Source organism: Impatiens glandulifera, chromosome 6, assembly GCF_907164915.1.
Source record: "Impatiens glandulifera chromosome 6, dImpGla2.1, whole genome shotgun sequence".
Taxonomy (NCBI): domain Eukaryota; kingdom Viridiplantae; phylum Streptophyta; class Magnoliopsida; order Ericales; family Balsaminaceae; genus Impatiens; species Impatiens glandulifera.
Window position 1 is genome coordinate 22,215,627 of NC_061867.1, and position 144,179 is coordinate 22,359,805.

Below are 144,179 nucleotides of genomic sequence, written 5' to 3' on the forward strand. Positions count from 1 at the left end.
GACTGCATCACGGTCACTTTCTGGAACCTAACATAATAATAAAATGTGTGAGATCTAAAAAGGACTTGCAGCACAATCTAAAAAAAAAATTACAACTTTTCACATATTTTACACTAGAAAAGTTCAATCACACTTTTGTATACCAAATAAAAACAGAGTTACTTGTGACAAAATATCACAAAATGAAAACAGAGTTACTGTAAATGAATCAGGCATGTAATAAAGAAAAGTTGAAAAAAGAAGAAAATGGTATCTCAGAACTGACATACAGAAATAGCATCACCATGAATGGTTACAATTAAATCTGTCCTATCCTCCGGGTCTCTAGCAACAAGCAAAGAACACTTGGGATTTGCTAAAAGATCCTGCAAAAATATGAGAGAACTAAGATTTTCTCATCAATGACAAATTGACAATGTTGAAATATATTATATAATATTATGAGATTAAAATAATATCGTACAATATAAGATTAATATGATTGAGAAAACATATATTTGAATTTATTTTATAATTATGCATTTAGTTATTTGATATTATTTTTATGATATTTAGTTTAGATTTCAAATCTTGTAATTCTCTTCATAAGAGAAAACAAGTAGTATGTTTTGAATTCATCCAATAATAATAATCTTCTCAATTCAATTCACTAAAGTCTTTTTCTATAGTTTTATTCTAGTTTAGTCTTTGCTTTCCCCTTGTTTCCAATTGGCCTCGTTTGGAAACTTTTTTTATATTTTGTTTATGTATATCGATATTTTGATGCAGAATCGTTTGAAAACTAAACTAATTCGGAGAAAGATTCAGAAATTTATTTTTGTTATATACAGAAACAGATTTAAAAAGTGTTCAAGTTCGAACTAAATTCTCAACAAACCTTGGTGTGAACTGCTAGACTGCTAACTGCTAATATTGGATAACCATCAGCATCGCAAGCAAAATCAACCATAGACCCGGATGGGTAGCCTTCATGCGCCTATCCAGAATGCGATTGAGTTAATATTGAAGGTATTATTTGGAATATGCAATAGTGTTTTCTTCAATCAGCAAACACAATACATAGACCACTTTTCACCATAAATTTTTAAAACTGCAACCTCAATTTCATGAGGTTCTTCCAAGAATCAATTAATTGTAAACATCATTTCAATCAGATTACACATTCAGATGTGGATATTGATTCGATCATATTCGGAATCTGGATTTATATTCAGAAATTCACATGGAAAAGGGAAAACCTTTGAGAAAGTAGAGAGCGTCCCACGTGAGCTATAGGCAAGGAATGTTCGAACTTGTTCAACTGGGGGCAGCTGAGCAGCCTTCTCCTGCATTTCAAAACCTCATAAATCCACCTCACTTTAAAGAGATGATGTTAAGGCACATGTACATGATCAAAGAGTGAAAACAATTAATTAATTAATTAATTAGAACAGAAACCTGATGAGTTTGAATCAACTGAAACAGATTGAATTCAGTAGCACCAGAACCTCCAGCCGTCTCGCTCTGAAATGAAAGAATCGTAATTCTAGGGTTAGAGAATCCAAAAACGCGTAAAGAACCAGTGATTTGAATAAGAATACCTGAGGTGGGGCGGAAGACGAGACCATAGCGATAGGAGTATGGAGAAGGCGGCGACAATGATTTGAAGAGGGGTAATTGAAAACGGAAACGGGACGAGGGAGACTGGAGGATTGAAGATGGCTAGATGAATAATGAAATGGAGGAAGAATTAGGCATCGGATCACGGAAAGGGTTCTGAAACCAACAACTGATTGTAGTCCTCCTACTCCTCCTCCACCGGTCAGGGCCAAACACTTGTTCATCGCCATACTTTCTTTCTGCACTAGCCAAACAACTAGAGAAGATTCTTTCCAAGTGTAGGTATTTGATTATGTTCATTAAAATTAAAGTAAAATTATATTTCTTATCATTATTAAACAAAACAAAGTTTCTATAAATGTCTTTACACAATGACTTTATTTCTCAATAAATAATAAAAAAAAAAAATTAATATCATTATTTATTTTTTCATTGTATAATAAAGAAATGATAATGAAAGAGAAATAATATATTTATATTGAATATAAATATAGTTTTGAAATCCAGATTATAAACTCGGTGAAGGGACTGATCATTGGGTCATTAGTTCAATCGATGGGTTAACTATTGAGTTTTATATAATAATTAAATAATATATAAATAGTAAAAATTTAACAAATTTTTATATAATACTCCCTCTGTCCCTTTCTTAGCTACTCAGGTGCCCAAATGGAACAAGAATTAAGAAAACTGAACATAAGCTAATAAATGAACACTGCAGACTGCAGTACAGACTTAAATTGATTTGATGGCATCTAGTGGAGCAAACAGTTCGCTATAGTACATAATTTAGCAACTAACATCAGTTTTAATTAACATTTTAGTCTGAAACTACAAATTTCCCTCCAAATGTCCAAAACATTTCTCTCCAAATGTCCAAAACATTTCCCTCCAATACATAAATTACAGATCATTGAAATTTCCCACCTAAATTACATTTATATAAACAGATGCCTACATTCAACATTCATTACAAAAGGCAAAAACACATTTTGGAGTTTCAGATTACATATTACAGCATTCAATTCTCTTCACTATCTTTCTTTGCATTCAATTTCTCATCATTAACTCCAAGTTCTTGCACAAATATGACAAACAAAAAACCAAATTTAAGTGATTGTGTAAGGAACAATATTGTTCAGTTTATTTTAAGCCACTACAAGGAAGGCTCTTTGAAGTTGGGTACACTTACAAAGGCAGCAACACAATTTGGAGTTCATAGAAGAACCATCACCACAATTTGGACTCAAGCTAAAGAACAAATGGAGATGGGTTGCCAGTTTACCTCACTAATCAAAAGCAAGGTTTAGTAAGGCAAAAACACAAACTGTTTGACCCTGAGTTGTTCAAAACAATCATGTTGAAAAGAAGATCAACCATTAGAAGGGCTACACAAGCCTTAGGTGTTGGGAAATTAACATTTTGGAGGTGGAAACAGGCAAAATAGATCAGAACACACAGTAATGCAATTAAAATCTCACTTACCAGTGCACAGAAGTTATTGAGACTACAATTTTGCCTGCAGTCTATAGCAGTTGACACAACAATCAATAAGTTCAGATTTAAATCCATGGCACACATTGTCCACATAGATGAGAAGTGGTTTTATCTTACAAAGACTGCCCAGAATTTCTACTTATCACCTGATGAACCAGACCCTTACAGGTCATGTCAAAACAAGAATTATATCATAAATTTGATGTTTTTATGTGCTGTGTGTAGGCCAATCTATGATTCACAAGATTTATGTATTTTTTATAGAAAAATAGGGATGTATCCCTTCATTGAACACGTTCCAGCCCAGAGGTCAAGTGTTAATAGGGCAGCAGAGACATTGAAGACTAAAGCAATTACCTTTATTACAAGAGAAGTTATGAAGGACTATATGATCAATAGGGTAACTCTCAGAATAAAAGTATTGATTTAATTCATCATTGAGTTATGTTTTGCAATCTGGTTCACTGGAAATGTTATTGAATTATAACACTTGGTGAATAATTAAATGAATGGATGTCTTTGAAAAACAAGTTGTTCCAGTTTTGAAAGCTTTGTGGCCATTGACAGAGGGAACAAATATTGTGATTCAGCAGGATAATGCCAGACCACATTTCAGTGATGATGACATTCAGTGGAGAGCAGTTGCTTCATCAGATGGATTTAATATCCATCTGATGCAACAACCTGCTCTTTCACCAGACTTGAATGTGAATGACCTAGGTTGGTTCAGGGCATTGCAATCAATACAAGAGGAGGAGGCACCTATGAATGTTGATGAATTAGTGTTAGTTGTTCTTACTTCATTTCAAAAACTGGAGCCAATGAAATTAAATTTTGTGTTTTTAAGTCTTCAGAGTTGTATGGTTGAGATTATGATGCAAAGAGGACATAACAACTATAGACTGCCACATATGAAGAAACAAACTCTTTTAAGGGAAGGAGCACTACCAGAAGATTTGGAGGTAGACAACAATTTGGTGTCATTATGTGTTGATTACTGTGTTGATGCAGGCCTTAATGAGGCCATGTTACCAGTTATCTTAGAGTTGATGAAGTTGGAGGCAGAACAAGTTTAAAACTACTGAATTAGTAAGGTTACCAGTTTATCTTCTGGTTGTATTTTGGTTAGGGTAGTGAAAACATGTTAGGGTTTATTTTGGTTTGGGTAATGAAAATATGTTAGGGTTTATTTTGGTTTGGGTAATGAAAATATGTTAGGGTTTATTTTGTTGGTTAGGTCTTGAATGATTATGAATCAAACAAACCATGTGAACTGAAAGACTGGCACAAGATGAATGTATATTGATAATGTAAACCACTGTGATGTTAAGGAATGTTTAATAGTGGAGTTTAGATGTGGATTCATGTTTATCTTTGTTTAACAGTTCATAATAAACACGGATCTAGGAATAGAAAAATGAAAACACAACATGAAATTACTTACACGACGTAATACCTGTGGATCGGGCGATTTAGGAAGGCAACTGCGTTGGAGGAAAGATTCTAGGCGTGCTTGCCACAGTTCTTTTCTTTTCCTGAGTTTCTAATGGCTTATGCTTCCTCACGTAGTTCCTCGAAAGCCTCCTCCTTTTGGGATTCCCAACGTTCATGGAGTAATCCTCGTCTTCGTCAAGTGGTGGTGACTGGATAAGTTTTCCGTCGCCTATTTGGACTTTTTTTCCGTCCAATTCACCACTGACACACAGATCGAGTGGTGGAGGAAGCAACGACGTTGTTTTGGTGTATGATTTAGGTGGAGGAGATGGCGGATCGGTCGCCATTTTAGAGAAACAGTAAAGGGGGCGAGTTTGAGAGAAAGAGAGAGACGGAGTATTGTTTTGGAGGCTGATGAATGAAGATAGTTTAGGAATGTTCGAGATTAGGTTAAAACGTTAGGGATTTTTTTCACATTTTGTTTGGTTTTTTTTTATGTTTGGATTTTGGGTTTGTAAAGTTTTGGGTTGGGTTTAGTTAATTAGGTTTGGGTTTGGTTAGTGTTTTGGGTTTAGTTTTGGGTTGGATTTTTATTGGGTTTGTTTTGGGTTGGTTTTTTTTAATTAATTTGTTAATTTTGTTAATTAATTTGGTAATTTTGTTAATTAATTTGTTAATTTTCTTAATATTGTGTTAAAGTTTAAAATTTTGAAGTGTAAAGTTAGTAATGATTGGAAAGTTAAAAATGTGTAAGAAAAGTAGAATAAAGTAAAAGGTAATGATTGAGTGAGTAGCTTGTAACGGGACTAAAATTGGAGTGAGTTGAGTAGCTTTGAGTGGGACGGAGGGAGTAATAGTTAAAGTAGAGATCAAAATTCAAAATATTTTTTACAATTACAATCTCTTGATATCTATATTAGAGACAACACAATTAAAATAAACACAAACTCTTAACTCATTTATTAACACAATTAAAATAAACTAGCATGTATCCCGTATATTTGCACGAGTAATAATAATATAAAAAATCGTGAAAAAAATATTACGATAAAATTTTTATGGACGGATCAACCCACAATCCGACCCAAGTATCCATTTACTCTCACATATATCCAAATTAACCACAGCTCTCGACCCGGCAATCCGGACACTTTAAAAATTAAGCATCATTATATATATATAGATATCAACTACTAATTATTCACAAAACACTCACATCATTCATCAAAATCAGTCTCACCAAAATAATCACAAACATTATGTTACGGTCTAAAATCAAGGCATCGGTCCTAGAATAAATTCCAGCAACCTTTCTCGGCATCCAGTCTCGGTCCTATGGTGCACATTGGCCAGATTTTTGTTTTGTTGTATTAATATTTTGTTTTGTTTTCCTTTTCTATTTTAAAAACCGAATTATTTTATTTTCTTGTATTTGTTGTAACCGAATATTCTAGGGCAAAACATCACCTATATAAGGCTGGTCTTTTTTCTCCAAGGACCCATGAATGCAATAATGAAGATATGAACTTCGACCCCGTTCGTCTATTATTATTTACTATGGACTGTTTGGTATAGACCAACAGTATATCTCTTCGCACTTTTGGTTATTCTATCCCTCCCCCCAAATTCTCTATCAAAACCTTTCATTGCCCTTTGATTATAGAATTTCCATCGGTCCTAAGATCAAGAACTTGATTCTTGAACCCATAAACACATCTTACGAAACAAGTCGTGACATTCTTGGTATCAGAGCAAGATGATCCTCAAATTAAAGAAACCCGATAGCAACAAAGATGGATGATCTTAAGACCCTACTCGAAGGGCTGACCCAACAATATGCCTCCATGAATACTTCCCTGCAGCAACACATGACCGAACAGGCTGCCATGCATGCGACCCTTAAACAGCAGATGGTCGAACTGAGCAATAATATGGACAGAAGGTATGCTGCTGGAAAAACCTTGACAGACATTGAAAAATGTGCGTTAAATAATGGCCAAGATTCCCGCACCCGATCCTATGATATTGCTTCTTGCTACCTTCATCCAACCCGGCTCACAAATGTTAATATTCCTGAAATTGATGGGACTAATTTGGAGGGTTGGCTCTTATTTTCCGAGCAAGTCTTTAGGGTGAGCAAGACGAATGATGCCACAAAGCTAGACATTGTCCGCACTCACGTCTCAAAAGAGGCAAGAACGTGGCATGAATCATATTTGCAGAATCGCAACCAAAAGGTAGCCTTGATGTGGGATGCATTAAAGAGGGATCTCTTGCTGCGATTCGGTCGCAAGCCCTTGTACAGCGCCAAGCCGCCGCTGCTTCCCAAACCATGCATTGTTAACACAGTCTGGCCGAGTACAAACCGGACGACCGATCCCAAGGAAGAGCGACGCTATACTTGCAATGAAAAATGGGAGCCCAATCATAGGTGCAAATCCAGATTGTTCATGGCCCCGGCTAATCAGCAAGAAGTCCAAGAATGCGTTCAAGAACCCGTCCAAGAATCAGGTTTTTATGACTCACCTTTGCTGATTCAGACAAGGGACGAACGTGTCATTATTTTGCACACTTTCACGGTCCAACAAGGTACCCCTCGGTCGCGGGTCAACATAATACAAGGCAACCAGCTGGACAAGACCTTAGAAGATTATAATGTTGCTGCCAAGGTACAAATAAAGAGAAAAAACGAATGCCAAAATGTTTCACTTGTTTTTGAAGACACTCCTGAAAATTTCCAAGACATAATCAAAGGGCTCAACCAGCAACCCAACAACCGACCACCAACCAGGAAGGTAGTTAGAAGACTTGGCTATGTTGTTGCACATGTGTTGCTGGTCTGGATAAAGGACTGGGCTTGGTTGTTTGAAGACATTCTAGAGTATGCCCAGAAGAAAAATGGCCCTTTTGATGCACCTGGCATGTTGGGCCGGAGGAAGGACTGATTGTGGAGCATGAAGACCGAGGGCTTCTAAGAAATGCGGTCTTAGACTCCGACACTTGCTAGACTTGCTGAAGTCCGACCGAATTCTTTAAAATATTGAGCATTCGCATTAGAGGCTCGGGAGGCTCGGCAGACCACGGTCTTTTTCGTCGAGGGCGACGAATTTTGAAGGGGGAGATATTGTTATGGTCTAAAATCAAGGCTTCGGTCCTAGAATAAATTCCAGCAACCTTTCTCGGCACCCGGTCTCGGTCCTATGGTGCACACGGGCCAGATTTCTGTTTTGTTGTATTAATATTTTGTTTTGCTTTCCTTTTATATTTTACAAACCGAATTTTGTTATTTTCTTGTATTTGTTGTAACCGAATATTCTGGGGCAAGACATCACCTATATAAGGCTGGTCTTTTTTCCCCAAGGACCCATGAATGCAATAATGAAGATATGAACTTCGACCCCGTTCGTCTATTATTATTTACTATGGACTGTTTGGTATAGACCAACAGTATATCTCTTCGCACTTTTGGTTCTTCTATCCCTCCCCCCAAATTCTCTATCAAAACTTTTCACTGCCCTTTGATTATAGAATTTTCACCGGTCCTAAGATCAAGAACTTGATTCTTGAACCCATAAACACATCTTACGAAACAAGTCGTAACACATTATCAGTCACTTCATTACCTTCAATAGGGACATCAATATTGTTTTCTTCATCTTTTTTTCCGTTATCTAATTCATCCAAGCTTACAATCTCAAAATTTGCATCTATAACAAAAAAAAAATTAAAATGAAATTTTAGTAACTTAATAAGTAATATAAGAAACAAAAATAGACACCATTATGTTAAGAGACTTTAATATTACATTATGTTAGCTCTTTTCTGAATGTCTCCAATTCATCTATAACTAAAATCGGAAACTCATCTTCCGAAATCCAATCTTAAGTTGAACTAAACACCTTCAAATCAATTGGATCATAATTTTGAACTCTTGCATTTCTAACAACAATATATAAATAAATCAAGTATAAAAATTAAAAAAGTATATATAATCAAAATGTAAAAATTAATTTAATATAGGAGACACACGGTGTACATTTGTATGCTCAAATATGCTCCAATTTCTCTCACAACCAGAAGAACTACAAGTTTGACTTAACCCATATACTGTTAACTTTTGTAGATTATGTGCACTGTTACCATAGTTTATCAATCATTCATCTATTTAAATAAAACACACGATAAATTATATCTGGGTTTGAGGTGGAACTTAAGGTAAATGAAAGGTGGAACTTGAGGTGAATGAAAAAGTTTGTCATTTTTAGTATCTAAAACTAAAAAATTGGTAATCTACCTACATGTAAATAGAAATAAGTAAAAACAATGAGAACCAAAAAACGGAAGGAGGGAACTGAGAGAGTGATAAGTAGAGATGGCAATGGGACAGTTCGGGGCGGGGAATGCATTTACCATCCCCGCCCCGTTTTTATTTCGGAGATTTTTTTAATACCATCCCCGCCTCGTTCGGTTTTGTTCAGTTTTGGGGAATCCCCGCGGGGCACCGTTAATAAAATATTATTAAAAAAATAAAAAATAATATACAATAAAATTATATAAACGAATTTTTTAATATAATATATATTAAAATTTTATATTATTATAAAGAAATAAACTTACTACTCTTATAAAATATAATGAATAAATAAATATATTGGTGATTTAATATGTTTAATTATGTTTATAGTGTTTGGGGCGGAATCGGGATGAGATCGGGGCAAGGGACACAAATATCATTCTCGTCCCATCCCTGTTCGATTTTGGGAAAAACCGTACCAAATGGGGCAATTCGGTTCGGTTTTTACGGGGCGGTTTTAAATTGTCATCCTTAGTGATAAGTGAGAAAGAAGAGAAGTAATTTTTTATAAAAAAAATATGATAAACCCGTTGGGCTAACCCGGGCTGTCTGATTTCCGATCCAATCGGCAAGTTGATCGGGTTAAAACTGGGTTGATTGTATTTCCGATTTTTTCATCAACCCAACTCGGTTTGACAACCGATTCACCGAGTTTTCCGGTCCAACCGACGGGCTGGGTTTCAAAATTATGCCTATAAAAGTCTGTATATAATAAATTATTTATTTCTTTATAATATATATATATATATATATATATATATTCCATTATGATAAAAAAAAATATTTATATATAAATATATAACTTTGGGACTCTATAAATTAATTTTCATTTTTACCATATTTTCCTAATTAAAAAAGAGAAATTAAACAATAATATTAAATAAAAAAATTATTTATTAATTTATATATATATATATATATATATATATATATATATATATATATATATATAAATTATAAATTTATTACAAATTGAATTATTTAGATTTCATTCTTGAGACTATATTCTAATATGAGCAAATGTTAATTTTGATAGAAAGCATTATAAAGTGAACAAATTATCAGAGATTGATTTGATAAAATATGTAGTTGAAGATTTGAGAGTAAAATGAGAAAGGCGAAGGATGTAGAAGCAAAAAAAATAAAAATAATCCGATTATAAATTTTTGGTTAACTATTTTTAAACTAAGAATGATGTTAATAATTTAATCTTTGAACAATAAGATATGAGCTTGATCCTTAATATGGTGATATGTGTGTGTGAATTTGAGAGTGGTGTTAATAATGAATCATTGAAGGATAAAATATGATGATATATGTGAGTTTGGATTAGAGTAACAAATTGAGAGAATAAATGTTAATAATGTCCCATCCTTAAAGGAGAATATATTGTATATATGAGTGCAAATTTGAGAAAATAATGAAATTATAATTTTAATCTTAGAATGGTGTTCTCACGATAGAATTAATTGTTAATGGTTGATATAATTTGATAAAATTGCCTCTGAAACAAAAAGTTCCGGTCCTGGTGGTATTCTTGTATACATAATTGTTGAATAAAGCTAATAATAAAAAAGTGTTAAGATATTTTTACAAACTTGCAGAATGAATGTTCAATTCAATCCTTATTATATGGGAATATCATCATCAATATTCAGACTGAAATGATAATTTTTCGTCAATCAATTAGTGATAACCATTTGATATGGGATTTCTTGCAAGACAATGTCATCTTAAGAAAAAGATGGTACAATGACAAATTGGTTGGAATTTTAGCAGATTATAGTTAGGCTAATAATTTTGTTATAAAATTTTCAACATATTTATTTGATAGTGTTTAAGTACTATCATTCTTATTTAATTTCCAAATATAATTAACTAATTCAAGACACTTATAATTCAACTTTTAATACTTAAATTTTACTTTTACTAGTTTTTTTTTTTTTTACTTATTATATTTGGTATTGTAAACAAAAACAAGTTTAAATCAAAATGAAAGGAGTGCAAGAAGCCTTAGCTATTAAACCTGTTATATAAGACCACAAAACAAAGTGTCCACTAACCAAAGAGCCTTTCCAAGACTTGGTGTTTCTTTGGAAATATACCTGTCTTTCTTGTCTTTTCTCAGCTATTATTATGGGACAAAGCATACACAAAATCAATCCTTGATCAATATTATGTTATCACACAATATATATCTTATCTGATGCAAATATTCTAAATTACAACAGCATCATCATCATCATCATTTGATTGTGAACTCAAAACATCTCACAAAGATATGTTTCATCCAATCACTTGAGGATATACAGTTAATAACCTTTTAAACTTTACGTTCCTCGTGTAGTTTGTTTGTTGACCATATCAGCAAACTGTCCGACCATAACATATCGATGCAATGTAGAGATTCTTTGACCATTTCTCCTGCAATAGTAGAAATATGCCTTAAGAATGTGATTCCAAATGAAACAATTGTTTTTGTCATATATCATATCAAGTCTGAAAAAAAGAGCTTGTTTGATTGAACTAGGGTTATTTGGAAATAATTAAAGTGAGTTGTTTAAATCAAATGACCAAAATGCCCTAACTATTTTAAAATGTAAGGGTTATTTGGTTAATTATTGAATAATTTGATTGATAATGGGAGATAAGTGGTTATTTGAGCTATTTAAAAAAAAAAAACTTCATCAAACAAGAGCAATGTTTAATTTGTATCCGAATTATTCAGATCAGATCAAACAACAGAAAGTGTTTCCAATGTGAAAATTTTACCTTCACATGTGTGCTAGGAAAAGCAGAGGTGCGGAGTGTTTCTTGAGTCTCGTCCACAACTTTTCGTTTGGGTACACTAAGAATTAAAGCTGCTTGGTCATTAGTAGCAGCCATGGAAGTTATCCTGTAACCGCTTTCCCACCTCCGATGAATACCATCACTAGGGTACATAAAATCAAGCTCCACAACCTGGTCGGAGTAGCCAGCATTTCTAGACATCACTACCGCCCAACGATCCCCAGCTGTAGTCATCGAAGTGACGTGGAAACCTTCTTTCCATTTTTTATTGATCCACTTGAACGGAAATGATTCACTCACTTTATACGACTGTTGGGTGAATGGAGTGCCTGAAAGCAACAATATGATCAATCATGGATGATACAAAAGCTATGCATGAGATCAAACCTAAATCATTTTGCAAATATAAATAAAGGCCCCAGATTGAAATCATAATCTTTGTATCTATTCAAATTCCCAATTATATTAAGCCATAAGAAGTAAGAATTGTGCAGAATTAACCAAAAATTTCAATGTTATTTCCCGTACATATTTTATCCTTTGCTATTCATCTCAATGGCAAGAACTTCCCTAATTGGTGATCAAGCACCAAACCCTTCCCAACAACCCCATTAATAAGAAAAAAGAGAATAAACAATTGTTATTTTATCACAATCACTACTCCATTGAAAAATTGCCAAAGTAAAAATTGAAAATGATTTTTATTTTGTTTGGTACAAAAAAATTTTGTATCATCAGGATCATGAATCAAGTATACAAATAATTTCTAGATCATGATCTAGATTACATGTGTACATTTTAGTTTCGTTTTCAACTTGTTTGATGTCTGGGGAGGGGGGGGGGGGGGGGGGGGGGGGGGGGGGGGGGAATGAGGTTTGTTTGAAGAAAAAGTAAATTATTTTGGATTATTTAGGCTAAATAACTAAAATATCCTTTAAATTTAACATTGTAGAATTTATCCAAATAACCCTTCATCAAATGATATTTAAGAAAAAGTCTTGCTTTTTTATATCACTGTGATCTTTGACAAACACACGAAAACTTGATACCAATACAGCCAATATTCATAACTAAACTGATATATACTCGATTGTATATGAAGTCTAGAGAAAGATTTAACCAACCTTTAGACATGACAACCAACGAACTCCCATTAGATGAGCCAGCTAAAGAACTAATATAGAAATTCTTTTCCCAATGCTCCATTATCCAATCCTGATTGATAGATATCAGTAAGAATAAATTTTAAAAAAAGGGTAAAACAGATTTAACAAATAACAAGAAAATTATTATATCACTTATAAAAATAATGACCTTATGCAGGAACACAGTTGAGAGTTCATACACTTGGGAAGTGAAACCTGTACCAGCATCCATGATCAATGCCCACAAGTTTTGTGCAGAAGCCACACAGCTGATATGCAAACCATCTTCATTACCCTTATCCACATGTTGACGCAGCCTTGAATCCGTAACATTATAATGATACCTGACAGTTACAAGCATTTTTAGTAATGAAAAGATAACCTCATCGGAAATATAAGGAGTTACCTTTGTTTCATAGGACGTCGTGCATTATAAACCGATATCCATTGAGTAGCAGGACTACCAAGTCGCAGTTTCTTCTTTGGTTGTTCTTCTTCTTCCAAATTTATAAGCAGTCTTCCCCTTTTCTGCCCAACCTGAACAATGCAAAATAAAAATTTAGTGTCTTTTGAAGAGCCTTAAGCATTAAGTGCATGCAAAATGAGCACGAACCTTAAGGGCGCCATCAGTTCTTATAGGTCTTTGCGATGTAACTGGGTCAATCAAACTGTCGAAAAAGGATATCAACTTGGAATAATTTGGTTCCTCGTCAAATCTCATATTTGTTATAGCTTCAAGGAACTGTTTGAAAGGTGGTGGACAAAAGCAACACATCAGCTCTGGAGATGTAGCCATTTTCTTTTTGCAAACAAGAAAGCTTTTGTTGTCACCCTGCATATAAACAAACAACAAACAGAAGAGTCCTCATTAAAGCTTCATTGCTTTAGTATTCATGTGGAACTGGGAATGATGATGACAATGATCCTTCTTTCTCTTTTTTGTGAGACCAGGGTTTTTTCTCCTAGGAATTTAACATGAGACATCGGACTCTTAATTCAAGATTCTTACCACTTCAGCTGAATGGGTTATAACAGTGATCATTCTACTTTACCTGATAGCCTTGCCATGGAAGTCTTCCCTTGATTAGGAATATAAGGGTGTACGCCAATGACTCAAGATCATCCCTTCTACTTCCTGTCCTGCCTAAATGTGCATGTGCACTTGCATATCTTATTGTGCCCCTGTTGAAGAAAGTCATTAGTCATTGTCCAGGAAAATGTAGTGACATCAATACTTTTTCTTTTTTGAGACTAGGGTTTTTTTCTCTGGAGAAGGCTCACACAACATCCCATTGCCAGGTACCATGAACCATCACTTAAATCATAGCACTTTCAGTGAGAATCAAACTTTAATAATTAACATTCTGCTCACCTAAATATATCAGGGCGCTGATCATATTCAACGTGCTTCCCTGTTGAGGCATCCTTCCATCTAGATGCTGTATCAACAAAATGTTTCATGTAATCATGAATAAATAAAAAGTGAAATAACTGAAAGCAATATGATAGAGCTTTGGGAAAGACAGCCTACCCAAACCAAGATCGATAAGATAAAGCTTCTTCTCTTCAGCTGTTCCAGGTTGACCAAGTAAAAAGTTCTCAGGCTTCACATCTCCATGCACAAATCTTTGCAGTTAAGTAAAAGAAAGATATATAAATGTTAACCGAAGGACTACACAAATTGGTAATGAAATTTTGTCCGGGAATTGTTGGTAATAAGGACCTACCCTTTCATGTGAAGTTTTTCGAGAATTGCTATTGCCTCCACTGCTATACAAGCCGCCATATTTGGTGGCATCCTGTTGCAAGCAAAAGAACACACAATGCACACAAGATGTAACAATGAGAAATGGCTAGTACCTCTAAGGGAAAGAAAGTGACAAATATTTGTCTTACAATTGGCCTAATGAATTCCAAACATCCCAAAGACTGGGTCCAAGTATGTCCATGACCTGAAACATTTACATAAAAAATTTCAGAAACAATTAATGAAGTGGACACAATCTTGATTGAGAAGTTTCTATATTAAAACTCACCAAGATATAAAAATCTCCTATTCGACCCTTGTAATGCACCCTTGGTATCCCATAGCATCCATTCAAGTTGCTTTATTCACAAAGAAAATGAAGAGCGGGAAAATAGTGAGAAAAAACCCTTCTTATACAAAATAAGACTGGCCCCAATTGGAAATCTTTATTAATGTTTTTGTATTCACATCCAGATTCAAACACAAAAATGTTTGGTAACTAAACTTAGTCACAGCCAGATTCAAAATGTTATTTATTTTTTGTATCTGGTTCGGATCCAATGCAAAAACAGATTCAAAAGTCTTTCCCAATGGAGCCATTGTGTTAGAAGTAAAACCGGCCTTTAGAAGTGCACACCTATATACTTGCCACTCAAATGGCGGGCCATAGTTACACCCCTTGCTATTCCTGTGCTCAAACTTTAATGCTACCTGAGGGAACAATGAATTATTATACTAAGGAATTTCGTCAACCACAGTTAAAACCAAAAAGAAATTACCTCAAGTGCATCAGCTCCTGTTCTCTCCGTTCCGCCACTTACCCTTCTTCCAACATAAACTTGACCAAAACCACCCTTACCCAGTTTTCTTTCTGTCTTGTATATAGGAGAATTACCAACTTGCACCTGCAACAACAACAGAAGTCCAATTAGAGCCCTAAAAATGACAATTAATCTATGCTGAATCTTGAGGATATCAAAATGAGAAATAACAATGAAAATATAAATATATTTTTTCACTTGTTAGTACATAAAACCAAAATGAGTAAAAAAGAAAATACCCTATCAGGCACAGGAGTAGCATTCGAATCTTCATCCACCCCCAAATTCTTGTCCGCATTTCCCCCCTCCATAGCAACTGCTTTAACTGCAACACCCTGGACTCCGTTTAATACTGGTTCTTGAGCAACTGGAAGGATCTCACAAGGTGGCTCAGGGCCTAGATCTACCAACCTAACCCCTCTTCCTCTTCCAGCAGCAGCTGGCCTCACAGGTATAGCCGCCGAAGGCCCTTTCGCTACAGGTGGAGCATTAGCCCCTCTTCCTCTTCCACCACCAACTCTTCTTCTAGTTCTATTAGGAGCAGGTGCAAGCCAATTCTCCTCCTTATCAACTGGTTGAGGGACAGACTGAAGATCATCAAGACGTTTTGATCTCCGGGGTCCACTTCTCAACTCTGGCATTGTAACCCATGCAAAATCACAATCCACCCAATTTCTTCATCACCACTTTACACATCCCTGTAAACTAATTTACAAATCATCAAAAACTAAAATAGTAACCAAAACTACTGTCATCTTGCATGTTTCTGATACTCTTCATATAATACAAATGAAATGCCAAGAAACCCAAATAAGTACAAACCCATTAGACCATCTACAGTCTATTTAAAACTGATCAAGAAAACAAATATACCACCATCAACAACCATTAAGAAACGAACTTTTAACATGATCGGTTGCAAAAACTGAAGCATCCATCCAATCAAACGAGTTTAAAAAACTTTCAATCAGTATACCGATCATCATTTCTGGTAATAAAAAGACAGATCGTACCTGGAAGAAATCAAAAGGAGAAAGATCGGTGACAAGAAGTTGAAGAATCGATGCATTCAATAAAAAAGGTATCAGTCGATCGGTATCAGATCCTCCATCGGTCCATTTAACATATAAGTTTGAGTTGATAAAGTTGAGAATAGTTATTGATTGAAGATTTGGAGTGCAAGAATGGATGATTTTAGGTTGAGATTTGGGAGAAAAACTGTATTGTGATTATCGATGTGTTGTCTTCTCGGCCTAGACTGCTATCTCTCTTTCTCTTTCTCTTTCTCTCTCCTATCTTTTCTTTTCTATAATTTCCCTCTTAATATAAATATATATATATATATATAAAAGCTTCTCCGGTTCAAACCGTTTGGCTTTTTTTCACGGAAAAAGCATAGAATACGTGGCCTTGTAAAACTCCTATAAAATCATTCTAATAATGTGATATAATAAAACATTTAATATGTTGTGAATAAATTAACATTAATTTAAACTTTTTTTTTCAGCTAACAGTTTTATGTATAAATACTTATTATTGTGATAATTATGTTGATGCAAGCTTTAATATTTAAAAGTATATTATGATAAGTTATATAATTAAGAGTTATTTGGAGGGGTGAAATTGGCATTAGAATTAGAATTTAATTTTAATTATTATGTTTGAAAAATATTTAAAAAAATAATATATATTATATATATTATTAAGATATTTATTTTACAGTTTAAAGAAAATAGTATCTAGGATTTGATTCTCATTTAAAAAAGAATATTGGTTGACATGTTAATTGACTAAATAAAATAATATATTAATTTAGTATTTATATTGATTTAATATTTTAAATTTTTAAATTTTAAATAAAATATAAAATATTTATTTAATAGGTTTTTAATTAAAAAATTTATATACTATTTCAAAATATTAATTTTTTAAATTAAAAATATATATAATATTTCAAAATGTTAACATTTTAAACTAAGATGTTGTTAGGATTCGGGTTTTTTAACAAACCCTACTATTTTAATATTAAAATAATAATTTTTTTTCTTATTTATCCTTTTTATTAATTATAAATTTTCATTTTTTTTTCTAAATATTTAATATTTAAAATATAAATTTAAAATGAAAAAGGTATTTTAGTCTTTTTAAAAATTATTTTAAAAGATTGGATAGATAAGAAGTGATTTAGTGGTGATTAAAAAAAACTTACAAAAATAAGGCCTTAAAAATATATCAGCACTATAATTTTTTAAATAAAAATAATAATATATCAATCATAAATAAATATTGGTATTAAGATTCTAAAACAAAAAAAAAGGTGAAATTGAAAATTAGAAAAATATATTGACTCCATTGAAATTCAAATTTTAATTACAATGGTAAATATGAGATGATCTATCAAATTTAAAATTGAAATTAAAGAGTAATTAATTTAAACAAATAAAAAAACTCAAATCTTAGAACTTCTAATGCAAAGTCGATAATCACTCCACTAATTGGATTTCTATTGATTATTCAATTTAATATAAATTATTTACCAATCTCTAAAGAAAACCTCCATCATTATAAAATATTTTATTGACTCAATCTAATATCTAAGAAAGTTATTTCAGCAGATTTAAATTATTTTTTTATGATTTTATTTACAATCATAATTAAAAAAATATATTGTGTGATTAGATTAGATAAAAATTTGTTCAATTTAAAAAAAAAAAGTTATCAATATTTTTATCCACATTTTATATTATATTTTTTTACCCTTTTAATTACCCTTATTTTGTTTATCTTAATTAAATTGTTTAAGATATTATTAAGTTTGGTAAGGGTAAGTTTATATAAAAAAAAGTGTAAATATTTTTTTTTTTTTGTTAGTATTTGTTATTTTAATTTATAAGTATAAATATATGAATTATTTTATTATTTATACTTTAAGTTTAAACTATTTTTTGATTTTTGGTGCACCGCAGGGACCCTTCCGTGAAGGGTGCGAAAATAGTTTATATTTAAAATATCCGTTATGGATCAGGTGGGGTTTGTATATTCGGGACGGAGATGGTAATGCATTTTCCGAACTGAATCGCCTCTTTATGGCTTGGGGATGGAATATAGCTCACCCCGACTCTCACACCTTATTAGACTTGTCCTCGTCTTTAAATCTTTTACAGAATACCATAAAAGATCAAATTCAATATAAACATAGTTGTTGGTAGTAAATTTTTTAACTAACAAAAAAAAATTAAGATATTTTTAGAGAAAATTGAGGATAAAGAGACTCTAGATTTGTGTGAGTATAACCACGAATTAGAATTGATTGACCGTACCAATAGTTATACCACATTTATTACACAAATTGAAATAAGAAGTAAGAGTTCTTTGTGCGTATGTCATATGAGAGGTGGTACATGTGTCCATGCTCTAGTTTGCATTCGGATTAGTAATGTTGAGAGTGTGCGTGACAGTCTCGATATTTGTTGGATTATATGTAGTAGATGAATAAGCTTAATGCTTAGGTCGTGGGTCAATGATTCCATGCTGTTGTTGACGAGGAGAAGAGGGGTGATCCCACGAGTTCTGTGAGATGGACCATTTGTATCCACAGAGGAAGAGCCCACTACTACCCCACATATTGAACAAATGTTGAGAATTTGGTTGATGTTGTTGTTGGCCACTATTGTGGCTGACACCGCTTTTACCACCACTGCCTAAGTCGTTTTTATTATCTGCATGGCTTTCGGCTGGTTGCAATGTTTCCCATAATAACTATTAGTCATTATCCATCTCAAAAGTGATGAGAATAATGCTCTTGATGTTGGATACATCACTGGTAGAGTGGAAAGTGATTTGGGGTCATTAAGGTTATGAAAAGAAAAAGGAACGACTACCATGGATGAAGAAAATGCGTTCGACGCAAAGGTGCAAAAGAAAAAAAATATGGTGAAAATTTCCCTAAAGCTCCAATACCATCACCAAGTCACATGTCTTTTCTAAGCCACATTTCTCTTCCACCTCTACATTTTTTGTTTTAACTCATTTCATTTGTCATACATCGTTTGTGTCATTCAAACAATTATATTTTAAGTTTTTTTAAAAAGAATAAGTTTATTGAACTCTATAAATATAGAGATTCTTGAATTTGTCATTTATGTCCTCTTAGAAAATGTATTAAACTATTATTTCTTTCTTCAAATTCTTTTATTCTTATGCCTGAGATTGTTCATGTTGATTTCAATATTATATATTATTGGCCGATTATTCTTAGTTTTTGTGGACCTTTTATTTATCAAAAAATTGATGTATATTCTATCGTCTTAAATTTTAGAACGTTTATTCGCACTCAGTTTGAAAGGGACATGAAAAAAACATTCAATGTGATAATGGTCGTGAATTTTATAACAAACCTTTTTGAGAATTTTGTAAACATGGTCTTTCTTTTCGTTTTTCATGCTCTCATACATCACCTCAAATTGGATAGCTGAATTTTTTTGTACGATTAATAATATTATTCGTACTTTAATTGCTCATGCTACTTTACCTCCATCATTTTAACATCATACATTATAAGACAACATATCTTCTCAATATTATTCCCCAAAAATTATTAAATTAAAAATCCCTCTTCAGATTCTTTATAAAAAAGAACTATCATATTCTCATCTCCGAGTGTTTAGATGTTTGTGTTATCCTCGCTTCCCTTTTACCACCATAAATAAACTCCAACACTATTCCAACACATTTCCCTTAAAACAGTTACATCGTCTCTCGTTTGTGTTGGAGCTTATCGCATTTGACTGTTTCCTAGAGTACAATGTCAAACAAAGAACTCGAAGATTACTCACAATATAAGGAGAGAACTTTTGGAATTCTAAAGTGATAAATGATGAGATGATGTGTATAGAGAAATACAATGTGAATGAATATTTATAGTTGAAAATTAAACTCATAATCAATTTTTTAATCCAATGGCCACTAATCCAACATTCATCCATCCAACAATTATCCTTCTTGTCTTTTCATCATCCTTGTAAGTTACATCCAACAAGTATTTTGTAGTTATAATAGCAATTAACACCTTTTGTTAATTGCATCATTCAAGACATTAATGTTAATTGTAACAATTAACAAATTCATTTTCATTTGGATTAAATTTCACTATAATTCACATTTAAATTTTATGTGAATTTCATTTGGATTAATTTTACTTTAATTCACATTTGAATTTGATGTGAATTTCATTTGAATTAAATTTCACAATTAATTCACATTTGAATTTTGTGTGAATTTTATTTGGATTAAATTTCACCATTAATTCACATTTGAATTTGATGTAAATTTCAATTGTCCAAATATCATTTTCATTTAATTAATGAAATTGTTTAATTCCAACTGGCAATGTTATACGATCAATGTGAATTTTTTCTCATAAAAAAATTATGACGGTTCTTTTGAGAGACATAAAGCCCGTCTTGTAGGTAATAGCAAAACCCAACATGTTAGCGTGGATTGTGCTTACACGTATAGCTCGGTTGTTAAGTCGGCGACTATTCACATTATTCTTAGTCTTACTTTATCTAAAACTTGACACATTCATTAGCTTTATGTCAAGAATGTGTTCTTACATTGTGAGTTTAAGAATACTATATAAATGCATCAACCTATGGGGTTTTGGGATCCCACTAAACCGAATCATGTTTGTCTATTAAGTAAATCTCTTTACGGACTTAATCGGCTGATTCCATTAGCATGGTATAAGAGATTTGTTGATTATAATCATACTATTGAGTTCTCTCATAGTACTTTAGATTATTCTCTTTTTGTTTTTCGAAAATGTATATCTATGACTTATTTTCTATTGTATGTGATTGACATCATATTGTCTACGTCTTCAGATGAAATTCGTGAAGTTTTTATTAGTAGAGATTGTTGAGCATGCTGACATGTCTTACTGTAAATTGTCACTAAATCATGTTGTTACTAAACCAAAGCTCAATGCTACATTGAGCATGTTAGATTAAAATGAAAAATTAACTTAGTATAAGCAGCTAATGATTACAAAATTACAAGGTTTTGAATATTTAGATTAAATAATCAAAAATGGAGAAATTATTTGGTAAAAATAGGTAATTAATTATTAGTATTAATTCACTATTAATAAAGAGCTAAATTAAGTTAATTTTGAGCAAATTAAAGAAAACCGGAAGGAAAGTTGATCAGTATTTTATCAAGTCGGCTCATCTTTCTACTTCAGAATTTAAGGAAATCGGTTATCTCAATTATCGGTATTCTGCACATCGGTCTAAGCATAACCGGTAGTGGAAATATCGATTCTTCAAGAAGCGTAACCAGTAGTGGAGATATCGGTTCTACAAGAAGCGTAACCGGTAGTGGAAATATCGGTTCTACAAGAAGCGTAACTGGTAGTAGATGATATCGGTTCTCCAAAAAGCGTAACTGGTAGTGAAAATATCGGTTCTGCAAGAAGCGTAACCGGTAGTGGATGAAATCGGTTTCCTAGAAGCGTAACCGATAGTAGATGAAATCGGTTTCACTAGTTCTCAAAATATAAACACATTTCCGGTAGCGGAAGAAATCAGCTTTATGCTACATTAGGATTTTATTTCCATTTTGGTGCAAGTCTGAGAAAAACCTTTTGATAGCAACTATCTGCTAACACAGTTCAGACTGTCAAGAGCACCAAAAGATAAATTATCCTTGTTGCATGTTCCTAGGAAATCATAATCCAATTAATGTCATCTTGACTTATTATAATCAAAGTACAGACAAGATCAAATGATATCTTATCCAATGTACTTTTTTGGACCTCAACCAATCAAGATCAAGAAAGATGTCCTATGAAGAAAATGTATCCGTTGAAGAAGCAAAAATATCAAGAAGACATAAGTTATTCTGCTTAAAAACCGCTTTTGACACTTTCAACCGTTGCTATCAAATATTTTCAAGCTTTCAAATCTACAAGTTATCAAAGAGTGTGCTAGAATCTTAAGTGTATGACAATACTATCTATTCTGTGTGAGTGGTGAGTATTGTAAATTGACAGAATCCGTTTCTGTTCAATAGAGTGTGTGCTAAGAGTTCGAAAGTAAGCAGTAACTAAGTCTTGGTTGTTCGACTAGATTGTATGCGAGTATTGTATTCAATCCGATCTTCTAGTGGATATCCTTCTCAAGTTTGAGAAGAAGGGGTGACGTAGGAGTTTTACTCCAAACATCCATAAATATTGTGTTATGTCTTTTCTTCCTTATTATCCTCTAAACCAACCATATGTTGCTTCAATTTGAAACAAACACTTCTGTACTTGAATTCGGTTCAAGAATTTGTGACAACTTGTGTAGAGTAGAAACGAGATAATCAACCTCTAATAGGGCTATTATCGAATAGTGTGTGTAAGCGTTCAACGTTGCGAGACTCTAGTCTCCTTCGGCGATCCCGATCTTAATAGAGCACTTCATTATAAATTAGTTTCTCTATAGGAGTCTTACAGGTGCACTTCAGTATCTTACTTTCACGAGACTCGACAACACTTATATTGTGCAACAAGTGTGCTTATTCATGCATGACCCAAAAAATGCGCATAAGCATTCATTGAAGTGCATGGTGTACTACATTCAGGGTACTCTCGATTAGGATGACAATGGGACAGTTGGGGCGGGAAATGCATTTATCATCCTCGACCCATTCAATTTCGAGGAATCTCTGCGGGACACCGTTTATATATCATATTCTCAAAAATAAATAATTTTTTTATATTATCAAATTATATAAACTGATTTTTAATATAATATATATAGTAATATATTAAAATTTTATTTTATTATAAAGAACTAAACTTAAAACTCTTATAAAATATAATAAATAAATATATTGGTGATTTAATATATAAAATTATGTTTTTAGTATTGGGGGTATAATCAGGGTGAAATTGGGGCAGTTTAGGGCATGGAACACAAATACCATCACCGTCTCATCCTCAATCAACTACCGGTCAAATCAAATAAAAACCGCCACAAACGGGGCAATTCAGTTCAATTTATACGGGGAGATTTCAAATTGTCATCCTTACTCTTGATCATGATCTCCACAATTATACATCATGTATGTTACTATAGTTTTGTATACAAATGTTGAGACCACAATTATACATCATGTATGTTACTATAGTTTTGTATACAAATGTTGATTGGTGTGGATGTCTGGATACCAGATTGTCCACCTCGGGTTATTATGCATTTTTGGGGATAATTTAATATTTTGGTATGTTAAACGCCAAACGCCAGACAACCTTATTCTGTTTAGTATAGAGGTTGGATATTTAAGGGTTGACCAATGTGGTTTTAGAATCATATTGGTTGAGGAACCTCCTATTGGAACTTCATTACTTAATCGAGAATGCTACTTTTGTTTATTGTGATAATGTTAGTGCGATGTATCTTGTTAGAAAACCGGTTAATTATCAACATACTAAACATATTGAGATGAATATTCATTTTGTTCACGAAAAGGTGGCTCGTGAACAAGTTCGAATGTTACATGTCCCATTACGTTCTGAAATTGTCAACATCCTTATCAAATATCTTCCTTTGGTATTATTTGAAGATTTTCGGAACTGTGTTGTGTTCGTGAACCTCCCATTCGACTATAGAATATATATTATTGTTATAATATAATATATTATTAGATATATTTGTTAATATTATATTACTAATCTTTACTAATTATTAGACAATATTATATATATATATAATTATTTAAGTTAATTGAGTTATTCAAGGAATATATTTTTTTTTTGTATTATACTTTGTTTGGTCTTGAATTCCATTTATTAGGATCAAATTTATTGTTTTGGATTTTTATAATAGAATAATTCTATCAAGTTTTGGTAGATTGTTTTTTTCTCATATTTGTCAATCATTTATATAACTATTTAAGTTAATTGAGTTATTCAAGGAATATATTTTTTATTATTATACTTTGTTCGCTCTTGAATTCCGTTTATTAGGATCAAATTTATTGTTTTGGATTTTTATAATATGAATAATACTATCGAGTTTTGGTAGATCGTTTTTTTCTCATATTTGTCATCCATTTTGATCATCATTTTTCGAATCTTTGTCTATATATTTATTTCTTCACAACAAAAGAAATGAAGTAGTTAAATTTATAGTTGTTTTTATTTTATTCAAAAAGTTATTGAAACTAGTCTTTAATTTGGAGATTCTTTCACATTTATCATGTTTTGATTTGCATGAATTTTTCATTATTTTGATTATATATGCATATGGATAGTTATGAGTTTGAAAAAAAAAATCTTACGTTATTTACCAACTTATGGGAAAAACAATTTTCATTGTCGCTCAAAATATTTGTTAGAGATTTTTCAGACACCGTTTATTTGGTTTGTTCGACTTAATTTGCTCATCACTCATCGTTATGGAACTCAAACGAGTCCGTATTTGAAGTCAATTTCAAAATTAATTTAAGATGGTTAGATCTTCTTTATTCAAATATTATTTTTACAAATTTGTCATACTTTTTAACATATAAATTCTCAATTTAGTTGTTTTAATTATGTAATTATTTACAAGTTAATTTTTATATCTAACTATTTATTTGAAGTAATGAAAATTAAGTCTTTAAAAAAAATAGACTTATTAAAGATTGTTTGGATTAAAACTGTAAATAAAAGTTACAAATTTTTTATTATAGATGATAAATGTGTTTACCAAATTTATTTTAAATTGATTCTGTTGAAAGTGATAAAATGTGCATATCAAATCAGAGAATTATAAATAATTGCAAATTTCTACACCAATTACTTCTAGAGAAAGATGTCGTACAATAGCAAATATAAAAAAATAATAAGAATAATTCAATTCTAATGTAAAATTGAAAGATTATTTTGTTCATATTTAATATTTAAAAATAAAAAGATCAAAGAAATAACAATATTTCAAAATCCTCCAATACATATAAATAGTTGTATGAACAAAGAAAGATTAAAAAAAAACATATAATGTTTGTAGTAAAATAACTGACATGAAAAGAGATGATTGAGTGTATATTAATATTATAATCAACATTTATTCAAGAATATACTCATAAAATACTTATGTACGGCTTTATGTTATGAGTCACATTGACCTTATTAAAAAATTGGATGTTCTAATTGTCTCAATGAATTAATCATATATAATATAATATTTTTAACTTCACCTCTTATTAAATGTTTTCTTTGAAAAGAATGTGTTACCTCCTTTATTTATACCAAACAAAATGAATTACTTAATCACTCAAGATGAAGAAAGACCAACAATGAGAAAATAAACACTCTAAATAATAGTGGCACATGAATATTCACAATCTACAAATAAAGAATTGAGTGCAAATAGATTTTCATAATAAAACATTAATATAAAGTTTTAAACATAATAACTGTTATTTTACATATAAAACATTTAAAAAGTAATTAACATGTTTTAAATTAATTAACATTAATATAAACTTTTTTCAAGCTATGTTATATTTAAAAATATATATTATTATAACATTAATTTTTTTATTAAAGAATTAAATGCTTAATTTTATTTATACTTTATGTTATAAGGTTTTTTATATATGAGATTTTAATATATGTATAATTAGAGTTTGTGTAATGGAAAATGCTAAATTGAAAAAACTCTCAAAATATGTATAGGTTTCTCTTTCAAATCAAAAGGAAAAATCAAAAGAAGTTGAAAAATGATTTTTTTTTCCGTAGCCGATTCAGTTGACCATTTTTTTTAGCATAGGAGGGTGTCTCGTTTTTCTTACAACCACTCATATTTGAGTTGGTGTTGTGTTTTATTCGATGCGGCATTTTGTTTAGCCGATCGTATTTTTCATCCCAAATTTTATAATCCGAATAATATTCTTAACTGTTGGTGAGTCGTTTGTTGCCTATATCCCCGCGATTGACTTAGTATTCATTTCTAGAGTTCGTGTTTATCCATTTTTTAATAGAAAAAAATAAAGTAATTTAAACCACTTTCATTTTGAGAATCTCTTATTTATATTCTTTCATTATTATTTATATGAGTTTATCATTTTTTTAACTGTATATATAAATAATCAGTTATCACTTGACAAAATATTTTTCGACGTTGTTGATCGATTATTGGTTAAAGATAACTTTCACTTTCACTCAAAATATTTGATAGAAATTAATCCGACACCAATTGATTGATTTATACATATGACTTTATTTCATCTTAATCATTACGGATATTTAGAATTACCGTGAAATTTTATAAAATTGGGATTTAAAATAATTTAAAAATAATTAGTCTGAATTAATTATATTATTTAATATTTATATTTTCATTTAATTATTTTGTATTTATTTTTATTATATATTATATGTATTTTTTTTATTTGAATTAATAATAATTAATTTATTTTAAAATAATATTATATATATAAATAAAAAGTGGAGAAAAACAAAATAAGGTTTTGGATGGTGTTATTTGAATCACCGAATTTGGAAATTTTCTTTCCCTCTCTCTTTCTTCAGGGGTCTCACTCCCCCCACAAAGTACCCTTCTTTTCTTTGCGGCGGCTATCTTACTTACTATCACCATCGATTCTTCATCTCTGCTCATTTTCCGGCGTCTTTTGAGTTCATTTTCTCCTTTATCTGATCATGGCTGCGGCGCCTCCTCCGGCTGATCGTATCCTTCACTAAATCTCGTCTTTTATCGCTCATTTTACTCTCTTTTATGATTTAATGTATACCCTTTTATTGATACATCTTCTGCTATACTCCATTTGCGTTATGATAAAAAGGGTTTTGTTGGGTTTTATGTTTTTGAATCATAAGGTTCCTAGATTTTCAAAAACTGTTTTTTTAACTGGTGGTTGTTGCAATTCTGGAAACCTTAGCTTGTGTAATAGAAGCTGCAGAGATTTTGCAAAAGTTGAACCTGGACTCAGATTCTAAAACAAAAGCTGCAGGCAACGAGAAGAAGGTACTATTAATTCTGCTGTTTCTTGGATGGTTAGATATTTCAGCTTTTTATTGACCTTCAATTGCTTGAATTTTCAGTACTCATCGGTGAATTCTGGTATCCTGGCAAATGGATTGAGCAAGCCGTTTTGCCCAGATTTTGTGGATCCCAGTTTTTATCTGCCTGATGAATATTCATCTACATACTATTATGGTTTTAATTTGAATTCTTTATTGATAGACAATACAATCTATGTCTTATGTTTTGTTGTCATGTTTATTATTAAGATGATTATTTTTACTCTCTTATTGTGTTTCAGGTAGTGAGTGGGAGAATTATAGTTACTCTAGCAACGATGGAGTCAAGATGCCTCTTGTAAGTTAAAATCACGAGTTTGGATATTGTTTGTACGATTGATTTAGCTGCAATGAGAGACTATAATATTGTTAGGTGACCTAGGTATTGAATATACCAGTAATTTCCTGGCCAAAGTAGAGAAAATAATGAAGTTGGATATGGATAAAATATTTAGGGCTTGGGTTGGTTATGATTGATTCTTGTTATCAATTATTGGGTTTTCATTTCTTGATATGTGATTTAAGAAACTTGTTTGGAATTTCTATCCAAGATCCATGATGGTTAAGGCATAAGAAGCTTGTAGAATTGTAATAAATTCTTGTAATTTGGGATTTATATGTTTTTGTAAAATTTTAAACTTTGTTCTCTTTTAATTGAACTGAATTAGTGTTAGCTTTATAAAGATTGAATACTTTGTTGTATTTAGTTTTGCATTTTGTTCATCGATAGGTTTATGAAGATTTTTGTAATCTTAATTTGTGCAAATGGTTTCTGAATATGTATTCACATACAGGGTGCTTACAATAACAATGGTTCACTTGTGTACCCACAAGGATACAGTTATGCGCCTTTTTATGAACATTACCAATACCCGTCTTCTTATTATCAATCTTCAACACCAAGTAGTGGAGTGGAGACTGCCAATGTAAATTATAGTGCATCTAATGCTGGAGGAAATGGGTTAAATATGCCCAGGCCAGTAAGACCAAATTACCAAAACTCAACATGGAAAAATTCCTCTGTATTATCCGATGGCAAGTCAAAATACATACCGAGTTCTCATGGCAATACTTATTACAATGGAAGGAACCAAAGTCTTTATCCTTTCTCGCACCTCACTGTAAGAACCTCAATCTCAATAGTTTCCATCCTTCCAATTTGAGTGAATTTCAATTTACTCCACTATTATGTTTTGACTGATAAAGTGCATATTGTCTATCGCCAATCGTTGTTAGACCAATTTAGACTAAATAACACAACTTAATTATTTTATTACATTAAAATAAAATAACACATCCTCTAAATGATTAAGTGTTTATTTGAATTAAGTTCATTTGATAACTGATCATGTGAAATCATTTAATTATTTTGGTTGAGCTCAAATTAGGTTAAATAATTAAACTAGAAAATTTGGCTTGAATGACTTAACTCGGTAGTGGTAGTAAGATTAACCGTGTAAATTAATCAAATTATGTTACCATTGGGGTAAACTAGTACTTTAATACTTTTTCATCATTAGTTCCACATTTTATTGAATTGACTTGTATACTGTATCCGAGTACTTAAAATTCAGATATTTTAATTTGGTTTATTGAACATTTGTTTTTCACACTTAAATAACTCAACACTTACTTTGTTTAATTTGTTTTATCATCATATTATATAATTGATCAGTCTCACTTTCTGTTTGTGCCGGCTTATGTTGGCGTTATATGGTTTAATTTAATAAATGCCGCTTTAGTTCTGCAACTCTATCAACATGCTTCATCCACTACCAATTAGATTTAATTATCTGACGTTTGTTGTTTGATCAAAGGGAATGCAACAGACTAGACCTGCACCTGGAATGAACAAATCTGGATTCATGGATAGGATGTACAATCAATATGTAAACATGTTTATGACCAGTGCTGGATATGGACTATCAAGTTACAATCGCAAATTGAGTGGGCGTGGATGGATAGGTAATGATGGCAGGTTTAAGGCCAGAGAGCGAGGTAATGGCTGCTTTAATCATGAGAATGCATATGATGGATTAAATGAATTGAATCGAGGACCTAGAGCTAAAGGGGGATTTAAGAACCAAGGGGAGCTTGAACAGGTTAATTTAGCCATGAAGGGGCAGCATACTCAACTCAATGGTGCCAATAATGAGGAAAAGTTGTCTCCTATATTGAATAAGGATCAATATAACAAAGAGGATTTTCCCGAGGTTTACAAAGATGCTAGGTTCTTCATCATTAAGTCTTATAGTGAGGATGATGTGCACAAAAGTATCAAATATGGAGTGTGGGCAAGCACACCCAATGGAAATAAAAAGCTTGATGCTGCATATAGGGAAGCTCAAGAGGTGTCCGGAGGCTGCCCGACGTTTCTTTTGTTCTCTGTGAGTACACAAATTTGAACCTCCTTGATAAGTTAGTAATTTTACCCCGTTTGGAAACACGTACTATTGAGAATACAAAATAAAAATAAAATAAAATTGAATCTGCATCTGTAAGTTTAGTTTCTAAAAAAAATTGTAACTAGAAAAGTTTCAAGAAAAATAGACCCATTTGAAAACACTTTCTAGATTCTAGATAAATATGAGAAATTGTCAATAAATTTCTTGGCATATCTCACTAAAGTCTGCATCCGAATGTGATCTTGTTTGTAACCATATCCAATGAGATACCTAACAGAAAAAATGTTTCAAAAGAATTTATTGTCTTGATTGGGATTCAGTTCCAAATCCATAAATTGTTATAAAATGAGACTTATATAGTGAAAGACTTAACCCACCAAGGTAGCTCAAGTGAAAGAGTATTACATTTCTTTTTATGAATTTAGGAAAGTTAGCATGACCCTCCACACTTCCACAATCATGAGTTACCTTTGGTCTCTTAAACATCGACTCTTACCACTTGAGCTATCTTAATGGGTTGGGAAAGGAGTCTTACCTAAGAGACCAAAAGTCTCAGGTCCAATTCCCAATAAGAATACCTTATTGGAAGTGGGAGGCTCTGTCTATGAGTGTCATGCTAGCCATGCTAGCTTCCTACAGGGAATAAACACTTTTTTTAGTAAAAAAATTTGAAAGACTTGATAAGTGTTCCAAACTTGTCATACTTGTTTCTCACGTTTGTCCAACAATCTACAGGTGAATGCAAGTGGCCAGTTTGTTGGAGTTGCAGAAATGACCAATGCGGTTGACTTTAGCAACAGTGTTGAATATTGGCAACAAGACAAATGGACAGGCTGCTTCTCTGTGAAATGGCATATAGTGAAAGACATACCAAATAGTCTGTTGAAGCACATTATTCTAGCAAACAACGAGAACAAACCTGTAACTAATAGTCGAGACACACAAGAGGTATATATTACTGGCCTTCTTCTAGTCTGAGAATCTATCTCATTATTTTTTGGTCTTCACAGGTTAAATTGGAGCAGGGGATTGAAATCTTAAAGATTATTAAGAGCCACTCGAGCAAGACTTGCATCTTGGATGATTTTGGATTTTATGAGTCCCGTCAGAAAGTTATACTAGAGAAGAAGGCTAAACAGCAACTGATCAAAGAGAGGGTAAGTTGTAACCTTCATTCAAAAAAGTTTTACTTAAACGCACAAGTTTTTAACGGTCTCCTGTTATAAAACAGATTGCAATTGACAATAAAGAGAGGAATGAATCAACTGCGAAGGCATGCATTCCAAAGTCTGTAGATGTTGCTACGGTTTTGGTTGAAGATAGTTCTGTTGTTTTGAACAATGCTGTTGTAGAGACAGTTAAGGTCAACGTGGGATGTTAAGACTAGATCAATTGTTGCTGAATCTCTTGACTGAATTGAAAGGTGGTCTGGAATGGTTTTTTTCTTTTTCGTGTGGCATATTTGCGTTTCTTAGGATAGGTTGATGAATTTCATGCTTTATGGGAAAATTTTGGTCGTTTGTGAAATTTATTAAGTGAAGAAGGTTTTAAAGTTAGATGGTGGCTCCAACTTGTTTTCATCTGGTAGAAGGTTATCAGAAGAAATTAACAAAGGCCACTGCATTTAGTTTGAAAAATCATAAGGCCAGCATTAAACCTAAGAATATCTAAGTATTCAAACTAATAAAGTAAGTGCTTCGGTTAAGGTTTGAAAAGTGTCTTGAGTTTATTGGTTAAGTTAGAAAATCAATTTTTTTTTAAAACTATTGAAATGTGTTTGATATCCATGGAATTGGGGTCCAATTTTTAAGTAATTCAATTAGTCTAGTTTAATTTTATAGTTCTAAATTTTATTTTTTTAATTTGAAAATGTGAATAAGAAATCAAGGTATTATATTCTATGTTTTAGTATAAAATAAATTCAAACATTTATCCTACATTGAAATACAGTATCCATTGATACCCAAAAAAACATATTTACTTAAAAACAATAATTCAATATAGTTATTACATAAATATTAGAGTAATGCCGGAAAATTCCTTCGTTCCCGACAGATTTGTAAAAGACTTTATTTTGAAATTTTATTTAGCCTCGATTTGTATGTCGAGAATATTTGATTGAGCAGTGATAGAGAGAATTTAATAAAGGGTGAGAAGGGAGAAGAGATAAAATTTATTATATTTTTTAAGCGAGATAAAATTTATTATATTTTTTAAGCGAATCGAATCAGATTACGTTAAGTTATTCCTTCTCAAATTCTCTCCCCAAATAATTTCTCTTTATTCCCTCTCAAATTCTCTCCCCAAATAATTTCTCTTTTTTATTATTTAAAAAATTTATATAAAAACGTATTTTGATATTTCAATATTAATTATAACATTAATTAATTTTTATGATAAAATTTTAAAATAATCGAACCTGATTAAACTTAATTTAAAAGATTATTTATTTAATTAAAAGGTCACTAATTGTATAATTTTATTAGAGATTTTATTAAGTTTGATATTTGAAAAAAAAAAATTAACCCTATATCCTTAGTATCTATTAAAAACGGTCTCTACTTCATAATATTTTAACTATTTCTTTGACAATTTAATTTTATTACATTTTATTTAACTAACTATTTATCAAGTTATACACATTAATTGTTTTTTTTCATTTAAAATTATAAAATATATTTAAATGTTAGTACCTACGATTGATGTCAAAAATTATTGAAAAATTTACCTAAACAATATAAATTAAGGTGTTAGAATTAAAAAAAAATATATCAAACAGACCTTTAATAAAAAAATATTAAAAAAATATTTTTAAATCGTTTTATGTGCAACAAGCAGTTCCATCTCTCAAGTTCATCATTGTGATAAAGAAATGTTCATTTTTTGAATTTTTTGAAAAATAGTTTGGGTCTTCTAATTATCAAAAACAATTAAAAATTAAAAGCCCCAAACAAACAGGCCCTTAAGTAGATGTCTTAATCGTGAATTGGGTCGGATTCACGGGTTTGGGCTGGATTCGACTTGCGATCAATGGATTTGGGCGCCCGGTCAATGCGGAGGCTGATTTCTTGGTCACGCACACTACTACTTAGTTAAAAACCGAGTCTAATGGGTTTTCTCGGTCGAAAATCAAGCCATGCTGAAATCCTCGATCGGATGCTAGGAGCTAGCTGGTTTTTTCGGTCGAAAAGCAAGGGAAGACAAATTCTTCGGTCGTGTGCATAAATCTCGGTTGGACACGGAGAGTGGCTGGTTTTTTTGATCGAAAATAAGGCAAAAAATTATTGGTCGTCTTCCACCTCTAGCAACAAGATATGTGCAGGTTTTGAGAATTCGACTAACACTTCTATTCGTCGATCCAAGGGCATGAGAAGCTTTATCTCCTCATGTAGAATACGATCATCATCATCGTCATTTTGTGGCATTAATCAACGAGAGAGTGGATCGAATTAGTATGAATAGTTATTGAGTAAAAAAATAATTTTTGGCTTTAAGGTTATAATTCAATGCTAGGAGCTTACCAATAGATTCCTTATACATATAGAATCAAATCATACCAAAATATGAACCATGGCTATCAGTTTTAACAAATTTAAGAACTGGATTTTTGGAAATTTCGATTTTTGTGTAAACATGCCTCAAATCAATTGGAATTCATCCAAAATTACTCCTAAGATCTTTTGAAAACATTTAGGATTTAAATTTTCAAGTTACAACTTAAAACATAAATTCGATTTAAAGAATTTTCAAATTCAAATTTAGGTATTTTTGATTAAGTTTGATTTGTAATTTCAGCAGAAACTTTGAAATATCTTATGATTGAATTCAAATTAAGAAAATGTATAATCAAACAATATTAAAGACTGTCGAACTGAAATATAAAATTTTAAAATTGAATATATATCTTGAATTACAACTTGAATTAAACTTAATGTGAGTTGGAGAATACTCATGAACTTTTTATGAAGTTTTTTAATGATCCAGGAACTAGTTTTACAAAAAAGAATCAAAAGTTGAAGAAAATTTTAATGGCAAATTCTGTGAAAGTTGGATTAGAGACTTGATGTTTTGATCATTGCCTATGTCTTGGCTAAAGAGGGATATTTCTAGCCAACCAAAGTATGTATTGAATTAAAGACAAAAGGTCATTAATGACTTTTGTCTTCATTTGATCGTCCTCATCCAATTTGGCCATGATTGTGCCTATGATAGTAGTCAAAATGATCACCATTGTTATGGTGATATTTCAACCTTTGAATCACTCCATTTGTTGAGCATCGACTGAGTTCCACGTTTGAAAATTCAAAAATTTTAGTCTATGTTTATCTAGCTCGTCACGAGGAAGGAGACAAGTCCGTCTTCGTTCCGTTAGTGGCTGGCATTTCGTCTACGTTCGGGCTAACGACGTAAGCGCGCCCGTTAGTGGATCCGATGCTACGCGGAAGCGCTTGACTTCTATTGTAGTGGGCGACGTAGTCTGCTTTGGTTCGTTGGATGATGCATTGGCACTCATCCGATGGTTGCGTGGTTTGTTACAAATGTTTCTTCTCTTTGGAGCTGGTTTGAAATTGATTTTTCTTTATTCCTTTTGTTTTTATTTTCAACATACAAAATATTTTAATAAACATAAATATTATTTTGTCTATTTATTTAATTTGTGTGTATATTTTGGAGATTTTTAAATAATTAATTTGGAATTCAAATGCATATAATATTGATCTTAAATTATTTATTTAATTTGTTTAAGCCCTTTTAAAATTAATTTGGGATCAAATGAATACAAATTTTATCTCAAATTATTTTATTTTGACTTTTATTTTAATTAGTTAGAATTTAATTAATACAATAATTAATCCAATATCTAATCTTGGTTTAGCCTTGTTTTTTTATTATTTTAAATATATTTATTTAAAATAATTATTTAATATTTATAAATTGAGAGATAAAATTTTAGTGCTTACATTTAGACAAAACTATAAATTAAATATTTTTATCATAAAATAAAATATTAATTTTAAGAATCCAATATTTTTAGAGACTAATAATGTTAAAAACTAAATTTAGTTAGAAAAAAATGAAGTTGAGATTAATAAACATAAGTATAATTTTCAAGTTAAACTAAAGTGGATGTGAAAAGGGAAATCTAGAACAATATACAAACGCATTTTTATATTTAAAAAGTGTTTAGAAATTGATAATACACTCCATGTTAAGGAGTTACATGGAGTTTTGGTTTTGAAGATGTGTTTACTCTCTTTTGAGTCGTAGACTCTTATGTTTTAAATTCTTTTGTGTTTTGTATTTGAGATAAACTTAACAATATATTAAACTCAATTGAGTCTATTTTGAATAAAATTAAATAATTTATAGTGAAATCAACTTATTTTCATATCTTACAAAAATAAAATGACTAAGGATGGTATATATATTAAATAATATTATAATATTATTATATTTTAATTTGATTTTTAAAAATGATGTTTTTATAATTGAATTAACAAACACTATGTTTAAGATAAAAATAAAGATGTTAAAGTTATAGAGACATAATAGATACTTTTAAAATTGAGACTCAAATATATATATATTTTTTTTTTATTAAGTTTGGTTAATTCGTTGGTCTATTTCTTTATATCTACCTAGTTTTTGGAGGATCATTCTGGTAAGGATAATCCTTATATCATTATTATCATAAGTAGGTGATACTTGTAAGTTGTATAGGCAAATTAAGCCATTTTAAAATATAAAATTTTATTATTAAATAATTGTATTTTTTTTAAGTTGTAAACTCGAAACATATATATATATCGTATTTAATTTATTATTATTATTTTTAATTTAACCGTTTTAAATTTATGAGCGGGTCAATCCACGACCCGACTCAACTATTAATTTACTCTCACATATATATTCAAACTAATTACTGATTTCGACCCAACAATATTTTTTTTTAAATCTCTCTAAACTAAGTTTAGATGTTAGTGTTCTTTTTTATGTTTTTTTCCTCCTTGAGTTGTGATTTTGATTTGTACATTGCTAGCTAAAGGTTTTTTTGTTTTTTGTTTTTTTTTTTTTTTTTTTTTTTTTTTTTTTTTTATTAAAATGGTTTTTTCTCTCTCCTCTCATTCATCATTTCAATCTTTTTAATCATTTTCTTTTTTTATTTAAAATATCATTTTATCCTTACCAATTTTTCTAAATTTTAAATTATTAAACTCTATTACCCAATGACATGCTCCGTAATTTTTAACAATAGTAAGGACTTAAATGTCTTAAAACTCATTCTACCCAAATAAACTTATTCATATTTCATATAGATTTTGCTGACACTTTAATCAAAATAATCCAAATAAACCTATTTAGGACAAGCCATGAGACATGAGAATCCGACCCTAACACTAAATAGTCGATACTTTGGGATACGTTATTAGTAGAGATGTAAGTATATAAGTGCACAAAATGGATGAATTTTTTGATTTTAAACTCACAATATTATCACCACCGATTTTTCTTTCTATGCAACTCGTGGCTCAACTTTTCTGAGTTGACTCACAATTCAAACAAGTTTGTTAGTTAATTCGATGATATTCAATATTGTTGGGGTTAAAATAAATTTTAAATTGCATGAATAATAATAACTTTTTTTTAAAATTTTGATTTTAAAGAATAATTTTGGTCCACCATATTGTTCTAAATACCTCATTTAAAACCCCTTTTTAATTTATTTTTATATTTGGATCATAAATTGTAAAATATATTTGTAATTAATTTTAGTTAAATAAAAACTTATTTTTACTTCTAATTGAAAACAATAAAGTATAAAATTGGTATTTGTGAAAAACTTATAAAGGAAATGTTACTAAAAGATAAAAGTAGAGGGACCTGTTTCAAAATCTTACTTATTCTATAACTCTATAGAGTGTTTGAAGAAGATCTAGGTTTTCTTTTTCGTCCGTGTTTCCATCTTCAAGAAGCTGTGCTTTCTTCTAAACAAGGGTTTATTCTAGGTCTCCATTTGATTTAAAGTTATCATTTTTCCATAGTCTAGACGAATCAAAGAAATGGGTTTCCAACCTTATGGGATTCAGTCGATGCTTAAGGAAGGCCACAAACATCTCTCTGGACTTGACGAAGCAGTTCTCAAGAATATCGATGCCTGCAAGCAGCTTTCCACCATCACCAGAACTTCACTCGGCCCAAATGGTTCGTATTTTCATTCACTTATTCTTGTCTTCCAAGATCACCGGGATCTGATACTTTTCTCTTTTTTCAAATCTCAGGCATGAACAAGATGGTTATCAACCATCTAGACAAGCTTTTTGTTACTAATGATGCGGCTACCATTGTAAGTGAGCTTGAGGTTCAGCATCCTGCTGCCAAGCTTTTAGTTTTAGCAGGTAAGGCTCAACAAGAGGAAATAGGAGATGGTGCAAACCTCACAGTTTCGTTTGCGGGAGAGCTGCTTCAAGGTGCAGAAGAGCTAATTAGGATGGGACTGCATCCAAGTGAGATCATTACTGGGTATACAAAGGCCATTGCCAAGGTTTGTTTGTTTGTTTTGTTTTTTTATGGTATTTACAAGAGGAGCTTTTTCTGCTGAGTACTAATCTTATTTCATGTTTGTAGACTATTGAAATCTTGGATGAGCTGGTTGAGAAGGGATCTGAAGTTATGGATGTGAGGAGTAAGGATGAAGTTATTAGAAGAATGAAAGCGGCTGTTGCAAGCAAGCAATATGGACAAGAGGATGTCTTATGTTCTTTAATTGCTGATGTAACTTCTCTTACAGATTTCATTCAGGACTCCATATTTTGTTTTCTGTAAATATTTATTATTGAGATGTTTTTGCTTTTAGGCATGTATACAAGTCTGTCCCCAAAATCCTGCCAACTTTATTGTGGATAATGTCCGCGTGGCAAAACTGTTGGGTGGAGGGTTGAACAATTCGACTATTGTTCGTGGTATGATTTTGAAGAATGATTCTGTTGGAACTATAAAGAAAGTGGAAAAGGCAAAGGTAAACATTTGTTTGCTAACTGTTGTTATATGTTATTATTGAAGTCCTTGTATAGATGCTTTCATACCCAGATCAACTTTTTATGCAGGTTGCTGTTTTTGTTAGTGGTGTTGATACATCTGCAACTGAAACCAAAGGAACAGTTCTTATTCATAGTGCAGAGCAGGTATTTGGATTTACTTCTTCTGTAAATTTCTGATTTTACCCTGCATTTTCTGAAATGTGTTTTAAACTTTTAGTTTCCATTTGAATCTACCAACTACTATTTGTTTAGACATTGTTTTCTCTATACTATGCATATGAGAACCTGCATCAGTTGTTTTCTTATATTATGATAAGATAAGTGAACTTTTATTTGCTTGGTATTGTCACAATCACGATTTCATTGGAAAAACGTCAAAGTTAAAATTGAAAGTAAATTTTTTCTGTTCAGTATAATTTTTTTCCAACATCCAATCGTCAAACTTAAAGTTGAAAGTGATTTGCTTTTTGTTTGGTATAATTATTTTTTTTGGGATGATGATTACTTATTTTTAGATTATGATCCAGATTATAGTTTGAATTTTGTTGCTTCAATAGGTATACAAATCCTTTTCAACATCATATTGTAATTTTTTGTTTCATTTGGCATAGATATTTTTTTCTTTGTCATAACCAAATACTTTATCATGATCAGATTATTGTGATTTTTGCTAAACATTACTAATGTAGATTTTTCAGATCACGAACATTATAATTTTTGGATACCAAAACAGATTATTTCCTTACTTTCCTTCTAAATTTAATGCAAATATCTTACTTCTGTTAGAATTGATTTGTGCTATAGTTCATTGATAACATGCTTTTTATAATGTGATATGCTTCAGCTAGAAAATTATGCAAAAACAGAGGAAGCTAAAGTTGAGGAGTTAATCAAAGGTGTTGCTGAGGCAGGCGCTAAAGTTATTGTTAGTGGGGCGGCAGTTGGAGAGATGGCCCTTCACTTTTGTGAGCGCTACAAGTATACTATCTATCCATGATCTTTCATGTTTTATAATACTTTCTTGTTATCAACTTATATGCAACATTGGCTCCATTTTGAAAAACTTATTGTTTGGAAACTAAATTTAGTCATACAAATTTATATTTTTATTATTGTTTTTGTATGTGAAACCGGTTCAAGATATGATTAGAATCTTTTTGAATGGGGGATATGGTGTAAGAATTCAATAAACTAGAAGGCACCTTGTGCTAATTCTTCATTTGCAATAGAAAATGAACCATATCACGTGTAAGATGCTTCTTTTATATGTAATATTTCTTGTAGTGAAGGTAGGAGGATTAGGTCAAATTATGATTGTTCAATATCTTGTTACATTTTCCTTTATGTAGGTATGGTGCACTATTTCTTTGTGCATTGTCTGCTCATTTAAAGCCTATGATTGATATATTTTCATTTCTTTATGATCTGCCAACAGGCTTATGGTATTGAAAATCAGCTCCAAATTTGAACTAAGACGATTTTGTCGAACTACTGGTGCTGTTGCTATGGTAAGCATATTGGTTTAGTTTCTTTCTTCCAAGATGATGGTGCTCCTTCAAATTACTTTTTGACATGCTCATTTATTTTGGTGCAGTTGAAGCTTGGTCTGCCAAATCCAGATGACCTTGGTTATGTGGATTCTGTATCAGTGGAGGAAATTGGTGGAGCTAGGGTAATGCCCTAATATATTGTTGTTTGTGTCCTGTTCTCTATGGAATTCCCTTTTGTCCATGTTTTACTTAAATATCTCTAAATGTATGCATTTTAGGTTTCCATAATTAGGAATGAAGAAGGTGGGAACTCTGTTTCAACTGTGGTTTTACGTGGAAGTACTGATAGCATATTGGATGATCTGGAAAGAGCGGTTGATGATGGTGTCAATACGTACAAGGTAGTTTCTTCTATAATATTTTCTTTGAACATGTTTTACGTAGTTTTCTTTTTTGTTGAAATAATCGATTGAAAAAACCTTGATGAAAAGTGTGGATTATTTGAGTTAAATGACTAAAATATTCATTTTATTTAATATTTTTAAATGTTGTAAAAAATAAAGTAAGGGTATTTTATTTGATGATTTGATTGATGATTCAATATGGGGTTATTTTGATTAAATCTAAGGCGTTGTTCAAAATTTGGTTATTTGAATAACCAAGGGTGGTTATTCAAATGACAATGTTCGTTTTGGGTTATGAAAAGTGAGTTATTTCGGTAAAAGACTTAAAGAGCTTCGTTATGTGGTTCTTGTCAGGCAATGTGCAGGAACAGCCGTATGGTACCTGGAGCTGCAGCTACAGAAATTGAATTAGCTAGAAGATTAAAAGAGTTCTCATTCAAAGAGATAGGGTAACTTCCAGTTAAAACTTAGTTCTTTTACTTCACAACCTTCCATTTAATTAAAGTGTAATTTATTCTTTGAAAAATCTTTTGTTTTGAAGACTTGATCAATATGCTATTGCAAAATTTGCTGAGTGCTTTGAGATGGTTCCTAAAATTTTGGCTGATAATGCTGGTCTGAATGCAATGGAAATTATTTCCTCCTTGTATGCTGAGCATGCATCTGGAAACACTAATGTTGGTATTGACCTAGAGGAAGGTGTATGCAAGGACATCTCTACATTGAATATTTGGGACCTCTATGTGACCAAGTAAGTTTATTATTTCTTAATATGTTTTTTTTACTGTTTAAAGTCTTTTGTTAATCTTAATCTCTGAATTTTGCTCAACTTTTTTTAATATGGTGATTATTGGGATGTATTGTGATGAACACCAACTTACAAAAGAATGTTATTTACATATCAACTCTTACGCTGCATATCATAATTGAAATGTTAGTACAAAATAATTATTTCAATTTTTGTAAAGATGATTAGCTTCTTGGATACATAAACAGAGATAAAATTTTGAATTTGTCACTATCTGTATTTGGATCATAGAAACAATTTTAAAAAAATGTTTCCAAATGGGTGTATACTACCTGCATTTATTATCCCATTACTGCAACTACAACAGGATAAATAAGGTTCAATCAATCTTTGTGCAGGTTATTTGCTCTAAAATACGCTTCAGATGCTGCTTGCACGGTTCTACGAGTAGATCAGGTAATTGTTGATATATTGTTGCTCTCTTCCTTTATCTTTTTCAATTTGCATGCTTATTGCTTATACAAAATTGGTGTTTCTCCACTGTATCGAGTTCTTGTCATAATCACGAGCTTTGATGTTTTTCAGATTATAATGGCTAAACCTGCTGGTGGCCCTAGGAGAGGAGACCAACCCGCTGGGATGGATGAGGATTGATTCCTTATAACTATTCTGAATCATCTAAATGCATGTTTGGTTTTCTTCTTATTATGAGCATTAATTTTGTTTATCATGTAGTAGTTTTGAAGAGGGTTCTTTCTTTGTGTTCACTTTTGGTTTGTGTTGCTTCTCCAACTGAGGAAGACTATTATTTATGTTTTGTAAGCCATGCTTATAGGGTTTTTTCAATTATGACTACTTTTAATCTTTTTTTCAATGTCTTTGTGTGGAGATTTATCTTATTTAGAATTAGTTATGTTTATTTAGTTGCTTCACATTAAACTGTGTTTTCTAAATTAGGTTTTTTTTTATGGAAAACATTTCTGAAATAGTTATTATGAGCAAAGCTGTCAAAAGTGCGAGTTAAGTAGTAAACTCGTTCGAGCTTGCGAGTTGGCCCAACAAGTCATGAAACAAATAATATTTGAGAATTTATTAATTTTTGTATTTAATAAATAAAATAAATTTTAAGGAAACTCTTACGGTAAATTTTATGACTTTACATATTAAAATGATTTTACGTAAATTTTCGTTTTTAACCTCCCAGTAAAAAGTGTGCTTTTGTTCAAATGAGTAAAATAACAAAAATGAATTAAATTGAATATTTGTGCTTTTGTTCAAATGAGTAAAATAACAAAAATGAATTAAATTGAATATTTTTTTATAGCTCAAAAAATTATAAATTTTTTGCAGTAAGTTTATAAATTATTTTTGATCTCTCTGAAAATTTTTAAAATTTTCGGAACACTTTCTGAAAAACACTTATTCTAAATGAGCTATATCGGGAGTTTCGTAACCTAGAAAAATTCCAAATTAGAATGTGACATGTTTATAAAAATATGTTTGACATGTACAAAAACTCTATAGATTTTCCAACTCTTTTGGGAAAATTCTTGATTTCTATTGTTGTATATTTCGAGGCTCCAACTCTCTTCTTCTATCTTTAATTCACATCTCTATACATTTATGAAGTCATTTTTTTTTTTATAAAATTATAATTCAGATTAACCAGCAAACTTCCAAACAAATAGACAAAACGACGAGTTCACATGTGTGTCTAACGAGAGTTCATATTCCAATTTAGGATATCAGAAGTCAGAACTCATAATGCAAACATTTAACGTACTTTCACAAACAAATATTCAACTACATTCAAAGACTATCTCACGAGATAGGCAAATAAGACATAGTTGTTTCGTCTAAAGTATCGACTCTTAAAGATAATAATATGAACTTCTAATTTTTCTTAAACCCAACCAAATTAAAACAAGGAAGATTTCATTAGCAGGAGATTTCATTTGTTTGTGGCTATACTGAATTTCCCTATGTAGATACTGCGAGAAATGATTCGTTAACTTCGCCACGGTTGATGACATTTTCTTGTCCTTGGCCTCCAATCTATCATGTAAGGCTTGTTACATGCATTCAAATCCAGTACTCTTAGTATACACTACTCAGAAATTTAGTTCAAACAGCTTTGAGTTTATATATAAGAAGTTGCAGTTTTGATGAATTTCATCGTAAAAACCTAGCAATGTCATATATCTATATGATTCAAACATGTAAATGAAGCTATATATATTCTCTATTACGAAAATGATTTGCAATTTCTTCTTCTTCTTCTTGAATACTTTCTTTCCGTCTTTGGATCACAAACCTAATTATGTCCTTTGTATCAAGGGCTGTGTTTCGCCATAATCTTGCTCTGCTGTTGCAACCACATTTGTTGTTGTTGTTGTTGTTGCAGGTTCTCTGAATTCATTACTGATCTACCAAAACTTTGATCACCACCAACTGGATTATACTGCGACGCAAATGGATCACCAGTCCAGAAAACAGGAGAAGCTGCTTTGAACGTTGGGGAAGAAAATATATCTTCATTGAATGGTAAACTTGCATGGGATTGGGATTGGGATTGGTACATTGATTTCTCATCGATTTCTTGCGTTTCTTGGAGAAATGGATTATAATACTTGGTTGAATTCTGTTGGTTTGATGATGGATTCATTACTGTTTGACAGGTTTCTGTAAGCACAAGCTCCCAATTAACTTCTGAATATTGTGGACCTTTTGACAAGAAACTTGGTAGTTGTAATCCTTCTTTTGGTTTAGTTTCTTCAAGTAACACCATTTCCCAACCGATCCCTGAAACAGGTTCGATCGTCTGTTGTTCTTTATCGTTCGTCCAGTCATCTAATAGATCCACAGCTGTGTTTGAGATTGGTAGCGATCTTGTTGATAGCGTGTCGTCATTCTCACTGTTGGTGTTACTCTGTATCGATTTCTTCTCAATCTGATCATGATTGGTGATTAAATACGTCTCGAGATCAATCGAAATTGATGGTTGATCTTTCCCATACGAAAGCTCAGTCGCGCTAAGTAGATCTTCAAGTGACGTATCGGGAGATGATGAAGAGCCCAATTTGGAAGTGTTAACAACAGTTTGTGGGGGAAATCTCGGCTTGATCATTAGTGGAAAAGAAGATTCATCCTTCAAAAACTCTTTTAATGTCTTCAACAATTCATCTGATATCGTTTGAACACTCGGGTACTCTGAAGTTCTACCCACGCCAATGATCTTACAGAAATCGTAAAAAACAGAGAGTTTTTCGAACTGCTTGGTGGCTTTTACGCAAGCTTCGAACGCGATTATGCACGTATTGTATTGTAGATGGAAGAAGCTATCGAGTAGGAGTGCTAGCCCGTCGGATATATCCTTGTATAGATCGAAACTCTCTTGAACAATCGCGTATAGAGAAGTTTTCACCAAAAGGTTCATTTTCGCTGCTCCAGTTGGCCTGGTGGAAATTGCTCTTTCGAGCAAATTCTGCCAGCATGAGATCTTGTCTAGAAGCATTCCAGGCTTCATATCGCGAATAGTTTCGTTGTTGTTAATCTTCCTCGGGTTTGTGGTTCTTCTACGTTGGAGCTTACCCGTTAGAAAGCAGTCTAGACGTTCGCCCAAGTACTCAGCAAACGTCTGAACAAAGCCCGAGTAATCCCACGGGCTAGACGAGCTGGAATCATCTTTAAATGAAGATAGATTTAGAATCTTGGAACCACGTTTCATGGCATGTAGGATTTCTCGTGGGAAATAAGGATCTCCATCTTGGAAAATTCGAAGGACTAGGATTAGAGACTTAACTGCAACTGCCCAGCTGCGTGTTCGCGTGATTCGTTTCCCAATTGCGCGGGCGCAGACTGATGCGTTCATCTTGTTTGAGGAAACAAGGGTGAGGATTTGGTTGATGTAGCGATAATCAACAGGGATTGAATCATCATGGGTGGTGGCTTTTAGAACGGCTACTTCAACACTTGATGTGGCTGTGTATGATGAAACTTTGGCTAAACCAATGCTGGTTTGATCTTTAACAGCTCCTATGGCTTTCTTGAGTTTACTGGGCATTGTATTGGGTATGAATCTTAATTTAGTTTTGTTTGTTTCTTACATGCATAGAGTGAAGAACTAAGTCTAATAATTGTTCTGTTTTGGGATGTTTTTGTGTCTGTTTTTTCGCCTTGAGGCTCTCACGTCCAGTTTTTTTGGCTGGGCAAGCTTTTATGTCGACAGTTACGTGGCTACAACTACTCTTTTGACCAAGTTCAAGGACAGAATCATTGACAAGTAAGTTTATTGATTTCAACCAATTTTGAATTCCAATTTGTTTTTATATTTGATCAAATTCTTATTTGAGAATAGAAATAAAATCGGTTTTATCCAATAGGGTGAGACTTTTTGAAATGGACAGAATTAATTAATAATTTTTGTTTAAAAATTATTTTAATATTTTGTAAATGAAATGATATTTACATGTATTTTTTTCTTTCAGATTTACGTAATCTAATTTGTCTAGAATGGTTCGAGGAAACATTTGAATTTTTTTGAAAAACATTAGATCTGATATTTGTTTATAACATAACTTTAGAACGATTTATCGTTGTTTTATGATTGATCAGTTTTAAATTTTTTTTTTTTGAGATATAAGTACGATAAATTCGCGAATGCAATTAATTGATTACCAAAAAAAAGTGAGAAATTTGCTAAATGTTTTTTACAAATTTGGTAAATTAGTTACTAAATTAAATACTAAGTTAAAATAAGAAGATTTTATTTCGTTTGTTTAGAAGAAAGTCTAAGATTGTTAAAATTTTGATGGTTGAAACTTATATGACACAATTTAAAATTCGTGTCCCAAAAAAAAAAATAATTGAGCTTTTATACTATTTTTTAGAATATATATATATATATATATATTATCCATTGAAATTATTTAAATAACTTAACATAATTAAAAATTATTTCAATTCTCATTTTATCTATTAAATTATTTAATTTATTAATTAAAATATTAAAATACCTTTTATTTTTAATATTAAATTTTATTTTATTATTATATAATAATCCCCTTAAATATTTTATCAAAAAAATCTATATTTTCTCAAAATCATCCTCATTATTACTTTTTTAAATAACTAATTTATTTAAACAAGATCTTAGCTTGATTCATAGCTGTTATTTGGATTGTTTTTAAATAATTCAAATACCTCTATATTTTCTAACAATCAAATCAAATATTAAAAATATTAAAAATAATCTTATTTTATAATTTAAATTTAAATACAAACAATATTTTAATTATTTAGACAAAATAGTTATGTTTTCATCAAATAATCTCTCATTTTGTATTCATTAATTAGCAGAGTAACTTTCAATTACTCATTTTGCTTATTAAATTTGTGTTGTCTATACTTCCCAACTGGTATTTATAATTTAACTTGTTAATTCTTAATCCCTTGACTAAAATATTCTAATTCATTTTAAAGTGCATAACTAAATATTAACATAAACAAAACTAGTTGGAATAGTAAAACTAGATGCAAAGTTCATGAATTGAGCTTTTTTTCATCGATAAAAATTAAAGAAAATGGTCGTTTTCAAATAAACTGTACTCATAAGAGCAGAATGTTGGGAATGATATACAATGCAATGCTTTTGTCATTTTATTCCAAAACAACAATTAAAAACATAATAGATTTGACATCTAATGACAAGAGGATGTTTTTCCTTGAAGTTTCCTTATAGCAGCCTGATGAATTCATAAGTTTTCCAAACTTGTAAGTTTCTTTTTTCAAAGATTTTAGAACTTGTATAAGAATACAACGACCCCCCTAACCTAACTTCATTTCAGTTTTGTTATCACAGAAGAGAAAGGGAAAGTGAATTAAATTTTGTCTCTTTTTAAGAAATACAGGGTAAGTAGTTTATTATGAGTCTGTCAGTTAACATATACACTTAACTAATTGTGATCATTCTTTTCGACAGTTTTCGCAGATCTTCTTCTTCACCAAGATGGATGTCCAACTGATACATATGGGGATTTTATTAACAATGCTTGTAAACTTATTTATGTTACCTTATTTGGGCCTTTCAGCAAGTAATAATGAAGAAAGTGTTATTAGAATTGGACTTGTGAAGAGAAAGCTGGACTTATTTGACATAAATAGAGAGAAAACTCTCATGGCTTCTTCTTTGAGAAATCATTATAATGAGTATATGAATATGAATTCTCAGCATTTTGAAGGAATGATGAGCATTGGCACTCCATTCCGTGACTTAAATGTCATTTTTAACACTGGAAGTTCTCATCTATTTGTTAGTTTCCTTCTCTTTATACTTTTCAAAACTTTCTCTTAATTATTTCCTCTGTTTCTTCAGAGGTTTCACCGTTTCAATGTCGTGCTCTCTTTGATGCAGCTTTCTCGTCATTCCAATTCCAAGTATAAGGCGGGATATTCAAATACTTATAGCAAGAAAGGTATGTTTTTCTTCCATATTTATTTTTGCAAGGATCTGGTTAGTTGGATTGTCTAAGTCCTTTGTTTTGTAGTAATTTTTGAAAAGTGAAACATGTTTTCCATTAATCCCCAGTTCAAAGTTATGACATGACTTGTCATAAATTCAAGAAAATAAAACTACAAAAAAAAAAGAGTTATCAAACTCAATCTCTCAAGTCTCAACAAATATAAAAGGCAAAATCAATCAAATCATAGGAACTGAAATCAATATCGATTCTAGCCTTCTTATTACTATGATTCGCCTCCCCTTTATGTGAGCATAATAGTCCACATCTGTGTGATGCTTATGTGTTTTTCGTATTTTCTTGATTTTTTTATTCTTCTCCGGAGAGTGTACCGAGTAAATTAAAATTAAACATTTACAATTCATTTATTAATAAACTTATAGTAATTGATTTTTGAATGATCATTTGTTTTAGAAAAAACTTAACTAAAATCTGGTTTAATAAAAGGACATAATGCCATTTTCTCAAATAATACCTAAACTCAAAGTGGGATTTGATTTGTGGCAGGTTTTTTCAGCAAGGACCATGTTAGATTTGGGGACATGGTTGTTAAGAACCAGGTAAATCTGAGGAAGCAACCAAACAAAAGAACAAAAAGGAAGCTTCCTTTTTCGTAATCTCTTCCATTCCTTAGGACAATACTAATTCCCCTATTTTTGGTTGTGTTTTCTCTTTTTGTCATTGATCAGGACTTCACTTTTCTGGCTTCAAGATTTGATGGCATTGTAGGACTTGGTTTTCAAGATATCTCAATACAGAATTCTACAGTTCCTATCTGGTAATTATTATTGTAACTAACTTAGAAAAACAAATTGCTGTCTTTTCATTAATTATTCGTCACAAATTATATTAGGAAAAACATGGTCGATCAAGGTCTCATCAGTAAGCCCGTTTATTCGTTTTGGTTGAACCAAAATGCTGGAGAAATCGTTTTTGGTGGCATGGATAGCAGTCATTACATGGGTACTCATACTTATGTTCCAGTCACAAATCAAGAGCATAATTGGCAGGTCTGATTCCAAAAACAAAATAGAAGTTTCCTTATTTAATATATGTGTCTATTCTACTCAAATTAATCTAGTTTTTTAATCTCCCAGTTTGCAATGAACGATGTTCTACTAAATGGGAAATCAACAGGTACAGTTTATTTCATGATATAATTGTTCTTAATTGGACTCTAATTAAGATCTCTCTTTGTAAATCACATCAGGTTTTTGTTCCAATGGTTGCTCAGCCACTCTAGATTCTTCTACCTCCTTATTGGCAGGACCACGAGTATGTAACTAACTACGATATTTCAACAAAATTTTAAAAGTATCGAATAAATATGTAATTCCAGTTCCATTATATTCCAAATCAGGACGCGATCGCACAAATCAATCGCGAGATTGGAGGAGTACAGTTCATCAATCTAGTTTGCAAGTCTGTTGTCACACAATATGGATTGACCATTTTAGATATGCTGCAACAACAGGCATGGATTCATTAGAGACAAATTAATCAATATAAACAAAAACTATAAATGCTTCAAAATGTGAATTATTTTTACTAATTTCTCATGGTATGCAGGCTGACCCACAAATTGTCTGCCCACAAATTGGTTTATGCACATCAATTTCTACAAATGGTGATGAAAGGTAAAAAATAGCAATTATCCACATGTTATAAATAGTTGACCACATGAAACTCATTGATTTTTTTTTGTGGAGCAGCATCGGTATTAAGAGCGTAGTCGATGATGCTACATCAGGTCCAAACGTAATGTGCACGGCTTGCCAAATGATCGTGGTTTTCGTTCAGAACCACATTAGACAAAATCAGACTGAGGATCAAATACTAACCTTCATTGATCAGGTGAAAAAGAAACATACATATGTTTTTTTTGTTTGTTTATGTTTTGCAAATGACAAACCATCTTATAAAAATCCAAAAATAATTGAATACAACTTGAAACAAACACTAGTGGTTGGATTGAGCTGTTTTATTTGATCTATTTATTGCAAATGAACACCAGTTATGTGAAAGGCTGCCTAATTCTATGGAAGAAGAATATGAACTTGACTGCAATTCTCTATCGACAATGCCCAATGTCTCCTTCACAATTGGCGATAGAGAATTTGATCTCTCCCCTCACCAGGTTAATAATAATATTTGTTATTTAAGTTTTACGGTTTAGAGTTTAGGGTTTATAATTTATTTCTGATAAAAAAATGATTCGTTATCATCAGTATATCATGGAAATTGGCGAGGGAAACACAAGACGATGTACGAGCAGATTTACGGCTTTGAATGTAGACTCATCAAAACCGGCTCAATGGTAATTAATTCTCTATATGAAAATATGGATGATAATTTTGTAGTAATTTTATTTATTTGGGTAAATTTTGATTTTGGATGCAGGATTTTGGGGCAAGTGTTCATGGAAAAATACCACACAGTGTTTGACCATGGGAACATGACAATTGGATTTACTGAGGCCATGTGAAAGAATATTTTACTTATTGCTGCAAATATATATTTACTGCTGTTTCTAGTCATATTTTTCATTTCCTTATATAGTGTGTATCATTCTCATCAAAATTACAATGTTTTGTTTTTGTAAACAAACATTTTGGAATAAATTCTTGTAAAATATTGCTATCCATCTTATTATACTATTGCAGTTACAAACAATAATTTTAATACGTGTGTGATTTATATAAAGTCATATGATTTTTAAACAATTTTGATTTTATAAAAAGAAAGTGAATTTATATATATAAATTAAAAAAAGTTATAATTTATATAAATAATTAAATTAATATAATTAATTTTGTAAATATAATTTTTGTTCAGTGATCTTATTATTTTTTAATTAATTTTATAAATTGATAAATAGTTAATTCTAATTATTCAAATAAAGAATTATATATAAAAAATTAATTTATAAATAATATAAAATAATATCACAAAATCAAACAAAGAATTTATCCGCTAAATAGTATATCAAATTTGTAAATATTAATAATGATAAGTAATGAAATAAAATAATTCAAATAAATCAATAAATCTGTATTCAACTAAATAATATATTAAAAAGAAACAATACAAATGAGAAATAAATTATCTCTTATGTTAATCTATAAGAGGACCAAAGAAAAAAAAAAGACTTTTTACTTTCTATATAAATATTTTAATAAGGAAAAAAGTTATTGTATTATATATATTTTTAAATTTTTTAATATATAAAAATATTTAATTATATATATATATAATAATATTCATATAAAATACTTTTACGATTATAGTAGTTTAATTAAAACTGAAAAGTGAGATTTTAATATAAATATTTAGAAATAAAAAATTGAATTAATAAATACATACAAACATCTATATTTAAAATATTTAATATTTGAATTTGTCAAAAAAAATGTATCAAAACTATTATATTATAATATTAATTATATTAGTTAATAAATTATATATATTGAATTATATGATTAATATATTAAATTAAAAATAATTAAAATAAATATTAATATTTATTTTAATTTAGAGGAGTGATAGGAGAGAGAATTTAAGGAAGGAAATGATGAAGAGAATGATGTGTTACTAATTGAAAAAGAGATAAAAGGTGAGAAGAGAAAAAATAGAAAAATTTTATTATTTTTTTAGCTAATCAAATTGTGCAATATCATCCTCTTTAATATATATATATATATATATATATATATATATATATAAATAAATATATAAATAGAAAATATAAGAAAATATTTAAAATATATTTATATTTATATTTATATTTATATTTATATTTATATTTATATTTATATTTATATTTATATTTACTCTCTTTTATAATTAATTTAGTAACGATAATATTCAAATTTTATAATGTTTAAAACTAAAATAAATTATAATAAAAAAATAATGATTGTTTGTAAAGAAAAAAATTAAAAAATTTAATATAAATTTATATATAATAGTAAAATTTATTAAATTAAAAAAAACAAAGTGATCTATTAATAAATTTTAAAAATGAAAGTGTTTTAATTTTTTTTCTCTTTTAAAATAAACTTAATATTTTTAACCTATTTTTCACTTAAATAGGTAAAAACAAGTAATTATAAATAAAAACATAAAACTATTACTATTATATTATAAAAAATAAAACATAATCATAAAAAATAAACAGTCAAAACAAAAATAGAATTTAATGAATCAAAATTCGAAATAAATAATCATAAAAAAAAAGAATAAATTCAAATAAAACAAAAACTACCATAAAAATAAAAAACTAACTCTATTAATTCTAGATACGCAATGCAGCAGGTGGATCAAACTTAAACTACTTTAGTATAAATCTGCTGACTCGAATGAGTAGATACCACCTTAATCAAACCTCTACCCAACAATTCTTTAATCGCCATTCTCGCAAGAGATCCATTAATCTATATATATATCAATAACCCAACAAAACAAATCACAATGAAAATCATAAACAATTCATCATCAAAAAAAAATCGAATTACTTACCCTAAGACGATCAGAAAGAATGGAAGGTGTAATAAGTTTGAACTTTGGTGCTTCAGATAGAAGCTTTTCAAATGTGGGTTTATCAAATAACACCATATTATTCACCTTCTCTTTTTGCTTTCCCTTGCTCCACTTCTACAAGTTTTTATTAACCAAAGATTGAATATGAAGAATTAGAAGATAAATTAATATTTGAATTGAAATTTAACCTTCTTTTTCTGTTTTCCACCGCTAGATTTGGCTGGTTTTGATGATGGTGGTGGAGCTTTCTCTTTCTTAGGTGCCTGATAATAAGAATGGAAGAAGATGAGATAAGATTAGTAATAAAGTGATAATCATGAATAATGAGTAAAGAAATCTACCATTGGAGAAGAAACGGCTGTAGAGATGTTGAGAGAGAGAAGAAGGAGATTTTGTCGTCTAGTATAATGAATGTAGACTAGGTTAGGGTTTTATAGTTTTATGTTTAGTGGTGTTTTTGAAACGACGTCGCTTAATATTGGTTTTATTGGACGAGAACTATCAAATGGATCAGGCCCATTATGAATATCTTCTTTTAGCCCACCACAATAAATCTTGTTTGTCATAGATTATCAATTAAAATAAAAGAAATCAGTTAATTTTTATTAAATTATAATTTCGTTTATTTTAAATTGTAATAATTTATTTAAACATAATACGACTTAATTTATATATATATATAATATAATATAAGTATTATAATAATTTTTATACATTTTTTATTTTAAAAAAAAATATATATAAATAATTAAAAACATAATAATAAATAAACTACTAATAAAAATGATATATTTATAAAATTAATTACATTAATTAATTAAATTAAATAATAACATTTATTAATATATATATATAAATTTACTATTTTTTAAAATAATATAAAATAGTGAAACCAAAATTATTTATAAACTAGTAAAATCATAAAATTTTATTATTATAAATTTAAGATCGAAAATTTTATCTAAAATAGACTAAGTGGTTTCATCTATAAAATTGTAAAATTTTAAATTTTTAATAGTTTAACCGTTCTTTGTTGATGATGTATTTTATTAAGTTTTCTTTTTACAACATTTTGTCTACTAATAACCAGAGAAAATTTATTTTATGAATAATCAATTAGTTAAAGATTATTAGAAGTCATAATGAGAAGACAACAAATAAAGCTCTCAAAGCTAGAGTTGATCATCACACTAAGATGGATTTTTTTTTTTGAAAAAAAAAATTAAGGGGAACCCCACTCACATTACGGGGAGATGCTTATTAAGATTTGAATGTTCATTAGTTGATGAAGGATAAGTACACTTAGCGTTAGTTTTGTACTTAGTGCCCTAAATCTAAAGGGTACATATAATTCATATATATGAAGGTGTCCCCACAATTGAGAATGAAAAATAATCTCAAATAAGTGAAGTAGAGCAAGTTATCAAAATGACCTTTACAAGAGTCCCCATTTAGACAATATATTAAGACAGGTCATTACTTTTTTTAATTTTATGCATTGTATGTAAAAATAAAAAGAGGGAACGTCTCTATGCCTCTATGTCAGACATGTCTAACTCCAACTTTTTAATTATTATATAATATAATATAGAGATATTAGTTATATATTTAATTAATAAATATATATTTTAAATAAATTAATATATTTTCTCTATATTTTCTTATTTTTAAGGACTTCAACTTTTCAAATTTTCCTATAATTTTATATATTTAATTATAAAAATGTTTTTAATATTATAATATATTTTAAATTATAAAAATATTTTATATTTTATTATAATATAAAAATATTAGTTATATATTCTCAAATTTTCCTATATAATATAGAAAAATTAGTTATATATTCTCAAATTTATTCAGGTTATGTTTATAATATTATAATATATTTAAATTATAAAAATATTTTATATTTTAATTTATTTAATATTAGTTATATATATATTTAATTAATAAATATATATTTTAAATAAATAAATATATTTTTTTATTAATTATATTAGCACGTTTTAAGGGTTTAAATTCTCAAATTTATTATTGTAATGTTTTTAATATTATAATATATTTTAAGTTATAAAATATTTTATATTTTAATTTATTTAATATTAGTTATATATATATTTAATTAATAAATATATATTTTAAATAAATTAATATATTTTTCTATTAATTATATTAACACGGTTTTAAGAATTTAAATTCTCAAATTTTTTTATAATATAAGAATATTATATTAACATATGATTTATTATTTTTAAAAATATAATTTTATAATAATTTTAAAAATGTAATTTTATAATACTTAAAATATTAAAATATTATAAAATAAAAACAACATTTTAATTATTCAGAAAAGTGTGTGTGGAAGCATTGGAGTATTTTGACCAAGTATAACATGTGTTCGCTTTCAGATGAGGTGGACGATTAATTTGACAAAACAAAATGGGCATAGGTCTTGTGGGCTGGACATGCTCTTAGCCACTCGTATAGTCTTGAGACTAATAAAAACTACCTAACTAGCAAAAAAAAAAAATATGATGGGAAAAACTAGAGGGATGAATAACAATTACAAACCGCCCCAAAGGAAGCCATACAAATTAATTACAACGGATTTTCCCGCTTTGACGTCCTCGATCGGTAAAAACTTGAAAGTCGTTGACCGAGGATCGGGGTTAGGGGTGTCAAAAATGAACTCGACCTGCCAACCCGACACGAGTCGACCCGAAGAATATTGGGTTAGGGTTGGGGGTTTTCGGGTTTGAATCATTTCGGGTCAGACCCAAAATATAACCTGAAAAAGAAAATTGGGTTGGGATGGGTTCGGGTCAACCCGGGTTGACCTGAATTAAAAAATCAGGTCACTCATCAACACGAACCCACCCACCCAACCCGACCCACCTAATATATTAATAAAAAAAATAACTTGCATACCTTACAAAAAAACCCTAACCCTAACGGGTCTAATCCATATCCTTAATTTCTATTCCTTTTATTCCTTCCGTCTTTCTCACTATTCCTTTTCTTCCATCTTTCTCAATTCTCTTCAATATACATTCATTTTCTAATTTTTATCTTTTTTAATCTCTTGACTCCGCTAGTATCCAGCAATAAAATGAGTTCACAAATTAATCTTGATCTTGAGGAGGATAGTGTGGAGGGTTCACCTATGGCAAATTTAGATGCAAATAAAGAAACGTGCATTGATTCCCAAGATCAAACCTCCAAAACTTGTATTGGTAAACGAAAGAGACAATTAAAATCAAAGTGGTGGCAGTATTTTGATATGCTTCCTAAAACAGAGGGAGAAGATTTGCGATGTAAATGTAAAGCATGTGGAATTACATACAAAGCTGATAATAGCATGGGAACAGGTAATCTTCGCCGTCATATCCTTAATCAATGTTCTAGACAGAAAACTCGTGATATTGCTCGGGATAAAAGTCTTAATATTAGGTCTCAAAAGTTTAGTCAATAAAGATTTAGAAAGTTGCTAATCTTAGCAATTGTGAGGCATGATTTACCATTTCAGTTTGTAGAATATGAGGCAGTTAGATCAATATTTACCTATTTGGAATCTCAAGTCAATCATTTCACTAGAAATACTGCAAGGACTGATATTCTCAAGATGCATAAAAATGAATGCAATAGGCTAGCTCAAGAAATGCATTCATGCCCTGGAAAGATTTGTTTCACATCTGATTTGTGGACTTCTATAGCTACTGATGGTTATTATTATTTTTATGTCAATTTTATTATTTTGTATTTAAATTAAAGTATTATTATTAAGCAAAAAACTTATTTCGAGTTAGTCAGGTTAGTCGGGTTGGTCTGGGTTCGGGTTTGTTGTTTTCAAGTTGGTTCATGAAAATTTTGTTATAATGCACCTCTTTCAACTCGACTCGAACCCGCCCGATCCACCTGAATTGACACCCCTAATCGGGGTGGATGGGAAAACGAAATACATACGTTGATTGGTATAGCGACTGGATGTAATTATTCTTGTCCCCAAACCATATATAAAATTACAATTGTATAACTATATTATCCTTAATAAAATGAATATCATGATTTGTTTAGATCTTAAATATTACATTTGTCTTTTTCTTCTCATTGTCTTTTTCTTTTCTTTTCTAAATTTAACAATTAGAGGCAAGGAAATAAATAAATATTAAAAAAAATGTTTATTTATATAATTAAAAAAATAATTTGAATATTTGGCGTGCATTCTAGTCCCCAGTCGAAACGGGAATGATATATAATTAATAAAAATCTTAGTTGGAATGAGACCCGTCCCCGTATTCCTTCTCACAGTTTTGAATATTTTTTAAATTATTATTAATTTTTTTTACTGATTTGTCCATTTCCTGTGAGAGAAACATGTATAATTAGTAGTAGAGGATCTTAACACTTCGAAGCTTCACATTGTGTGTAATGATTTCACTTAATTTGTAATTTATTTGATGTTATTTTTGTTTTTGGATATGAACAATTAACTAATTGACATACGGTCATATATTAGGTCTTATATTTTAACATCTAAGTGTTCCTCTATCAATGTGAACTTCACCTCTTATCGTAGATGAATAAATTATAAAAAAAAGTGAAAATTTTCAGTTGATACACAACAAAACAAACGTAGAAGTCACATCTACCATGATAAAATATAAACATTAACTACACTACATTGTAACTCATATCATAATTGATCACAAGTTAATCAATGTGCATCAAAATAAAAGTTAGAAAGACCTCAAGTAAAAAAAATAAGAGACAACATTCAAATTAATACTCCAATTCAAAGTTTTCAAATGAGTTCATGTTAAGTTGTTATCCAACCATCATGTCCTCAATTACATTACTTATTTACACTTAATTTCCACATACAATGGTTATATTATTAGGTAGGATTCCACAAACTATTTTACTTGTTCTAGGGTTGATGCTTGATATATCTCCGAATTGCTATTGCCAGGAGAAGTAATGGCAATTTTAACCGGAAAAGAAGAATCAAGATCACCGTGAATATAAGGCCGCAAAAACATGGTGTTTGTCTTCAAAACAGTGAATATCAAGAGAAGAACCGATGCCGAAAGAGAGATAATAAATAGAATCGACATCAACAGATGTGCGGGCGCACTCTTTACCTCTTGAGCGTATTCACTCGCAGCTATTGCCAGTACGGTTAGTGGAAACGAATAAGCCCACCAAGTCACGTCGAACTTCTTCATAGATTTCATGAATATAGCCGGCCTTGAAACCTAATCAAATTCATCAATTAGATTTAACTTAATTATATAAACCATGGAATTTAACATGCATAGAGTTTGTAATTTGGTGTGAAAATTAACTTAGTAATATTAGTATAGAAAACAAATTTATTGTCAAAACTAATATTATTTTGTAAAAATGATTTTAGAGAAAGTGTTTCTATTGAATACTCATAGGCATTGTTTGATGAAAGGGTTTTTGGGATAAAACCCAATTTTTATCCCAAAACTCAAATATCGTATCAACCATTAAATCAAATAATTTTATCATTTAAATATCAAAACTATCCTCTAATTTTATCCTCTCTCTAAATCATCATTCTCTCACTTACACCACATCCTTTAAAGTCAAAGGACAAATTAGTCATCAAATTTTAAAAACCAATCTTTTTTTCTATTTTTTATCAAACAAGAGTTAATTGGATAAAACCCATACAAAACCAAAAAAAAAAAAACCCTTTACTCAAACAATGCCATAGTCCATAATTGTTTTGAAAAAAGATCAGTTATTCTTTGTTATATAAAAGGTAAAAATAAAATAAAATAATAATAAACTAAGCCTAAAAGTCAAAATGAAAACACTATCCTGACAGTATCTAAAGTGGTTTCATTAAAACTGGTAAAAAAGGCAATTATATCCATGGAACAAGGACCGGGTTATTAAGATTATACATGTCACATGACATTACTATAGCTAGGGCTAGGGCCTTGTTAGATGTCCACTTCTTTAGAAATTTATAAAAATCTTAATCTAATAATTAAAAACATGTTATAATTCTTACCAGGCCGATGAAGAGGAACAACGATAGATAAAACATCATTTTTGAAGAATTATCAAATTTCCCAACAATGGAATTCCATGCAAGGCTAGCCAAGCTTGGGGCAGCAAAGAACAAGAAAAACACTGGTCTTAGCATAGCTGGAAATGTTTTACTTCCCGACAATCTTTGATACAAAGTCACAAACAAAACTAGGTAATGCACCATTCCAACCGAGAACATAAACATAGCACTTTCTTTCCAATCCATTTTCCCGGCAGTCCAAGCCCCAACCAAGTTACCAATAACCGTCATTTGGCTAGAAGGGTTAGCCACGGACGATAATAACCTTTTTCCTTTCGTGAACCATTGCCCGTATATCTTCACATCGAGGGCTAAAATGGGAATCACGAATACCCACGAGAGCGCGGTGTAGAGATTTGACGTCTCCGGTGCGAACAACGGAGACGATTGGAGTAGTAGTAGCCATGATATCCATGGGGCAAATAGGTAATTTACACCCACATGGTGCATGAACTCGTGTTTAACCACTTTGAATTTAAACACGCATTTTAGGACGTAGAGGATGGAGAGTGTGGTTAGGATTAGGAGGGATAGAGACCATAGGATTATGATGAGCTTGTGTATGAGCCAGTCATAATCGTGAGTTGTTCTTGATTGTTTTGCTAGGGTTTTCCAAAGGAGGGCTTGACTCGAAAGTGATAGGCTTATTCGGAAATAACCGGCGTGGAATTTGGTCAAGATAGCGGAAGCTTGGCGGGATTTGTCTAGATACAAGGCTCTAGAGATGATTTTCGAGGATGATAACGACGATGATGACGGCGATGAAATGGTTTCGGGTTCATTGATTATGATAGATAATTGGTTAGGTAATATTGACATTTTGGTGAGAATGTGTTGATAATGAAACTATATATATAGTTTATTGAGAAAGAGAGATTATGATTCATTTTATTTTTAAAGAGTAGAGGAAGTATAAATAGGGAAGTTTGAAGACCATGCATATGTGAAATGTTGTTGAGAAAATAAATTACAAATTAAATGCAATAGATAATTGATAAATACTTTTATTAAATTATTTATATGTGGACAATCCAAACAACTAGTACAAATACAAAGAACATAATTTTGAGAATTTGTTTTTACTATTATTTTCGTTGTGTTCATTTCAGGTGGAGTGAATTTCTGCGAGTATGTTTATATTATATTTTTTACAATTTTTTTTTATGATATAATAATATTTTTTATAATAATATATATTGTAATATATTGAATTCATATTAATATATATATATATATATATATATATATATATATATTTATTTGCATTTATTAGTGTCCGAATTCGTAGTGAAATCGAGTCATACCATCCCTCCCTATCCCCAATCTTACTGGTCAAACTGGAAAAACACTATAGAATGAATTATAATTGACACCCTTAACCTGATTATATGTTAAAATTCGGATTATTCTCTAAGAAAGGAAGACATCTCGCAATGATCATATCTATATCACATGACAATTTCACGATTGTTCAATTCTTAATTGTAAAATTCTCCAAATTGCATAGAATTAGTTTAAGTCGGTTCCATGAGTATTGTTAATGTTGACACTCGACACACATTTGTCTTCTTTACCTTTTAATTTGTCAATTTGATGTATCTCTGATCTTCTCCTATTTATCGATATTCTTACTTAGAAATTTCTGGGTCTTCTTCTTTCGATTATCTCATTAACATTCCACTTTCAAGGAAAAGCGATACAAAACACGGCATGCCTCAAACAATACATACATAATGTGCATAGAGTTGTGGTTCTATAGATTTATAATGTCTGCATATGACATCACTGTTTATAATAATAAAAGTGCCTAATCTAAAACACAATCAATCCAACAAAAAAAATGAAAAACCTAAATAGCATTGGAAAGAGAGATGTGTTTGGATTTGGTAACGGCTGGTCAATTTGAACTTTTTGTTGGCACATGTTCTTTACAGCTAGATTAAAATGTTAATTTATGTTACATTTGCATGCTCTTTACAGCTAGATTAAAATGTTAATTTATGTTACATTTGCATGCTTTCCTTTTTTAATTATGTGGTTGAAACTTGAAAGTGTATGGTTTGAGATAAGACTTTCTATATATACTCTCAATTTTTACACCAATAGATTTTATTTGTTTTATTTATTTATTAATTTTGCAAATCAAGTTTTTATGAATTTCTTATTTCTATATGTGATGCCAGCATATATCTTACTTTATTGTTAGTTTATCAAATGGATAGGATCTACTTTTGAACAAACTAAAAGTTGAACTGGTTATATTAGATATTTTTGGTTTTAAAGAATATGAAGTGGATTGTACAAGAGCAAGGTGATTAAATACTTAGCTTGAGAGACACAAAATGGTATTTGAAAATAAAAATGGCTCGATCATGGTTCTTCAAAATTTTCTCATCACCATGCTTGTCGAGAATCGAAACAACATATAGGTGTTATCGGGAGATTGCATTGTGTATCTTTTGGAATAGGCGTCCATACGGATTCCACAGTTATGATTTTGATCTTTAGATCAAAATATTATTCCAAAATATTATGGAATAGGTCATCAATACAAAAATCGACGTTAAATTTCATATTTAAATTAAACCTAATTAGGTACACTATAGGTTTAGGCCAAACACAAAAGTATCCAAGCATATAATAAACTTAAACATAGTGCTATCAATATCATAATCATAAAGTAATAATATTATAATTTATAGATAAAGAAATATTGAATCTAGAATACCTAAATAATCTTCATGAGATTCAATATGATACATCCACTTCTTTCCTTGATAAATGAAGAAGACATGAAACCAAATATAGTAAAAGGGTGACCTAAAAAGTGTGGACCATATGTTTGCACTAAAAGTAACTATTTAGTATTTATATTTATAAATAAGTTAATGATTCTTTATAATGCTTTTATATATAGGTAGTGGATGAAATGAAGAAGAAAGCTTGCATAAAATGAGAAGAAAATTGAAGGGATTAATGGAAAAGGTAACACCACTATATTTGTTTTAGCCCCATTAATATACATATATTATTGTTATTATTTATATGATGAGTAGGGACTAATTATCCCACAATTGAGTCAAGCCGCATATTGAGATTCTATCTCATTGTTCATTTTTTAATTAATTCTCAAATATTTAGGTTTGTATGAGATCATTCTCATTTATTTTTAATGAATTTCTTATCATTTATAAGTGACTGATTGATTTTTTATTAGTGGCCTTTGGATACCTTCAAAATAAAAATATTTTAATATAAATTTTATTTGACAACAAAGATCATTTAGGATTTCAAGACTAACTTATTAACCACATCGAGTGAATATATAATAATAATACAAGTTCTTTTTCTTAATAATAAAATTTAGAGGCAAAAGTTTTAAATATATTAAGAGTTCTTTCTCTTAAAGAGTATTAATACAAAGTTGTTTTTCTTTATTGTTACATATTTTATCCAACCGAACCAAACCAAACCAAACCAAACCAAACCGCTTATACATTTATTCCTCACAAATTCTATTCTTGTTCTAGTTCCTTAGGAATCTAATAAATAAAAGTAAACATGTATCACAACTAAAGTGTGTATTATAAAATTTTGAACTTCATTCATGCTCCAAAACCGAGCCTTGATTGACCGCACTAGAATTGACTAAGAGTGTAAATGATTCGATCGATTTATCATCAAAATGCATAACCAAACCGTTAGAGTCAGTTTCAACAAAAAAAAAAAAAAAAAATCTGAAACCGTCAATTTCGGTTTGGTATGATTCATTCTTACAACAAAAAAATATGAATATATATTTTAATTATACATAAATTTGTTTAAAAAAAAATTATATCAACTATGTATATTAGTTTTAGAAAACAAATAATAATAATTCAATGGTTGAGACTTAATTATTAAAAAGATGTTTAGGTAAAATTATGTATATTTTTTCAATTTTAACTATTCACTAAATCGAACCATTGAATTCGATTTGACTATTTCATAAACGGTCTATGCTATTCGATATGGTTTCAAGATAAGTTCTGTTCAAACAGTTCGGTCGGTTTTGCTTACACCATAAGATCAACACCCCTATAACAATACCCTATAAAAAAAACTTACCCCTTCCTACCATTTGACTTAGATTTATCCTAGTCAAACATCATCAAAGCTATACCATCTTGATCTAGTCTCAATAACAACCTTAAACAGTTGGAATAAGACATTTCCCAATTTGATTACCAATAATATATAAACCCATATCATGAATAGAAAAAGTTTTATGATCAAATGATACAACAATTAACTTTCAACAAAATTTCAGAAGAAACAAATACAAGTTTCTAAATAGGCCTAAGAAATACTCATAATAAAACCAACCCAACAAACTAAAGAAGAAATAGCATAGAAATATTCCACCAGCAAAAGAAGAGCCAATTAAACTTGATCAATACAATATCATCATAAATCAAAATCCTTAATAATGATCGGCTATCGATAAGTCCGGATCAGCTAGAAGTAGTACCCAAAACTGTAGATATATGTTTTTACACTTTAGAGTGTTTTTTTTTTCAAGTGAATTTGCTTTGCATAGGTAAGTAAAAATCATTGAATAATCAAACCTCCTCCATCATTACAAAAGAAGAGTGACATTAAATGATTTGACTTACGTGTTCTTCTTAACCTGAGAATGAGAAACCGTTTTGTCAAGTGATTGCAGATCATCGCGAAGGCTTTGGTTCTCCTTCAGCAGCCTGTCATACTCCATTAAGAGGCCTTCCGATTGACTCTTTAGAGCAGCCTTATCTGCTTCTGCAGCTTTCACTTCCTTTTCTTTTTCTTGTGTTTTAGATTCCATCTGTTTTATATTTGCTTTTAAGGTTAATAGCTGTTCCCCTAAGGCTTTATGCTCTTCCGAATTCGGACCTTTTCCATCTTCTGCTGCATGGTTTTGCTTCCTCACGGCCTCCATTGCCTTTCTTAGCAACCGAAGTTCTCTAATGTAGTGGTGGAGTCTGTCCACCATCAGCAACAGAAATAGCATGAATCCTGCACGAGAATATTATTAAACTGTCATCATCAAAGTCTATTTTAAATAATAAATGGCAGGTTTGTGATTCATCATCCATATTTGTTTTGTTTGTTTCATGAAAGTCTATTTTACATAACAAAAGTTATATTAATATTGCAGCTTCATTAGGATAGGTTCTTGCATTGTATTTATTATCATCATGATAAATAATACCATAGAAAAGAGAGAATATTCTACTAAACTGTAATACCATTAGTAGAATTAAACCATTAGCTAACGATATGTAACTAACTATAAGTCTATAACTCTACTAATGGGCTAAGTCCAGCTCATCAAGACCTATGTACAATACATAAATATAAACAAAAAATGAGGTACACAGGGGAAGGTTGCCTGGTCTTCTACAGTTGTCCATACACATCTTTTTAATCTCTGGATTGGTTTTCATGATGCCTTCCTTGATAGACTGATGGCAAAGGACAAAGTCAGATTTTGTTTCTTTCTATATTTTGCGTCCATTATTTAGAAACAGATGAGGAAAGTATTGATCATCTTCTATTTGAGTGTTCATTTTCATTGTGTTTGAGTTATGAAATTTATGATGATCCTGAGATGACCTAGAATAAGCATAATCAAAGAATGAACCACTGTGGAAGATAAAGGTAAGAGTTTGTACTCAAGAATCCTAAAATGCTAGGCAATTTTCTTCGAGAATTGGATTGAAAGGAATAAAGGAGAGTTAACATATATGAAAATCAATTGCATCATGTTGTGGTTTATAAAAGTAGAAGCTGTACTAATTAATTTATGTGCAAAGAATGAAGTATGGGTACTACTAACTGAAACTCGCTCATACATAATCCCAATTCCTAAGTGTTGTTTGTAAAACTATAAGAGAATGACTTGGTGTTGCCAAGTTAGGTGTTGTTTTTATTGATATTTCTTGCAATACTCAGCATGATAGGTATCATTCCTTTTTGTTTCCTTGGTCTGTAAGTAACTTTATCTTTCCCAATAAAAAGAAAGAACATAAAAGAACATTGATAATGTATACGGTAGCCTGAACGAGGTGATGAACGTAATAAATACCTGTTCTCTCTTCCTATTCATATCCTCATAGGAGTTTGGCTGAAATATTTTATGTTTCTTTATTTGGATACAGCATAATAGAAGCAAGAAGAGTAAATTGGCAAATTTGGAACATGAGAATAGCCTAATTTTGATTCTAACTTTGATCATGAGGCCTCACTAATTCTGTTAGTAATTAATCTTGATTAAATCTACGAGAGATCTTTAAGTAAGAAGAAATGCAGTAGTTCCTGTTTAATCCAGGACAGACCCCTAAATCTGCTGAATAAAGTAAACATGTATATGGTGTTTTCATTTTTCTTAGTCACACGCTCCCAGACATTATGCTTTGGAAATATGGTCTAGTAAAGTTCACAACAGCCATATTGAGGGGAAACAGAGACATAAATAAAGGAATAAATGAGTAGGAACAATATATGAGTAGTGATCACAAACCTACTAAACATCATAAGCTTGAAGAAGGTTAAGTAACCCAGGTAAGTACTAACATGTCAAAAGGCAGATCTGTCTATTCATGTTACACAGCTAAGAACCAAAGAAGGGATTGTGAAGTAACATTTTGTTTCTCATCAGGAATACTATAGATAGATCTGTTACAAAGTATACACGACGTAATTCCTAACATATATTTGTCCTCAGAGTTCTTTTCTTCAGACGATTAAGCTGACACCTAATATGATCTGCATTTAGCTTTGAGATTTGGATTGAAAAAAATGAAGGAGAATGTGGAAGGCCAAGAAAGAAGGAAGAACATATATGAAAGTCAATTGTATCGTGTTGTGGTTTATAAAGTAGAAGCTGTAGAAAATATAGGTATAATTATACTAATTAGTTTATGTGCAAAGAATGAACTATGGATACTAACTCAAAACTCATTGCTCATACAGAATCCAAATTCCTAAGTGTTGTTTTGAAAGCTGTGAGAATAACTTGATGTTGCCTTTCCTAAGTTAGGAATGGTTTTTATTGATTTTTCTTGCATTACACAGCATGTTAGGTATAATTTCTTTTGTTTCCTTGGTTTGCATTACACAGCAGATCATGAGGCCTCACTATTGCTGTTAGTAGTTAAACTTGATCAAATCTACCAAAGATCTTTATTTTCTCTCTATTATACTATAAAAAAAAGAATGCCCTAGTTCCTGTTTGATCCATGACAAATCACTAATACTGCTGAAAAAAGAGAACATGCAATGGGGTTTTCATATTGCTTAGCATAACAGTCTATGGTTCAGTGACATTAAGCTTTGGAATGATGGTCTAGTAAAGTTCATAACAGTCAGTTACGTATTAACATGTCAAAATCAAATGAGTAGTGATCACAAACCTACTAAACATCATAAGGTTGAAGAAGGGTAAGCATAACACAGTTACGTACTAACATGTCAAAATCAAATGGAAGATCTGTTTCATGTTCCACAGCTAAGAACCAAAGAAGAGATGCAGTCATTGTTTCTCATCTGTAGGTAGATCTGTTAAGATCTATTTGTTCACAGATTTATTTTCTTCAAAAGATTAAGCAGACAAAGTATCTTATTTCTTATGCTAGTAACAAAATTGAAGGCTATTGAAATAACAAAAAAGTCAAAACCATTGAAAGGCAGAAGAATCTATCAGCAAAATCATAAAGATCTCATAAAGAAGTACAATAACAATAAAACGGAGAAAGGGTTTGTTTACCCATTAGAGAAGCTTCAAGCATGGCTCTGCCAAGGATAATCTGATCGGTCGGATTCAAGATTTCAAGTTGACGGCTATTAATATCGGTGATGGTGTAAACAGTGATGGCCATCATAAGGAGGACAACCCCAGCTACGGTTTTGACGACGAGGGGTCCTGTGCCTCGTTTGAGACGGTCAATGGACATGATCACGAGTTTCCTGAGAGGCGTCTTGAAGAGAAGGAGAAGAATGACAGCCATCTCGGCGAAGATCGCCGTGTAGTAGAGTTGAATCATGTTGATGAATAAACCCTAGAGAGAGAGAGAGAGAACGAGATCGGAAGCAAATTGTGAGGAAATGGGAATGGAAAATGGAAAATGGAAATGGAAGATGATGACTTACTCCGTATTGAAGAGTCTGGTGCTTGCTGTCCCAATTGATGAATGGAGATTAGCTGAATCTGGATGGAAGGAAGAAGGAAGAAGGAACTGGGAGTCTGGGACACGTTGAATTCAATTTTGGAACTTCCAACTTCTTACCTTCCTTTCTTCTTTATAATAATAATACCTACTTAAATATTTCAATCAACTTAAATGTTTTGTTTTTTATTTTATTTATTTTTATTTCAAAAGATTTGATTTATAAACATTTATTATTGATATTTTATTACATTTTAATAAAATAATACAATGAAATTACTATTTCAATTTAATATTAAAAAAAAAAATAAAAAGTTGAATTGTCAATTAGGGTTTTTATTATTATGGTTGAGATAATCTTTTACCGAACACCCTCTCTCTCATGTGAAATTTGACGAAATGACCCTAAAAGGAGTAAATGAGATGGTGACGTCACTACATATTTTTTTTGACGAAATTGTCCCTATCGCGAAATGCAACCGCCGGTTGCGAGATGCAACCGGATGCCATGTGAAAAATCCACAATCAAATTGTCGGTTGCGTCTCGCTATTGGATTACGTATCGCGATTGCCGGTTGCGTCTCGCGAATGCCAGTTGCGTCCAGCGATTGTTGGTTGCGTCTTGCGAATGCATCTCGCGAATGCCAGTTGCGTCTCGCGATTGCCGGTTGCGTCTCGCGACAGAGACAATTTCATTAAAAAATATGAAGTGATCACCAGCTCATTTATCCATATTATGAGAGTCATTTCGTCAAATTTCCCCTCTCACGCAGGGTAAAAAGTTAAAGTTTAAAAATAAAAAATTATTACTATTTTATCCCTCCCTTTGTGAGAGAACAAAAAGGTTCCCGTAATGGAGGACCTCAACTATTTATTGAGTTCCTTATAAAAGTCGATGAATTTCGAATTTATTATTTCAAATCTTACCATTTAGAATTATTTATTATTAAAATTATACCCAACTAAGTTTTGTTATAATATTTATTTGTCAATTATAAATAAATAAATTCAATAATTTGAGCAAATAAAAATTATAATTATAGTTTTATAACAAATATAAAAAAATCAACTCCATTTCTTCTTTGACTATTGTTAATGTTACTGTAATTGAGATTTTAAAAATTTTAAAATATAAATTTCAAAAAAGTTTAATATCACGTGAAATGATAGATTTGATTTACATTTAATAGTTTTTGAAATATTAAAAATATTTTTTAAAAATATTTTAAATAATTCAATATCATATCAATTCATTAGGCTACATAATCACAATCTCAATACAAGTCAAGCAGTAAGGGATATATATAATTTTATTATAATTTCTTTTGTATAAGGATTATAACAATGTATTGATCAAGTTTTTTAAACAATCAACTCTATCAAAATTTTATCATACATTATATTTAACATGTATCCAATAATTGATATTGGAAATTATTAAAATTAAATTTAAAATAATTAATTAAGAAAATTATAAAAAGACTAATGTATAACAATTTCAAACATTTTTTTATTAAACAAAAACTTGAAAATTAAATATATAAATACACCCCTTCACAATTAATTGTTTATGAAATATAATATTTAATAACAAATAATAATAAAACTACTTATTTCTTTTAATATTTTAAAAAATTATAATAATAAAAAGTTAATATTCAAATAGTTAAATGTTATAAATATTAATTAAAAATAAAATTCATAAATTACAATATTCTGTTTTGATAGATTTATAAATAAAATATTATTATAATATCAATTAATATATTTTGAGCAGGTACCTTTATATCAAAACATTAAATCTATTGAATGGAATATATATTCTGATAATACAATATTTATATCAAATTAAGTGTTTTACACTTTTTTGAATAAAATTAATAAATTCATTTATTGTTCATCTCAATTATAATACATTTCAATTATTGTCCAAATTAAAAAAAAACAATATATATAAAAACATAATCAATTTTTTAGTAAGGCCATAAATTTTATCTGTATTTCATTATTATAGAGATGGAAATTCAGAAAATGATATATCTATCATTCAACTCAAAATACAAATATCATATTTCTGTAAGTCAAAATTCAACTCAATTAGTAGGTAAGCAAATTCCAACCACCAAACCCCTTTGTTGGTCATGTGGATGCAATAGTTTTTGTTTGAATGAATGACTTTGGATTTGCGGGTTTGCGAAAACGAACTTTGCATAACCCGCGAGATAGTCTAAACAAAATTGTCATCCACACTAGGAAAGAACATTGGCCAAGAACTCTTCAATAGAAAAATCGATATTACTGAATTTGTAACATCCCATAAGATCGACACAAGAGTAACCCATTTCACAGAACATATATGATACTTCAGATTCACTAAGGCATATAATATCGCAATTCGCAGCCAACAGAGTGAAGAAAACAAAACTGAAGGAACTAGTAGAGCTACTACTTATGAGTTATGATCATACCCTTAGATGTCTATATCCATTTGTATATTAAGAAAAGTCAAACAAGCTTCATACTATTTTTCTCTCTACAAAAGACTTTGGTAGTTAACATGTACCAAAAAGTAAACTCTACAAACTAAAATACCTGTTTCAACCATCTAATGGATATCGACGATGTAAATGGGCTGACGATGTCTGGCTGAGGATGATCTATTGGTAGTTTGCAGTTCAATCTCGGGACCAACTTCCATTTTACTTTTGTTGGATTTCTGGTTATTCCATGGGAATTGAATGAATCCACCACAAGTTATGTTTGTCTTCAAGTTTGCCCTTGTCCATACACTTTCTTCTTCTTCTACTTCTTCTTGTTTGTGCTCCAGCATACACTGCAACTGGTTCCGAATAGTTTCATTGTATTCAATTAGTTCATCATACTTCATATTCACATCTTCATATTGTTTTCTTAGTGTTGATACTTCGGCTTCTGCAGACTTTATCATCTCGTTTCTAGATTCCAGTATATATTCGAGTATCCTCATCTGTGATTTCAAAGCAGTTATCTTGTCCTTTGTGACCTTTAGACGCTCTCTATCAAAAAAGTTTCTCTCGGCGAGTTGTTTCTGTTCGGCCTGTGTGATCTCTTCGACCGAACACCAGTCAATTATAATCACATGTAGATTGCAAATCACAACATACAGAAATAGCAAGAACCCTGCAATTATTTGAAAAGTAATTAGATGAGGCATCTAAACAGCTATTGATCAAACAAAAAAAATGCAGCTTGTGATCCATCTTAAAATTCAACTACAATTTATTAAGTTTGAAGAAATCAGACACATTCAATTATAATTCCTTATTCCTTATTTTAGATGATCAAACAAACTAATGATTTGGCATTGGATCCATTCTAATTCCAATTCCACTGCAATCAAACATAGCATAATGGTTAAACCTTTGTAGAAGACTAAACCAGCTACTCTCATCTCAAATAACAAAAACAGTAACTGATACTCTGTTTTGATGATCAAAAGTTCCAGTTTCAACCATCCAAGTTCTACCACAATCAAAATGGAGTGTGAATCAGGAAACTAAATAATGAATACTTTGGTGTTCATAGAAGGTTTTCTGATTATCAAATTTAGCAAGCATAATTTCATACAAAATAGCCCTAATTTCATAAAGCAGTCTATGATTCAATCAATGAATTTCCAAACGACGGTAAGAAATTCACCTAGAAGAGACGCGGCGAGCAATTTTTCCGTGATTATCAGCTGGTCCGTCGGATCGATCGGATTGGAATCACTGAAGCGGTATTGAGACTTGACGATGATGCTGTAAATGTTATAAACCAATAAAACTAACAGATTTGACAAGACTGTGATTGATACTACGCGAAAGTTGTGTCTTCTCTTGGCACGGTCGATTGCTATTGCCACAGGCTTTCTTGTTGCAGAGGATAAGAGAAGAAGAAGTATTGACATTCCCGCAAGGAGTAGGGCATACAGAAGCTGTATCATCTCAGAATGTTCCTTTTACAAAGTGAGGACCGTGATTTCCCTCAATAGACGATTGAAGTGGAGATTTCTTGTAAGTTGGAAATGGAGATTCAATTTGGGATAATTTGAATCAACTTTTATTGTATCAATTTAGGGATCACGAACAAGTAAATATATTTAGAGTGAAAATTGGACCCCTTTATGAAAATTCTTATATTCCTTTTCTCATAAAGATAACAATGAATACTGTATATCCTAACAATGAATACTGTATATCCGATACTATTTGATATAGATTATTCAATTCAGATATTTTATATAAAAAAAATAAGGATATTAAAGATATATTGAAAATGCGGTACTACTGTAATATATCGAAAATATTAATTTTTAAGGTATATCAAAAAAAAGGTAAGGTATAATACTGATACCAAAATTATTAATAGGATAAATATATGGGATTTTTAAAATTTTGGTATATCGAGATATACCAAATTAGTATTTATAAATCAAAATATATATATATATATATATATATATATATAATACTCATAAGGAAATAATTAAATAGATTGGATATTAATTTAATTATAAAATAATATTAAAATATAATTATACTAAAATATTATTCAATACGATCTCTATCTAATATTAATTTTTTTAAGTTAATTTGTTTTTAGGTATCAAATGTGTAATATCAATACTGTACCAAAATCAAGGTAAGGTAATGTATGTATACTGAAATTAAGATATCGAAATCAAGATAAGATAAAGATATGCATTTTTTGCATACCAAATTTTTCGATAAGTATGGATAAAACATTAAAATATACCGTATCGACCCACCCCTACCGATAAAATATACGAAATTCAAATCAAATACCCTAAATATTAATATATATATATATATATTTATTTATTTACTTTTTAAATTGAAAATGACTTTTCAAATTCCAAATAATTACCATCATTACAAATTTACCATAAATATGTTATTTATGTTATGTTATTTATGTTACCTATACTCTATACTCTAGGCTATGTTTGGTATGGGGTATAATCATGTAGATAAAATATAATCAGCAGCGCACAAGACCTTTGCCCTCTTATTTTGTGAAATCAATATTCCACTTCAGCAAGCAGAAAGCGAACACACATTATACTTGGCCAAAACAGTACAATGCTTCCGCCCGCCCTCTTATCTAAATAATAAATTTTATTTATACTATTTTAAATAAATAACTAATTTATAATATAAGAATATTATAACTAATATTTCTATATTATAAGAAAATTTGAGATTTTAAATTCACGTGTTAATATAATTAATAAAAAATATATTAATTTATTTAAAATATATATTTATTAATTAAATATATAAGTAATATTCCTGTATTATATATATTATAGGAAAATTTGAAAATTTCACCCTTAAAACATATTAATATAATTAATAGAAAATATAAAATATTTTTATAATTTAAAATATATTATAATATTAAAAATATTACAAAAATAATTAACTACAATAAAACACATAAAATTTTAAACATTTTGACGAACATTATGGAATTGTGAAATATGCTCCACCAAATCGATTTGTAATTGACGATATTTTTGTTTGTCACGAATTTGAATATTTTTTTCGATATAATTCTCATACGGAGCAAAAGGTTCCTCGCCCAAATCTGGTTGTGTTAATTCGTTTGTCGTGTCATCGTAAGATGGTAGCGGACCAAATGGAGTAGCATATGTGTCTCTCTCGTCCTCGACAATCATGTTGTGAAGTATAATGCATGCTCTCATTATTTTTGCTAGATCTCCTTTATCCCAGAATCGTGCAGGACCACGTACAATTTCAAAACGAGATTGCAACACACCAAATGCTCGTTCAACGTCTTTTCTTTGACCCTCTTGATATTTAGAAAATAATTTTCTTTTTTCACCTTGTGGACGTGTAATTGTTTTGACGAATGTTGGCCATTCAGGATATATTCCATCAGCTAAATAGTACCCCAAGTTGTAGTTGTTACCATTCACCGTGTAGTTTATTTCTGGAGCACGACCTTCTAGTACTTCATCGAATAAAGGTGACCGATCTAATACATTTATGTCATTGTTAGAACCGGCAACTCCGAAAAATGCATGCCATATTCATAGATCGGACGATGCAACTACTTCAAGTAGGAGTGTTGGTATCCCTTTGTGACCACACATAAACATCCGTTTCCATGCTTTTGGACAATTTTTCCACTGCCAATGCATACAATCAATACTACCTAACATACCGGGAAAACCGCGAGCATCCCCCATCTATAATAGACGTTGTACATCATTCAAGTTTGGTTTCGCAAGTATTCACTTTCGAATACCAAAACCACATCAGTGACAAACTTTTTCAAACATTCAATCGCGGTGGACTCACCAATTCGCACATAGTCATCAACAACATCGACAGATACTCCATAAGCCAACATACGCATGGCTGCAGTGCATTTTTGTAGAGGCGACAAGCCTTTCTTTCCCAATGCATCTGCCCTTTGTTGGAAATATGGATCAAAATTTGAAAGAGCTTCCACAATACGAAGAAAAATATGCCTTCCCATTCGAAACCTCCTTCGGAATGTCTCTAGAGTATACACTGAATTTTCAACAAAATAACCTCTCATTAGACGTTCATGGCCTGCTTCACGGTTTCTGTATATTGTCCTCCAAGGCGTTGATGAAGTGCCTTCTCCGTAAAGTTGATTAAAGAGATTAAGTCGACGTTCTTCGAGAGAATCATCGAAGAAAAACTCTCTAACAAACTCCTTTGATACATTAGAATTGTTATCCATATTTTATGGTTTTGAAAAACTTACAAATAAGATCGCTACAAATATGATGTTATATAGAGCTTAAAATAAAAAATGTAGAATGAACAAATTTTATTCAATGTTTATAGTACTAAATTATATTACCGTTACAGTATAAAAATGTTAATATAATTAATTGAAAAATATATTAATTTACTATATAAATTAATAGAATAAATTTGAGAATATATAATTAATATTTCTATATTATAATAAAATATAAAATATTTTTATAATTTAAAATATATTATAATATTTTTATAATTAAATATATAATTAATATTATTATAATTTAATATATAATTAATATTCTTATTTAATAGTAAAACTTTAGAATAGTTATTATAATGTTATTTACAAATATAGTAAAAAATATTATAATTAAATATATAACTAATATTCTTATATTATATAATATATTATATTATATAATTATGAAAAAGTCAGAGGAGGGAATGACAGCCATAAAGGGCACTGATCTCTTTTTGCTTTTATCTACAATGCAAAAAATGAAAAAACCAATGATCTGCCCTTTTCCACGAATGCAGGCACAGGTCATGCGCTGGACATGCTCTTATATGACTAATAAATTAGAATGATTGTTTGGTTGAATAATATTTATATATACAGTAATATTTATGTATAACTTATCCCTTATATGAGGTATAAAGTAATACCTATCTACACCAGTTACAAGATAATTATAAAACTTAATTTTATAAAATTATTAAAATTAATTTTTTTTTTATTATATTTTTAAAATATAATAATAATATAAATTATATCTAAGTATTAATTTAAATTTAATCTTGTTTAATTTTTAAATTTAAATAATAATAATAATAATTACACAATTACTTATTTTTATTTGATTTTTTAATTTATATATATAAACAAAAATTATATTATTTTAAGTATAAATTTTTTTGATGTGATAATTTATATACATTATTAAATATAATGATCAAAAATAATAATAATGTTAATTAAAAATTAATAATATATAAAATTAATTTATAAAATAAAATTGTATTTCATTATTAATACATAATATTTATAATTAATTATATAAATTAATGATATAATTATTAATTAATATAACTTATATCTATATAATTTATTTCTGAAACTAATTTATAATTCTAATTTCAAATATTATTTTATTAAAATTATTATTGTTAATATTTTATTTTATACAAATAATTAATATTATTTTAATATATAAATATTTGTAATAATAAGTATATTTCAAAATTAAATATTAATTAATATATAAATAAGTTTTACTTATATAATTATATAAGTTAAATTAAAAAGAATTATATATAAATAAATGTAAACCATATAATATTATTTATTTTAAAAATATATTTTTACAATAATTATATATTATTATTTTTTATAAAATTCAATCTAATTAATAATACAAACTACTCATAATAAGCATTAAAATAATAATTTAAAAAAATATAAGATTAAAATAATTTTTTATACTTTTTTACTATTCTCTTATACCACCAACCAAACACAAAATAATAAAACATATATAATTTATACTTATTTTTTACTCTCAATCAAACACTAATATTCTATATAATTTACCACCAATCAAACACAAAATAATAAAACATATATAATTTATACTTATTTTTTACTCTCAATCAAACACTAATATTCTATATAATTTATGAGTAATGCTAGGGGAGCGAAACATTTGATGCGAATGGGGCAGCGAATAATAATGGAGTATATATTTATTTTTCTCTTTATTTTCATTAATAATTTTCCCTCACTTCTCACTATTACCATTTCTCTCTATATTAATTAAGACACATTCAATAAAAAAAAAGTCAATTTTTATTATTAAAAAACACTTAATAATTAATCTCTTTAATTATATTATTTTTATTCTAAATTATATATTTTTTTAATTTGTCTTGTAGATTTGAAATTTTTAATTTCAATATGTTGACGATAGAAAAAAACATGCGATGAGATGATTAAAGACAATTTATCGATTATATTATGTTATTTGATTTTGTAAAAGTAGATTTAAAATATATTTTTGACCATATTTTTTTTTGGTAAGTTTATTTTATATTTTAATTAGATTGTGTAATTTATTAATATAAAATAGTAAATTAACCCAATTAAATATTTTTAATTAAATATTTTTAATTAAATATAACACAATGAATTATTATTTATTTTAATTTGAGTAAATTTTATTATTGAAAATAAATTTTATTTTTTTCAATAAAAAAATAAATTATTGAGAGAGAGAAATAATTAAAAAGTGTATAATAACCGCATATGTACATTAATTTAAAAAAAATATATATTTATGATAATAAAAATTAAAGAGAATAATTATTAAATTTAATAATAATAATTGATTTTTTATTGAATGAGTCTTAATTAATATAGAGAGAAAAGGTAAGTAGTGAGAAGAGAGAGAATTATTAATAAAAGTAAAGAGAAAAATAAATATATATTGAGTCAGCTTGTATAGTCAGCACTCCACGTCATTGCTGCCCCATTCGCTATAAATGTTTCGCTCCCCCTATCATTACTCATAATTTATACCTCATAATACCTCCTTATAATTTATACCCCTTACAATTTATACCTATATAATTAATATATCGTACTAAACACTACCTAGGGTATAAATGAGCCGAGCCGCTCGTGAGTGGCTTGGTCAAAGTTCGATTCGAGATTGGTCAAAATTGAATTCGAGCCGAGCTCAAGCTAGATCGTTTAAGATTCGAGCTTAGATAAGACTCGCTTAATGTGTCGTCGAGCTTTTTCGAGCCTAATCATATAATTTTTTATTTATTATATTTTACTTTTTAATCAAAATTTGAAAAATACTTATAAGACTATCTATGAGTTTATTGCTTATGAGCCTCCTTAAAATATAATTATAAATTAAAAAATATATGTTATATAATACTTTTAACTTTTAAGGAAATAAATAGATTTGATATTAATTTAATTACAAAAATATAAATCTTGAAAATTAAATCAAAATATAATTATACTGTAATATTATTACATATATACAATTTTAATATACAATTTCAATGTATTATATTTTATAAGATATAAAACTAATTTTATTTCATTATAAAATATTTATAAGGATATACCAAAATAATATTTATAAATTAAAAAAATATATATTATATAATACTTATAACTTGGAAATAAATAAATTTGATATTAATTCAATTACATAAATATAATTTTTGAAAATAAAATCAAAATATAATTATATTATAATATTATTTAATATATAAAATCTCAATGTATTATATTTTATAAGATATAAAATTATTTTTATTTCACTATAAGGTGTTTTATTTTTTAAAATAAACATAATGGAGTCTAATATGTTTTCAAGTTATCTCAAATATAATACACGACTTGAAAATATTCTTCTCAAACTTGTTTGAACATGAATAACTACCTTAGGTATACTACGTGTATTCTTACGCGAATCAATACGTCCATTCTTACAAATATGTGGAAGAGTTACGGGGCATAAAAAAAATACGTGGAGGGTTGTACGGTCCGATGAATGGACTCTCGACTTTCATTATGTTTCTTTTAATATAAGAAATTAATATATAAATATATTTAAATTCAAGCCTTTCGAGCCGAACTCAAGCCTATGGTTATATGATCGAGCCGAGCCAATAAAAAAACGCGTTAAGTCGAACTCGAATCAAGACTAGTTTGAACTCAGCTCGGCTCGTTTATACCCCTACTCTACTCAAATCATTTTAATTTCTCTTCCCCATAATTCTTAATCTTTACTTTTCTTTAATAACAAAATATATTCCCTGTCTACTCACTCTTCACTTTTTATTTTCAATCTTTCTAATTTTTGTTGAGTTCAAACATGTAACAACAACAAATTGTTGTTAAAATTTTCAAATTTTACAACACAACTATGCAAATAGAGATATAAATATAAATTTATATTTTATTTAGGTAATGAGGTACTCGTCGATGATCGGTACCAAACGAATCGGATATGTGATACAAATAGAGATACTTGTCAGGTTCGAGATCAGTAGTAAAATTAAAATTAGGTTCGGGAATGGATACTTCACTACCTGACGTGTATGATTCCCGACGGATAGAATACCCGTTACCATCCCTACTTCTTATTCCATGACTTCTCGTTGTTTCAAAATGGGATTATCAAAATATGCTAAGTCAATTTTCTGACTAAACTTTGACAAATTAGTCATAAATATTTAATTAAAAAATAGATTTATTGAGAGAATCAAACTCAGGAACAAATGTTCGAAAAAAAACAACACTGGTTTAAAAAGTTAAGTCAAAATTCTTCTATAAAATTTAACAGTAAAAGATTATTAGTCGGTTAGGGGCATAAATATTTTATTTATTTATAAACTTCACGTATATAATAAGTTAACAAAGTTTAAATTCATTAAAATAAAACCATATTTTTATATAATTTTAACTCTAAAGAGTTTCGAATTGCGATTTGAGGAAAAAAAAGTCTTAAATCTCAGTTCGTCTAGAACCTTAATTCGACTTAGACCATTTTTATTTTTTATTTTAATTTTTGTTGTGCTTTTCTTCCTTTTATCTAAAATAATAGATATCCAAAATTGCAGTAGCTTACACAAAATAATCTCTAAAGAAAAACAACACTAATTATCTAGCATAAAAATCAAAATTAAACTAAGAGGTGCATATAATTTCAAATAAGTAAACAAATTAAAGCAAGACAAAAAAACCATTGAATTACTTAAAGAGATAGATATGAATCTTACAAACTTTAGATTTCATGGTTTAAGCATTCTATTAAAACACCTTGCGTGCATAATCTATTTTTCGAAAAATACAATAACAACTATTTGAATATTTAGAGAATATAAAATAAAAACTTGCCCCCAATATTTATGTTTCAAGATTTCTTAGGGTCTGTTTGTTAACTCTGTAATTGATATTAGAATTTAAAACTCTAATTTAAATTCTTAAGTTTGGTAAATCCTTTAATATTAAGAATCAGAATTGGAATTTCAATGGAATTCACTTAGTGTAATTTTATAATTCCGATTTTCACTCTATTTAGTTAGGAATTGTAATTCCAAATTTATCTTTTTTATATGTTTTTTTAAACAAAATAATTTATTATTTTATAATTTAAAATACGATTCTATAATTTTTTTTTTGAAACCAATATTTTTAAGAGTTTTTTTTAATTTAAGAGTTAACATGTGAAACCAATATTTTGTTTTTGTATTTAAGAAGTTAAAATCTCTAACCGAGATTTTTTTAATCTATGAAGTTAAAATGTCAAACCGATATTTTTTAATGAGATCGAAACTTAAAAAAAACTCTTAACCATCCTAATTGGTCTTATTAAATCAATATTTTAATAAAACAGATAATAAATTATTGAATAAATAGGAAATGTGGACGTTAATAAAATTTAACAAGTGTGATGATTTTAATTTAAGTGCTTCATTGATATGTTGGCACAGGAAAATCATGGCTTTTGCCTTTTCCTGGCTCAATGGCTTTTTATGGGACAAGAGTTTCCTCTAAGCTCATGGATGCAAGATGCATTTTAACGTCACCAGCCCATTACATATGAACCTTGTGATCTATGTGGGATTAAGGGTCATTGAGCACAAATCTATCGTAAAACTATTCATTTAGCTGAATTATACCAGACTTTAAGGAAAAAGGAAAGGGTCGAAGCTGAAGCCAACCTGGCAATTCAGGATGACACTTTTGATGACATCCTAAATAAAAATATCACGCATCTAGAAGCCGATGATTTCATTAATGACAACTAAATGATTTATTATTTTTGTTAATATATTTTTGCTTGTAAAAATCCTGCACTCTTGTAATTTCTTTTTTTCAATGTAAATACTAATGCATTTTGTAGTGATTATGTATATATATATATTGTACTAATATTGGTGTTACCTTCTTTTTGTCTTAGAAAAGATATGGATGCCAAAATTGGAGATGACATCTGCTTCATTGATAGTGGGAGAACACACATTATTTTAAAAGTAAAAGCTTTTTCTCCCACCTTAAGATGGGAAAGACCACGATAAAAACCATAAGTGGTAATACCAAACGCATTGAAGATTCATGCAAAACAATTATATTTTTCCATAAAGGGACCAAAATTGCGATTGAGAATGCTTTATTCTCGAGCAAAGCACGAAGAAATCTGCTAAGCTTTAATGATATTCGAAAGAATGGATATCATACTAAAACGACAAATGAGGCAGAAAACGAATATATCTTAATTACTCAAATGATAAATGTCCAGAAAATGGTATTTGAAAAACTACGTATTTTCTCATCCGACCTATATTATACAAAAATATATGTCGCCGAAATACATAATATAGTAGGCTTAAAGGCTATTAATGAATTTATTACTTAGCACGACAAACTTGGGCATTCTGGCAGCATAATGTTAAGGCGAATAATTGAAAATTCAAATGACCATACTCCAATAAACTAGAAAATATTAAATTCAAATGAATTCACATGTGCTGCTTGTTCTCAAGGAAAATTAATTACCAGGCCATCTCTAACCAAAGTGGGAATTGAATCTCCTATATTTTTAGAAAGAATTCAAGGCGATATATGTGGAACTTTTAAGCACTTTATAGTACTAATTGACGCATCAACACGTTGGTTCCATGCTTGTTTATTGTCAACTCGTAATCTAACTATTGCTAGACTACTTGCACAAATTATTAAACTGCGAGCAAAGTTTTTAGATTAACCAATAAAGAAAATACGCCTCGATAATGTTGGAGAATTTACATCACATGCATTTGAAGATTATTGTACGTCCATTGGAATTATAATAGAGCATCATGTTCCTCATGTACATACTTAAAATGGTCTGACTGAATACTCATTAAAAGATTGCAATTAATTACAAGACCTATGTTATTGAGATTGAAACTCTCCGTTTCTGCTTGGGGATATGCCATATTGCATACTACAGCACTTCTGAAAATATGACTGAAAGCCCTATGCAAATTATAACTGAAAATGAACCACGTATTTCTCATTGTGAATTTTTGGGTGTGTAGTTTATGTACCAATTACACCACCTCATAGAACTAAAATGCTCAAAGAAGGTTGAACATCTATATCGGGTATGACTCACCCTCAATTATTAAATATATTGAACCGGCTACGAGTGATTTATTTACTACAAGATTTGCAGATTGTCATTTTGACGAATCACACTTCCCGACATTAGGGGGAGAAAGTAATCAACTAAAAAAAGAAATTTCGTGAAATATTCCACTTGATAACTGTGATCCCCGTACAAAACATTATGAACTAGAAGTTCAGAGAATTGTACATTTACAAAAAATTGAAAATCAACTGTTTGAATCTTTCAATCATGTTGCAAAAGTTACAAAATCTTATATTGCAGCGACAAATGTTATTAACATCCACATTTTTTCTATTTATTCTATAACATAATATATATTAAAATTACTTTTATTACATTTTTTTAACATATAAATTGGATTTAAATTATAATTCTATAGTTTTCTCAACCATATGAATTATAATTCAATAGAAATTCTCATGAAATTAGAATTCCAATTTCAATTCTAATTACAATTCCAATTTCACTCATTCAAACATACCCTTAAAATAAATGATAAAAGAATCAAAGTTAATAAAGAAGCTGTCAAAAAATCAAGTTAGTTAAAATGTATGAAATTTGAATATTATTTATAGTTAGGATGGTCTGGACCGAGGAAGATAAATTTGACAGATTATATATTTATTGACAATATACCTAGAGATCAATAGGCTTTGTTTAACCGTTGTTGAGAGGATAAAATGCTTGATTGTGAGTTTAAACATTGATTGTCAACAAATTGAAAGTTATTGGTCTTTATTGTCTTTTATAAAATTAGGGCTTATTTATTATTAATGGGCTTGGGCCTGTATGTATAAGTAATTTAGGGGTTCTTTTACTCCTTTATAAGGGTTGTTTGTAAATGTTGATATACAACACTTAAGACTCTCAATACTTTTCCTCTTTAAAAAATATTATTGTCCTTCCCAATATTTTCCAGAGTTTCATTTTTTATAATTGTTCTTAGAAGATCCGATAATCAGAAACAATATTTGGTATCAAAGCCTATCTAAAGAACATGTCGTCAAAATTAACTAGAGATGCGACGACAATGAAGATTGAAAGAGAAGGGAACGTGACTCTCTCCTATTTGTTACTCACGAAGAGTAACTACTCGATGTGGGCGTTGAAGATGAAAATAAACTTACAAGAACAATGAGTATGGGAAGCCGTGATGTTCGACAAAGTCGACGAACGGAAGGATAGAATGGCTCTTACCGCCATCTATCCAGCGCTTCCCAAGGAAGTCCTTCTCATGGTGGCCGAGAAGGATTCTGCCAAAATAGCATGGGAGACGTTAAAGACAATGCATGTTGGAGTGAAGAGATTCAAGGAGGAAAAAATGCAAACCTTAAAGACACAATTCTAAGTGATTCGCATGAAGAATGGGGAATCGGTGAATGATTTCTTCATAAAATTGACATCCGTCGTGATTGGTATGCGCTCACTAGGAGAGAAGGTGGAGGAGATCTCTGTTGTCAAGAAGTTCCTTAGAGCCATAACACAAACATACATGCAGATCGTTATAACGATCGAACAATTTGGTGACATCAAGAATATGAACGTCGATGAGATCGTCGATCGTCTCAAAGTCCATGAGGAGAGACTTCGCGGCTACAGAGACCAAAAGGAGGAGCACCTATTGCTCACGCATGATGAATGAATGTCACAAATGAAGAAAAACGGAGTAGATGATTTTTCTTCTAGATCGTCGAGTCACAGCGACAATGGTGGAGATAACCGAGGTTGTGGCAAAAGGCAAGTTGGAGGTCAAGATCGTGGTGAAAGATCACCTCGACAAGAAGACACCAAGCCCCATAAAGACAAGAGCACAATGAAGTGTTATGCTTGTCAAAATTACGGGCACTACGCGTCTCAATACCTTAACAAAAGGTCTAACGATGAGGTAAACCTCACTAGCTTCTATGACGAGGAGCCAACATTAATGTTTGTTGAGGTAGTGACGAATACTTTAACCCTAAGGCGATAAGGCAAATCTCACTAGATTCTTTGACGAGGAGCCAATATTAATGTTTACTGAGGGAGTGACAAATGATTTTACTAGAGTCAAGGAGACAAACCTTGACGAGTTCGTGCAAGAACCATCCAAGAAGGAACTAGATGTGGTGTTACTCAATGAAGAGAAAGTCATGGAGAAACTCCTCGCAAGTGGAGATGAGTGTAATCACACTAATGTGTGGTACCTTGATAATGGATCAAGCAACCATATGACGAGCCATCGAGAGAAGCTCAATGAGCTCGACGAGAAAATTACCAGAAATGTGAAGTTCGAAGATGGAAGCAAGGCACACAAGTTTCTTGATCTAGCTTGTGAGAAAATCTGTATGAGTAGAAATGCCGTGTTCAAGCTAGAGAAGAAATGGGAGTGCTGCAACGCCAACAATAAACTCGTACAAAATTCCATGGAGTTTGGAATCCTACGAGATGTCTATGCAGAGGCATCACTGGTAGAGATGAATCATGATGAATTATTGTTGCTCACCACTGACGAGCCAAAAACATATCATGAGATGACAGTCAAAGAGCTGTGATATGAGGTCATAAAGAAAGAGTCCGAGTCCATAAAAAAGAACAAGACATGGGAGCTCATCGACTTACCACCCGGTCATAAGACCATCAAGTTAAAATGGATTTTCAAGTTAAAAAAAGACAACGAAGGAAATATCCTCAAGCACAAAGCGAGATTGGTAGCGAAAGGCTATGTGCAGAAGTAATGTGTTGATTTTGAGGAGACCTTTGCACCGGTGGCGAAACTTGACACAGTTAAGGCTAATTCTTGCCATCGTAGCTCACTATGGATGGGAGATTCACCACTTGAATATCAAATCAGCATTTCTAAATGGTGACATCAAGGAAGAAGTCTATGTCACTCAACTTGAAGGTTTCATCATCAAGAATAATGAGCATAAGGTGTAAAAGTTATACAAGACTCTCTACGGACTACGTCCAACACCAAGGGCATGGAACACTTGCCTCAACAAGAGAATGATGAGTCTCAGCTTAGTGAATTTTTTTTAGGAGCAGGTTGTGTACACGAGAAACCATAGAGAAAAAGTACTCATTGTTGGCGTATACGTCAATGACTTAATCATGACAAGATCAAGCATCAAGGGTGTTGAGGAGTTCAAAAAATAGATGATGAAGGAGTTCAAGATGAGTGATCTCGGGCTATTATCGTACTATATTGGTATCGAGGTGGACCATAAGAAAGATAACATCGAGGTAAAGCAGGAAGCTTATGCGAAGAAGGTGTTGAAGTAGTTTGTAATGGAGGATTGCATCTCTAGCAAGTATCCGATGAAAGCAAAGTTGCAACTTGAAAAAGATGTGGAAGGAAGCTTAGTGGATCCGAAGGAGTATAGGCGTATCATCATGTGTCTCAGGTACTTGACGCACACTCGACCCGATATATCTTATGAAGTTGGCATAGTGAGTCGATACATGGAGCAACCTATCACTCTACATCAACAAATAGTAAAAGACATTCTTCGTTACGTGAAGGTAACGACGAGCTATGAGATTTAATTAAGAAGAGGAAGAGAAGTTGAAGAACTTGTTAGTTTTACTAACAACGACCTACCCAATGACACAAACGACAGAAAAAGTACCGGAGGGATACAGTTTTATCTCAACAGGAATCTGATCACCTGACATTCTCAGAAGCAGTGAACTGTTGCTTTATCTTTATGTGAGGCGGAGTTTATGGTAGCTACTGTAGTGTCATGCCAAGGACTTTGGCTGAAAAACTTGTTGAGCGAGGTGCTTAGATGCGAGCCAAGGCCGGTAATCCACTATATCGACAAAAGTCCGCAATAACATTAATGAAGAACCCAATGTTTTATGGAAGCAATAAACACATCGACACTTGGTTCCCCTTCATCCGTAAATGCATCGAGAACCGAAAGATCGTTGTAGAGTTTGTAAGCACCTAAGATTAGCATGCATACATTCTCACCACAAAACTAACAATTGTCAAATTTACGGAGATACTAGAGATACTCAGCATGAAGAATCTTGAACCAAATCAAGCTTACGAGGGGAGATTGTGAGTTTAAGTATTGATTGTCAGCAAATTGAAAGTTGTTGGTCTTTATTGTCTTTTATGAAATTAGGACTTATTTAATTATTAATGGGCTTGTGCCTGTATGTATAAGTAATTTAGGGTTTCAAGGCTAATTTACTCATTTATAAGGGTTGTTTGTAAATGTTGATATACAACACTTAAGCTCTCAAGACTTTTCTTTTTTAACAAATATTATTGTCATTCATAGTATTTTCCAGAGTGTCATTTCTTCATAATTATTCTTAGAAGATACGATAATCAGAACCAACATTGATCACCGTAGATAAATATGATCAATAGGCTTGATCGTTGCAAACAAATAGGTCTTTGATTACCATTGACAAATGGGTCTTCTTATCCATTAATTGCATTAAAAACGGGTGTTTATGAGTGATTCCGAGCTCAATTGACTCACATAACCCGTCACAAGACAAACACCTCTACAAGAAATGTATGGCCTTCAAAGATAATTGTTATTGGGGATGGCTGGAATGATGTCGAATTGTCCCACGAAATTCATCACTTTTTTGTAAATCCAACTCCACTGTTTTAAGAATTTGCAGTTCATAGATATCATTCCACCAGTTATATACGCAGTGTCTTCTGGCAAAATGTACTTTGACATCCCTCGCAGTTCGTGAATCACCTACTTTCGTGGCCAATCCAAAATCTATAATCTTTGTCATCACCCATGTTAGAATATAGAAGAAAGATTGTATTAAATGATATATTTGGTTACATAGGTTATGTCTATTATATAGACATTATAATCAACATATAAGGAAACTAATGTATTAGAATAATAAACATTGATATTATCTCAATTTATAATATTGTTATAATATCTTACATATATGTTATTTTATATTCTAACAACCCGTAAATAACACCGTGTATGTTTTAATGTCGTAGTGAATCATACCTAGTATGTGAATTCCCTTCAAACCCAATAGAACTTCATTCCCATCCAACAATCCTTCCCCTTGTCAAAATAGTAACATAGAATCCATAGTAACTAATGATGCGATGATGATTAGTTTTGAATATCGACAAAATATGTTTCTCAATCTTTGTTGAAAGATGATTTAACTGTTATAATTGGTAAAAGAGGACGAAATATAGCTGTTAGTATAGTTGACGGCCCTAAAAAACAACCTTATACCATGAACACCATGAACTCTCCCTATCCCCCACCATTGATAGCTAATAACAATCATCATTCATTGTCATTGTCGATAATATAAGAGAGAAAAAAATTGACCTTCTATTATTAGTTGAGTAATATGTGGAGTTTAAATGCGCGATATTTTCTCAGTTAGATAGTGGTGACTGTTAATAGCAGTGAAAGTTCTTGGTGTAGAGTAAATAACCATGTGGAAAATTGGGTGGGGATGCGACGGTTAAATCATCTTTCGACAAAGATTTTTCAATAGTGAAAAATATATTTTGTCAATATTTAAAGCTAGTTATCCACACATCATTCGCTATTATGGATTCCATGTTTTAACTTTGATAACACAGAAGGCCGTTGATATTCATCTTTACAATATCTTTCTGAAATACGCCTTCGGTGATGACTTATTTGATGAGACCTCTAAATAATTATTGATTGAGCAAAAATAAATACAGCTTGTGATTCATCTTAAAATTCAACTACAATTTATTAAGGTACGAAGCTTTATTAAGATAAAATCCAATTCATACGTTTGAAGAAAGGAACAATGAATTTGAAACATAAAAAAATCAGATGCATTCAATTCTATTGGATTTCCTTATTTTAGATTATCAAACAAACTACTTATTTGGTATTAGATGAATTCTAATTCCAATTCTAATTCCAATTCCAATTCCAATTCCAATTCCAATGCAACCAAACATAGCAATAAAAACATCAACTAGAGATGGTAAAAACAACACCAACAAGATCTAGGGATTAAACATGAGAATATAATTTAAGACCAATACTTTTGATGGTCAAAATGTTTCCGTTTCAACCATCCAAGTTCTACCACAATCAAAATGGAGTGTGAAGAAGGAAGAAAATAAGATATAGCTTAAATAAACAAGAGAAAAGGCTATAATGATATACTTTGGTGTTCATAGAAGGTTTTCTGATTATTAAATTTATCTAGAAGAATTGTGCAGGGTGCTTCAATTAACTGATACTCAGGCTGAAATTAAACAAAATCTCAAGCATAACTTGTTACAAAATACCCCTAATTTCCAGTTATTAGAAACAACGGTGTTGAGACTTGATGATACTATAGATTTAATACACCAATAAAACTAACAGACATGACAACATTGTGATTGATACAATGCGAAAGTTGTGTTCTCTCTTGGCATGCTTGATTGCTATTGCCATAGTATTTCTTGTTATAGAGGATAAGAGAAGAAAAATAGTGACATCCCCGTAAGAAGCATGGCATATAGAAGCTGTATCATTTTAAATTTTTTATTTTTATTTTTTATATTCGATTAAATTGAACCATTGGACTATTGTTCACGTCCAATTCAATAATAGTTCATCGTTGATAAAAAGACCAACAAAATATCAAAATTCTTAAAACAAACAAGACTAAAAAGAATAGATCATGTAGATGAGAAAAAAAGATCTCAATAAGACTTTCAAATACTTTAGTTGCGTATATGTCGTCTCCCAAATTCTTTCATTTTCCCTCCATTCTATCTGTTGAGTTATCTTGATTCAGTTCGATTGTCGAGAATTTGATTCGTCAACAACTAGCTCAAATTCACCAAAATATTTGTGGTTAGTGAGAAGTAGGTTTTGAATTTGGTTAAGGTTAAGTTTATTTCAAATAATTAGTGAATCAATTTCTTTGCATTTTATTGCAATCCAATGTGTGACAGAGTTGAATTCTCTCTTAGTCAAAGCTATTGTGAAACTCTTGTAGATTTCTAAACATTTAAGAATGTCTATTTTTATCAGTCTTGCCTACTAGTATGTGTTCAACTTTGACATTTCAGAATTTCTAATAACCAATTGATAATCAGAAAATATGATAACATAATTGAGATGTAGTTCCTCTTCCATTTTTGATGCTAGTCTTAAAGCCTCCATTTCAATAATTAACATCAACACCCTCAAAAGATTTTGTTTCTCATGTAATAATTTCTCCACTTGACATTCACAATATCACTACAACATAATTGTTTTTTGTACTCTTATTGATGGCCTCATCCACATGTGTAATGATTTGATTTGGGTGAATAGGTTTTTTTGTGCTTCTTCCAACTCACCTCCTTTTTGCGGTTTTTATTTTAAGTTAGCCTGACCATATGCTCAGAATTCTTGTGTGGTAGTTGTAATAATTTCGATTCTCGTCCATATTTTGATTTATGAATGTAATATTATTTTTGCCTTCCATATCTCCTAACATATTAATACAATTTTTTCCAACTGATCATCCTCTTTCCTTTCAATATTTTCAAATTTAAGAGTGTCCAATCCCAATGCATGAAAATACCTATTGAAAGCATCCATGATTTTTGTAGTATCCATTCTTTTAGCTTTTCCAAATAGAAGTGAATCATCTGCAAATAAAAGATTTGAGATTTTGGTCCTCTTCTTCCAATTTTGATTCCTACAATATCACTAGAAACAATTAATTTATCAACAAATTTCGTTAAACCTCTAATAGGAAAAACAAAAAGATATAGAAAAAGTGGATCTCCCTGTCGAATACCTCTAGTGGAGATGTAGACACTTAATTCTTATACCCCGAAATTAAAATAAAAATATGTCCGGTCTAGTATGGTGATCATACTTGATTATTGGACCGGAGAAACACAAATCAAAAATAATTTTTAGAACTGGGTTAAATTGACCCTTGAATAGTGGTCTAAATGCCAATTTGTAAAAATACTCGAGCTTTAGATATTTTATACGTTCAAAATGACCAATTTGAAAAATCAAGAACATTGAATATAATATTGATGTTGGATAAAATATACGAAACAATCAGCTCGGGGATTGTTTATGCATCCAACCACCATTTTTCATAAAAAGTCAGAAACTGAGAGACCTAATGCGCTAGGATTAACTGGTTCAAAAAATTATAAATTTTGAGTATAATGTTATTGTATACAATTTTTACAAAAGACTTTCAAAAGGGTAAAAAAGTCAAAAAATGAGTTGAACCAGACGAGTCAATGGAAGTCAATGAGCTTGACTAGGTGCCTTAAAAGAATTCAAAACGTGGTCGCTGACGTCATGTTGACGTGAGGAGCAAATTATTTGAAAAAACACCCAAATGCATGTTTTTAGCATTTTGGTTTGGTGAAGAAATTTTGCAAGGATCACCAACTTTAAATATTCACCTAGATCGCTATACTCAATGTAATTAGATGATATTGGATGATTTGAAAATATTGAAGAGTCCTCTATAAGGCTCACTTGTATCTAAAATTGAATCGAAACTTTTTAACCCTCGAAATCGGCGGTACAAGACAATGTGACCAAGACGAGATCAAACTGGACATGCTTACTGTATAAAATTCACAACTGAAGGTATAAAGCTTCGAATTTGAATTGTGACCTACGATTGGAAATATAAGACGAAAATTGTTCGAATGACTCTAGTCTCGTGCCTCCATTCAACGACTAAGGTGGTCAATTCAACTCGACAACCCGTTGCAAGTTCACCCACTTCAGTCTTGGAGCGAACTGAAGCATGGTGTTACTTTGAAAAATCATATCTTTGTACTCACATGACCATTACATGCAAGTGAGATACCATTGGAAAGATCTTTGAGTTGGCTTTAATTTAATTACATGTAGCACTCATGGATCGATCTACAACCTCCGCTAAGTCGCTCGTACGCTAAACTGTTCATTTCAAGACCCACGAGGTTCCATCGAGAATTGCATAGACTTGTGGATTGTCTTAGATTTTTTATAAAAACAAAACATTATTATAACATCTTTATGGTATTGATATCTTTTTGATCGATCCATTAGAAACCTACAATCTTACGTTAGTTAAACTTGAGTATGTTATCACTAATAATGAGGCAAAATACGAGGCATGTATTGATGACATCAAACTTACTTGTGAGAAAGGATTGTAGAGGAGTGACGTCATCGGAGATTCTAATTTTGTAATCTTACATGTGAGTGGGGAATGGTAGGTCAAGGGAGAAAATCTCAAACCATACCATTCCTATGTTTCTCAACTTCCATTTAAGCTCGAGAGTGTTACTTTCATTCACGCCCTGAGATGTCAAAACTAATTTACTGATGCTCTGGCTACGTTTGCAGCAATGTCGCAGATTTTTGAGAGAATTAAAATCAAACCTCTCAAGATTAGGCAGAAGAACAATTGTATATATGAAAAATCAATGGTCGCCAATACCGACATTGTTGTAAAACCATGGTACGAGTCGATTCAGATCTTCATAGAGAAGGGATAATATCCTTCACACTTCCAAAAGAAAGAACGGGAATTCTTTGCCAATTCGCCACTAACTATGTAGTTGTGGCTGACATTCTTTACCGTTGATCTTTTGATGGAAAAAAGAATGCTTTATGTAGATCAATCGGAGTCTATGAAAATTATAAAAGAAGTGTATGCGGGGAGTTGTGCCCCCTCATGAACGAAATGACACTCTATAAGAAATCTTTCGTTTTGGATACTACTAACAGAATCTGGAGCAAGACTGTATTTCTTTCGTCAAAAAATATCATTAGTGCAAAATATATACTAACTTGAAGAATACTCTTACATCCATTCTCTACAACATGACTTCTTTGTGGCCTTTTTTCACAAGGGGATCAATATTATTGAAAAGATTCATTCCCATACTTTCAATGGCCATAAGTTCATCCTAGTAGCTATAGACTACTTTACCAAATGGTTGAGGCATCGTCTTTCAAGATCCTCAAATCTTCCCATGTGGAAAAATTCATTCAAGGTAATATCATTAAGGGATACGAGGTTCTTCATTTGATGATATCTAGTAATGGCCTTTATTTTTAGGGCAAAGTGCTTGAACTCTTCGAGCAGTTCAAAATCGAACATCACGAATCTTCAGTATATCGACCCCAAACTAATGGAGTGTCGAATCTGCAAATAAGAAATATGATCTCAATTCTAAAAAAGACCACATAAATGTGCATGGATTGGCATGAGAACCCTCTCACGCTTTACGGGGCTACCAAACTACAACTAGAATATCAAGAGGAGAAACTCCTTATGTGTTGGTCTATAATATAGAAGAAGTGCAACCCGTTGAGCTTGAGATATCTATGCTTAGGGTACTCTTGGAAAATCATGTCATTGAAGAGGACTGAATTAGTTCTAGATTCAATCAATTATCCCTCATAGAGGATAAGAGGCTGGATGCTCTGTGCAAAACCTAGGCCTATCAATGAAGCATGTCGAAAGCTTTCAACAAGAAGGTTAAACATCGACATCTGATGGTAGGATACCTAGTCATTTGTAAGACCCAAGAGCTTCATGATCCAAGAGAGAAATTTCAACCATCGTGAGAAGGCCTGTATGTCATCAATCAAGTTTTCTTTAGGGGAACTGAATGTCTTACCTCAATGGATGGTGATGACCTCTCTACCCTATATAATTTTGACACCCTCAAGAAATACTATGTCTGAAAGCGGAAAAGCGAAATCCCTAAGAGTCAAACTCCTTCTCTAAGCTATTGTTGTTCCTTGTTCATGCACATAGCTATGCCAAGTGGAATGTGATCTATGTTTGCATCATCTTCCATAGCGAATAATACCTCACATGTGATTCCTAATACTATGAGGAATCTCTAGAGTAAAAACCCGAGATCTCTTGAAATTGTTTCTCAAGAATCTTCTGTTTTAGAAAGCCGCATATTTATGCGCAATTCCTAAGATCTCTTAAAATTAGTTGTCAAGAATATTCTATTACAGAAAGCCACATCTTCATGTGCAATTCCCAAGATCTATTGAATCCAATTGTAAAAAATCTTCTGTTGCTAGAAAGTCGCATCTTTATGCGCAATTCCTGAGATCTTTTAAAATTGACTGTCAAGAATTTTCTTTTGCAAAAAGACGCATTTTCATGCGCAATTTTTGAGATCTCTTGAATCTGATTATCAAGAATCTTTTGTTGTAGAAAACCGCATCTTCATGTGCAATTCCCAAGATCTCTTGAAATCAGTTGTCAAGAATCTTGTGTTGTAGAAAGCCTCATCTTCATGTGCAATTCCCCCCAGATCTGCTGAAATTAGTTGTCAAGAATCTTTTGTTGTAGAAAGTCGCATATTCATGCGCAATTTTTGAGATCTCTTAAAAATCGATTGTCAAGAATCTTCTCTTCTAAAAAGTCACATCTTAATGCGAAATATTTGAGATCTCTTGAAATAAGTTGTCAAGAATCTTCTACTAGAAAGCCACATCTTCATGTGTAATCCACAAGGTCTCTTGAATTCAATTGCCAATAATCTTTTTATCCAGCGAGTTAGACTTAAGCGATAATTCCTAATCTAACTAGAAATTTCCAAAATTAAAATCTTCAAGATCTCTTGAGTAAAATTGTCAAGAATCTTTAGTTAAAAAACCGCATCTTCATGCGTAATCCTCGAGATCTCTTAAATTCAGTTGTCAAGAATATTCTCTTCCAAAAATCGCATATTCATGCACAATTTTCAAGATCTCTTGAAATTAGTTGTCAAGAATCTTCTTTTGTAGAAAGTCGCATCTTCATGCGCAGTTTTTTAGATCTATTGAAATTTATTGTCAATAATCTTCTCTTCCAAAAAAGCACATCTTTATGTGCAATTTTCAAGATCTCTTGAATCCGATTGTTAGGAATCTTCTCTTCAAAAAGCCACATCTTCATGAACAATTCACAAGGTCTCATGAAATAAATTGACAAGAATCTTTTTCCCCAATAAGTCAAATTTAAATGATAATTCTTGATCTAACTAGGAATTTACAAAATAAAAAATTGTAAGATCTCTTGAAATCCATTCTCAAGAATCTTCTCTTCAAGAAAACTACATCTTAATGTGCAATCCCCAAGGTCTCTTGAATTCAATTGCCAAGAACCTTCTCCCCATCAATTTGACTCTTAGTGACAATTCTTAATCTGATTAGGAATTCCTAGAATCAATTTTTTTGAGAATTATTGAAACCATTTGTCGAGAATCTTATTCCTACAGAAACCGCATATTTATGCGCAATTTTCAAAGTCTTTTGAAATTGACTGTCAAGAACTTTCCTCTCTTAGAAAGGTGAATTTGCGTAACAATTCTTAGTCATATTAGAAATTCCCAAAAGTTTAAGACTTCAAGATCTTTTAAAACGGTTCGTCAAAGATCTCGTCATTCAAAAGTCGCATTCTCATGTTCAAATTCCAAAAGCTTTTGAATCCTTTGATCAAAAGAATCATGTTCCGTAATAGGTTGCCTTTGCATGATAATTCCAAATCATATTAGGAATGTTCTAGATTTAAAAGACACCTAACTTTGTTAGGATTGTTGCAAACGTTCATGTTCCTTAGTATTCATACTAATGACATTTATTTCTACAAAATATTTATAGACAAACATGTCTGCACTAGAGGAATTTAAAAAAAAATGCTTATACGATGAGCATGTCATATAGTTGTCATCGCAAGTTTTCCTTAGAGAGTCAATGAATCCATACTATGAGCATTCTGATGAGGAGTGTAGGCACCCAACCAATGGTGTAGACCTTTCTCAGATGCAACGAATTCTAAGTGAGAGAAAAGTCATATGTCATTAGAAGAGTTTTGGAAAATAAATTACTTTTGGTCTTTTTAGTCCTTGAACTAGAGGCAAATTTTATTGGATAGTTTGTTGGATCCCTAATCTACACTAGGGGCATTTTTCCAAAAAATGCATCAAAATTCTCTTTGGTAGTTGCAAACTGTTGGTTAAGGACGACAGTGTACCATGGTGGTATTTGGACTCTTGATCTGTTTTAGATTAACAGTATAATTGTTTTATGAAATCCTCTAGCTTTGAACGCTAAGGTAACAATTTCTTCTGAATTGTCCATTCCTCCAACTCAGTTGGATGGAAGTCCCTAGTAGTTTATATCGGAAACCCTCTAGCTTTGAACGCTAAGGTGATCTCTTTTGTTCAAATTGACCATTTCTTCAGCATGGTAGGATGGAAGTCTCAAAATCTCTTGAAAACCTTCTAGATATGAATGCTAAGGTAATCTTTTTGTTTGAATGGTCAATTCCTACATCCTTGATAGGATGAAAGTCTCCAATATTCTTTTGAAAATTCATTTAACTTTGAATGCTAAAGTAATATTTTTTTAACTGTCCATTCCTTAATCATTGGTAGGATGAAAGTTCCCAGCATTTTCTATCTTTTGAAAATTCATCTAGCTTTGAACGCTAAGGTGATCTCTTTTGTTTGATTTATTCATTCCTTCATCAAGGTAGGATAGAAGTCTCAAAATCTTTTGTGAAATAATTTAGCTCTAAACGCTAAAAATAATCTTTTTCGTCTGAATTTTCCATTCCTCCAGCATGGTAGGATGAAAATCTCGAAGTCTTTTAGAAATTCTTTGGCTTGAAATACCAAGGTACCCTTTTTGGTCATTGAAGTTTTGATCTATGATCCGAATTACATGCATAACTGATTTCTTATTCAAAAGGATATGTAGGCAATCTCCAACAGGTTTGGTCTATCTAATTCACTTTCTTCTTTCTTAGGGAATGAAAGTATAAGATTCTAGTTCATACTAGAGGCATTTTTGAAAGAAAAATGATAAACACGATTTGCATCACATGCATCATTCACATGATCAATAGTACATTATATATCATTACATGAATCATGTCTACTGGTTGATGATCATTCAAAAATTCATTTGCATATTCGTTCGACAATCGTGCTAAGGTCAGAATTTTCAAACCATTGCTTTCTATTTCAAAACAATTGAACTACCTTTGGACCTGATTCCTCTCTCGTGAGAATATGTAGGAAATCCATCAAATAGGTTCGATCACTCTCATGCATTTTACGGAAAATATTGTTATTTAAAGTAAAAGAAGACAAAGATCTCTCTTGTCGAAACATACCATGGATAAAATGAAACAAGTATGCTTTAAGATTGAATCTTAAGAAAGAGACTATTTCAGGTGCAAAGAGAGTTTGAATACCTCCTTAAAAATTCATGTGAAAGATTATCTGTTTTAGTTTCTATACGAATTTTATTTCGCACCTCCTCTCCTCATAGACGTCCCATAAATGTTTTTCTGTACACATGGATTTTCTCTTCTTATTACGTCTACCAATTTTAGAGTTCACTTAACGTCTATTGTTTTAGAGCATAAATAATATGTTCATAAGATTAAACTTATTCATTCGAATGCTCCGTCTTTAAGAGCGGTTTGTGCGATCCACAATTGGCCGGTCCCATGCCTTACCGATCCTTTCGAGTTCTCCGCTGACGGAGGGGACACAATGAAGGACTTTAATGGTAAACAAGACTTGTGCATTTTTATAAAAATGTTTTTTCTATGAAAGTTATGCTATAGAACCTCGTTGATTATCTTTCTCTTGAATCTCACAAAAACTAGATAAGAAGACTATCCGTATATGATATTGTCTTAACTGTTTGAGATGAGGAACCAAAGTAGAGTGCCATATCATAGACTTATTTTAATTGGCCCGTACAAGTTCTAGGATAGTACGTGTACAAGACATGGTAATCCGGTTGAATTTAAGATTTGCCACTTTAGTTTACTTAAAAAAACTAAAGGAAAGAAAACATAATATTCACAGATTAAGGGTCCATTACTTGGTTACGCATGAGGAAATGGCCGAAGCCACTATGTCCTATGCACCTATCCCGTGGAATAATTTCTACTCGAATGTAGTTCTCCATTTATTTGTGAAGGTACATTACACGTGTGAATTCTGTGTTCAGAATTATTTTATTTATGTATGTCATAACCTCGTATTTAATCTAAAAGGAGTGATCCTAGATCTCTTAATTAGATCTCTATAAGGTTGACATCAATCCATTAGAATTCTATTGGTTTCTATTTATCGTATCTTGAGTCTATTTAACAAGATGTTCTTTGTTTAGTCTAGAGGTGATTCTGAACTCTCATTAGGTATTCCAAGACAAAATAAGATATAGTGGAACCTCGAATGAACTCCCCGAGAACACATGTGAACCGGAATGTGAACTCATCACTTTGCATATTTGCGTGGAGGTTTGAAGAACAAAGGAATCGAAAAAGGATTCCTCTACAGATCTGAAAAAACGGATGACAGTTACCTCCTGCAACTTGTTGTGAGTTGGAACATTGGCTCCCCAAATAATATTGAAGCGTTCCTCATCATCTATAGCCTCGATTGCGCATTCGTTGTGTCTAAGAGGCAGTCCGGAATATCTCTGAAGAACTGGCCGACAATTCTTCCTCTAGCGACCAAAACTTAATGTTACTAACGAGCTTAAAAACTGGGAAACAAGGCTAGTAAAGACCTAGATTCTTCCTAACTAAACTCATTCTAGCATAAGGACTCTATCAACTAGGTTAACCAAGCATTCAATCATCATTCAAATAACAATTCATTAATTAAATAAAAACTGAAAATTAATTAACAAATCAACATGAATTCAACTCAACCTCGACGTCGGTGTACAAAACTGACGTCTTGAATTAACTATAACATGTTAGGACTAAAGAGGCCTATCTGAAGAAGATAGAAAAACATAAGAACGAAGCTGGAATCGAACTCGCCGGAGAAGCCTTGAATATCGCCGGAATTGCCTTCCGATTATTCTTGAGTTTTTTGCTTTCTCTTCAAGCCTTGTCTCTCTCTAGTGTGGACGTGAAACATGGAAAATGAGTTAACCATGCTCAATTTAATGAGATATTCTCCTTAAATACTCTTAGGCAAGGATAACTTAGGAATTAGGATATTTAGAAAACTGATAACTCAGTTAACGAGTTAAACCGACTTATTTTCCTCCTCAACCGAGTTTGAGATGAATTTTTACTTGTAGGTAATCGGTTAAGCTACCCCTTGAATCTTTGTTTGAGTGAAATGGCCAAGTGTAGGTCGAGTTACCATTTTTTGAAGTTAGGCATTTTATGGTTTAAGTTTTCAGTTGTCTTCGTTCAACCAAAACTTTAAATGACTATAACTTTTGACTCAGATCACCAATGAGGCTATGGAATGGTGCGTTGGAAAAGTGAAATTGTTTTTTATAACAATGGTATTGGATAAAATCTTTAAAGCTAGCCGAAAATCCATACAACTCTTGAGGGAACGCGGGTGGTCTTGAATTGAACAACTCGACTTACGGGCGAGCTAGAAGGGGTTGTAAGTGGAATCGTGAATGTTACTTGGTATCAAAAGAAATATAACTTAATGGAATTCCCAACGGTATCTCATTTTCTCCAAATGATCGATCCAATCAAAATATATGAATTTTCAAAGTCACACCATGCTCTAGTTCGCTTTAGGACTGAAGTTGGTGAACTTGTATTAGGTGTTCGAGCTGAATTGACCATCCTAGCCGTTGAATGGAGACATGAGACTAATAAAATTATAGCGGGATGCGTTTTAGCTTTTTAACCGTAGGTCACAATCCAAATTAGAAGCACTATAACTTCAATTATGAATTAAACTTTGCAGGCATGTCCAGTTTGATCCCGTCTGGTCACATTATATTATACCACCAATTTAGAGGGATTAATTATTTCAATTCTATTTTGGATAGAAACAAACTTTTGGAGGATTCTTCAAACTTTCTAAATCATTCAAGATCAACTAATTCCGTTGAGTATAGCAATTTGGGTAAATTTTCCAAGATGATGATCCTTTCAGAATTTCTTCAGCAAAACAGAACGTCAAATACACATATTTGGACATTTTTCAAATGATCTATGCATGGTGTCAACATGATGTCAGCACCCACGTTTTTGAATTTCTTTAGGGGTGTGTTCTGACCCGTTGACTCGTCCTTGACTCGTCAGGTTCAACTTAGTTTTTGACCTTCTTGCCATTTTGAAGACCTTCTGCACAAAATTGTAAACATCAATATTATACTCAAATTTATAATTTTTGAACCGGTTAATATGAACTTTTTAGGTCTCCTGAATTCTTACATTTTTATAAAAATGACGTTTGGACACACAATCAAGCCTTTTGTCCAACATCAATATTATACTTAAAAGTTCATGATTTTTAAAACGGTCATTCTGAAGGTAAGAAAACATATGAAGCTTGAGTAATTTTGGAAATTATTGTTTGGACCACTACTCAAGGGTCGTTCTAGCCCAATTTGGAAAAGTACTTTTAGTTTTTGCTCCTCCATTCCAATAATCAAATATGATCATCATACTAGACTAGACAAATTTATTTTAATTTCGGTGTGTAAAAATTGAATGTCTATAGAATGTCCCCCTTAAATAGAGTTTAGAGAAGATGATTTATTGTTTTGCAAAACGTGTGTCCAAGATTGATTAATTTGCACCAATTTCATAACCCCGAAATGTAAAATACTAAATAAGAGAATCAAAGATACAACATGGCATTGCATCTTCCAATGTACTTTACATTTTATAGCAACTTGTGTTCGAGGAATCTGATGCGTGACGATAACAACATTTATGCAAAATACCTATACAAGAATAACATATGCAAACATATAATACTACATATCCAAAGTATGGTTTTAGAACTTGTTGCATTCCGACTCCATGTAAGATCGTAACACTTACCTATAACCATATGTCCATATAGAGAGACTCCATATGCATCTATGAGACGATGTTTTTAAGCAGTTCTATCTAGTAGATGAATTTGAAAAGACACCTTTCGAATATTATTACTAGTAGAAAACAATTTGATAACAAACCAAAAATAATGAGTTGTGGTGAATCTGTGCTTTATAGATTACATGATAATGGTGAATAAGGAATTACATCGATGATAGAAGTGGAAACCGGGCGTTGCTGACCGGAATTCACAGTGGGGATGAGAGTTTCAATTTTGGTCAATAGAAAGCTTGGTTAGCAAAAGAACAATAGAACAATAGAAAACTTTGGTCAACATTGAAACTCTCATCCCCACTGTGAATTCCGGTCAGCAAAAGAAAAATGAACGGAAAACAACTTTAATGTTATGAACAAAATCAGTTATCGCCCGTTTCGATTTCCTTCCCGGATAGAGAACGACAACATAGAGATGAGTTTGGGACAGACGACATTTCAAATATTAACGAGTCATTTGAACAAATCAAGAGTGAAGACATTGCCTCTATGACCACTCTATGAGAAAAGGCCAAAGCTGGGACGCTCTCAATCGCAGGCTCGTTCGTTGCAAGCTGAGTTATTTAGTAATCCGACCTAAACCGACAATTCTTTTGTCCCAATCGATTGAGGGAGGATTCGAGGACAACAATTTTGGGTTAGGCTGGGTAGGCTTCTGCCACATAGATAAAGGTTTAGGGTTCGACTAGGAAAGACTTCAGACAAAAATGGTTTAAAGTTCGGCTAAAAACTTCAAGTTGGTTGGTGATGACGATGAGAGATAAAAAGTTAAAATGAAATGAAGGAAGAAGTTACAGAGGCATTTGAAAATAATAATGTTTAATGTTTTATGTCTTGTTTGAAAGTTGAATTATTAAAAGGGAGAAATTAAAAAAAATAAAGTGGATAATACAACGTGTCAAAATTTTAACAGCGTTATAACAATTCTGTTAATTTGAATTAAATTGACACATTTTAACAAGTTAATACATATAAATAGAATTTTGATACTTAATAAATAAATTTGACACCTTGCCTCAACTTAATACCTAAAATTGACATTCTTCCCTCTAGAAAATACAAAGTCCTCACATCAGCGAGATGATGAGAGACTTGTGTAGAAAACGTATAATCCTCATATCTAAGATAATGAGCAACTCCTACAAAACACAAAGTCCTCACATTAGCGAGATGATGAGTGAATTGTGTAGAAAAAGTAGAATCCTCGTATCTAAGATGACAAGTAATTCCTAGAAAACACAAAGTCCTCACATTAGCGAGATGATGAGTGACTTGCGTAGGAAACGTAGAATCCCCGTATCGAAGATAACACGTAACTCGTAAGAAATACAAAGTTCTCACATCAATGAGATGATGAACGACTTGCGTAGAAAACGTATAATCCTCGTATCTAAGATAACGAGCAACTCTTAGAAAACACAAAGTCCTCACATCAACGAGATGATGAATGACTTGTGTAGGAAACGTAGAATCCTTGTATCTAAGATAACAAGTAACTCCTAGAAAATACAAAGTCCTCACATTAGTGAGATGATGAGCGACTTGCGTAGAAAATGTAGAATTCTCATATTTAAGATAGCGAGCAACTCCTAGAAAACACAAAGTCCTCATATATACTAGATGATGAACGACTTGCATAAGAAACGTATAATGCTCATATCTAAGATGTCGATCAACTCCTAGAAAATAAAAATTCCTCACATCAGAGAGATGATGAACGACTTGCATAGGAAATATAGAATCCTTATATCTAAGATAACGAGCAACTTTTAGAAAATACAAATTCCTCACATAATTGAGAGGATGAGCAACATGTGTTGAAAGCATCTTGATCTATCATATTACTATTTTTTCTCCCCGTGAAGTTGTCGATTTTAATTCTTACTACTGTCATCTCAATTGAAATAAAAAACAATCAAATTAACTTAGCTCTAACTAGTTTTATGTAACGAAAATACGAGAGACATTGTAAATAATATAAAAGACACGTAATAACGTGGTTCAACAAGATAAAACTTGGTTACGTTCACTAGAAAGAGAAAATATTATTAACGAGATTATAACAAAGATAACATAATGATAAATTAGGGTTAGGATGCGAGTATATATATAACACTCGGTCCCTAAAACCCTACCAAATATAAAACTGAGACTAAAAACAATGCTCTCAAGGCAAAGACTTTAATTTTCTAAAATGTCTAACTACACTTTTAAATATGTCTTAACTAGGTTAACACAAATATCTTGGAAAATAGTCTCAATTATATTTCATAATATTTTTCTAGTTGCATAACATAAGAAGATATCAAATTTTCTTTTGGGTTAATATTATTTCCTTAAATAGAGATTATATATAAAAAATATAATTTTTTTGTTTAATATTGTCTTTCCTTGCATCATCAATTCAAGACAGCTGAATAAACCCACTCTATTTTTTTTTAACTTGTCATCTATTTAATTTCTAAATTCGTCTCACAAATCAATATTTATCGGACAACTTCTAACCACACAATCAAATTGATGGGAAAATGTATTATTCTAAACAAAACGCTTTTCCAATTAATTGAGTATAAGGGATGAACAAAACAAAATGAAATCAAAACGACAATGCAAGACAAGTTTTAGTGTGGAAAACCTCTCTTCAAATTGAGAGTAAAAGCCACGGGACCAGTTAGGCCACTTAACAATCCATTATGATCAACAAGGTTACAAACAGGGGTTCACTCTAAATATGAACTAGAGCCACTAATCAATTACATCAAGTTCACACAATAATCTTGGAAAATAACAAAAAGAGTAGCAAAAGTAAGATCAACCAACCTTATCAACTCTACAATTCTGGTTTCTCTTAGAAATAATTAGAATCTCTATAAAACAGATCTTCACCATTCAGAACATAGCCCCAAAAATAACCAACCAGTTGTCAACATTTTTAAGTCGATCAAATGGTGCAAACTCTGGCAAACATAAATATTCTCCAGTTGCTACCTCAAACACTTGAATCTGTTTTTTCTCGGATCTCTCTCTTATTTTTCTTAAAACTCAGTTAACCTAGATGAAACATAATGTTCCTTCATATTATATAGTCTAGGCCTAAATTAAGCCCACATAAAGTTGGGTCTCTCCATCTAGGAGGACGAAACCCAACAAACTTCTCAGATCGACTAGTTTGAGGGTAATGTCAACCCGACAACTAAGCGACAAAACTCAAACTTGTTTCATGACAACACCTTTGTCATCATATCTGATCCATTATTATCTGTATAAATCTTTTTATGTTCTAACATCTTCTCATCCAAAGCATCACGAATCCAATGATAACGAACTTCAATGTGTTTCGAGTTTGAATGAAATGAAGAATTCTTGGCAAGATGAATTACACTTTGATTATCACAAAATAAGACGTACTTTTCTTGTTTCAACTCAATTTATATTGTGAATTTTTTCAACGACAATAACTCTTTTGATGCCTCCACATCAGCTTTAAGATCAACTTCGATTGTAGAAAGAGTAACACACTTTTGCAATTTAGATTGCCAAGCCACATTTCCTCTGAAAAAAGTCACCATATATCCTTAAGTAGATTTTCGATTATCCAAGTTTCCGGCCATATCCAAATCAGTATATCCAATTAACATAGGATTGTCACATCCCAAAGTTAGTTGAAGATTCACCGTTCCCTATAGATATCTCATAATCCACTTCACGGCTTCCTAGTGATGTCTCACCAAACCAACATCGTGCGCTATATCAGTTCTAGTACAAACCATAACGTACATAAGGATACCATATATTGAAGAATATGGAATGTTCTTCCTACAAAACTTCTTATCATCAGTAGAAGGACAACCAGTAGAAGGACAACCAATATGACTGAACTTAAAGAGACTTCAACTAAAGGAATACTCACCACTTTAGTTTTGTCCATATTGAAGTGTTAAAGAACTTTCTCAATGTACATCTCTGGTGACAAATGCAACTTTCTGTTATCTCGATCACGGATAATTCGAATCCCAAGAATTTGACGTGCTGGATCCAAATCTTTCATGGAAAACGAATTACTCAAAGTCTCTTTTAGCTCACTAATTTTAGAAATGTTTCTTCCAATAATCAGCATATCATCTACATAGAGTAGAAGAATAATAAAATCATCAGCATAAAATTTTCGAATAAAAACGCAATGATCGGTCTTGTTCATCTTGTACCAATGTTCAATCATAACTAAACTGAATTTCTAATACCATTGCCGCGGTGCTTGTTTCAAACCGTAAAGACTCTTCACTAACTTGTAAACATAGTCTTCTTTTAGTTTGTCTTGAAAACCCTCTGGTTGCTCCATATATATTCCTTCTTCTAAATTTTCATGAAAAATGTTGTTTTCACATCCATTTATTCAACCTCTAGATTAAGGTTAGCGGCTAAACCAAGAACCACACGAATACCACAAGAGCAAAAATATCGCCAAAGTCAATACATTTTCTTTGAGAGAAGCCTTTTACAACCAACCGAGCCTTATATATAGGTTGTGAAGTATGCTCATATTGCTTCAACCGTTAAAGCCATCGATTTTTCAAAGTTTTCTTTCCCTGAGGCAGCTTTGTATGCTCAAAAGTGTTATTCACACAAATTAGATTGTATCTCATCCTCCATGGCATCCATCCATTCCTTTTTATTTCAATTTCCAATGCTTCTTGAAAACTCTCGGGTTCTTCAACATTAGTGAAAAATACATTCATTTGCTATGTATCTAACTAAAGGACGTCTCTCTCGAGTAGACCGTCTTGGTTCATTAGAAGAAATTGACTCATCACCATTTTCATTCCCTTGCTGATTGTCATTTCCAGCATTAACTTCACTGCTAAAATCAAAATCAATAAAATCATTATTATTTAAAGGATTACCAGAATGTAAACTCATACCTTGATTTTCAGTTTGATCGTTGTTAGTGCTTATCAAGTTTGGAGCAACTGGAATTTGATCCATTTCAACCATATCCTCATTTACCTGAGTGGGAACAACCTCATATACCTTGTCGATATCTTCAATGGTATAATCCTCCATAAATACAACATCGCGATTAAACATAAGTTTCTTATTAATCGGATCAAAGAACCAATATCCAAACTCATCCATTCTATAGTCGACAAACACACACTTTTTGGTCTTGTCTTTCAACTTTCACCTCTCATCTTTGGGAACATGATCATAATCCATACACCATACTCTAAGATGATCATAAAAGATATTTTACCACACCAAACATGGTTTGGCACATCAAAATTCAAAGGAACACATGGTGTGAGATTTAACACATGTACCATTGTACTCAATACTTCACCCTAAAAGTATTTTGGCATCTTTGCTTATGAAAGCACACATCTCACTCTTTCCACCAATTTATATTCATTATTTCATCCAACCCATTTAATTGTGGTGTTTCGGAGGTGGTTTTTGGTGACGAATACCTTGATGTCGACAATACACATCTAAAGGTCCAATGTACTCTCCCTAGTTATCTGTTCACATTTCACCTTTTTTCAGTTTCCCTCTCAACTAAGACTTGAAACAATTTAAATTTGTTTAGCACTTGATATTTCGTCTTCAATGCAGAGGCCCAAAATTTTCGAGAATAGTCATCAATGAAGGTTACAGTAGTATGCACTACCAAGTGATCTTGAATTCATTGGCCTCAAGTGATCTAAATGACACTCGTCTTTGTTTTCCAGACAAACAATCTGGACATTTCTTCAACTGCACATTTGAAACCCCACATAGCACATTTTTCTTAGCCAACACAACTAAGTATTTCTTTCTAGTATGAGTCAAACGTTTGTGTCACACCTCAGAAGAAGAATCAACTTCACAAGTGTTGATGTAACATTTATATATTATAGAACGAAAAATATACAAATTCTAAAGTCTCTTAGCTTTAGAAACAACCATGGATCTCCTTTTAAGCTTCCATTCACCACCAGAAAAAGAATTACAAAATCCTTCATCATCCAATTTTCCAACCGATAAAAGATTGAAGCGAATATCAGAAATATGCTAAACCTGTTTTAGAACAAGAATAGTGTCATTGGCCATCTCAACACAAACATTACCAATTCCAACCACTTGAGCTTGACCAGTATTGCCCATACGAGCAATACCAAATTCAGTAGCCACGTTTGTTGAGAAAAAATCTCGTCGTGATGTAACATAAGTAGATACACCACTATCCAAAATCTATTCCATCTCATCACAAGACACATTAACATTCTCAACATCACTAAAAAAACAATAAGGAATCATCAATAATGGTAACATCATCACGATTCTCACCTTCTCTGTGGTTAAGAGTAGTGGGTGTGTTCTGAGTTTTTTTCTTGTTCTCCTTCTTCAGTTTAAACATTTTTTTCTTGATATGGACCTTTAGACCACAAAGATGACACTCAACATTTTTCCACTTATTAAAAGCCCCACGAGATTTACTACGATTACTCTCTTGCCATTTACTTCTCCCCTGGTTTCTTTAACCAAGACCTCGGATTGTAAAGAACAGTCTTGTGTCTTTCGTCTCATCTTTTCATTCAACACATTACTTTTTACTAAATCCATTGAGAGAATACCATCTGGAGAAGAATTGGACATAGTTGTTCTAAAAGTCTCATATGAATTAGGCAGAGTACCAAGTAAACATAAGCCCCGTATCTCATCATCAAAGTTGAGTTTCATAGCCTCCAATTGATTAATAATTTTTAAAAAAGTATTCAAGTGATCAGTCATCGGAGAACCAACTTGATACCTTAAGGACATCAATTGCTTGATAAAAAAAGTTTGGTATTACTTGTCTTTCTCTCATACAAAATCTTCAAGTTAGTCCAAAGAGTACGAGCATGAGTAATAGAAATCACATAGTTCAGAATATTATCATTAACCCATTGATGAATATAACCACATACTTGTCTGTGCAAAAATTTACAATCATCCACACTTTTTTTCTGCAGGCTTAACTAAAAAGAACGCTAGAAAATGAAAACTTTTCACATACAACAAATCTTCAATTTTAGCCTTTAATTACAATCATTCAAGCTCACCATTCTAGATGTGTTAGTCTCCATCCTTATACTCAAATAAACTAGGCTCTGATACCACTTTGATGGGAAAATATGTTCTTCAAAATAAAACTCTTTCCCAATTAATTGAGTATAAGAGATGAGAAAAATATAATGAAATAAAAATGATAATGCAAGACACGTTTTAGCGTGGAAAACCTCTCTTCAAATTGAGAGTAACAAACCACGAGACTAGTCAGACCACTTAATAATTCACTATCACCAGCAATGTTACAAATAGGGGTTCACTCATGAACTAGAGTCACTAATCAATTGCATCAAGATCACACAACAATTTTGGTAAATAACAACAAAGAGTAGAAATAGTAAGATCAACCAACCTTATCAACTCTGCAATTCTGGTTTCTCTTAAACATATTTGAAAGACCTATAAAACAGATCTTCACCGTTCAGAGTGTAGCCCTAGAAATAACCAATCAGCTGTCAACGTTTGAAGTCGATCAGACAATGCAAACTACGACAAACATAAATCTTCTCCTGCTGCTACCTTAAATCCTTGAATCTGTTTTTGCTTTAATACTCAGTTAATCTAAATGAAACATAATATCTTTCCACATTATATATTCTGGACCTAAATAAAGTCTATCAAGTTGGGTCTCACCAATTAGTAGGACAAAACCTAACCCAGTTGTGATTAAAATTGTGAAAATAGTGACTTTGAGATGTCTCATGGATGTTGGAATCTAGGATCTCTTGTGGAACTACGCAATGAATAGTTGGTAGGTTGTGCTTGTGCTCGGGTTTGTTATGGAGTTGGATTTGAAAATGGTCTATTTGAAAAAACTTATGTGTCTAAGTTGTAATTGAGCCGTAATTAGTCTAAGAAATTAAAAAATAACTTTTAATTTTAATGTAATTGAAAATTATTTTTTAATGTGTTTCTAGTTAAGTTTGTTATAAATATATATTTGAAAATTGTTTTTAATTTATAATTTCACTTGTATATATTAACTTTTTTTTATTATATAATTTTTCAATTTATTTATTCAATTGATACATAATAATTTATTAAAATTAACATATTAATCAATAATTAAGTATGTTTTCTAATAATAGTTTAACAAAATTAATTATTTTAACTTGTTCAATTATGTCATCCGGTCATGACCCACATTCATCGATAATATACTGTCTTACAAAAATTATATAAACAACCATTACAACAATAAGTGTGATAAAAAAAATACTTACTATTTGGGACTATTTTATTTTCAACAGTTCTTTTTAAAAAAGACAAAATCTTGTATGATAGATTTTATCCTTAAAAAGAAGATATATATTACAACAAAAATAGGGAAATTAAAATGATACATATGATCTTCAAAGTTTAATGATAACTAGAAATACAAATAATTAAAATAGATGTACATCAAATGCAATAAACAAAACAGTGAATTAAGTTTAATGATTCATGCTTCTTCTTCATCAACTTCATGATATACCCAAATGAAGATGATCATGAGTAAGTTGATCTCCAATACTTTTCAATTTCCTCAGCACTTCTTCCAGGAATTCTCCCAGCAATTAAAGACCATCTGTAACAAAATCAAATTTATTAAATTTATTCACCCACCACCATTTTTAATCAAAAACCCACCTCTCTCCCACTAAATTAAACATCCTTCTGATCAGAGTATCCTCATCCTCTGAAAATTCATGATTTTTTGATTCCTCATTATTCACCTCTGCAATCAAACCACATAAAATTCAAAAATCTTGAATTCTTCAATCAATATAATATAAGAATGAAATACCTGAGGTGGATGAGATACTTGATTCATCTTTAAGAAACTGGCCAGAAGAAGAATGCTCTGTTTCCGCCATTAATAACAGACCAAATCACTTCAACAAAGCTTAAGAGATGACCAATTTTACAAACATGAATGTTTTGTTAGTAAACCGTGCCACTATCTCTATTAATAATAATTCAAGATATTGATCATTACAATGCGTAAATGTTACACCTTTTAGAAATAAAGTATTAAAAAATTAAGTATAGGCATAGAAGAATGGTAGTTGAATAGAAAGTTGGTTTTTGGTCCAACCTTTGATAGGTAGTTGGCAATTTCATAATAATTTCTTTATTTTATTTTAGTATTATTTTTTTTCATCATTATAACTTTACAACTGAACTTATAACATTCTAAATAATATTAAAATATCTAGGGGACTGGAATTCGGGAGGCCCAATTCAATTAAAATATTTATGACCCACAAAATAAAAAATTATAGTAATTAAACTTTTTAATAAAAATAAAATATATACATAAATTCAATATTTATTATATAAAAACTTTTATAATATATATAAAAAATATTAATATAATTGAGAAAAATATATATTTATACAACTACATGATTTGATAAGGGATGCTAAAAAGTCAACAAAATAATGATAATATGAGACAATTTGAAAACGCTAGATTAGGTTAAGAATTGGATCGGGTTGGAAATTTTATTTATATTTTTTTTTTGGTATGAATTCAAACTTATTTAAAATTTATTTATTTAAATATTGAATTAGATATAATAATGTTCTAAAATATATTTTAATTATGTACATATTAACCAATTTAATAATATTTATCCACTCAAACTTATTTGAGCTTACTATAAGATCCCTATAAGATGTATGCATGTGTATTACGATTAGAAAATTTTAGCTGAATAATTAAAAATTTATCTTTGTAACAAAGATTAAATATTCAAGATTAATAATATATAAAAAGAAAGAGATAAGGTAGCCAGGATTTGTGGAATTTAATAAATAAAGATAAGACCTTGGAGGTGTGAGTGGTCCCATTTGAAAAGATAAGTCAAAAAAGGTGGATAAAAAAACAGGGTTACTACTTACTTGTACTTGTATGCATCCCACAAAACAAATCATGTATATTGTTTATGTTTTTTTTCTTTCTACTAGGCTGTGGGTAGAGTCGAGATGTTTTTCTAATATTCAAATGGATTCCACTCGAGATGTTTCATATAAGCTATTGTTTGTTTGTCACACAAACTAGATCAGAAATAAGATTTGTGATTCACAAGACAAATTAATCTATGATATATCTATGATATAAGATTGTCCTTAAAAACAAATTAATTTAGCCAAATGGACATAAATGAAGGGTAACTAACAACACACTTTCCAATTCAAAAACTTTAAAATTTCTAATATGTAAAAAAATTATATATTTTTCTTATGCTGTAGTTAGGGGTGAGCATTGAGTGAATTAATCCGAAACTCAATTCAATTCGAAAATCCTAAATACTAATTCGGATTGGATATTTCGGATTGAATTGAGATCGGATTAATCGGATTGGATTAGGTTTATTCAAATTATCCAAACTATCTAAATAAAAATATATTTTTTTAATATATTTTTCTTTAAATTAAATTTCATCTCAATATAATATATATTTTACTTATCATCACTTTGACAACGATATTTATTATTATTATTTATTTTTTTTAGATTAAAATTTAATAATAAAAAAATTTCGAATTAAAAAATAAAATAAAATTTGTTGACTAATTTCAAGTTGATTTATATAAATATTTTTTAGTTTGGATTATCCAAACAATTTTCAATTTAATCCGTATCTGATCCGTATTAATTAGTAAAATGATTTGAATTACGGATTGAATTTACCCATTTGCTCACCTCTAATGTAGTTGTTTCCCATTTTTTGTCAGGCCAATTCACTATATCGAAAATAAGGGAAAAAAATATAATAAAATATCATGTTATTTTTTATCTAACAAGTAAAAAGTTATTTAATTTTATTATTTTTCAAATCGAATGATGTGCCAATAAATATGAAAAGTGTGGCTGTGTTCTAATATAGACTTAGATTTTTGTTTTGTTTGGAGTAGAATTATAGCCAAATAATTACATGTTCATGAAATCAATTATACTATAATATATTATAGATTACTTAGTTAAAAATTTGAACTTATATTGTTAATATTGTCCAACGTTCATCAAATTTGGTGTTAAATTTAAAATAAAAAGTCTTATTAGCCTAGGTGGTTAAAGGGTTGTACTTGTTTGTTATGTAGCAAGTTTGAAACATACATTTAACATTTTTAATTTTAATTTTAACCGTTTCAAGTTTATGAGCGTGTCAACCCACAATCCAACCCAAATATCCATTTACTCTCACACATATATTCAAATTAACCACAACTCTCCACCCGACAATCCGGACACTTTGAAATTTAGCATCATTATATATAAATTACTTAGTTAAAAAGTTGAACTTATATTGTTAAGAATTTCATTCGTTCATCAAATTTTGTTTTGAATTTATAACATAAAGTCTTATTAGCCTAATTGGTTAAAGGATTTTCTTGTTTTGTTATGTTGCAAGTTCGAGACATAGATATAACATTTTTAATTTTAATTTTAACCGTTTTAAGTTATAGGTGGGTCGTCGCACAATCCTACCCAAATATCCATATATCTCACATATATATCCAAATTAACCACAGTTCTCACCCCAACAATCTGAACACTTTGAAATTAAGTATCATTACATTTATATATATATATATATATATATATTAGTGAGTTAAAAAGTTGAGCTTATATTATTAAAATGTCACGCGTTCATCAAATTTGGTGTTGAATTTAAAATATAAAGTCTTTTAACCTAGTTGGTTAAAGAGTTATACTTGTTTTGTTAGGTTGCAAGTTTGAAACAAATATATAGTATTTTTAATTTTAATTTTAACCTTTTTAAGTTTATGAGCGGGTCAACCCACAATCCAACCCAAGTATATATTTACTCTCACATATATATCCAAATTAACCACAACTCTCGACCCGACAATCCAGACACTTTGAAATTAAACATCATTATATATATATATATTTGTATATATATATAGATTAGTTAATTAAAAAGTTGAACTTATATTGTTAAGAATATATGTCGCGTTCATCAAATTTAGTGGTGAATTTAAAATATAAAGTCTTATTAGCCTAGTTGGTTAAAGGGTTGTACTTGTTTTTGTTAGATTGCAAGTTCGAATCATTCCCATAACATTTTTATATTTAATTTTAACCATTTTAATTTTATGAGCGGGTCAACCAATAATCCGACCCAAGTATCAATTTACTCTCTCATATGTATCCGAATTAACTACAGTTCTCGACCCGACAATCTGCCACTTTGAAATTAAGCATCATTATATATATATATATATACTTATATTATTAAGAATGTCATGCGTTTATCAAATTTGGTTTTAAATTTAAAATATAAAGTCTTATTAACGTATTTGGTTAAAGGGTTGTACTTGATTTGTTAGGTTAGAGGTTCGAAATATACATATAGCATTTTTAAATTTAACCGTTTTAGTTTATGGGCGGGTCAACCCACAATCCGACCCAAGTATCTATTTACTCTCACATATATATATCCAAATTAACCACAACTCTTGACCCGATAATCCGGACACTTTAAAATTAAACATTATTATATATATGTATAGATTAGTTAGTTAAAAAGTTGAATTTATATTGTTAAGAATGTCCCACGTTCATCAAATTTAGTGTTAAATTTAAAATAAAAAGTCTTATTAGTCTAGTTGGTTAAATGGTCGTACTTGTTTTGTTATGTTGTAAGTTCGAAACATACATATATCATTTTTAATTTTAATTTTAACCGTTTTAAGTTTATAGGTGGGTCGTCGACCCGACAATTCGGAGACTTTGAAATTAAGCATAATTATATATAGGAAAAAAGCTCACTTAAAAACGTATATATACTTATATAACTAGCTCACTTAGACGTATGTACTAATAAAAGGTTATATACGTACTATAAAAAATTGGTTCATTTAACCTATTTTAGTAAATTATAGTTAATTTTTATTTATATATTTATTAATTAAATATTAATATATTTTCTCTCTCCTTCCTTTTTCATTAATTAAACTATTTAAATTTATTTTATTCTTAAATTTTTTATTAATTTTATATTAATTTCTCTTTTTTATTTCATTTTTTTTTATCAATTTTTATTTCTCATAATTCTTAAATTCTCATTTTTTAAAGTTTTTTAGTAATTTATTTATAAATTTATATTTTACTGTAATATTTGTTCGAAGGATTTCTTTTAATATTAACAAAAATATAATTAATAATCTTTTATTTAATTTTTTATTTATAATTTATAATACTAGTAAGGAACATTGTTTTGTTTAATATTTGATTATTATTATTTTTTTTAATGAATGAGTCACTATTATTATCTAATTCTTGATTATTAATTAATTTAGTTTTATATTGAAGAATTTTTATTATTAAAAGGATAAGTCATTGTTATATCAACTATTATGACTAAATAATTTTAAAATAATTAATAATAAATATTAAATAAGAAAACAAAAATAAAAAAAAGAAGAAATATAAAGTTAAAATAATTATATATATATATAAAATAAAATTAAAATAATTAATAATAAATACTTATAAAGAAATAATAAAACTTTTATGAAAAGATAAAATTAAAGAGTACATTTATTAATGAAAAAGAAGGAGAGAGAAAATATATTAATATTTAAATAATAAATATATAAATTATAAAATAAAAATTAATTATGATTATTAAAATTATATATATATATATATATATATATATATATATATATATATATATATATATATATAATAACGATAAAACTGTGGATAAAATGAGGAAATAAATGTATGTTCTGTTATTTTTTTAAAATTATATAAATAAATAATGAATTAAATAAAAAATTTAAAAATTAGGAGTAATGTTACATTTTTACCGTTAAAAAATAAAAAAAATAAATATTTTTTTAAGACTTTAACCCACCCGAGCCCCTAAATTATATTTGTGTCGCGAATATGACTCAGGTAAGTAGGTAAGATTTTGTAAGTTGCTCGTATTAGTATTTTAGAGTTGATTAATTTGTCCTATAGAGACATTTTTAATTTATAACATTGTTAGACCTTGTGAGAGAGAAACAGGGGAGTAGAAAACTTTAGTAGCAGAGTAACTTCCATGTTCTTCTCTCACACAGGAAAATGGTAAATCAGTAAATACATATTTTATTTTATTTTTTATTTTTTTAATATTAAAATTTGTGTGTAGAAACACCGGAACATCTAATATTCCATAGCAGAGGATCCTGTGTGTCCTCGGCTCTTGGTAAATGAAAACTATTCTAAAAACTATCCATTGTTAATCAAATTTAGTTAAAAATTACTAGTATTTAGTTATCACATTTTTTATACTTTTAGATTAATGTTTATGGAACTCATTATCCATATTTAATTGTATTAGGCCCAAACCAAATGAGAAATTATTTTTTAAAATAATTTATATATAATAAAAAATGATAAGAAATTAAGATTTAAATACAAGTAAATAACCACTACTTATTTATTTTATATGAATAAATGTTAAATTATTAACTGGCCACTGAGTTTCTATTTAAATTTAACTGTTACATTAAATTTTTTTTTTTTTTGTTAAATGTATAATCAATGCCGACCTGAAATCCACTATTTTTTTTAATGTAATACTAAAATCATATATATTTATTTAACTTTGTATATTCATTAGATATTATAAATAAAAACAAATTGAGTTAATTTAATATAAATGAAACCCTAAATTTTGAGCTGCCTAATAGTAGGTTTGTCCCTAGGTGGGTCCACCCCCAAGGACTTCCGGGGCTTACCTTAATATTGGCGGCTATGTATATAATTGAAGTTGTAAAAAATGTTTTAAAGTTCTGTAGTTCAATAATTGAAAATATATTCAGACCTAATTATTTTTCTATTTTTGTAAAAAAAACACTAAAATAATTATGTTTTTAGAAAAAATTAATAGTTTGATTTATAAAACTTTCAATTTTTATTTCAAAAAAATTAATTGAATTGAATCTTTTATATCAAATTAAAAAAAATTACATTTAATTTGTCAATTTTAAAAAGTGATTATAATTGTAATGACAATAGTTACAAAATTTTAGTTTCTTATTAACTGTATGTTATCATTTTTTTATCCGAATCATGATGAAAAATAATATTTGTTATGGTTGTGATATATGATTAAGAAAAATGACATTTCTTAAATACATATAATTATTGAATCATAATTGATTAAAGTTAAAAAAATATTCTTATTTATGATTAAATAAATAATCATTATATCAAAGTAAAAAATCATAAATTTATAAATCTAATGTTATTAACTTTAACATAACAGTATTAGTATGTCCAATAAAATCTACCAAATATATTTATATTTTATTAGAGTTTATATATTATAATTTAAAATTTTATTAGGTTTAGAAATATTAATTTAGTTTTTTTGGTTTTTAATATACTCCTATAAATAGAGACATTGTAATCTAGAATTACTTGAACCATTATTCTATAGAAAATCAATAGAATTAACGACTCCCCGAGGATGTAGTCATTGTTGGTCGAACCTCGTTATATCTTGTTGTCTTTACCTCTTTAACTTTATATTTTTTTATCGTGTGTTTAGATTAGATTGTTTATCAACAAGTGGTATCAGAGCCAAGTTAACTGTTTTGGACTTGATTAAAATATGGAGATAAACACAAGTAAGATAATTTTTCTCAATGGTTAAAATTATCAAATTTGGAAAGAAAAGATGAATGATCTGTTATTTGTTAAGGCTTTACACTTACCCGTATTTGGTAGTGAGAAACCTGCATCCAAATCTAATGAGCAATGAAATTTTGAGCATGAACAGGTATGTGATTTTATTCGTTAGGTTTTGAAAATAATGTTTACAACCACATCCAACATGAGACACATGCACAATATTTATGGAATAAACTTGAAAATTTATATTCTTTAAAGACGGGAAGTAATAAATTATTATTGCTTCTGAAATTAATTCATTTGAGATATAATGATAACACTTATATGGCTGATCATTTAAATGAGTTTCAGGGTGTTCTTGATCAGATGTCAGACATGAGAATTATGTTTAAAAATGACGTTCAAGGACTTTGGTTATTGACTACTCTACCTGATTCGTGGGAAACGTTTAAGGTTTCTCTTTATGATTTTGTTGCTAATGGTGCAGTAACTCTATAGATGGACAAAGGTGGCGTCATGAATGAGAAATTGAGAAGAAAATCTCAAGGGTCTTCGATAAATTCAAATGTGTTGGTTACTGAAAATAGGGGGAGACTGATGAACATGGGTGGAGAAGACAATGCGAGACATAAGAGTCGAAGTAAGTCCAGATCAAAGTACAAGTCAGCTGAATGTTATCATTGCGGTAAAATGGGACACATTAAGAAAGAATGTTTTAAGATGAAATGTGAAATGAGCGGATCTAATCAAAATAAAGATGTTGATGAAGATCGCGTGTAAATAGCGACTTCAAATGATCTCGTCACTATCCACAAAGAGAATACACTTAACCTTGTTTGTAATGAGTCGAGTTGGGTGTTTGACATCAGAGCTTCCTTGCATGTTACGCAAAGAAAATACTATTTTGCGTCTTATACTTCATGTGATTTTGGAATATTGAAGATGTGTAATGACGACTTAAGTAAGGTTATTGGTATTGGTGATGTTTGCTTGGATTCTGGTAATAGGTCAAAATTATTACTTAAGGATGTTCGACATGCTCCAAGTATTAGGATGAATTTGATATCAACTGGAAAACTTGATGATGATGGTTTCACAAGTTGTTTTGGTTCTGAAAAATGGAAACTTTCTAAAGGTAACTTGATTATAGCTCGAGGTGAGAGATATTTTAATTTATATTTGATGCAAACTTCGATATGCAAGGATAATGTGAATGTTGTACAGAGTAATGATGCTTCCAAATTATGACACCGAAGACTTGGTCACATTAGTTAAAAGGGGCTGAATCTGTTGGTTAAGAAAAATGTTATTTCTGGTTTGAGTGAGACCGATTTGGAGAAATATTCTCATTGTGTTTCTAGAAAACAAACTAAAGTATCGTTCAAGCATAATCTTCCATCAAGAAAATCAAAAGTCTAAGAGCTGGTGCATTCAGACGTTTGTGGTCCTTTAAAGGTACGAACTATTAATGACGTTATTTATTTTTTAACGTTTATTGATGATCATTCCAGGAAGCTTTGAGTATATGTTTTGAAGTCTAAAGATGATGTTTTAGACAAGTTCAAAGAGTTCCATGCTCTTGTTGAAAAAGAGATCGAGAAGTAGATCAAGTGCATTCGTAGTGATAATGGTGGTGAGTATTGTGGTCCATTTTATGCATACTACAATCAACAAGGGATTAGACATCAGAAAACACCTCCAAAGACTCCTCAATTGAATGGCCTTATAGAAAGGATGAACAGAACAATTTTTGAGAGGATTAGATGTTTGATTTCAGAAGCAAAGAAGCAAAATTATCTCAAATGTTTTGGGTGAAACATTACTCACAGTAGTACATGTTATTAATTTGAGTCATACAGTAACTTTGGATGGTGAAGTTCCAAATAAGGTATGGACTCGTAAAACTATTTTGTATGATCATTTACGAGTATTTGGATGCAGGTGCTCTGTTTATATTCCAAATGATGAAATATCAAAGTTTGATGTGAAGAGTCGAGAGTGCATTTTATTGGGTTATGGTCAAGTTGAATTTGGTTATAGATTGTACGATCCAGTTGCAAAGAAGCTTTTTAGAATACATGATGTCATCTTTTATGAAGATGAGACTATTGAAAACATTGATAAAGCTAAAAATAGTGAATTGAAGGAAAAATATGATTGGATAGATTTAGATTCAGTTCAATTCTCATTCATCTAGTTCAATAGAAAATCAACTACAACAGGATGATTCTCAAGATGAACATGACGTTCAAATGGAGAATATTAGTAACGAGCAAGAGGAATTATCTACAATTCCATCTAGAAGATCAATAAGATATAGACAACCTTCTACCAAATATTCTATTAATGAATATGTTTTAGTGACCGATGGAGTAGAGCTAGAGTCATATGAAGAAGCTATGGATAGTGAATCCAAGCATAAATGGGTTAATGCTATGAAAAATGAGATGAAATCTCTACATGATAATCATACTTTTGAGTTGGTAGAATTACCAAAAGGAAAGAAAGCTTTGAAGAACAGGTGGTTATACAGACTGAAGTAAGATGATCATACTTCAGCTCCACGATACAAAACTCGTTTGGTTATCAAAGGGTTTAGTCAAATAAAGGGAATTGACTTTGACGAAATTTTCTCTCTTGTTGTTAAGATGACTTCAATCAGAACTATATTGAGTTTAACAACTAGTCTTGATTTGGAAGTTGAACAGATGGACGTGAAGACGACTTTTCTTCACGGTGATTTAGAAGAAGAGATTTATATGGATCAACCTGATGATTTTGAGGTCAAGGGTAAAGAGAATTGTATTTTCAAGTTGAATGAGAGTTTGTATGGTTTGAAGCAGGCTCCATGACAATGGTATAAGAAGTTTGAGTTATTTATGAAACAACATAGATATAAAAATACTACTTTCGACCATTGTGTATTTGCGCAATAATTCTTCTAATGATTTTGTTATTCTGTTACTTTATGTTGATGATATGCTTATTGTTGGTCAAAGTGCTACGAAAATTGATAGGTTGAAATAAGACCTAGGGGAAGTCTAAGCAATGAAGGATCTTGGACAAACAAAGAAGATTCTTGGAATTAGAATAAGTCGTGACAAAAAGATAAAAATGTTATGGTTGTCTCAAGAAAAATATATTGAGAAAGTGTTACTAAGATTCAATATGGAGAATGCTAAAAGTGTCGGCACACCTTTAGAGGCTCATTTTAAATTGAGCTCCAAATATAGTCCTTCAAATGATGATGAGAAGGAATGTATGAAGAATGTTCCCTATAGTTCAGTTTTTGGTAGTCTTATGTATGCTATGGTTAGCACGAGACCATATATAACTTATGTTCTTGGTACTGTTAGTAGATTTCTTTCAAATTCGGGAAAAGAACATTAGGTAGCGGTGATGTGGATATTGAGATATCTCTGAGGCACATCAAGTATGAGACTTTGCCTTGGAAATGATAGTCCGAATTTAGTTGGTTATACCGACTCAGATATGGAAGGTGATGTTGACTCAAGAAAATCTACTTCAAGCTACTTGATTAATTTTGGACGGGAGCTATTTTTGGCAATCGATACTACAAAAGTGTGTTGCATTGTCAACCGCAGAGGCTGAACTTATTGCACCAATGGAAGGTTGTAAGGAGATGATTTGGGTTAAAAAGTTATTATTTAAACTTGGTATTATGCAAGAGAGGTTTGTGCTTCTCTGTGATAATCAAAGCGCTATTTATTTAGCGAAAAATTCAATGTTTCATTATAGATCTAAACACATAGATGTAAGGTATCATTGGATACGGGATGCATTAGATGAAAAATTATTGATTTTAGATAAGGTGCATACATACGATAATGGCGCTGATATGATGACTAAGGCACTACCACAAAAAAGTTCAAGTTTTGTTGTTCAACCGCCGGGTTGACAACATCTTTCCCATAGTTGTAAGGGGGGGAGTTTGTTGGGTTTTTTTTGAGCTCCCAACTATGAAAAAGGCCCTATAGTGGTTCAAGTTCACTTTTAATTTATTAATGCTAATATATTATTTTAAAGAGTTATGTTATAACCTAATAGCTCTAGTATTTAAAAAGCGAAAGCCATCATTAAGAACTAGAAATAAAAAATTAAAAGAGAGGAAGAAAGAGAAAATCTAGTAGCAGATTTTTGCCGACAGCCACGCAGAGTTCACAAACTGACGATCGAAGATTTAAACGAAGTTCAATTGCGCTGAGATTTTGTCGAGAGGTTGGTAACTCATTCCTCTACATTTTCAACGGTCGGATCAAGGTTTGGACGTCTCGAAGTTTGTTTATCTAGGGTTTAAAGTTTCTGCCTAATTTGAGTTTTTTATTTGACTTGTTTGGGACCAAAAGTTTGTATCTTTTTGGTTACGCCCTTTACTGCCTAAATTACGGAGTAAAACCACGGGACTTTACGTCCAATTCAAGCTTCACTATAATCGGAGTCTAGAATACAATCAAGATATAACAACCTTTTAATATCGCAGAAAGGTAAAAGGGAATAACAAAAAGATACACACTTTTGGTCCCAAACAAGTCAAATAAAAACTCAAATTAAGCAGAAACTTTAAGCCTCCAAAAAACAAACTTCGAGACGTCCAAACCTTGATCCAACTATTGAAAATGTAGAGGAATGAATTACCAACTTCTCGACAAAATCTCAGCACAATCGGACTTCGTTTGAATCTCGGATCGTTAGTTTGATGAACCCTACGCGACTGTAGGCAAAAATCTGCTACTAGATTTTCTTTTTCTTCCTCCCTTTTAATTTTTGACTTTTTTTTAAACAATAGAGCTATTAGGTTATACCATAACCCTTTAAAATACTATATTACTTTTAATGAATTAAAAGTGAACTTAAACCACTATTGAACCTTTTTCATAGTTGAAGCCCAAACAAAACCCAACATCCTCATGATCGGTCGGGTCAAAAGTGTTGTTAAAATACAATGAAAAAATCAAGACAATCAACATGATAGAAAAAAGCTGATGGAAAACAATGAAATTGATAATTTAATTTAAAACAAAAATGAAAAATTACCGAGCACAATTTTTTTATTATCAAAAGAGCAATGATATCACCCACCACCGAATCCACATTCTTATCGGATCTCACCTCAAACAATGTCATGATAATGACGTTGTGAATGACGTTGTGAATGGACTTCGTATAGTTGCCAAAATTTTCCGATTCCGCACCCAAATAAAGATATGTTGGAGAATCACCATTAAACAACACACGATTCCACGTAAATCATGTTTGAGGCACAACATTAAACCACACATGATCCCACAAAAATCATGTTCGAGGCACACCATTAACCAACACATGATCCGACCGAAATCATGTGTCCCTTCCTTATTAAATAATGTATAACAATGTTCTATGCGCTCAAAGGAAATCATGTGTCACTTCCTTGTTAAATAATGTATGACAATGTTTTATGCTGATTTTTTAATTTTATTTTTCATATCCCGCCAATGAATAACACCATTAGAGTTATGACCATGATCATCTTGTAGACCCGCCCAAGCATTGTAGTATATGCCTCAAATTTAGCCTGAGTTGAGTTCCCTTAAGAATTGTATATTGAAGAAAATGCACCTTAACAATGAGAAATCCAATGCTAAATTGCCGCTCCCCACCAAATATCCTTCCAAAAATCGACGAAGGACTGTGCACCCCCTGAACATTGATTTCATTTTAAACCTTCTTAGAAGACAAAAAAATCCTTTTCAAATGATACGACCAATTTGTCAATGCCTTTTCTTGGTAAATCATCTCGGCCAATCATACACATACTTTTTTTTTTTTTTTGGGAAAAGTCATACACATACTTAAGTAGCCTAAATTTGAAAAAACCAAATCTTTTACCCCACTTATATAGGACTTAATTGAAGTTCATGAAGTGTCAAATATAGACACGCGCGATTATTCCTGTTCCAATTGACTAAATGATAAAAGGAGGAATCCGAAAAACCTCACTAGAAATTTTGCCTCTACTTCTCTATTCTTAGAACACATTTTCAGTAGTTTGAATAAAGATATAATATAAGTGGGTAATTAAGCATTTTTAATAAGAAATGGAGTTCCACACGATCTTGCTAAAGCCTCAGCACCAAGAGGTCTATCAAGATAAGAAAAAAAGAAAATAGCCCCAATTCATTTATAAGAATGCCATATTGGTGTTGTCTCTTTTCTCACATTGCAAATTTTCAATTTATTATATAATTTTCATGTAGTTGTCTAAAAAAAATCATACTTTTATTTTTGGGAATAGCAAATGATAATTTAAGATAATTCATTCAAGATAATTGTATTAAAAATCATGTTTTATGTTTGATTTCTACTTAAAAAAAGACATTGACCTAGTTAGATTAAAAACACAATAGTAGCTAGGGTCTCAAACTAAAATAGTAAGAAGAATGTTAGTTTAAGATAAAAAATGACCAATAGCTCTTACATTTTCATTAAATTAAATTATAGGATGGAATGTGGGATGGGCATGCTCCTCATAATTATTAAGTTGACATATTTAGGGCAGTTAAGTGTGTGATATTAAAGATTCCTTACAAATAATATATGACTCACCAATTTTATTTTATTTACACTTATCTTTTTCATTTAGATAATTTATGATAGCTAATGTCATACATTTTAATAAATTATTTTTTCCCATAGATTTTATATTGGTTACTATCTTCTCCATTAAATGTAACCGTGAAACTTCTTTATCCATTGTGAAAGAAAACAAAAAAAAAAAGTTGAAAATGATTGTGATAAATTAGTTATTGTTGCTTAGCTAGCAAGCACGTTAAGGTAACATGTCTGATGAATATTTTAGGTAATCAAATATTCATAACAATTGCATGATCACCCAATCATCATAGGTTGACTTTGATGAAGTTAATAGTAGTTGGTTTTGTGATCATTTTATTATATCCACGGGATTAGCTGCTGAATTAATTAATTATGTAATTTGTTTTTAAATGGTTTGAGAAAATCTCGAATATATGATTATAAACACATGAGTTTATGTGCTTTATAACTATGTTATAATTCTCCACTATTAAGTCACTTCTTCTCTTATGCTATTTTTTAAATTAATCTAATTAATTGTGCTAACTATTATATATATACATACTTTTAAAAGAGTCAATTAATTCAAAATAATTTTTTTAACTAAAAAATGACATAAAAATAAAAAAATTAAACAATATTAATTTATTTTTTTACTTGTATATAAAAAAATATGCAATTACAAACCAATAAAATAATACAAATAAAGAGGAAATTAAAAAAATATAGAATCAAGTCATTATCTAAAATAAAAATAAATGCTAAAAATATAGATAAAAGATTATAATAATTGTGACTAAGATCAAAATGTCACTAGTTCAATTCTAATTAAAAATATCTTAAATTGAATGAGAGTAATAATTTTAGTGTTTGAATCTCTAAATTAAAAAAAAACAAAAAATTAATAATCATCTTACCATAAAATGAAAATGCCAAGATTTAATCCACACAACTCTCCAATTACACATGTTAGGTAACATATTTGGCATCAACATTTTTGTTCATCATCTTACCAAACTTCCTTTCTATGCATAAATTTAACTATTCTTTTATTTACTTCAATTTCAAAACACAATACACTTCATCAAGATCGCTTCCTATTGTGTTCCCTCGCAATTCATATAGTAATGTGAAGATTTTTTTGGTCAGAATTCTGGTATTTTGCGTCGATAGTGTCACCTTTATCATTATCGGAAAAAGATAATGCATAATGATTAAAGGTTAATTCGATGCTACATGTATAGGCACTACCTGTATCCCACTCATGAAGTGACACCTATACACCAAAGTAAAAAATCACCTCTCATTTGTTAATTTTTTTTTCTCTTTGTACATGTGAAACTTTTTTAATGGATAGTTACACTACCAGTATATCGTAGCATCGATGATTAAATATTTCTTTTATATATATATATATTTATAAATATATATATATATATATATATATATATTTTCAAATATGTTAAATGATTAGATCATTGATCATCTTGATCAAAATTATAATTCAATTTTTTGAGTATTAAAACAATTTTATAATCACTTTTCAAATTGAGCTATTAATATAGCTACACTTGTATTGGAGTATTATATTTACTATTAAGTGTATGAATAAGCCCCATCCAAGTACTAACATTAATTTTTAAATAGTCATTAGTTGGCTTCTTATAATAAATATATTATAACATGCATGTACTTGTTTCATGCAACGTTAAGACCTTATAATTGTTTCACAAGTCAACTCTAAACTTACAATAAAAATAAATAAATAAAAAACTAGAATGACAAGTTCAGAGCCCATAATTTAGCTATAAATTCATTGCTATTTCATGTTCTTAAGCACACATCAACTCTCATTTCTTAGAGCTTTTGTGTTCGATCGGTTTCCCAAAGGATATCTCAAACGATGATTATATCGGTCATGTTCAAGCTTTTCGTGTTTCTCGCTTTAGTTGGCATTGCAAATTCTCAAGGCTTGAAGCTTGACTTCTACAAGCAAACATGCCCCTCCCTCGATGCCATTGTTAGAGAGACCACTGCTCGCTTCGTTCTTAGAGCGCCTACTCTTGCTGCGCCATTGTTAAGGATGCATTTTCACGATTGTTTTGTGAGGGTAAGTAGAATTTAATTTACTTGCGGTTTAATTAAATTACAAAAACCTTAGTTGTATATACAATTTAGTAAAGAAAAAAAAAACATTAAACTAACTAATAATCTTATAAGAATTGAATTAAATTTTCTTAAACTGTAGGGATGTGATGGTTCGGTACTACTAAACTCTACTAAGAGCAACCAATCTGAGAAAGAAGCAATACCCAACCAAACTTTGAGAGGATGGCATGTTATCGACGCTGTGAAAACCGCTATAGAAAAGAAGTGTCCGGGTGTCGTATCATGCGCCGACATCTTGGCCTTAATAGCTCGAGATTCTACCTTGTTGGTAAGTATATATACAAAAATAGCTCATAATTTATAAGAAATATGTGATGAATAAATAATGTTGTTGACAGATTAATGGACCTTTTTGGGAAGTTCCCTTGGGGAGAAGAGATGGAAGTGTATCCATCTCCAATGAGGCCTTAAATGGTTTGCCATCTCCCTTTGCAAACATTACAACACTCAAATCCCAATTTTCGGTTTTGGGTTTGGACGCAAAAGACCTCGCGGTTCTTTCAGGTGCATAAATTGTTCCTATCTCTCGACCATTATATCCCTTTTAAAAACAATTTATGGGTTTGAATCTAGATTGGAAACCGCTAATAAATGTTTAGGGTTCAGATTCAGACTCATATGTACCTAGGTAGTATTGATATGAATAATATCATTGTTCAACAATTTTATTATCAAGTATCTCATATGGAGCATATGTGAATCCAAATAAGACCACATTTACAAATTTAACTTAATTTGATACATATTTAATGATTTATTGATAATTTATCGTCTATATTACAATTACTGTTGGTTCTTATATTGGTTTTTCTTATGGTGATTCAGGAGCACACACAATTGGAATAGGTCATTGCTTCGCCTTCAACAACCGGTTGTACAACTTCACCGGTAAGGGCGACACAGACCCCACCATGGACCCTAACTACATAGCTCGACTCAAGACTCGATGCAAACCCGGGGACTCTACAACCTTTGTCGAGATGGACCCTGGGAGCTTCAAAACCTTTGACGAGGATTACTACACGATGGTCTCAAAGAGGAGAGGCTTGTTCCAGTCCGATGCAGCCCTACTAGCTGATCAAGAGACAAAGGCCTATGTGAAGCTTCAAGCTTTAAGCCATGGTTCTACCTTCTTTAAGGATTTTGGTGTTTCAATGATTAAGATGGGGAATGTTGGAGTGCTCACAGGGAATGCTGGTGAAATAAGGAAGCAATGTGCTTTGGTTAATTAGATGAAATTAATTAGGCTTCTCATTGCTTGTTTTTCTTTTCTTTCATTTTTATTATTTAAATTTGATGGGGGTGTTTTTTTATATAATAATTATTGATTATCTTGTCTATTTATTTTTTTTTTGAAATAATGATGAATTTAATGTTTTTTTAATATAACAAGTTATATTAAATAACAGGAAGAATGTCAGTTTTATACACCAAGTTGTAAAGAGGTGTCAAATTTACTTATTAAGTATCAAAATTCTATTTATATATACTAACTTGTCAAAAAGTGTCAATTTTGTTTAAAATAACATAAATGTTAAACACCGTCAAAAATTTTGCCATATGTAATATCCAACTATTATTTATTTATTTTTTATATTGACATTATTTTAATTATTTTTCCATTAAAATATTTATTTATCCATTCTTTCTCTCTCTTTATCCCACAATTATCCATTTTTCTTTTCCCTCTTCTTACTATTAACTCTCAAATTCTTTCAGATTTACCTTCTTTCTCCTTTCTCCTTCCTGCTTCATCCTATTAACCCCCAAGTGAAAGTTCTTTAATTTAAATATTTCTAACTTAACTTTAAACTGTCATTGTCGTTGGTGAGTGTTTTTTTCATAATAGTTACACTGTTAAACTTTATCAGCTCGCAATTGTAACCACCAAATCCAAGTCTTTCTCACATAACCTTAAACTATCGTCGTTATTGGTCAAAACATTTCAGTCAGAAACCTTAACCAGTGTAACTATTATGAAAACAAAAACTCCCACCAATGACAATGACAATGTTAAAAATATTTAGATTAGGGAGTTTCCACTTTTACTTGGGTTAATTGGAAGAAGAAAGAAGTAAAAACTGAAAAGAACTTGGAATTAATGTAAGAGGAAAAATAAAAATAAATAGTTATGGGATAAAGAGAGAGAAAGAATGAATAATGGAAGATTTTAATGGTTTGTTTGAATAAAAAAATAAATAAAGTAATGTCAATATAAAAATAAAATTAAAAATAGGTGGATATTAAATATGACAAAAAATTTGACGATGTTTAATATTTTCTGTTATTTTAAATAAAATTGACATTTTTTGACAAGTTAATATATATAAATAGAATTTTGATACTTAATAAGTAAATTTGACACTTATTTACAACTTGGTGTGTAAAATTGACATTTTTCCCATTAAATAACTTACTTAACTAAACATGTAAGATGATTTGTGGTGACTTAATCATTTGAAAGCTATAGAAAATTTCTAAATGCATCATTCGTGCCACATGTGGAATTCATTGATTTTGATTTTTTGCATTAATTTAAACCTACAATGTTTATGATATGATCATAAAACTAATTAAAACAGATCCATTCTAATTCATATAAAATCAATATAATACCTATGCTAGGAGTGATTTAAATTTGTTCGATCTCTCGTGGTTAAGATTTATGCGCTTTAACTATCTAACTGAATTATTCTAAATTTTGAAAATTAATTTAAAATTTGGTTTATAAAATTGATTTTTATATTAATTAAGAATGTTGTCTAAAATTTATAAAAAAGGAGGGTTAGAAAAGTAATGGGAGAAAAAAAATAAAAATAAAAAGAAAGAAAAAGATATGGAAAAAAGATATATATCTTTAAATTAGGTCATTTGATGTCTAAGCCCATGATATTCTCTTCCTGATATATGTGACATTGTTAATCAATTAATTTTCTCCTTAGAAGATTTTATAGTTTCTCTAGCCATATTAATCCCCTCAAAATAATATGAAATTTAAGTTTAGTTTAATTATTTAAATTCTCATTTTCATTTAATTAATAAAATTAATTTAAAATTTTAATAATTTTCTAAACTAATGGAAATTAAAGGATTAACCAGGTAAAAGGTTTATTCTACCTAAGATAGGTATATTCAACTCTTTAAACATTTTCTTGTGAAAGAATATAACTTTACTAGTTGATTGGTAGACTCAATGTCTTTGAACTATTCTGTCTTTTGTGTAAATGATTACACACATCCACATAAAAATTTTCTTGATACATATCATCAACCTCTCATGGTTGTGTCCATTTTGGACATGTAACACACGCTTGATTTTGTAAGAGGGTTTAAAATCGAGTCGTTAATTCTTTCGAAGCGTCCCCACTTCTCTCTCACATAGGTGATCTACTTGCTCACAAAGAATCATTAAACGCGATAGATTTATTCTCGTCAAAATATATATTGTTTTGTTATAAGATTAATCCTCAACAATAATTTTGAATTTTCTCTTATTTATTCTGCATAGGTTGAATTTTCCTTCGTACCAACTTATAGTAGGATCGTGTCTTAAAAGACTTTCAAACTGACTCTTTATTTAATAATTTGGTTAGTGGATCCACAATGTTATCTTTGACTAATATAGTCATATGTGATAACTCTATTATAAAGTATAATATAATGATATTATGTCTAAGACGTGTATGTCAAAAATTTTTATTGACTATAAGTATGTCCAATTTCAAATAATTATCCCAATAATTAGATTTTTTTTCTTTTAGACAATATTAGAATATCTTATAATAAGAACGATCATTCATACATACTTATCATCTTTTTTGAAAAATATTGTTTACCATGTTAACTAGTATTTGAACTATTATACCTTCGTGTAAACGATTATATATTTTAAAAAATAATTTTTTTGACAAATGTAAAAAATTTATAAATATAGATTATATAATTTAATATATCAATCATAATTTCGCTAAAAGATTTCCACTCATATAGTTGTATTTTCAAATGTAAACATATTTACTTGTAGACGTAAATTCTTTCATAATATCTTGTTTAGGGAAGCTCACATCCTTAGTTGATTTAATCATTTTTATCTTAATTTTCAACGATAAAATAATCGTATAAAGACACGTAATAAAATAACCACTTTCATTTTCTTCAAGATATACACAATTGTCAAATTCATTGACTTTTCAGTTAAAATCAAAATATGATCAAAATTTTCATACTATTATTGTAGACATTGTTATAAGTCATACAAAAACTTTACAAACCAATTTTCATATTAACTTTTTTTTTCATAAATCTATTTTAAAGATATTTGTTTCTTCAAATTTGTATAAAAATAATGACAAAGAATATACATCTCTTGATTTCAAAATCCTCAAATGAATGATCGATTTGAACACCAACTATGTAAATATAAACAATACATTATCTTGTTATTTTATTATTCTTTATTAAGTTGCACAACTTTATCTTTTATAGAGAATGTATTTCTCTAACAATAAATTATTTTTTTTGTTTATTTTAATATACACACTAATTTTTGTGTTATTATCAATAAAAATATTTTCCCCAAATTCGTGTTGGTACCCTTTTAAATCACACACATCTTACACCTTTGTAAATTAAATCTAAGTTTTTCTAAAAGAAAGATTACAACACAATTCTTTTGTTACAATTATTATTAAATTAATAAAATAATTATTATTGTCAATATTTAATCGAATAAATTATTCATATATAATTTCTATATATAAGAGATTAAAATGTTTATTCACACATAAATCATTCTTCACATAATCTCTACATAAGAAATTATTATATTTAATCAATTAAAATATTTATCTCATCACATTATTTTTATAAAAAAAAATTAGAATATTTAATCAAATAAATATTATTATGCCACATAATTTCTAAAAAAAATCATAATGTTTTAAACATATTTGCATCCAATGATGTCGACGATGTATATATCGCATATTTTCTCAAATTATTCAAGATTTTTTTTCTTCTTGTAAGACCAAATCAAATAAGGTATAATTATTGGAATTTGAAACCAAATAGGCCATCCTATATAAATATCTAGGAATAACTACTAATCTCCTTTTGTCGTTTCAAATCCAAACTAAACAACCTTTTCAACAAGTTTTTATCTTTCTACCATTGGTATAACCTTCTATTTTCTTTATCTCAACAAACAAAAAATATTATATTTAAAATGATATCTTAATATCATATTTAAAATGTAATATATAAAAACGTCTATATTTATAAATACTTTTTTTTTTTTAACCAGTTTCATTTCATATTCTTATTAAACTAAAACATATTGTTTCAATTATAATTAATTTTAATGAATATTAATAAATTATAATCATCTTTAATTTCTTACAAATAGAAAGCTAATTTCTTAATTACTTTCTTATTTTCATTCATTATTATTAATAAAATTTAATAACTAATCAAATTTAATTTAAACTAGAACAAATTAAATTAGTGTGTTCTAATTTATTTTTTATATAACATTTGTATAATGAATATAAATATTAATGTTTCTTGAGAAAATTTATATATCAAAATATATTAATTTATAAATTTATGTTTTAACAATATTAGAACAAATGTGTTAATAATTAATATATAAACATCTTTAATTGTTCATTTTTTTTTTATTTCTAAAGATGAATCATTTTCATTTGTCAAAATGAGCCATCGACTCTTTCGCAACATCGCAACTCATATTTCAAAAATATCAAAGACAAAAAAATTGACGGTGCAAACTACTAAACACACTAAAACTACTTTAAGATTACTAGTTATTCATGTCTTTAAGTTACAAAAAAATATATATACATATGATATTACAAAGAAATTAAATATAATATAATATATATGAATAACGATATCACCGAATAGGAGTTTGATTTGAGGCATTATTTATCATATTTCCTTTAAAACAGTTTCATCGTCTCCCCTTGTGCTGAAGCTTATTGCAGATGACTGTCTTACATGATACAACGAATCTAGTAGTGAATCGGCACTAGAATTACTTTTCAACGAACTTGATAAAGTACCTGAATTGGTCACCGAGTTTTAACGGAAATAGTCGAGTCAATAACTCAAAGGCCATTAATTCACATTTGAATTTGGTATGAATTTCATTTGAATTAAATTACATTTAATTTATTTATCCATATTCTCATTTAATTAATGGAATTAGTTTAAAATTCCAACAAACTTCCAAAGGCCACGCACCTTCAATCTCTTTCACCACAAGTCCTAATGGAACGCAAAATTACCCAACAAATGCTAGTAGAGTTTCAAAGTAATAAAATAAGATGCGAGGGATCAACTTATCTCAACATAACACATGCAATACTCCTAGCAAAAGTGAAACTTTTACGCATACATGAGTACTCAATCAAGATACTCTCATTGATAGTGCCTTACCCAAGGAAAGAATTTTAAAAGCGACATAATCTTTTCAAATCTTCTCCCAACTTGAGCATCCAATGTAATTTTTACACTATGGTTATTGATAACAAAAAAGATAGACGTCAATAATAAAAAATTTGATTATCCGACCCATCTCTCCTCATCTTCATGCGTAACATAACATTTAATAGAAAATCTCACATAATGTGATGATCATAGAATTTTTTATGTCTAGATTGAAAAAGGAACCCTTTGAACTAGAATAATTATTTGAATCAATGCACTTGTTAGCGATAAAAATAGTGTTGAAATAACAGAATCCTCATATAAACATTTTAAAATAGTCTTATAGATCAACTAAATCAAACTGATATAAATTTTTTGATGTCTTTAATTTGATTATCCGACCCATCTCTCCTCATCTCCATGTGTAACATAACATTTAATAGAAAATTTTACTTAACGTGATGATCATAGCATTTTTTATGTCTAGATTGAAAAACAAAAATAATTATTTGAATCAATGCACTTGTTAGCGATAAAAATAGTGTTGAAATAACATAATCCTCATATAAATATTTTAAAATAATCTTATAGATCGACTAAATCAAACTGATATAAATTCTGTTATTGTTGTCTTTAATTGGATGCATGTATATTTTAAAACGCTAGAAGGAGGGGTTGAACCTCCGAACTTGTGGTTAACCGCCATTCAGTCTAACCAACTTAGTTATTCAAATTTTTATTTTTTGAATTTAAAATGAAAAATATTAAAGATATATTTTATTAGATTATTAAATAACTTTTTTTTTGGGAAAATAGCTTAGTGTCATTTCATTAAAAAAACTCAAAAGAGGGAGAAAAAAATACAAAAGTTTAAGATCAGATCTAGACAATTTCTAGATTTGACAATGAAACAATAATTGAATTACAGATAATAACAACAATCAATTAGCGCCTACATCGTTTTTACTTTTATTATACTTGTAACTTTCTCAAACGAAATATCCCATATCTGACAGAGCTTTCTATTCTCTTCATTCCTTTCGATTCCTCTCCAGGATTGAATGAGTGCATTTCCATCTAAATTTATATCTCTCCAAATATCTTCAGCGGTTCTACTTTTTCCACTGTGAGTTCTTGAATTTTTTCTTTCCAGATATTGTAGATTACTGCTCCAAAGTAGCATTTCAATATACTTACATAGAAGGATCTTCCTTTTGCTTTATTCTTCATCCACTCTTGGATTTTTTCCCATATTCCTTAAAAGTTGATGATGTTCATATTTGCAGCATACATCCTCCAGATTTGTATTACAAAAGAGCATTCTCCAAATAAATGGTTTATGCTTTCCTCAACTCCCGAACATAGGACACAGTTAATATGAGGAATGTTTATATATTTTCGAATTCTGTCTTTTGTTGTCAACATTTTTCTATATACCAGCTAGAGAATAAATTGATGACGAGGAATAATCTTTGGAGACCATACCACATTATACCAATCTACCTCCTGTCCTCTTGTTCTAACCATTTCCCATGCCTTTCTTGTAATAAACTTCTCATTGCTTTCTGTTTTCCAGCATATTTCATCATTACATTCATTGAGTTGCTTCTGCCTCATTAGGTTTAGGATTCTATCACCTTCTGGAATACGTCTCAAAAGTGAATCACATTTACCTTCATAGACATCTCTAAATGAGTACTTGATGTATTCTCTTCTAACTCTGTTTCCTTGCATTTCTTTTTTGAATATAATGGGAATATTATCCAGTCAAGGATCATGCCAGAATAGTACCCCTCTTCCATTTCCAATTGTGGTTTTCACCATTTGAAAGACATCTTTTCTTGTTTTTAGGATTTTCTTCAATGACCATGCCATTCTTTCATTGATGCTTCGTGTACAGATACTCTGCTATTCTTTCATAAATCTTGTATGCACCCATTTGACCCATAGGGAGTCTGCTTTTTTCTCAAACTCCCATAAGCTCTTGATGGTGATGGTTTTGTTCCATTCAACATAACATTTTATTCCTAATCCTCCATCTTCTATGGGAGTGCAAACATCCTCCCATTTGATTTTTTTCCTCTTCTGCCTTGTGTTCCTCAGATGTAGTCTCTCATGATTCTATCGAGTTCAGCAATTACTTTCTTTGGGATGACTATATATTATTCCCAATAGCTAATAATTCCAAAGATGACTCGTTTAACGAGCTTGATTCTACCTACATAAGGCAGTTTTTTCGTAGCCCACCCCAATACAGAATTTCTAACATTTCTACTAGTTGTATGAAGTGATTGTATCGGAGTTGTTTTGATGACAGGGGTACTCCAAGGTATTTCACTGGTAGTTCAGATTCCTTGATTCCCATAATATTTAATATGTTTTCTTTCCTTTCTTCATTAACCCCTTCATAGAAAGCCCGACTTTTGTCCTCATTGATGTATAGACCTGTAATATTCGAAAAGATTGTTAGAGCTTCTTTGATTATACTAACATATTCAACATCCGCATAAGCCACAAAAAATAGATCATTTGCAAAACAAAAAAAGAAGAGAGAAATCTAAATTATCTTTGAATTTGTCTTAATTAAGTTAATAGTTTTTTGGACCGGTATTAAATAAGTGAAAAAGTCCATTATAATAAGAATTGATAAGAGTGAATTGTATGTGAAGAAATTTTTAAGTGACTTTTTCTAAAAACCAAATTTAAATCAATTTTAGTTAGTTTCTAAAGTCAAAATCACCACTAAAAAAAACTCTAATTTGTAACTTTTTTCCTACAACAATTAAATGCTAGTTTTAAAAATTGTAATTGATATTGCAACTAAATAACTCACCATTGTAAATATTGTAACAATTTTTTTCAATAAACACGTATTTTTATGTAAGAAAAAATATGGAAATATTATATCACTAAGAATGGAAAAATGTAATATTTCTTTGAAAGTTTTATAAATATAAGGCTACAACTAATATAGTAATATAGAAAACAAAGGATAATACAAATATTTTTGCAAAATAAATTAAGCTTCATTGTTTGCAAAATATTTAGCAACAAATTTTCTACTAGCATCATGTCTTTGATAGTAAGGTTACCATGGATAATATTATCCTTACCCACAGTTTTACCTGTTGTTATCACCAAATGTGATCTTAGGTCCTGTGCATTTGGTTACGTCAGTCAGCAGCCGACTGTTGCCTGTCATATGTCTGGAACAACCATTGTCCAGATACCATACAGACTCTTCTAGGTAGTTGTCCTAATTTACCTACAAATAAACATATTTAAAGCTTTTGGTACCCATATTCATTTGGGTCCATGGTTGATTAGTCCCTTGGGGATCTATAATTGGGTTATTTTTTTTATCTCCCATTTTGAGTTGTTAACAAAACAAATGATTCAAGTTTAGAAGATTTCTTTCTGTCTGCTACTGATCTTTTAACTTTAAAAGGTGAGTTTTGAAAAGAGCTTCTTAACTTTCTGTAAAGTTATTTCTTGCCAGACCTGTTGCTCCCCTCTTTTTGAGCTTAAGCCAGCTTGAAGTTAACTTAACATATTTAATCTCATCTTTTGAAGTTAAATCATCAAAACTGTGATTAGTTCCACTTTTAGTTAAATATCCCTTGACAAATCTTATGGACTTAACCTCGCCTTTTCCTGGGTTCAACTTTTGTTGGACTCGTCTGAATAGCAGTTATCAAATCCTAAACCGGATTTACATATGGCAGGCCTTTGCTGAGAGACTATCAGTTTGAAAGATGCTCCACATTTTGTCCAAGAACTAATCACATAGTTTAGTCTTTAGTTTTCAACAAAAAAGAGTTTTAATTGTTTCCTTGAATGTCTCATTCTCAGATGAGAGCTTAGTTATTTTCAAAACATCTTGTTCAGTTTATTGAGATGAAGAGGTGCTGTCAGATTTTTTTTTCAAATTTAATTCATTAAAAGAGTCTGACAACTTCTATTACTCAATGACCATGTCATTGAGTGTAGTGGTTAAGTCATCTTTTGTGAACTCGTCTGAGGAGAAGTCAAATACCTGAAAATCGTCATCTGCCATGAAACATTTACCAACTTCATCATCACTCTCGCTTGATGAGTTGTCGTCAGAATCATTGTCAGTCCATTTACCTTTGTTTTCCTCAACTAGGAGAGACTTTTGATCCTTCTTGTTCTTTTTATCATGATTCTTCTTATCATCCCTCTTTGGCTTTCTACAATCAGACTTGAAATGTCCTAATTTGTCATAGTTAAAACATTTCAAGTTAGCATTGGAATCACTCTTATAATTGTTATTATTAGAGTTTGAGTTAGAGTGAGTCTTCTTCATGAATTTGTCAAACTTCTTGACGAACAGTGCCATAGAATCACTTCTAATCTACTCAATCGACTTTACAATTGTCGTGGTAGGTGGCTCTTCAGCAGTCACCAGCACCTTGGTTGAAATGGATGTGGATGGTTCCTCTTCATTCCTTGATTTTATTTGAAACTCATCGATTTTCAGATCGGCGAACAGGTTTTGCAACTCCATCTTGTTGAGGTCTTTAGATTCCCTCATCGCCATTGTCTTTATGTCTCATTCTCTTGGAAGAGCTCTCATGACTTTAATGGTAACCTCTCTATTTCTATATGTCTTTCCTAGAGTGGAGAGTTCAATGATAATGCTATTGAATCTTTCATCGAATTCAGTCATTTTCTCCCCAAGACGCATCTTGATGCTATCAAATTTTTGTGTGGCAACCATCAACTTATTTTCATTCGTTTGGCCGTTTCCTTCACATAGTTCAGTCAGTTTCTCCCAAATTTATTTGGCAGTCGAGCATGACTTAATCTTGCTTAACATATTCTTATCCAACGTCTTGTACATAATGTCTTTAACCATATTATCGAGGTTGGCCTTCCTCGTTTACTAGGTTCAACTTTTTATTGGACTCATCTAAATAGAGGTTATCAAATCTTAAACCGGATTTATATATGGAAGTCCTTTGCTGAAAGACTATTAGTTTGAAAGATGCTCCAGATTTTGTAGAAGAACTAATCACATAGTTTAGTCTTTGGTTTTCAGCAAAAAGAGTTTTAATTGTTTCCTTGAGTTTCTCATTCTCAGATGAGAGCTCAGTTATTTTCAAAACTTCTTGTTCAGTATTTTGAGATAAAGAGGGTCTGTCAGATTTGTTTTTCAAATTTAATTCAATTAAAGATTCTGGCAGCTTCTTTTACTCAATGACCATGTCATTGAGTGTAGTGGTTAAGTCATCTCTTGTGAACTCGTTTGAGAAGAAGTCAAATTCCTCAAAATCGTCATCTGCCATGAAGCATTTACCAACTTCATTATCATTCTCGCTTGATGAGTTGTCGTCAGAATCATTGTCAGTTCATTTAGTTTTTCTTTTCTCAGCTAGGAGAGCCTTTTGATCCTTCTTTTTCTTCTTATCATCCCTCTTTGGCTTTTATCAATCAGCCTTGAAATGTCCTAATATGTCACAGTTAAAACATTTCAAGTTAGCCTTGGAATCACTCATATAATTGTTATTATTACAGTTTGAGTTAGAGTGAGTCTTCTTCATAAATTTGCCAAACTTCTTGACGAAGAGTGCCATGAAATCGCTGTTAATCTTCTCTGCCGACTTTACAACTGTCACAGTAGGTGGCTCTTCAGAAGTCACCATCGCCTTGGTTGAGATGGATGTGGATGGATCCTCTTCATTCCTTGAGTTTATTTCAAACTCATAGGTTTTCAGAACGACGAACAAGTCATGTAACTCCATCTTGTTGAGGTCTTTAGATTACCTCATCACAATCATCTTTTTGATTTATTCTCTTGGAAGAGCTCTCATGACTTTAATAGAAATTTCTCTATTGCTATATGTCTTTCCCAAAGTGAAGAGTTCAATGATAATGCTACTGAATCTTTCATCGAATTCAGACATTTTCTCTCCAGGGCGCATCTTGATGCTATCGAATTTCTGTGTGGCAACCATTAGGTTATTTTCATTCGTTTCTTCGTTTCCCTCACATAGTTGAGTCAGCTTCTCCCAAATTACTTTGGCAGTCGAGCATGACTAGATCTTTTTAAACATATTCTTATGCAACGTCTTATACATAATGTCTTTATCCATATTATCAAGGTTGGCCTTCCTCTTTTACTGGGTTCAACTTTTTGTTGGACTCATCTAAATAGCTATTATCAAATCCTAAACAGGATTTACATCCGGAAGGCCTTTGCTGAGAGACTATCAGTTTGAAAGATGCTCCAGATTTTGTCGAAGAATTAATCACATAGGTTAGTCTTTGGTTTTCAACAAAAAGAGTTTTAATTGTTTCCTTGAGTTTCTCAATCTCAGATGAGAGCTTAGTTATTTTCAAAACTTCTTGTTCAGTATTTTGAGATGAACAAGTGTTGTCAAATTTGTTTTTCAAATTTAATGCATTAAAAGATTCTAATAGCTTCTTGTTGTCAATGACCATGTCATTGAGTGTAGTGGTTAAGTTATCTCTTGTGAACTCGTCTGAGGAGAATTCAAATACCTCTAAATCTGCATTTTCAATGAAGCATTTACCAACTTCATCATCATTCTCGCTTGATGAGCTGTCGATAGAATCATTGTCAGTCCATTTAATTTTGCTTTCCTCAGCTAGGAGAGCCTTTTGATCCTTTTTGTTCTTCTTATAATGATTCTTCTTATCATCCCTCTTTGGCTTTCTACAATCAGCCTTAAAATGTCCTAATTTGTCATAGTTAAAACATTTCAAGTTAGCCTTGGAATCACTCTTATAATTGTTATTATTACAGTTTGAGTTAGAGTAAAGTATTCTTGATGAATTTGCCAAACTTCTTGACGAAGAGTGCCATGGAATCACTGTTAATCTTCTCAGCTCACTCTACAACTATCACGGTAGGTGGCTCTTCAGTAGTCACCAGTGCCTTGGTTGAGATGGATGTGGATGGCTCCTCTTCATTCCTTGAGTTTATTTGAAACTCATAGCCTTCAAATCGGCGAACAAGTCATGCAGCTCCATTTTGTTTAGGTCTTTAGATTCCCTCATCGCCATCGTCTTTATGTCTCATTCTCTTAGAAGAGCTCTCATGACTTTAATGACAACCTCTCTATTGCTATATGTCTTTCCCAGAGTGGAGAGTTCAATAAAAATGCTACTGAATCTTTCATCGAATTCATTTATTTTCTCTCCATGACGCATCTTGATGTTATTGAATTTCTGTGTGGCAACCATCAGCTTGTTTTCTTTCGTTTGGTCGTTCCCCTCACATAGTTGAGTCAGCTTCTCCCAAATTTCTTTGGAAGTCGAGCATGACTTGATCTTGCTAAACATATTCTTGTCCAACGTCTTGTACATAATGTCTTTTGCCATATTATCAAGGTTGACCTTCCTCTTTTCTTCAGTAGTCCACTCAGATCTTGGTTTCTCCTTCATCACAGTTGCACCATCGGTTGAGGTTCTGGCTTTGCTGACCTTCATAATTTTCATTGGACCATCTGTGATGACATACCACATGTCATCATCTAGAGAGGCCAAATGAGCTTGCATTTTATCTTCTAATCATCATAATCTTCCTTCGAGAATATAGGGATTTTGTTTAGGATAGACATGGTTTTGATTTCTGAAATGCTTGAGAATAGAAAACCTGGCTCTAATACCACTTGTTAGAATCGGCTGCAACAATAGAAGGGGGGAGGTTGAATATTGTTGAGCTTATAATCACTTTCAATTCGATTTTAATCTTGTTAGAGATTAAAATATGTTTCTATTATTCACAAATTGTCGTAGGCTCTTCAACAAATTCAAGTACGGAAATTCTTGCTAAATTTGAAGGGGAAGATGCAAGACGGAAGATGCAGAAATAAAATAACACAAGATTTTATGAATGTTCAGAGATAAAACTCCTACGTCACCCTTTCTTCTGTTTTCAGAAAGATTTTCACTAGAAGGCTTTGATTTGTATAGCAACTACTCAAATCCAGTCAGAACACATGACTTAATAGTTGCCTATTTCTGAACTCCTAGCTATCACTCTATTTAATAGTAAATTATTGCTCAGTGTAACTTAGTGAACTACAAAGTGATCTTAGAGAGAGTAAATACAGAGATTAGCAATTCGTAATTCGTGTAGAGATCTAGTGTTCAGGATCGAGAGTTTCGTCATTGTACTCTACTACTCTTTTATAATGATGTGTAGCAACGGTCGAATTCATCTCTTGGATACGTGTCATCTTTCTGATGGATGTACGCCAGGTGTACGGGATCGTACACAAGAATATAATCGTTGGATTGTGGCGTACCGGATTGTACTACAGAATATTTAGTTGAACGTGATGTATTGGAAGGTACAACGCGGGCTAGATGAATAATTGAGTACTTGGCAATTAGGTTTATTAAGTTGACTTGACAAGCGACTGATAATGAACATTGTTATTTGCTATGCTGATGAGCTAAGTAGATATACGGACTCTTCTTAAAATGGTTGCTGAAGCAAGGCGTCTGCTCGCGCATCTTCAGACGGTTGCTGAAGCAAGGTGATTGCTCGCACTTCTTTAGACCAGAGCGTCTGTTGAAGTGAGACATCTACTCGCGCACTTCTTCAAACCAGAGCGTTTGTTGAAATGAGACATCTGCTCACGCACTTCTTTAGACCAGATCCTTAATTGAAGTGAGACGTCTACTCGCGCACTTCTTTAGACTAGAGCATCTATTGAACTGAGACGTTTACTCGCGCACTTCTTTAGACCAGAGCATTTGTTGAAGTGATACATCTGGTCGCGCACGTCTTCAGACTAGAGGGTTTGTTGAAGTAAGACGTCTACTCACTCACTTCTTCAAACCAGAGCATCTGTTGAAGTGAGATGTCTGCTCGCGCACTTCAGACCAACATGTCTGTTAAAGTAAGACGTCTTCTCGTACTTCTTTAGTTGTACCTATGCATAGATAATTTACACAACTTAGTTTTGTTCATGAACACATCATTAAAACTATGTCATATTGATTTAAACTTATTCACCTAAATTTATTTTACTCAATTAAAACATTTTTCTTTAATTAATTATTTCTTAATTAATTAATTTTCCCTTTTATTTATTTAACTTAAATCTAACACTTATCATTGACTCTAAGCTTGTCCAATTTCATATTATTATCACATAATTAGAAATTTTCGTTGGCACATTCTTAGATTATTTTGGAAATCTTTTTATAAGAAGCATAGTCACTCACACATGCTTACCATTTAAACATTTTTTTAATGAAACTAATAGAAAAAATGTCGTTGAACTATTCTGCCTTCATGTAAACGATTACATATTTCTCATAGAAATGTTATATTTTTCGACGTAAGTCAAAAATATAGATTATAACGTTTAATCTATCAATCATAATTTTCTTAGAAGATTTACATAAGTAGATTATACTTCCAAGTGTGAACATATTCACTTGTAAACGTAAAGTCTTTCATTTAATAATATCAATATATTATTTGAAAATAACATGATATTTTGTGTAGTACAATTCACATCATTAGTGGATTTAATCATTTTTATCGTAATTTTTAATGATGAAATATCGTACAAAAGACACGTAATGAAATAATTTTCATTGTCTTTATGATATATATTTGTCATTTTAACCCTAAGAATTATGTAGCTTAGCACGTGTTGATGGACCCTTGGTAATACGGGTCTGGAGTGGCTCGAGGTTCGATGGTTTTAATCTTGGTTTGCGTGTAAGGCATCTTTTAAAAAAAATATTATTTTTAAAAGATTTTGATAGTACCCGACAACATTTAAAATTAATTATATAAAAATAATTAATTTTATTCAAATTTTAATAATCTAGGGATTTATTATTTTTTTAAGAAATCCGATTTAAATTAATTAAACATGATTAATTTAAGAAAATATTATTTATTTAAAGACATGGTTGCCAATTAATTTTAGAAAAAAACAATAAAAAGATGTACGTGTATAAACGTATTTTCCACCAGAGTTTTATTTGATTCGAAATTTATTTATTTATTTATTTTTTGGTTCGAAGTTTAGTGATACTTAAGAAAGGGATTTCACGCTTCATCCACCGTACCCGTTTTAAAAACGATCTCTATTTATAAAGTTGACTTTTTGAAAATTGGTTATACAACCTTTGAATTTTAACAAGTTATTCTTCTTGTCTTGTCATGCTTCTAGATTTAACGTTATTTAAAATATTGAAACATCAATATTTAAATGCTGGTACCTCTTGCGTATGATAACTAGGGTGAAAATAACTAAAGAATATTAGTCATTTTTAAAGGAATTAGGGCTTAAAAATAAACACCAAACAAGCCCTTATTCAATTTATTTTTTGGAAATATCCCAAAAATATTTAAAACAAATTTCCTAATTTTTCGGGATATTTAGAAAATGATTTGGTATCCCAAAATCACATAATAATTTTAGATTTTGAAAAGTGGAACCAAACAAACCTTAGGACTGGATCTCTAAGACTTGGGTCCGGTATTATCGGTCGGGGTCCAAAGACTCTCGCTCTAGGCTCGAGAGATCTCGGTCTAAGTATTGGAGTCTCTCGGTCGAGGTGCTAAGGACTCTCGGTCCTTAGCTGAACTTACCGGTCTAGGTGTAAAAACCTATCGTTCCTAGACTAGCCTAAGGCTAGGTTTCTCGGTGTATAAACCTCTCGGTCTGGGCTAGCCCTAAGCTATATTCCTTGGTCCTAGATTTGGGAGCTCTCGGTCCCGGTTCTGTGATTCTCGGTCCTAAGTTTAGATCTCTCGGTATGATTCGACCTAGATGATGATTAATTTTTTCAAAATAGTTTTTAATCAAAATTCGAGTTTTTTATTTTAAGGTTGTTTTAAAGTGAAAGGAACAATCCAATAACTTTCTTATACTACATATACTTAATTGGTACCAAAACAAGAACACTAACTGTTCGTTTTGAACAAATCAAGAACTCAAAATTTTCATTAATTTTGAAATTTTTGATTTTGATTAAACATGATTGGGATGGATTAAACATTATCCAAATAGTTTCCCAACAATGTTACAATCATGTTGGGAAGTTTTATAGGTTGTGATTCGATCGAATTAACCCAAGAACAGCAAACCCATTTTTTAGATTTTTGAAATTCAAATTTGGGTTTTTTTTATTTAGATCGTTTGATCGGTTCTATCCTATCTAGGTAGTTTATAAATCATCTAGGGATGAATTCTCAACTATAAAACACCATAAACAGAAAGCATGCATGCTTATGCAATTTGAAATATATAAATTTTTAATCCAAACTATAAATATGAATTAAAGATTGACTATAACCTTACCAAGGATTAGATAATACTCCTTGATCCTTAGGAAAACTTTCTAGATGCACCGATCTAAACTTGAAGGCCTTAAACAGAAAATTCGAAAAATTTGAAGTTTTGAAGCTTTAATGGCAGATTTTGATTTTGTTCGATTTGAGGCTTCTATATTGGTAGGTTGGCTTCGAAATGACTTCAGGGGAGGTATTTATACTGTCCCAAGGTCGGTTGAAGCTTCTAGTGGCTTGAATCAGCCAAAACCCATTAATAACATTTTCGCTATTCTTTGGTCAGGTGGCCGGAGTTGGGTGATTCATCCCTATTTTTGTAGGGGAGAATAATAACCATCCTATGGTGATCATTCTAGGCTTTGAATTAGACGTTTTTGTTGACTAACAGTAGAGTTCCAAGTTGAGAAGATCATCGACGGATCTTCATGTCTATCTATTCGGCGGTCGCGATGAAAACGAAGGTGGCGCGCTTTCCAGCGTTCCTTTGGCGCTCCGTTGGCGTTCCATCAAATGTTGGTGTTCCATTAGTGTCCTGGCTAACAGGGCGTTAGTCGTTCCGTTGCGGCCCGGGCGCCTGTTGCTTTGGCTACAACTGGCTATGCGGCCTTCTCCTATGCGCGGGATGAAAATCTAACGTTGATCCGATAGTCCTGGCGTGTATTACAGCCGATTCTCTTAGTTTCGGCCACACAGCATCATGATTTTATTTTTATTTTAAAACCTTAAAGGTTTGTTTGAAATTGATTTTTCTTTTTCTCTTTAACTTTAATTTTGATCTTTTCAAATACACAAAATATTAAACTAAATATGACAAATATTTTATAAAGTTCTTTTTTATATAGTTTTAGGATTTAAATAAATAATTCTCTATAAATGAAATAGATACAACAAATCATTTAAATTATTTACTTGTGTCCTTTAATTTTTCTAAAATTATTTTGAAACATTATGACTACATCATTTATCCCAAATAATTTTATTTTTTTATTTTGGCCTTTACTCTTAATTAATTTGATTAATTAGCACAATAACTAATGATAATTAATTGTTTTAATAAATTTTTAGCCATGGGGTTAATTATTTTAATCTTATTTATTTAAAATAATTAAAAATATTTTTTTAATATTACAAATTGGAGTATAGATTTTTAGTGTTTACAGTCACATTCATTTTTAACCAAAGTATGATCAAATTTTCATATCATTATTATAAAATTTGTTATAAGTCATGCAAAGACTTCGTAAACTTTCTTTTTCATCTATTTCATAAAATTATTTTGAAGACATTGGCTATTCAAATTTTCATAAAAAAAAATTCAAAGAAATGACATGTTTCTTGATTTCAAACTCCTCAAATTTGAAATATCGATTTGAGAAATAACTCAGCAAATATAAACAAGATATTTTGTTGTTATTTTATTTCTTTTTTTAATGTTACACAACTTTATATTTTTTAGAGAACATATTTTTCTAACAATAAATTATTTTTTTATTTATCAAAATATACAAAATAATTTTTGAGTTAATATCAATAAAAAGAATTTACTCCAACATTCTTGTCGATATCCTTTTAAATCACACATATGTGTGAATTAAATCAATGATTTTCTAATCAAGGGATTGTAATTTTTTTATATTTATTATTCAATAAATAAGATAACTACTACTGTGAATATTTAAATTTATAAATCATTCATGCATAATTTATATTCAAGGGATAAGAATGATTATTCATTTAAATCATTCTTTACATAACCTCTACATAAGAAATTAAAATATTTATTTCAACACTTAATTTCTATAAAAAAATTTAGAATATTTAATCAAATAAATATTCATCATATCACATGATTTCTACAAAGTAAATCATAATGTTTCAAATATCTTTAATCGAAGCCGTTTAAACATTTATTTCTAGTTGCACATTTGTATCTCAAAATATCAGCATATTTGCAACATCATTTCTCAAATCAAACAAAACTTTTTTCTTATAATTATTTGATTTCAAAAACATCAAAATTAAGTAATTAATTATGATGGAATTAAACAATATATATCAAATATAATATATAAGACCAAAATTAATATATATATATATATATATATATATACATATATAGCCACAAACACTATATTGACTAATATGAATTTTCTTATACTCTTTATTTTTAACTTAATTACCTCCAACAATAAATATATACACGACAAGAACAACTATATCCACATATATAGTCAATAACTTAGAAACATAATCGAATAAATAATATGTCATACATTATTTAACATATATATATATATATATATATATATTTTCATATATTATTAAAAATACTTTTATAAAATACATAATAATTAATCATAATATTAATTATTACAATTAATTAGAATATTGACAATTTATCCATAATCAAATATAAAACTAACTAATTATTATGAATAATTATTTATGTCATCAATTATTTGTTCTTAATTAATTAAATGACCTTTAACTTTCTATAAAAAAATATTTCTCAACCAAAAGATACATAATTTTGTGACAAATTTCAAAATTATCTATTAAAATAAAATAGGTATACAATAGATTTGTATTCATATATGTATAGAAAATGCTAGATAATCATACTCATTATGAATAAACATGAATCATCATATTATTAGCTAATATGCATGATATATATAAATGAACACTTAGAAACATAATCTAATAAAATATAACTACAAATGTATTGCATGGTCTTAATTGAAGCATTTACATTCCAATGTTTTGAACAATAATCGATGTGCAACGACTATGCAAGCTCAAAATAAATCTAGATAGATTATTCTCACCGCGATAACTCTTACAAAGACAAATTCAACTAACATAGTTGTGTCTCTTTAAATACATGATGAGAATAAGTTCTAACACAAATATTTTTTTTATAATATCTTTATACAAATGGTCTTCATACTTTGTCATCTAATCATTAATCACATAATTTATATAGAAGAAATTAAAATACTTCAAAATATTAATGACAACATCATTTTGACAAATTAATTTTTTACATAAGAAATCGTTAGGATCCCCAATTCGTTTCATAATTTCTACATAAGAAATTATAATGATTTTAATAATAATGATTAATGTCATTTTGACAAATCAGATTTCTAAATAAGAAATCGTTATCGAACCCTCATTCATTCATCTCATAATTGCTACAAAAGAAATTATAATAGTTTCACATCAATGACTAAAGTCATTTTAAGGATTCTGATTTTTATTAAAAAATTATTGACTACCCCATTCATCTCTAATATCAATGACTAAAATCATTTTGAGTCCGATTTCTATAAATAAATTATTGACTACCCATTCATCTCATAATTTCTTTCACGAGATATTAAAATGGTTCCAATATGACTAAATCTATTTTATCACGTCATATTTCTACAAAAGAAATTATTTAATGAACAAGATTCCAATAGGAGACCTGCCTTCCGCCACACACCCTTGCATCCAAACTTTAAATCAATATGCCAATAGGCCCTTTCATTGTTCTATCACTGTTTATGATATTCTGTCTTCTTTTTAGAGAAAACGTATTCTTCATATTTTCTTTTTTAACTCAACTCTTTTTTTAAACATACAAAACAAGGATTTTTTACGGCATAAGCTACAAAATAGCAAAGCACGCGAAATTGAGACTGTTTTAATATTGTTAGATATCTTGTCTTTAAGTTACACAAAATATATATATATACATATGATGTTACAAATAAAATAATTAAATACAATATATATGAAGAACAATATCACTGAATAAATGGTTGATTCGAGACATGAGCTTAGCACATTTCTTTAAAACATTTTCATCGTCTCATGTTTGTGTTGGAGCTTATCGTAGATAGAAGTCTCCCTGGGTACAAGGAATCTAGTACTGATTCTGCAATAGAATCACTACACATCGAACTTGACCAACTTACCTGAACTATCACCGAGTTTCAACGAAAAATGTCGAGCAAAAAACGCGAAGATCACACACAAAATAAGGGGTGAAAGGATAAGATAATATGTTTTTTTGAGATTAGAGATGAAGGGTTTTATATTGTTAAAGAGATAAACTTTCATAAAAATAAAATCATCTATGAATCTTTGATCCAACGGCTGACATTGATTGTATCTTCATTGCC

At 30.4% G+C, this 144,179-nt stretch overlaps 12 protein-coding genes and 1 pseudogene across 13 annotated transcripts in view; 5 read left to right on the top strand and 8 right to left on the bottom strand.

The window, feature by feature from the left end:
• Positions 1-1,364, bottom strand: part of LOC124941753 (glutamyl-tRNA reductase-binding protein, chloroplastic) — a 3,280-nt gene extending 1,916 nt beyond the window's left edge. Inside the window, exons 1-4 of the mRNA XM_047482106.1 lie at positions 1,239-1,364; positions 878-976; positions 270-365; positions 1-27 (exon numbers count right to left, since the gene is read on the bottom strand). The exon at positions 1-27 is cut by the window's left edge and continues 39 nt beyond it. Of these exons, the coding sequence (XP_047338062.1) occupies positions 1-27; positions 270-365; positions 878-976; positions 1,239-1,331 (315 nt within the window). The 5' untranslated portion in view covers positions 1,332-1,364. The remainder of the gene's footprint in view (positions 28-269; positions 366-877; positions 977-1,238) is intronic.
• A 9,669-nt stretch (positions 1,365-11,033) lies between these two features.
• Positions 11,034-16,683, bottom strand: LOC124941815 (casein kinase 1-like protein HD16). Of its 2 annotated transcripts, none has more exons than XM_047482167.1 (16): positions 16,401-16,683; positions 15,627-16,085; positions 15,346-15,471; positions 15,204-15,277; positions 14,856-14,925; positions 14,716-14,771; positions 14,547-14,618; positions 14,351-14,445; positions 14,192-14,258; positions 13,872-14,001; positions 13,433-13,651; positions 13,226-13,356; positions 12,989-13,163; positions 12,799-12,889; positions 11,657-12,003; positions 11,034-11,308 (listed from the first exon to the last, which is right to left on the bottom strand). In XM_047482167.1, the coding sequence occupies exons 2-16, from the start codon at positions 16,026-16,028 to the stop codon at positions 11,249-11,251; spliced, it is 2,115 nt and encodes a 704-aa protein (XP_047338123.1). In that variant the 5' UTR covers positions 16,029-16,085; positions 16,401-16,683; the 3' UTR covers positions 11,034-11,248. The 2 variants fall into 2 exon arrangements, with proteins under 2 accessions (XP_047338123.1, XP_047338124.1); XM_047482168.1 differs by having other exon boundaries at positions 15,627-16,092.
• A 10,258-nt stretch (positions 16,684-26,941) lies between these two features.
• LOC124941816 (YTH domain-containing protein ECT4-like) lies at positions 26,942-31,324 on the top strand. Its single transcript, XM_047482170.1, has 9 exons — positions 26,942-27,107; positions 27,331-27,404; positions 27,482-27,596; positions 27,703-27,758; positions 28,255-28,581; positions 29,278-29,847; positions 30,601-30,813; positions 30,876-31,022; positions 31,097-31,324. The coding sequence occupies exons 1-9, from the start codon at positions 27,080-27,082 to the stop codon at positions 31,244-31,246; spliced, it is 1,680 nt and encodes a 559-aa protein (XP_047338126.1). The 5' UTR covers positions 26,942-27,079; the 3' UTR covers positions 31,247-31,324.
• A 5,487-nt stretch (positions 31,325-36,811) lies between these two features.
• LOC124941817 (T-complex protein 1 subunit theta-like) lies at positions 36,812-41,416 on the top strand. Its single transcript, XM_047482171.1, has 13 exons — positions 36,812-37,068; positions 37,146-37,408; positions 37,492-37,638; positions 37,721-37,882; positions 37,971-38,048; positions 38,749-38,882; positions 39,340-39,412; positions 39,499-39,576; positions 39,673-39,795; positions 40,153-40,247; positions 40,340-40,549; positions 40,945-41,002; positions 41,132-41,416. Exons 1-13 carry the CDS (start codon positions 36,927-36,929, stop codon positions 41,198-41,200), a joined length of 1,632 nt encoding a protein of 543 aa, XP_047338127.1. The 5' UTR covers positions 36,812-36,926; the 3' UTR covers positions 41,201-41,416.
• Positions 41,417-42,878: 1,462 nt separating this feature from the next.
• Positions 42,879-44,830, bottom strand: LOC124943359 (clathrin coat assembly protein AP180-like). The gene has a single exon (XM_047483873.1). It carries the CDS (start codon positions 44,607-44,609, stop codon positions 42,879-42,881), a length of 1,731 nt encoding a protein of 576 aa, XP_047339829.1. The 5' UTR covers positions 44,610-44,830.
• Positions 44,831-46,374: 1,544 nt separating this feature from the next.
• Positions 46,375-49,242, top strand: LOC124941818 (phytepsin-like). The gene is made up of 12 exons (XM_047482172.1): positions 46,375-46,456; positions 46,527-46,856; positions 46,959-47,019; positions 47,572-47,624; positions 47,754-47,842; positions 47,918-48,074; positions 48,162-48,201; positions 48,275-48,339; positions 48,425-48,538; positions 48,634-48,701; positions 48,777-48,918; positions 49,079-49,242. The coding sequence occupies exons 2-12, from the start codon at positions 46,554-46,556 to the stop codon at positions 49,238-49,240; spliced, it is 1,254 nt and encodes a 417-aa protein (XP_047338128.1). The 5' UTR covers positions 46,375-46,456; positions 46,527-46,553; the 3' UTR covers positions 49,241-49,242.
• Positions 49,243-51,389: 2,147 nt separating this feature from the next.
• LOC124943360 (S-type anion channel SLAH4-like) lies at positions 51,390-58,528 on the bottom strand. Its single transcript, XM_047483874.1, has 5 exons — positions 57,650-58,528; positions 56,526-56,858; positions 51,792-51,866; positions 51,583-51,717; positions 51,390-51,497 (listed from the first exon to the last, which is right to left on the bottom strand). Exons 1-5 carry the CDS (start codon positions 58,526-58,528, stop codon positions 51,390-51,392), a joined length of 1,530 nt encoding a protein of 509 aa, XP_047339830.1.
• A 3,601-nt stretch (positions 58,529-62,129) lies between these two features.
• Positions 62,130-66,020, bottom strand: LOC124941820 (B-cell receptor-associated protein 31-like). Its single transcript, XM_047482174.1, has 3 exons — positions 65,879-66,020; positions 65,496-65,787; positions 62,130-62,743 (listed from the first exon to the last, which is right to left on the bottom strand). Exons 2-3 carry the CDS (start codon positions 65,770-65,772, stop codon positions 62,361-62,363), a joined length of 660 nt encoding a protein of 219 aa, XP_047338130.1. The 5' UTR covers positions 65,773-65,787; positions 65,879-66,020; the 3' UTR covers positions 62,130-62,360.
• Positions 66,021-68,155: 2,135 nt separating this feature from the next.
• Positions 68,156-70,038, bottom strand: LOC124941819. The gene is made up of 2 exons (XM_047482173.1): positions 69,574-70,038; positions 68,156-69,054 (listed from the first exon to the last, which is right to left on the bottom strand). Exons 1-2 carry the CDS (start codon positions 69,857-69,859, stop codon positions 68,501-68,503), a joined length of 840 nt encoding a protein of 279 aa, XP_047338129.1. The 5' UTR covers positions 69,860-70,038; the 3' UTR covers positions 68,156-68,500.
• A 1,345-nt stretch (positions 70,039-71,383) lies between these two features.
• On the bottom strand, positions 71,384-72,675 carry LOC124943361 (annotated as a pseudogene).
• A 9,928-nt stretch (positions 72,676-82,603) lies between these two features.
• LOC124943362 lies at positions 82,604-83,038 on the top strand. Its single transcript, XM_047483875.1, has 2 exons — positions 82,604-82,813; positions 82,922-83,038. Exons 1-2 carry the CDS (start codon positions 82,604-82,606, stop codon positions 83,036-83,038), a joined length of 327 nt encoding a protein of 108 aa, XP_047339831.1.
• A 23,000-nt stretch (positions 83,039-106,038) lies between these two features.
• LOC124942900 (MYB-like transcription factor ETC1) lies at positions 106,039-106,772 on the bottom strand. The gene is made up of 3 exons (XM_047483469.1): positions 106,623-106,772; positions 106,466-106,553; positions 106,039-106,403 (listed from the first exon to the last, which is right to left on the bottom strand). Exons 1-3 carry the CDS (start codon positions 106,690-106,692, stop codon positions 106,325-106,327), a joined length of 237 nt encoding a protein of 78 aa, XP_047339425.1. The 5' UTR covers positions 106,693-106,772; the 3' UTR covers positions 106,039-106,324.
• Positions 106,773-116,651: 9,879 nt separating this feature from the next.
• On the top strand, positions 116,652-123,540 carry LOC124943364 (peroxidase 27-like). The gene is made up of 5 exons (XM_047483876.1): positions 116,652-116,795; positions 121,939-122,187; positions 122,326-122,514; positions 122,585-122,750; positions 123,072-123,540. Exons 1-5 carry the CDS (start codon positions 116,652-116,654, stop codon positions 123,476-123,478), a joined length of 1,155 nt encoding a protein of 384 aa, XP_047339832.1. The 3' UTR covers positions 123,479-123,540.
• The last annotated feature ends 20,639 nt before the right edge of the window (positions 123,541-144,179 follow it).

What these genes read in the sequence shown, in the direction of transcription:
- LOC124943364 (XM_047483876.1), top strand. Translation starts at nt 116,652, where the DNA reads ATGGAGAATGCTAAAAGTGTCGGCACACCTTTAGAGGCTCATTTTAAA. An exon ending in GTAGTCTTATGTATGCTATG is followed by an intron (nt 116,796 to 121,938) that starts GTTAGCACGAGA and finishes CTCATTTCTTAG; the next exon opens with AGCTTTTGTGTTCGATCGGT. An exon ending in AGACCTCGCGGTTCTTTCAG is followed by an intron (nt 122,751 to 123,071) that starts GTGCATAAATTG and finishes ATGGTGATTCAG; the next exon opens with GAGCACACACAATTGGAATA.
- LOC124941815 (XM_047482167.1), bottom strand. Translation starts at nt 16,028, where the DNA reads ATGCCAGAGTTGAGAAGTGGACCCCGGAGATCAAAACGTCTTGATGAT. An exon ending in TAGGAGATTTTTATATCTTG is followed by an intron (nt 14,772 to 14,855) that starts GTGAGTTTTAAT and finishes TAAATGTTTCAG; the next exon opens with GTCATGGACATACTTGGACC. An exon ending in TCTTATCGATCTTGGTTTGG is followed by an intron (nt 14,259 to 14,350) that starts GTAGGCTGTCTT and finishes TTGTTGATACAG; the next exon opens with CATCTAGATGGAAGGATGCC.
- LOC124942900 (XM_047483469.1), bottom strand. Translation starts at nt 106,692, where the DNA reads ATGGCGGAAACAGAGCATTCTTCTTCTGGCCAGTTTCTTAAAGATGAA. An exon ending in AAGTATCTCATCCACCTCAG is followed by an intron (nt 106,554 to 106,622) that starts GTATTTCATTCT and finishes GTTTGATTGCAG; the next exon opens with AGGTGAATAATGAGGAATCA. An exon ending in TTTAATTTAGTGGGAGAGAG is followed by an intron (nt 106,404 to 106,465) that starts GTGGGTTTTTGA and finishes ATTTTGTTACAG; the next exon opens with ATGGTCTTTAATTGCTGGGA.
- LOC124941820 (XM_047482174.1), bottom strand. Translation starts at nt 65,772, where the DNA reads ATGATTCAACTCTACTACACGGCGATCTTCGCCGAGATGGCTGTCATT. An exon ending in GCTTGAAGCTTCTCTAATGG is followed by an intron (nt 62,744 to 65,495) that starts GTAAACAAACCC and finishes ATTCTCGTGCAG; the next exon opens with GATTCATGCTATTTCTGTTG.
- LOC124943360 (XM_047483874.1), bottom strand. Translation starts at nt 58,528, where the DNA reads ATGTCAATATTACCTAACCAATTATCTATCATAATCAATGAACCCGAA. An exon ending in AAGCATCAACCCTAGAACAA is followed by an intron (nt 51,867 to 56,525) that starts GTAAAATAGTTT and finishes TCTTATTATCAG; the next exon opens with GCACCTAAGAAAGAGAAAGC. An exon ending in TTCTTTCTGATCGTCTTAGG is followed by an intron (nt 51,498 to 51,582) that starts GTAAGTAATTCG and finishes ATATATATATAG; the next exon opens with ATTAATGGATCTCTTGCGAG.
- LOC124941819 (XM_047482173.1), bottom strand. Translation starts at nt 69,859, where the DNA reads ATGATACAGCTTCTGTATGCCCTACTCCTTGCGGGAATGTCAATACTT. An exon ending in GCTCGCCGCGTCTCTTCTAG is followed by an intron (nt 69,055 to 69,573) that starts GTGAATTTCTTA and finishes AAATAATTGCAG; the next exon opens with GGTTCTTGCTATTTCTGTAT.
- LOC124941816 (XM_047482170.1), top strand. Translation starts at nt 27,080, where the DNA reads ATGGCTGCGGCGCCTCCTCCGGCTGATC. An exon ending in ATCCTTTCTCGCACCTCACT is followed by an intron (nt 28,582 to 29,277) that starts GTAAGAACCTCA and finishes GTTTGATCAAAG; the next exon opens with GGAATGCAACAGACTAGACC. An exon ending in ATAGTCGAGACACACAAGAG is followed by an intron (nt 30,814 to 30,875) that starts GTATATATTACT and finishes TGGTCTTCACAG; the next exon opens with GTTAAATTGGAGCAGGGGAT.
- LOC124943362 (XM_047483875.1), top strand. Translation starts at nt 82,604, where the DNA reads ATGTGCAGAAGTAATGTGTTGATTTTGAGGAGACCTTTGCACCGGTGG. An exon ending in TCAAGAATAATGAGCATAAG is followed by an intron (nt 82,814 to 82,921) that starts GTGTAAAAGTTA and finishes AATTTTTTTTAG; the next exon opens with GAGCAGGTTGTGTACACGAG.
- LOC124943359 (XM_047483873.1), bottom strand. Translation starts at nt 44,609, where the DNA reads ATGCCCAGTAAACTCAAGAAAGCCATAGGAGCTGTTAAAGATCAAACC.
- LOC124941817 (XM_047482171.1), top strand. Translation starts at nt 36,927, where the DNA reads ATGGGTTTCCAACCTTATGGGATTCAGTCGATGCTTAAGGAAGGCCAC. An exon ending in AACTTCACTCGGCCCAAATG is followed by an intron (nt 37,069 to 37,145) that starts GTTCGTATTTTC and finishes TTCAAATCTCAG; the next exon opens with GCATGAACAAGATGGTTATC. An exon ending in TATGTTCTTTAATTGCTGAT is followed by an intron (nt 37,639 to 37,720) that starts GTAACTTCTCTT and finishes TTTTGCTTTTAG; the next exon opens with GCATGTATACAAGTCTGTCC.
- LOC124941818 (XM_047482172.1), top strand. Translation starts at nt 46,554, where the DNA reads ATGGATGTCCAACTGATACATATGGGGATTTTATTAACAATGCTTGTA. An exon ending in ACATGGTTGTTAAGAACCAG is followed by an intron (nt 47,625 to 47,753) that starts GTAAATCTGAGG and finishes GTCATTGATCAG; the next exon opens with GACTTCACTTTTCTGGCTTC. An exon ending in ATCAAGAGCATAATTGGCAG is followed by an intron (nt 48,075 to 48,161) that starts GTCTGATTCCAA and finishes TTAATCTCCCAG; the next exon opens with TTTGCAATGAACGATGTTCT.